The following is a 144,179-nucleotide window of genomic DNA, read 5'->3' on the forward strand; positions in this document are numbered from 1 at the left end:
GTAGGGGGGGTCAGGGGGGATAGTGTGTGGAGAAGGGGGGTCAGGGGGGATAGTGTGTGGAGAAGGGGGGGGGGGTCAGGGGGGATAGTGTGTGGAGGAGGGGGGATCAGGGGGCATAGTGTGTGTGGGGGGGTAATAAATACCTATTTCATGCAATAAAATGCAAAATAATTATTTAAACATCATACAATATGATTTTTCTAAAATTTTATTTTATAGATTCTGGGGGAGATTTATGAAACATGTTGTAAAGTGAAACTGGCTCAGTTGCCCCTAGCAACCAATCAGATTCCACCTTTCATTCCTCACAGACTGATTGGTTGCTAGGGGCAACTGAGCCAGTTTCACTTTACACCATGTTTGATAAATCTCCCCCTCTGTCTCTTACAGGTAAAGTGTACCTATGGAAAAAAAAATTACAGACCTCACCATTCTTGGTAATTGGGAAAACTTGCAAAATTGGCAGTGCATCAACTACTTATTTTCCCCATTATATTCTCAGCCAATAGAGGACAGTTCATATTGGTGAACAGAACTAGATCACGCAGCATGCAGACCCCATTAGACTTTCATAAATTATCATTAAGGATCCCAGCCAAGCATAGACACAACAGAAGTCTCCATGTGTGATTAGATATATCCCCTTCCGTGTTTACAAGGAACAAATACATAATTCGCCATTCTAGTATAACAGTTCAGTTCTATTCACCAAGTACTTCATCAGTTCCTAGAGCCAAACAGGATGTGTCTGAGTGTTACGAGAAGGGTCATGAAGATAATAGAGATGGTGCGGAGATGTGGCAAGCATCATTATAAGGGACAGCTGCCAGTCATTGTGTATGGGGTAAAAGATACATCTATGACTAGTAGATACTATACTAGTCTATATACTATACTATACTATACTATATCACGGAGACAGCACTTTTGTAAGCAGAACTACATTTGCTTCTTTAATGCACTGCTCTCCAGTCTGTGATCCCAATGATGTTTGAGCATCCTGGGAGTTGTAGTTTTGCAACAGGTTGGAGAACAACTATTTAATTGATTTCTGAGGCATTTAAAACATTTGTATGTCTCTACTCTGCCAGATAGTGGGGGATCATGTTGCCAAGAGAGGGGGATATGCTTATAAAGCCAAGGATGTTAAAAATGGAATCTGGGCCAGATGGAGAAAACATGGAAATTATATGTATTTGTTTTGTTTGTGGATTCTTTTATTATGTTTCATCCATTGATAAGGTATTTTGATCAATTAGCTGCTGGGATGTCCAATAATGCATCTATACAAGTTGTTACCCAGATCTCTAACAGCCATTAAAGTCATATTATGCTGGTTTCACACTGTGTTCAGGCTTTAAATCAAAGGTACTAAAGATGTTGGCATACCTGCAAAAAGGTATACCTGATCTACCATGACTTACACCAGCTATCAGGTGTAAATCATAGCAGAAATCTACACCTACTCAAAGCAGGTATAGATTTCTGTGTGGATGTCTGCTCGTGCCTCGTAAGGCCCTATTACACAGAACGATTATTGGCTGATATTGGCCGTTATGGCTGATAATCGGAATGTGTAATAGAACACAATGATCAGCCGACATGAAAGATGTCGGCTGATCGTTGTAGTCATTTGTCTTTCAACATGTTGAAGCGATCTGCTGCCGTCGCTCCATGGACCGTTGCTATATGCTATGGGCTGAGCGCTGCTATATGCTATGGGTTGAGCGCTGCTATATGCTATGGGCTGCCCAGACGATGAAGCGATCACCCGGGCAGCGCCCCCGCAGCTCCCCGTGGCCCCCCCCAAAACTCACCCGCTCTCTGCCGCCGCGCGTAGTAGCGGCGGCAGCGAGCAAGGAACAAGGAGAAAACGAGTGCTAGTAGTGCTTGTTTGCTCCTCACAGTCGCCCCATGTAATAGGGGCTTTAGTAAATCTGGTGGGATGAAGGTGGCTGGGGCCTAATTTACCACTGGTGTTCAAGTGTGTTGGTCTTAATGAATGTCTCCCAGAGTGCCTTAATTAATTTATACCACTGTGATCTTCTCACATACATCTCTGACATATTAGAAGATAATTTTGACTAAGTTTTCCCTTTAAGGGTACGTTCACACATACCTTATCCGCAGCGGATTTCGTACTGCACGTTTGCAGTGTATTCCGCTGCTGATACCTGACCATTCTCTTCAATGGGATGACAGTCTCGCAGTGGAATTGTCATCCCGCTGCGAGTATGTCAAAGTCAGCGCCCTTAACCCCCACGGCCCAGGTACATAGTTTACTGGGTCCCCGCTTTGGCTTGCTTCAAAGGCTCTTGGCGTCTCCTGGCACTCTCCTGGCCAATAAGTGCACTGCCCTGCCCCATTTAAAAGATCGTGGAGGGGCCCAAGCTCAGCATTCAGATCACCATAATGAGATAGGTATCCTCTATCCTGTGGATGACAAATCCATTTTATGTTCCTAATAAATTAAAATAATTTCTCACCTAAAAAGGGTCAATTTCACTTTTTGGACAGAATCCTGGCACAGACACATTCGTACATCAGGCCCACTGTACTGTGTACATTTTAAAAACAACATGGCCCAAAATCCCTGTTGAAGTATTAGGTGTATAAACTGCATTATCGGTGGAAAGTTTTCCCTTTCCAGACCCCCTTTTCATACAATAGACATTTGCAAATCTTATTTCATATCATTTCTATATCGGGCATTTTGTCTTTTGTGCTTACCTTAAAGTGTACTATGAGATTTAGGCGTGGATATAACATCTGCTTGCTTACACACATGTTCCTTTGTTCTTTGATCCCGCTTTTTAACTGCATCTTGTTATCCATGATGGGAATGATATACTTTGTGTCAGGCAGCAGTCTACCAAATCTGCAGCCGATTACGAAGAATCGTCTGGTCATTTATTATCCTATTTGTAAGTCTTGGCCTTGTGTAATTGTTCCTATGTCAAGAGTAAAACCCAGATGGGTACTGGTTGTAAGTTTCACAAACTGCCAATAACTTAGCGCTACAGAATAAGTCAAAAACAAAATAATAACCAGTCCAAATAGGTAACAAACCAAAGGGAAAGCATTGTAGACTCTCACACCCAGAGCTGACCATCACAGTCTCTACTTTTATTATCTTGATAACGGATATGTCTGATGTGGTTTGTAGATGGCTAAAAGAGTCAAGAGATCTCAGCACTAGAGATGAGCGAGTAGTGAAATATTCGACTTTCGAGAATTCAAATCGAATAGGCGCCGATATTCGACTTATTATAGTCTATGGGAAAAAAAATCGAGGCACTTGGAAATCCAAATTCGACCACTTGGAGGTCACCAAGTCCCCCATGAAACCTCCCTAAACGATGCCAACACCTACGGAGTGGCACTGTGACATCAGGGGTAGCATGCCTGGGTGCACCCAACACACCAAAATCACAGTATAATGCCATTCTCCGCAGTTGTAAAGGAAAAATATTTACAAACGCTTTACGAATGTTTACGGCAATGTTCACACATTTCCTTCGTATTTCGTGCGCAGCGTTACATACATGATTCCAATGTGCGTCCATAGAGCATCACGTTATTCGCAGGTATCACGCATTATGCTGTACGAACGCTAGGCCGCAGCAGAGCAGAGATTAGGCAACTTGCCTTTTACTGGGCAACTGGCACAATAGGTATCACTTGCCTTTTATTGGGCAACTGGCACAATAGGTATCACTTGCCTTTTACTGGGGAACTGGCACAATAAGGTATCACTTGCCTTTCACTGGGCAACTGGCACAATATGTATAACGTTTACGTGCCCTTAGTGGGCTAAACCAGGGACACTATAAGTCACTTGTACACACAGGGTACTGGAATGAATACACCTGCTGATGCTGATGCTGCTGTTATATCATCTATTTCTTAGCACTGAGAAGTGCTTTGGATTCAAAGATGACCTTTTTCGCTAGATCTTAGCCCTGAAAAGGACTTTTGGGTTCAGTAGTAATCCTGCCTAACCAAAACGCTACTAAAACCTATCTCTCCCTGCTTGAAGAACTCTTCCTGACTAGGTTGAAAGCTTATCTGCGGTCGAGAGGCGGAAGTCAATTATTAAATATTCGAGGTCATGTGGTTCAGCCATCCAATGAGGTTAGACGCCGTTTTCGCGCTGCGTGCGTACTCCCAGGGTCTCTCATGGCCTCCCTGCATGGTGATTGGATTAAAAAAAGCGCCAACTGCGATGGGAGGGCTTTCGAATGTTTCCCACGTGTTCGCCTCACTACTCGATTGAATTCGAATCTTTCGAATACCGCAATATTCGATCAAATACCGTCTTGATCAAATCGTATTCGCTCATCTTTACTCAGCACAGCTTTCTTCAACCTGGCCAGTGCCCTTAGAATAACCAGCTTTAGATGCTGTATGTCCATTAAAGTCCATTAAAAAGCCTCAGATTTCAATATTATGAACCAGTTAAAAGGATATATAGTATGAATCATTGTGGTCAATGATAATTCCTTTCTAAAGGGAAATTTAAGTCTTGCGACTGTCTTTTTAATATATTCTCTTTTGAGAAGACAGCAAGATCCATACTTCTGAGGGATAAGAAGGAGAATAAAAAAAAAAAAAAAAAAAAAGAAAAGAAACAAAGTATTTTAAAGCTACCAAACAAAATACAAGCAACATACATACTTTGTTAGATGGTCTTACCATTCACAGTACAGCACTAAGGGGGGATTCATACGCTGGTCTTAAATTAGGCCCCTTTCTATTTTCCCTGGCCAGATTTACTAAAAGACGCACTAATCCGGCAGGCCAGGCGTCCAAACCTGTGCCCAGCTTACTAAATCTACACCTGCTTCCAGTAGGTGTAGATTTGGATCATGATAAGTGCGGCATGGGGGGAGCCAACGCCTTCTCTCGCATTGCCGCGCCCCTCAAGCCTCAACCCCCAAACCTGCCCATCATTCGAGCGGGGCATACATCAAGCGTATGCCAGGGAGAGGGGCGAATCTGTGCCTTCTTCCTGGCATACGCCTCTGGCGGGACGTTTGTAAATGTCCTCCAAAGAGTTTAGTAAAATGACAAAAAATAAACTCTGGTGCAAGATTGTGCCTTTGAAGAATGAAATGTTTTTCCTAGGACAGAGGAAGTGAAACCTGTGGAAGCTTGTGACCCCTATTAATGAGACAGTATGAAAAAGACCTGAGTTTTCTAGAGAGAATTGTTACTGCAAAGAGACATTGACGTATTAACATGATCTGGAGAACAAAAGACAAAACATGTAGAAGCAAATAAGAAATTCAAATCCCTGTATCTTTGATGAAGCTTTTTAAACACATTGTTGTCAGCTGCATCTCCTGCACATTGCCAATATTTGGGCAGTGTAAAAAAGGACCGGATTCAGCAGCAGCCAAAAGACTTCTTCTTTGAAGGTATATTGAAACTAGTTAAAGGGAAAATATCAGCAGGTTAGAGGAATCTAACCTGTTATTATCTGCCTATTGCACATGGGTGCTGAGGATGAAGGTAAGTTTCTTACCTCTGTGCCATTTCCATGACATTGGGAGTTTATTCTCTATGCTAATGAGATGTTTTGGTGCACTGTGGGCAGGACTACCACCCCAGTGCACCAATCCCCCCCCCGGCAGCAGTGTGGGCCGGTCGGGGAAGATCAGTGCACTGGGGGTGGTAGTCCTGCCCATCTCATTAGCATAGGCAATAAACTCCTAATATCATTGAAACTTACCTTCATCCTCACTGCCCCATGTACTATAGGGACACATCAGCAGGTTAGATTATTCAAACCTGCTGATAGTTTCCCTTTAAACAGCACAACATGGGGACTTTATGGAAACCTTATATGTTCAATTACTCAGTTAATTTTGTTAAAGCCATTAAATTTATTTTGCCTTTACCTTTTTAATCTCCTGCGTATTATCCTCTTCTATGAGTGTCCCTGTGCTTTGTCCTTCAGGTGTAGCTCTCCTTTAAAATGTCTGGAGTTTGTTTGGAGGTCCATAAAATAGGATAAGTGGTCACTCAAACTCTAATTCCTGTTCTGTTTTCTGTCAGTACAAACTGATGATCACAAGTGTTTATGTCTAGTGATGGGATTCCCAGGTGAGTAATCAGCCCCCAACTAGAAAACCAGGGATTTCTATTTCATCTATGGAGTCTCTTAGGGTGATTAAGTGTTTTTAATGAATAATGCCGGCCACACATGCTGTGACTTAATTGTGCCGCATGATTACCAAGTAATTGATTGTATGTAATTTAGTAGCGACACATGTAAATGGCCAGGTACCCAACACATCTATGTCCCTCATGCATACTAGGGCTAGGCCAACAGATAACCTCACACACACAGGATTTATTATGCAGTCTTATTAATCGTTGTTTCTTTTTTTTATAGTTTGTACTTAATATTACTGTATGAATGCAACTGCAGTAAAATATGGGAACAAAATATGGGAAGAAAATGCAGCAAGCTGGATGGGAAACAATTTGCAGTACATGCTCGATGTAGGTGTGTTAAGAAATACTGCTAAAATGTCCATGTTTTTCTATGGTCATGGGGTAGTCCAAAAGATTGATTCATTTCATCAGTCATTGGTTGTGTGGCTCCTAAACTGTCTTGGTTGGAGCCCACTTGTATGGGTGAAAACACAAAATCCAGTTGTTTAGTGATTGGCCGTATGCAGTAACTGCTAGTGTTGAGCAAATTTGCTGAACATTCGTTCTGGCAGCTCTAGGGCAGCATCTAACTTCAGCGTTCAGGTTTCAAGACAGTTCGGGATTTGACTTTTAACTATATCAGGTAGACTTGACCATATTAAAGCTTCATACAACCCCTGAATTGTAAAGAATCGTAATATGGAAACCTCACAGATGTGACTTTACCCCCCCATATGCATTCAATTACATATGGAGACACATGGGGGCTTTTTTCTGTCGGATTCCATATGGGAAGCCATATCTTATTGCATATTTTCCCTTTGAAGTGTATGAACACTATAGACACTGTGCCCACAGCTATGTCATGACCATAAGGACATACTCTGGGCAGAATAGCTTACTGGTATTTACCAATTTTATTCACTGGTATTGCACAATGCTTGGACATTTAGGGTCAACTCTATTCAGTAAAGTGCATTTTTTCCCTATAGTTTCATTTTCCTAACATTTTAAAGTTTCATTTTCTCAGAAAGTTTCGATATGTTGCATTTTTCCCCTTCTGACCCTTCCCTACAGTTCTGAAACAACTTAAAGCCATTCCTTAAATGGAAAAAAAAATTACGTACTTCCTCCTGTGCCACCCTGGTCCTAAAGTGACATCACTGTAGCATTATGTGACATCATGCTTTTGTGTAACCATATTGGCATTGGAGCAATGCCAATACCTTTTGAATCAATTTACCACTCCAGGAGTGGTTTCCATTTAGTTTTTCAGCAATACACCATCACATCTGTTTGCTTATCGCTTGTTCATCTAGGACGTTGTTACATCTGAAAGTTCTCTGTATATACTGTACACACACCCGTGTATATTCTCCAGGGGCGCCGCAATGATGAGGCGACCTGAGTCGTCTGCCTCAGGCGGCGCCACCAGCTGTCTTCATGGGGGCGGCATTCAGTGGCAGATTATAATATGAGCGGTTCGGGCGGCCGCCCACATTATAATCCGCCACTGATTGTACCATGTACCGGAGTCCCCCCGCGCCCGGACAGCATCTGTAATGAGATGCTGTGAGCGGGGGAGACTGTATTCATAAGCGCCGCGCTGTAATGAATCAGCCGCGCGGTGCTGTTACTACAGCGCGGCGCTTATGAATACAGTCTCCCCCGCTCACAGCATCTAATTACAGATGCTGTCCGGGCGCGGGGGGACTCCGGTAAATGCATTCCACGTCCGTGATCCGTCAGGATCACGGAACATGGGAATGCAGCCTTAGTCCCCCGGCTAATGTGCGGCTGCCGGAGGTGTCCCATCCTGTCTCCGGCAGCGCGCGCATCAGAGAGATCCCCGTGCGCCGGAAGTCACAGCCACAGGCACACGGGGAGCTGTCTGATGCGCGCGCTGCCGGGGAGAGGACGGGACACCCCGGGCAGCCGCACATCAGCCGGGACCAGACCAGAGAGGCTCGACGGGGGAACGGAGGGCAGATGAGTTGTGTGCTGTTTTTTGTTTTTGTTTTATCTGCTGTGCAGGGGGGGGGGGGAGAGGGAGGAGGGGGAGAGGGGGACCATCTATAAGGGAGGGGGGGAAGGGGACCATCTATAAGGGAGGGGGGAAAGAGGGGGACGATCTATAAGGTAGGGGGGGAAGAGGGGGACGATCTATAAGGGGGGACCATCTATAAGGGAGGGGGAGAGGGAAGAGGGGGGCCATCTATAGGGGGGGGGGGGAAGGGGACCATCTATAAGGGAGGGGGGAAAGAGGGGGACCATCTATAAGGGGGGGGACCATCTATAAGGGAGGGGGGAAAGAGGGGGACCATCTATAAGGGAGGGGCGGGAGGGGGACTGTCTATAAGGGGGGGGGGAGAGGGGGACCATCTATAAGGGGGGGGGGAAGAGGGGGACCATCTATAAGGGAGGGGGTAAGAGGGGGACCATCTATAAGGGGGCATCTATAAGGGAGGGGGGAGAGGGGGACCATGTATAAGGGGGGGAGGGGGACCATCTATAAGGGAGAGGGGACCATCTATAAGGGAGGGGGAGAGGGGGACCATCTATAAGGGAGAGGGGACCATCTATAAGGGGGGGGAAGAGGGGGACCATCTATAAGGGGGGGGGAAGAGGGGGACCATCTATAAGGGGGGGGGGAAGAGGGGGACCATCTATAAGGGAGGGGAAAGAGGGGGACCATCTATAAGGGAGGGGGGAGAGGGGGACCATCTATAAGGGAGGGGGGAAAGAGGGGGACGATCTATAAGGTAGGGGGGGAAGAGGGGGACGATCTATAAGGTGGGACCATCTATAAGGGAGGGGGAGAGGGAAGAGGGGGACCATCTATAGGGGGGGGAAGGGGACCATCTATAAGGGAGGGGAGAAAGAGGGGGACCATCTATAAGGGGGGGCCATCTATAAGGGAGGGGGGAAAGAGGGGGACCATCTATAAGGGGGGACCATCTATAAGGGAGGGGCGGGAGGGGGACTGTCTATAAGGGGGGGGGAAGAGGGGGACCATCTATAAGGGGGGGGAAGAGGGGGACCATCTATAAGGGAGGGGGACCATCTATAAGGGGGCATCTATAAGGGAGGGGGGAGAGGGGGACCATGTATAAGGGGGGGAGGGGGACCATCTATAAGGGAGAGGGGACCATCTATAAGGGAGGGGGAGAGGGGGACCATCTATAAGGGAGAGGGGACCATCTATAAGGGGGGGAAAAGGGGGACCATCTATAAGGGGGGGGGAGAGGGAAGAGGGGGACCATCTATAAGGGGGGGGAGAGGGGGACCATCTATAAGGGGGGGAGAGAGGGAAGAGGGGGGCCATCTATAAGGGGGGGGGAAGAGGGGGACCATCTATAAGGGAGGGGAAAGAGGGGGACAATCTATAAGGGAGGGGGGAGAGGGGGGCCATCTATAAGGGAGGGGGGAGAGGGGGACCATCTATAAGGGAGGGGGGGAGAGGGGGACCATCTATAAGGGGGGGGGGGAGAGGGGGACCATCTATAAGGGGGGGGGGACCATCTATAAGGGGGGGAAGAGGGGGACCATCTATAAGGGGGGGAAGAGGGGGACCATCTATAAGGGGGGAAGAGGGGGACCATCTCCTAAAAGATCAGCACCCTCCTCTCCTGACATCCTCTGTGCTGCTGTGACCTCTCCTAAAAGATCAGCACCCTCCTCTCCTGACATCCTCTGTGCTGCTGGGACTTCTCCTATAGGATTAGCACCCTCCTCTCCTGACATCCTCTGTGCTGCTGGGACCTCTCCTATAGGATTAGCACCCTCATCTCCTAACATCCTCTGTGCTGCTGGGACCTCTCCTATAGGATTAGCCCCCTCCTCTCCTAACATCCTCTGTGCTGCTGGGACCTCTCCTATAGGATTAGCCCCCTCCTCTCCTGACATCCTCTGTGCTGCTGGGACCTCTCCTATAAAGTCAGCCCCCTCCTCTCCTGACATCCTCTGTGCAGAAAGGGACCAAACATTATGTTTATTGGGGACAGCAGTGGGGGGGGGGGCAATAGTGGATTATTATGTGGGCGGATTGACGGGGGGGGGGGGGGGCATCATTCTATAGTTCGCCTCGGGCAGCAGAGAGGCTAGAATCACCCCTGATATTCTCTGCTCTGTTTTAGTAGTGCCATGTCTTCTACAGTTATATGGACACATGCAGACATACATTTTGAGGACACAATCCTTTCTAGGGTCTTCTTACTAGTACGGTTCAAATGTTATATCGTCTTGCCACTGTTTACTATGTCTTCATAAAACTCCCTTGTGTTGCTAAGTGTAAGTGAGACTCCCAATGACCCCTCCCTCAATATCCCCTATTAAAAACTTTTGCAGCATCAACGCTTCATTGTTTGTAACCATAGTTACACAAAAAATAATCTGCCATATACTACTCTGCTTTTCATTCTGTACAACATGACGTAATCTTCTTTTACTCATTAATGTGAATTTCCCAGTCATGGATAAGGGGAAATTCGAAGGGGAAATTGTAATCATTTTCATTGCTAAAAAGGGAAGAATTGAAACAGATTCATCAAATGGATGCCAACTATACTCTGATCGGCCATAACATTAAAACTATCTAGTGATAATGGTCATTGTCAAGGACTGAGGTATGTTAGGCAGCAAGTGAATAGCCAGTTCCAAATTATGATGGATAGATAACTGATAGAAGTCAGAGCATGCCTTAGTGGGGTTGATCAATTACTCATAGAATTCATAGATGTACATATGGTCTCTATATACAGTGAGAATCTCCTGCTGTGCACTGGTCTTGAGCTATAAGAAGCTCCTGCCTCTTGTTACCTTGTCCTTCTTGACAATTGCAAATACAGATACTGTCTGTAAGATGGCTGAGCATGGAGGAGCATGTGAGCATGCTTCTCCCTCAGCACCCTACATAGGCTTATACTGCTGCAGTGGAGGATGCAGAGAAGAAGCATGGTCACATGCTCTGGCATCTTATGGATGGAGTTGCCATTCTTTAAGTGCCGAGAAATACAGAGTAAAATTCACACATCCTGTTCCTGTCCGCAATTGCGGATCCGCAGAAAAATAGGACCAATGTATTTCAATGGACCCATACACACATCCGTGTTGTGTACTGGGCTGCAATCCGTTCCGCAAAAAAAAAAAGGACAGGCCCTAGTACGGACAGTAACTGACACACCCAATACAACTCTATGGGGTCCGTATTTTTTTACGGATGCAATACGGATGCAATACGGACTGAATTTGCAGATTGTTACTGACTGAAATTTGCGGATTGGAAAAATATACTGACGTGTGAATAAGGCATAATTAAGGGGAAGAGCTTCTTATATCTCAAGACCGGGGCACAGTGGGAGATCCTCACTGTAAGTAGGATCATCAACATACACAACATATTGTATTACACATATGAATTTTGATAGAAATTGGCCAACTCCTTAAAGAGCATCTGTCTGTGTGAGCCCATAAAACCTCAGGCATGGTGTAATAGCTTTTAGTGTCAGGTGTCATATAATACCTTTATATGCGTTGTTGGTGGCCTTATTCACCTGGAAAAGTGACTTTAATCTGATCCCAGAATGTGGAAGAGGTATAGCCAAGTGGTCCGCTGTACCTGCCTGCAGTGACCCATTTGGAAATCCCTGTGTGCCTTGATCAAATTGTAGCTAGCTCCTAATGTTAGTAGTGTATAATGCTAAGTCATAAGTTTATGGCCTTGTCTTTTTTCCTCCCCACAAAATGACTTTGTATATTCTGTACCCTCTTTTTGTCTTGGTTCAGCACACCATCCCCACCCAGGTGGTTTTAATTGGTAAGTATTCATAAGGTCAGAGCCCGGCTTCTCTCAGTCTTGTAACTGATAGCACAGGATAAGGTGTCTTTTTTCCATCAGCTGTTCCTTGGGTGGTGTGGTTTCCATGTGGCGGCCATCGTTGTGGCGGCACTGTGTCTGCAGGTGGTGTGGCCCAGAGTCCAGTTTTACAGTTCTAACAGTTTTACAGAGTCAGTTAGACATCACAAGAGACAAAGTGCTTCATGGGAAAGCCCAAACCAGGAAGTAAAGAAAAAATGAAGCTACCAACTTGATCTTCAGGGACCTGCAAACAGCGGGAAATTAAAACAGGGACAGATTGTGGAGGGATGATAAATGTAAAAACTATGGGGGAGATTTATCAAACATGATGTAAAGTAGAATTGACTCAGTTGCCCCTAGCAACCAATCAGATTCCACCTTTCATTTTCCAGAGAGTCTATGAGGAATGAAAGGTGGAATTTGATAGGTTGCTAGGGGCAAATGAGCCAGTTCTGCTTTACACCAGTTTGATAAATCTACCCCTATGTTTTTAATTGATTTTTTTTTTTATCAGCGCCGGAGTACCCCTTTAAATTGTTCTCAGTGCATGGCAATGTTTGAAAGCCCTGATGGAGAATGACTAGAGTATTGGCTGCACATGTATAGTGCCCTCTGTTCATTTCAGGGGACATTTCACCTTAATTCTTGTGATCAGTGGGGGGTCCCACCAGTTAGCCCTCCACCAACTTAACGGGGTAGTGCACCAAAAAAATTTTTTCTTTCAAATCAACTGCTGCCATGAAGTGCCAGAGATTTGTAATTTACTTCTATTTAAAAATCTCAAGCCTTCCAGTACTTATCAGCTGCTGTGTGTCCAGCAGGAAGTGGTGTTTTCTTTCCTGTCTGACACAGTGCTCTCTGTTGCCTCCTCTGTCCATGTCAGGAACTGTCCAGAGAAGGAGCAAATCCCCATAGAAAACCTCTCCTGCTCTCCAGACTGGAAATAATACCACTTCCTGCTGGGCATACAGCAGCTGATAAGTACTGGAAGGCTTGAGATTTTTTAATAGAAGTAAATTACAAATCTCTGGCACTTCATGGCAGCAGTTGATTTGAAAGAAAATTTTTTGGGGTGCACTACCCCTTTAATGTTATCCAGACTCAACCTCTTACGTGAATCAGGCATGGGCCTACACTATGTAGGTATCAATAAGTAGGTACATGCCACTTAGTACATAGAATAGAAAACTGTATCCAAAGACTTAGGAAAATGGGGAGCTTATTAAAAGAATATATGAGAAATGCCAGAATATTTTTGAAACCTAAGATGAATAGCTGAGAATCACATTGTATGCTATGATCACTTGAAATGAAAGCTTAGTCTCATAATAATACCTTGGAAAAAGCATAACTAAGTATAATTATAACAAAGATATAATATAAGTCAGATGAAGAATGTTCTTTACTGTTACTTGGTGATATGGAAACATTTATACATTTCAGAAGTTAGGAAAGAGAACAATGTACAAACTAGAGCTTCAGCATGTTGTATGATTTACAGCTGCTTATGAAAGGATACTGTATGCTGCCAATCTCTCTGGACTTCTCTGTACTGTAGAAAAAAAGCCTGACCTTAAACTAGGCCTTTACTGCGGAAATTATGACATGCCTTCTGGAGGAAAAACCCTTCCTATCATCCATGATTCTGGCTTTGGTTTATGCAGCTTTATAGCAAATAAACTGAGTCAAAGAGGAAGATCTAACAAAGTAAGAACAGAGTCAATTAGCACAATTCTAAAGGAGAATCCTATTCATCTGGAAAGGAAAATGATTCAGAACCAGAAAAACTATCGGTAATATCTGACATGGCTATTTATTCCACATTATTCTACATTAATAGAACAGCATCCCCTCTGTGCACTCAGTATTATAATTGTCAAACTTTATCCAGCTTAAAGGGTAACTGTCAGCAGGTTAGACTAATCTAACCTGCTGATATGCCCCTATTGCACAAGTATGTATCTCACCTTCATCTTCGGTGCCGTTCCCGTGCACTTACTGTCGTTTACTTCTCTGTCCGATAAAACTGCTAGGAGCACTGCTCCCCCCCCCCAGCCATGAATCGGCCCGCTCCATTGATAATAATTAGAATGGATGGGCTGGCCACGGGCGAATCAGCGCTATAGGGGCTTTTAATGTTGCCCCAGTGCTCCAAAGGTCTTACCGGTCCACGGAGTGAACAACTAAGGGCACGGGAACAGCACCGAGGGTGAAGGTAAGATTTACCATCATCCTTGGCACCTCCTGTGCAGTAGGGAGCTATCAGTAGGTTAGATCCGTCACTGATCCTCTGCTAGTGCTGGGTCCTGGTACCTGCTTCTTGATCCATTGGAAATATCCACTCAACTGTTTCCTGCCTGCAGTGATGACCTACTTATCCAAAGGTTAGATGAGTGAGCATTTCCTATAGGTCAAGATGTCAATATGTTGTATTAGGGTGTATTAATATTTTATTGTACTGACTGCTCTCCCCTACTAACAAATTAGATACTAAAAGGGATTATGCTTCCCCTAGGAGAAATTCCAATACAAATGAGCTGTCCTGACTCCCGATGGAGCAAAATATATTAAATATAATGAGATTTAAAGGGGTACCCCAGAGACTATTTTTTATTTTAAAACATTGGCTTAATAAATGTATGTGACTTTGTAATAAAAGGGGTGACATAGACCCTTTGCTGCCACCAATGGTTGTGTGAGGAATCTAAGCCCTGCAGTTCCTGATCCCCTGTTCTATTTGCTGTACAGAGCAGGGTTCTATTCCCCTGTATAGTGTGTACTGTGTATTGTTCTAAGCAGTATATGGGGCGGCTCTAAGGATGCTCGGAACGATTGCAGTGTCCGGCAGCCTATGCAAAGTGAGCAGTGATTGCTACTATTGTACTAAAAGCAGAGCATTTGTGGGAGGCCGCTTAGAGTCTGCAGTTCCCAATACAACTGTTGGCTATGTCGCCCCTTACTGCTGCCAATCTGTGAAAGTATATGGGTTAAAAAATACATTAAATAAATAAATAAATAAATAAAGTTATATTTTAAAGTAATTAAAGCAATGTATTAGGGGAAAAAATTCTGTCAGTCTCCGGAGTACCCCTTTAACTTTGATGTACAAAGTTTATCATAAGATATCAGTAAGAAAACATCCAGTACAGATATCAGGGCACATTTATTACAATGTTAACATTTTGTTGATAATAACAATAACACATACAAAATCATGCACTACGTATGTAATATAAACCAATGTAGTTCATAGACCTGTGTATTTGATGTAAGCATTGGCCTTTAGGATAGAAATAAAGCTGGGGCGCTCGCATGTGTGGTTAGACCCTTTAAAAACGTGTTAAGAATCAAAACAGCTTTGTATTGCTCACCTGGCTCAGTCGTGTTGTTTGACACAACTCAAAATAGAGCGTGAAAATGGATGGGGAGCTGCCACCACCCTCTGGAACACCCTCCTGGTAAGTAGATAAACAGGACGAAAGTAGATACATGGATGGCTTCCAAAGGCGCAAGTACCCTTCAGGATCCAAGAAAAGCTGAGTCCAACAGAAAGTTAACAGCAAGTTTTTTATATAATGGCAGCATATTTTTGACTATGTACAAACTCATCTATACATCCATAGGCCCCGTTCCCACTGAGCAAAGGTAGCGGAATTCCGCCGTTAGCCTCCCGCTAATAATGGGAGTCTATGGGAGGCGCGCGCTCCTGCTCTGTACGCACTGAAGAATAAACATGTTCATTATTCAGCGCGTACAGAGCAGGAGCGCGCGCCTCCCATAGACTCCCATTATTAGCGGGAGGCTAACGGCATTCCGCGGCGGACAATTCCGTCGCGGAATTCCGCTACCTTTGCTCAGTGGGAACGGGGCCTTATACATCCACATTTTCTACTGGCCAACACTATGGACTGATCTGTTACAGATGTATAGAGTGTGCACAGTGTGTCAACATATGCCAGGTCAAAGCAATAATACATTGAAGGTCAAAGGCCAGTGCATCAACAGGATGGACGTAGACAAATGGATGGCTTCGAAAAGCGCTCGTACCCTTCAGGATCTGAGAAAAGCTGAGTCCAACAGAAAGTGAACAGCAACTTTTTTATTGGTAAAATGGACAAAGCTTTTCAAGGGACTTATTGGTGCCCTCCTTATCAGTTCCTTTTTATAATACACACACAGAAATTTATATTATATCACAATGAAAAACCAAAATGAAAATGAAAGTCCAGAATGGGATCTTAAAAGTCAAAACACAGCACTTTAGTCTGGTAATATAAAATGGATATGATAAAATTCAGTGTTATGTTAGACAAAACCTTTGCACTGAAACAAGCAACAATAAAAAGTTTTCCATAATAAAACACTTACAATTTCAATAAAGGATGTTATAAATCAACAACTCCATTGTCCAAAGTTATTTGTCTAAAAATCCTGAAAATAAATACATAGGGGGCCTGAAACAAATCTCTCCTTGTAGCGCTATCCAAAATACAATCTTTCCGCTCTGATTACTGCACCAGTTTGTTTACCATAGTGGTTTCTCTCTCACATTCAGACCAACAACATACGGATGCTGGTTCAATTCCCCTCTAGCTGACCAAACATTTGCCACTGAATCCACTCATGTATCCACCTCAAAGTCACAAGAGTTATGATAAATACCAACAGTTAACAGTAGAGATGAGCGAAGCGAATTGGGTGTTAGATTCGCTTTGCTGAGTATTTCACATTTGTTCCGTGTAATTCCACATTGTTCATTCTTTTGCTGGGATCAGTTGGAGTAAACAATAGAAGGTATGAATGTTATAACGATCGTAACTATCGACTTGTTCTGTGTGAGATCCCTTTGTATGCGATTCGCAAAAATTAATGAATTTGTGCAACTATTCGCGTAACGAATTTCCGAGTAATACACTCATTTCTATTTAAAAGCTATACGATAGTTATATTAAAAGTACATTTAACTAAGACCTTTCAAATTATAATGAGTCCTGGCCCCATAACATATGGTTTTGTGGTTCAGTGGTCTTATAATAAACCTTTTGAGGATTACCAGATCCATGACTAAGGGTGTTTGATCACAAAAAACGTGTTGGCGTTCCAGTCTTACCATGAGATGTTCTGTTCTGTTTCATTTTATGGGTCCTATGAAATAAAGCTGAAGAATTAGATCCACGTTCACATCGCTGATCCAGTTTCCTTCATTTGTGAGTTTGTGCATTACACCTTGACAAGGTGTGGATCAAGTGGCGCAGGTTCTCAAGGAGCGGTGAGCTGGCTACACACACTTCTCTTTTGAGGATTAAACAACTCCACTCACTTATGGTTCAATCCTTCTGATGACCCTAAAAATACATCATTTTCTGGCTCCCCATATCAGAAAAAAACATCAGATAAAAGTACATAAAAAATAAATAAATTATCAAGTAGATTAGTCCCTGATTAACTCTATACTGTCATTCAGACCATAGGGAAGTAGTGTGTTCAGTTGGTATATCCAGAGCATTTTCTTTTTTTATTTAACTGCCCCATTTGACTCCCATGTCCCGGTGTAATCTATTCTATAGGGTAAATTTCTATTGCATCTGGGTTGGAATCATGAACTTCTTTCCAATGCCGGGACAGACTATGTAACAGAAAGCCTTTCTTAATATTGAGCCAATGACCATTCAAGTGCAATTAAGAAAGGTCTGGAAGTCAAAGTTTTTACCTGTTGCATTGCTACAAAACTGATTTCTCCCTTCACTGATGCTTGTGCAACACAAACATCTTGGTTGAGTATACCTTTAGTCTCAGGACACTTCCTAGTTCTGTTGCTCTTAAAGTGCCCCCTCCCTTTTTTTTTTTTACCTTTTTACATTCCTTTCCGGACTTCAATTTCCATTTTTTTCATTGTGATATAGATTTCTAATGTGTGTATTATGATTAGGACCTGATGGAGAGGGCACCAATAAGTCCATTGAAACGCGTTGTCCATTTTACCAATAAAAGAGTTGCTGTTCACTTTCTGTTGAACTCAGCTTTTCTCGGATCCTGAAGGGTACGAGCGCCTTCGGAAGCCATCCATTTGTCTACTTCCATCCTGTTGATGCACTGGCCTTTGACCTTCAATGTTTGACCTGGCATATGTTGACCCACTGTGCACACTGCATAAATCTGTAACAAATCAGACCATATCCACTAAAGGAAAAGTGATGGCCAGTAAAAAAAAAAAAAAAAAAAAAAAGTGCAAAAGAATGTATAGATGAGTTTGTACATAGTTAAATATATACTGCCCTTGTATAAACAATAATTACACCATAGCATGGGGGGGGGGAGGGGTTATTGGGGTTCTCTGAGTGTCCGACATGCTGGCTGCATTATTCGAGGTGTAATTCTTTGTGTTCTTTAGTATTTTGGGGCAGGCTGGTTAGTAAATCCCATCCAGATGCAAAGTGTTAAGTAATTTACAACTCCGATTTTTATTACTGTAGCTTGTGTGAGGACAAACAGCGACAGAAATGATCCAATGTTATTAGTAAAACCTTCGGACATGGATGCGTCCAAACAGTCGTATACATTAATAGAAATATGTTCCTGCAGTGTGCCAAAGTTTCTCCCTGAAGAGGACAGAAATGTGGCTAGTAAGAAATAGTAAGCCCCCCTCCCCCACCTTGTTTATATGTATTATTGCTAGATTCTCATTTGGATGCATAAAGAAATCACTGGCAATTGTGCAATATCCACTGAAAAGTCAGAAAGAAAGTGTTGCTGGACTGAAATCAGAAGAAAGTTCCATCATACAGTCTGGCAGGACAATGTGTCATGTAGCCTTTCCATCACTGTGTGCTCTGCCATACCTCATGGTCTGGAGGGGAGGCAGCAAATCCCTCTCACTTCTTGGCTTCCACTTTCTTGATGCAAGGCTTCTCTTCACATTGGAGACCTGTAGATCCATTATGATTGGTATATAGCAGTGGTGCAGGGAAGTCTACTGGATGTATGTGATACCGGATGTATGAATGTAAACATGTGTCCTATTAGATGAAGCAATTTTTTAATGATTAACAATTATCGATAAACGGTCGCAAACAAGATAGTTGATTGTTAACCTGAAATCGTTCACCTTATTGCACAGAAAGATATTCGTTAGGTGCGTTACAAGGATTCGTTAGGTTGTTACAATGATTGTTATTACGGTCGATAAGAAAGCGTTTACACAGAGAGATTTATCTGACAGATTTTTTTAAGCCAAAGCCAGAAACAGACTATAAACAGAGAACAGGTCATAAAGGAAAGACTGAGATTTTCCCTCTTTTGCAATCCATTCCTGGCTTTGGCTTTAGAAATGTGTCAGATAAATCTCTCTGTGTAAACGTACCCTTACTCCATCTTATCCCCGCAGTAAGTAACAATTACACTGAACCATTAGTGAATGAATGCGGATGGACAGCGACCGAATGTGGAATTAGGGTACGTTTACACAGAAAGACTTATCTGACAGATTTTTGAAGCCAAAGCCAGGAATGAATTGCGAAAGAGGAGAAATCTCAGTCTTTCCTTTATGACCTGTCCTCTGTTTATAGTCTGTCTGTGTAAACATGCCATTACAGCAAACAATTAGCGAATGATTAGTGAACGATTAAAAGTGATCAACGACACATGAACGATTTTTCGATCGTTGCCTGAAATTACATAGGACGATACTCGCCCCGTGTAATAGGACCCTAAATGAATGGGTATATGGATGAATGAATGGGTGTAGAAGTGTATGAATATATGTGTATGCAACAAGGCAGATGGATGTAGGGATTTCCCTGGTCATGTACAGAAGACATATATAACATTACCCAGTAGTCAGTCATCAGTCTGAGGCTCTGACGGTAATAACTCAATACACAGTCCAGCTTCATGGGGGTCCAGCCATGTGGATTGCATAGTCCTTGAATGCCACAGACAACAAGTGTTTGGCTGAGTATAGTTGTCATGTGAGTGATGTTTAGTATGAGTGATGTGGTGATACTTTACATTTTATGGTTCCTGACAGTAACCACAACTAAGGGAAAAATGATGTCTCCTTCTATGATCATAAGGTGGACAGGAATGCCGTTGTGGAAGAAGAGGTCAGAACCCACAGACAAATTCCCTCTTACCGTAATCGATATATGGCCATATAATGTGTGTTGTCAAAAAGAAATTAAAAGTTTAAAAGTTTCACTGAGCCCATTTGGTGCCATTCTTGTGTCAACCACCATCTCTGTAAGGCTATGTTTACACAACGTCAAAAATTGATATTTAAAAAAGTTTTTCTTTTGTCACCGTTCTTTCTCCTTTATTACTATTAAACTTAATGGACTTTTCAATTAAACCCACACCCAAAGGACAATTAGTAACGCCAAACTAGAATAATGTACAAACAGCCGCCAGGCCAGACAGCTAAATGACGTCCGTTAATTTAGACTCAAAATGACGGACGTTATTCTAAACGGAGCTGAAAAAACGTTTTGTGAACATAGCCTAAAATTTTTTAACGCCTGATTTACATAAATGGGAAATATCTGTAACAATTCGCTGTGTGTGAATATCCCCTGAAGGGTTGGAAATCCTTGTTTGTGTACTGATCTGGGGATGGTGACTGCCATAGGGGAGAATATGTTAGTAAGCTGTTCACATGTAAAGGCCTATGTAAACAAATAATGCTCCCCTCCTCCCAGCACAGCCACAGCTTAGCACAGGCTCCGTTTTTAACACATTGAACATATTGAAACAGAGCATAATAGATCCTAAAATATCCCATTTACTTTAATTGGATCTGTCAGGTTTTGTTTTTGTTTACTCCTCCCCCCCCCAAACCAAACCAATGAGGATCTGATGAAACAGAGGAAAACTAATGGATATAAAGGAGATGTAAACAGGAAGGCTTCTATTTGTACTTAAGACCTTTTACGTGATTAGGTTATTGGCCGAATGGGCTGATTATTGCCCCCTATAAATGACACAGTGATCAAGCAACAAAAAGGGGTATGCTCATCACAAAGATTTCTGGAATATCCAAAGCATACGTCAGAAAGGCATAGGATGCCCTTGGCAGATTCATTGCACCTTTCTCCCGATTAAAGTCAGTGGAGAGATGGATGTTTTTGGCCTTCTCCTTTGAAATCTATAGGCATTAAGGAAGTATTCCAGCAAAATATATATAATGTTTTAAGAACTTTAGCAGCAGTAAGGGGCAACATGACTCCCCTGCCACCTCCAGTAGCTGTGTTGGGAACTGCAGGGCTGCTTAAGCCCTGGTCCTGGCATAGTTATATATAGCTAGGGCTGCAGCATGCAGTGTTAGTGATAGTGAGTCCCCCCCCTTGATGTCTATTATAATGTACACAGATTTGGGGAAGCTGTGTATTGCGGCACCCTGTAGCAGAGTGAGTGGTGATTGACAGCTATCCCTCTTCATTCTGCTACACTGCATAGCTGCTGCAGTGCTAGTGATGCAGGCTGCTTCCCCAAGTCTAATGTCTGTGGTAATGCAAAAAAATATTAGAATAGAAATCAAGGGAGACTCACTCTTGCTAATGCTGCATAAAGCAGCTCTAGTGATTTGGAAGGCCCGGCATCCGCTCTAAGAGAGCACTGATCTGCTAGATTGGCGCTCGCTTACCAAGCCTATTATGCAGCTCGATAAATGTGCGGTAAAGACGGCATGAACATTGTTAGCCATGTTCCTGCAGCTCTTGCTTTGAAGTGGTAAAACAATAAAAATGTTCTATACTTACCTGTCTATGGTCCCTTGGTGTCCTCCTGTCTCTATCCCGCTTACCACCACACTTCCAAGACCATCTTTGAAATGACAGCCCGTTCAGCCAATTACTGGCCACAGCCCTTTCCCATCTCATTTAGTGATTGCCTGAACAGCCGTTCACTTCAGTGATGAAGTCAGAAATGTCAGCAGCGGCTGTGGTGGTGAGTGGGGAACAGGCAGGAGGACACCGGGGAGCGAGAAAAGGGTAAGTATAATTTTTATTATTTTCTCAGCTGATCGTTGTCTTTATTACACATGGCAGGATCTGTCCGATTCTGCCTGATTGAGCAGATAATCACCTTGTGTAGGACCCTAACTTTGCAGAGACCAGGGCTTGAACAGCCTTGCAGTTCCCAACACATACATTGGTGGCAATAGAGGAGCCATGCTGTTTGTTTCTAATAAAGTTATATTACATTATATTAAAAAGTTATACAACTTTATAAAAGAAAATGATAAAAATATACACAATATATGACTCCTGTCTTGACAGATGATGGCAGGAGGAGTGGAAAGGATCAAGCATATTGGGGCTCAGCTGCCTGACTTTTTTTTTTTCAAAGAGGTAAGCTGTCATCAGAGCTGTCTGGCAGCGGCTTTCCCTCCTATATTTGGCTTGATCTGTGCCATTTCTACAGTAAATGTTCATTTTTGTTTCACAACTTTCTTGAATTTAATGTGTTATGTATCCAGTACCAGTACTATGGTCAATATGCCTCATAGTTATTGTTCCCCATTGTTATGTGTCAGTACTTGATCATGATGATCCTTATAAATATTTCATAATTTTCCTTATAAATCAGATTTAGGCTGAGTGTATTAAATATTTTTAAAAACACAGAATTAAAAGTGAATCTGTGACCCCCGGACCACCTACTGAACTGTTCTCACCACTGGATAGATATCAGTGAAAGCACTCAGAACCTGTTGCCTATGTTTTTATTTTAATTAAAAATCCCATTTGTTCAAGAGGGATGGTTTGCACCCATCACACATAGGTACACAGGTACTTAGTGAGGAATTCAGATTGTTTTTGGACAGACATTTAAACTAGATGAAGGGGACAGAAGTATAATAGAGGAGGAGGATTTCTGTCCCCGACCAGTAAAGACAAATAAGTGTATCCGGATTGGTGAAAGTGCAGTGGTTGGTGCTGTAGACACAGTGGTTGGTGCTGTTGATGTAGTTGTTGGTGCTGTTGACGCAGTTGTTGGTGCGGTTATTGGTGCTGTAGATGCAATGGTTGGTGCGGTTATTGGTGGTAAGGAAGGTGCTGTTGGTGCGGTAGATGAATTTGGGAATAAAGGTATTATGAAGCTTAGTAATCTTCGGGCAATGTGTACGAATGCTCGCAGCTTAGGAAACAAGATCTGTGAGCTGACGGCCATTATGTCTAGAGATGATTTGGACCTTGTTGCTGTAACAGAGACCTGGTTCAAAGAGTCTAATGATTGGGAAATAGCTATACCGGGATATATTCTGTACAGGAAAGACAGAGCAGAGAGAAGGGGAGGCGGGGTAGCCATTTATGTCAGGGATAGTCTTAAATCGACACTCATCCAAAATACATATAAAGAGCTGGAGACTCTCTGGGTTTGTATGCAGTCCAAAGAGGGATCTGTTATTAGGATAGGTGTTGTCTATAGGCCTCCGCGGCAAAGCGAGGACTATGATAACATGCTGATGGATGAAATTACTAAAATGTCATTAAAGGGGGACATTGTAGTTATGGGCGACTTTAACATGCCGGATGTGGATTGGAATATCCCTTCTGCACTTACATGTAAAAGCAAGAATGTAATGGAGGCCCTTACAGGGGCATCTCTGAAACAGCTTGTGAAGTCACCTACCAGAGGAGAGAACATTCTAGATTTAGTATTTACTAATGTGGATCGGGTGTCTGAAGTTAGAGTGGAAGAAAATCTAGGTTCCAGTGACCACCAGTGTCTATGGTTTGACGTACAAACTGACTACGTCCAATCCCATACTACAACAAGAGTATTGGATTTTAGGAAGACAGATTTTAATAAAATGGGGGAATATTTAGATAAAGAATTAAGAGGGTGGGATAAAACATCAGGGGCGAGCACTCAGTGGGCAGAATTAAAAAATGTCATATTAAAGGCAACTAGACTATATGTACGAGAAGTTAGCAAAAGTAAAAGGAAGAAGAATCCATTATGGTTTACTAGAGAGGTTAAGGCCATTGTAAAAGGAAAAAAGGCAGCGTATAGGAAGTATAAGGAGACTGGGAATGAAGCTGACAGAGAGACGTACAAAAGTATACAGAAGGAGGCAAAGCAGATTATAAATGCTGCTAAAGCCTCAAAAGAAGAGGAAATGGCAAAATCTGTTACTGCGGGGAATAAAACCTTCTTCAGATATATAAGTGACAGGAAGAAGAAGAAGAATGGCTGCAGCATTACTAAAATAAGTAATGGGGAGAATACGTTTATAAATGGAGATAAGGCGGTCGCTGACTATTTGAATAGTTACTTCTGCTCAGTATTTTCAGAAGGCGGCCTTCACAATCACAGGATGGTTGGACACAACATTGCCTCCAGCTATATGGGTTCGGCTCCAGTATTTTCAGAGGCTGAAGTTGCAGAGGAACTTGCCCGTTTAAAGCTGAATAAGGCGATGGGTCCAGATGGGATCCATCCCAGGGTTCTTAAAGAACTCAGATCTGTGATTGCTGCCCCCCTGACAGATCTGTATAACCAATCCCTGCTAACAGGAGATGTCCCCGATGATTGGAGAACAGCCAATGTTATACCAATCCACAAGAAGGGGAATAGAGAAGAGCCCAGTAACTACAGGCCAGTGAGCCTGACATCTGTAGTAGTGAAAATGATGGAAACTCTTCTAAAAAAGAAGATAATGGATCACCTAAGAATCAACAATTTGATGGATCCAAACCAGCATGGCTTTACTGAGGGCCGATCATGTCAGACTAATCTCATTGATTTCTTTGATTATGCCACAAAAGTGCTGGATGAAGGTGGTGCTGTGGATATCGCCTATCTGGACTTCAGCAAAGCTTTTGATACAGTTCCCCATAAAGAGCTGATAGAGAAGTTGGAGAAAATTGGACTAAATCCCTGGATAGTTCAGTGGATTTGTGGTTGGCTGAAGGAGAGATATCAGAGGGTTGTTGTTAATGGTGTATATTCTGAGCAGAGACTGGTTACAAGTGGTGTGCCACAAGGGTCTGTTCTGGGTCCTATTCTTTTTAATATGTTTGTAAGTGACATAGGAGAAGGGTTGATAGGTAAAGTTTGTCTGTTTGCTGACGACACAAAAGTGTGCAATAGGGTGGATATTCCTGGAGGTGTCAGTAATATGGAAAATGATTTAGCTTTGCTAGATACGTGGTCCAAACAGTGGAAATTGAAGTTCAACGTTTCCAAATGTAAAATAATGCACTTGGGGAGGAGGAATCCTCTATCCGAGTATCACATCGGCAGTACTGTGTTGGAAAAGACTTCAGAAGAGAAGGATTTAGGGGTTATGATTTCTGAAAGCCTTAAAATGAGTCACCAGTGCAACCAGGCGGTGGGGAAAGCAAATCGTATGCTGGGGTGTATAGCTAGAGGTATAACCAGTAGGAAGAGGGAGATTGTGATCCCGCTGTATAGAGCTCTGGTGAGGCCACATCTGGAATACTGTGTCCAGTTCTGGAGACCTCACCTAAAAAAGGACATTGATAAAATAGAACGGGTCCAAAGACGAGCTACAAAAATGGTGGAAGGTGTGAGGCATAAACCATATCAGGAAAGACTTAAGGATTTGAATCTGTATAGTCTGGAGGAAAGACGGGAAAGGGGGGACATGATTGAAACCTTTAAGTATGTTAAGGGACTAAATAAGGTTCAAGAGGGGAGTGTTTTTAGTAAAAAACTGAGCTCAAGAACAAGAGGACACAGTGAGAGGTTAGTTGGGGGAAAGATCAGAAGCAATGTAAGAAAATATTATTTTACTGAAAGAGTGGTAGATACCTGGAACAAACTTCCAGCAGAGGTGGTTGGTAAATCTACAATAACAGAATTTAAACACGCCTGGGATAGACATATATCTATCCTAAGATAATAAGGAAGAAAATACTAAAAGGGCGGACTAGATGGACCCAGTGGTCTTTTTCTGCCGACAATCTTCTATGTTTCTATGTTTCTATGTTTCTAAGACTGTGAATGGTGTCAAAGAGGCGGAGCCTAATATTCCCAGGGCCCTAGTGTCACTACGCCTCAGTGTGCTGTATGCCTGCCCCTTACATAATCAGCCACATACACTCTGCATACAGCACAGTAGGGTGTAGCAGTGCTAGGGCCCAGGGATTAATAGGCTCCACCTCCTTGACCCCATTCACAGCCCAAATAAAAGTTTTTTTTTTTTAAAGATAAAAAAAAAAAACACAAGCACGGTCAACAAAGGTATGTTCTGAATGCTTTCACTGATATCTATCCAGTGATGCAACCAGCTTGGTAAGCGGTCAGGGGGTCACAGATTCACTTTAAATTAAATGATATCAGCCAAAAATTCCTCCAAAAATAAATTACTTAATTAAACGCCACCTCCTTGTGTTACCACCACAGTATCCTATGTCTCAGGATATGCCTGATAATACCTGGCCGAAAGGCTCTTTGTATTTTCCTAAATTTCTAATAATTTTTTTCTATTTGTAATGCTAACAAGTTTTCACAAATCTCGGCGTAGAAGGCGCTAACCTTTCCTTTCTGCCCGTGTCATTGTACTTAATAGGAAGTAATTAGTGCTCAGGAGATACAATGGGGTTTGATTGATGTGACTGGATGACTTGATGCAAAACGGGAGACAGGGGAGACAAAACCCTGAGCTCAGGGTGTGTTGGGATTTGTGGAGAAGGGAGATTAACAGACAACAAAGGATATGAAGGGAAAGAGAGGGAAATGTTGAGGAGTCTGCATTTCTATGAATTAACCCTTTAAGGGGGCGTTCGCTTCCTATGTCATCAGTAATCTTCTCATTAATTAGCCATGTAACACATATAGGAAGGACTATGAGATTCGGCACAGGGGCACTGTCTGCGTTCTGCCTCCTCGCTCACCTCTGCAATACATTAAATTGGCCTTTCTTCTCTCCGGCTTGTTTTAATTCATGTGGTTCCCTCAGCAGCAGGGAAGTGTACAGTTAATTGCTATGTACAGTCAGAGCCAAGTGGCCTCTCTGGTGTTTTACAATGGAGACGGAGCCTTCTGTTTTAAGATCTCTACTGCTTCCTTGTGTTCAGATGTAGACCTAACTCACACGGCTGATAAAGTAATCCATCCCTGGCTCTATATAGAGGACAAACTGGGGAGAGAAGTGTCATTGAGGGTAAAAGTGGTGTCCACCCACACAGGGAACACTTTAATAAGGGGAAATGCTCAGGTTATAAAGTTTTAATGTGTTTTTTTTTTTTTATATATTAAGGAACGTACATGTCAAAGGTTGTGAGTCTTTAAGGAGGGACAATGCCCAGTGCAATGCATCACACAGCTCAGGACTTACTTGCACTGAAACGTTGGCAGCTGCCATGTCACAGATATATCAAGTGACACCTAATGTGAGACTTAATGCATCACGGTGGTATTGATTGCTGTGAAGGATTTATAGAGAACATATATCCAGACAGACGATGATAGATAATTTGATGATAGATAGATAGATAGATAGATAGATAGATAGATAGACTGACTTACACTTGCCCTTGTTGTTACAAGGGTAAATTGGCGATTAGGCAGAAACAGGAGCTTAGCTAGATGTGTACAGAATCCCCTCAATGCTATTGTCTCCAATCACCACTTGGCACACCATTTATTGATTTAGCTCTTGTGTTGCAGAGATCAATGGCCATTAAAGCTGCAATAAGACAACCAATGTCATCCCCTTATCTAAAATTGAAAGATAAGGCTGTCTATTGAATACATGTGCACGCCATGTGAAGGGTCAAGGCTCTGAGCGGGAGCATCGGAATCTATTTACACAGAATTTTATCACAAAATGTCCGGATATTGCAAGCCCGTATATCCTGACCATGTTCCATCCGGCTGTAACTCCATAGGCTGCGGACAGCTTGTGATGTCATCACGCCTATTTTTAGCCGTCACTTTCAGTGCAGACTATTTTGGGAGCCAGGGCTGGCATTTTCCATTGTTGTAATGGAGTGTGTGAGAGTCAGTGAAGTTGGTGGTCTGTGGTGTGTTTCTAGAAGGGACTGTGGGAAACCAGTTGGTGACAGAAATTCCACATGGGAGGTATCTGCCAGACCAGTATCTTACATCTGTCAGTATCATTTGTCCCTTACAGTTTACTGCTTATGTTACTGGAAATAAAGTTGTTGTTTTTTTGTCTGTGGTCTGATAATCTAGATTTCTAGTATATTTTCTTAATTAATTACAATTACTTTTTTATTCCAGTATATAGCACCAACATATTCCACAGCACTGTACAGAGATAGATCCCTTTTCCCATTGGGGCTCACATCTATATTCCTTATTGACCTACCAGTAGTATTTTATATGGTGTAGGAGGAAACCCACACAAACACAATAAAGATATACAGACTTCAGGCAGATGTTGCCCTTGGTCAGATTTCAACCCTGGAGTCCTAGTGGTGCAATGCAACAATGCGAACGACTAAGCCACTTTACTGCCATGCTGAAAGCAGATCACCACAATCTTGATAGGATCAGCCCATATTCTTATGTTTTTATTCAAGGATCAGTGTTGGGGAAATTGCAAATTACAGCCTTTCCCCATAATAAGTATCACTAGATGTATGTAGCAGTTCTTTTCCACCATAGATTTGATGGGCAACTACATATACGTAAAAGCACTTTTTTGCATTTTCACCTGGAAAATCTTTTTAAGCGACATAGATTGAATGTCTATGAATGAAGAACAGTTGTCCGACATCTGGAGAGCCTGATCCATCCAATCTGTGCTGATCCATGAGTCAAGCTTTAGTAGTGTCTGTCTTATTGTGCGACAGTGAATGGGAGAACGACCACAAGACATTCCACGTCTATTTACCTTCAGGTATATGTGATCAGCACTGCTTGCTTAACCTTTGTGTTGAATCATCATTGTATAGGGCTGTAAGGAGACACTGAATGCTTTACTGCTGTATAAGCCCCAGTCAGAGGAAGGGTGACTGTTAACTGGGATCACTAAATTCATTTATTTGTTTACACTGTTTTCACTCCAACAGGTGTGAACACAGCTCCTAGCTCTGCAGATATTTCAAGTGAATGGGTATAGAGAGTAAACGAAAGGCTTGTCCCCAGGGGATCAATGCAGATAATAGACACAATGCAGAGATTTCCATCTAATCATGTTTATTGCAATCACAGTGGTCAGATCCCATCTTTAGGCTGAGATGTCTCTCATGAATGAATCCGAAGCGATTACACGACTGTCCTGGCTTCATTCCCAGTCTTCCCTTCTGCGGTTACACAAAACTTCTCTTTCTTCTTTACTACAAGATCATTGGTTTATCTAGGTGACAGCTGAAAAGACTCATGTTTCATTAAAAACACATTAGGTGCATAGGCAAAACCATCCCATTCATCCATGTTTCTAGCAGGAGGTGTTACCTCAAAGAAATGCCAATGCTATGTTGCCAGTAACCAAAGCCAGCAGAGACAATACTTACATCATGGGAATCTATTCTTCCCTTCCCAGTAGAAGCCCTGCTTGTGCTGGGAGTCCATGCAGCCACTATGGAAAGGCTGCTGCAAAAGGATTGCTGCCAGAAGTTCTAATCACCAGATGTACGAAATGTGTATTACAATGTGAATAATGTGGAGGCCAAAGGGATGTGGGGGGACATGGTTTTGGCTCTGGGGTTAATGCCTAGGCGTTTTCTTGGACTGTCACATAAGAGATGATAGAGAGGAGTAAGGGGGATGCAGACTAACTGTAGATGCAACAAATTTTTGCTATAAAGCGGTCCAAAAATGTTTCCGATAACGTCAAATAAACGTCACGTAAATGATTTGTCGTAATGACCCTTGGACGCCCATATCCAGTGTGTTTAAGAATTAGATGTATGGGATCATTACAATGAATAATAAGTGATAGATAGATAGATAGATAGATAGATAGATAGATAGATAGATAGATAGAAGATAGATAATAGATAGGTAGATAGATAGATAATAGATAATAGGAGATAGATAGATAGATAGATAGGAGATAGATAATAGATAGGTAGATAGATAGATAGATAGATAATAGATAGATATGATAGATAGATAGATAGATAGATAGATAGAGAGATAGATCAATAGATAGAAGATAGATATAGATAGATAGATAGATAGATAGATAGATAGATAGATAGATAGATAGATAGATAATAGATAGATAGATAATAGATAATAGACAGATAGATAGATAGATAGATAGATAGGAGATAGATAGATAATAGATAGATAGATAGATAGATAGATAGATAATAGATAGATAGATAGATAGATAGATAGATAGATAGATAGATAGATAGATAGATAGGAGATAGATAGATAGATAGATAGGAGATAGATAGGAGATGGATGGATAGATAGATAGATAGATAGATAGATAGATAGATAGATAGATAGATAGATAGGAGATAGATAGATAGGAGATGGATAGATAGATAGATAGATGATAGATAGATAGATAGATAGATAGATAGATAGATAGATAGATAGGAGATAGATAGATAGGAGATGGATAGATAGATAGATAGATGATAGATAGAAAGATAGATAGGAGATAGATAGATAGATAGATAGATAGATAGATAGATAGATAGGAGATAGATAGATAGGAGATGGATAGATAGATAGATAGATGATAGATAGATAGATAGATAGATAGATAGATCACAGTGTCCTGATTGTGATTTTATTGTGTAAAATATAGTCAACTTAATACAACAATCAGGAAACTGTGATCTATATTTCTATCTATCTATCTATCTATCTATCTATCTATCTAATATATAATATTCATTGTGTGTGTATATATATATATATATATATATATATATATATATATATTACATGTGTGTACATATATATATATATATATATAATGAATATATAATATATTGTATAATATATATATCTAATGAATATATATATAGATCACAGTGTCCTGATTGTGGTTTTGTTATGTAAAAGATAGTCAATTTAATAGGTAAAGGTCCTATTTGTGAGGATGTAATAAGATTTATAATGTTACACCAATATTTATCCTTACACTATAAAGACTGGAGACTTCTATGACAAGTATTTGGTATCAGCTGGGTATTTATCAGCATTTATCACCCTAGTAATGTGATCAGTCCTGATCCTGATCTCTATGTGAGTGGCTGCAGCAGGGAAGCCAGTATGAGGGTTGGTATTGGAGTGTGTAGTGCTGGGGAGGGCTGGGGCTGTAGTTGGGATCTCCTGGCCTCTGGGAGGGTGAGTGAGCCCTCCTCTCACATTGAGTGCCCCTCCTTCTCACTCTGCTGACGGTGTAATGATATAATCATGAGGGGTGTCAGATCCCGCATTTGAACTTGCAGCCAAACAGACTCTATTTCTTCTTCCACTAGGACTCTGTACAGACACAGGCTGGAGAGAGCTCTGCCATCAGCTGCAACCCAGGGAACCTCCACTATAGGACCCAGAAAGACAATAGCTCCTCAGCATCCTCTGACCCAGGGACATACATAGGCATCATCCTCCTCCTCCAGCAGCAGCAACTCTGGACTACATCCCTGTATAACACTGGACTTGATGAAGCTAAGACAATATTAAGTCACCTTTAAAGGTAAACCACTTTCATTCATTATGTGCATGGGGAGGACAGGTTTGCTTCAGTGAAAAGAAAAAAAAATGATGATTGTTGCAGGAAAGGGTTAAATGAAGCCTATGGATAAAATTGTTATCTGCTTTCAACTTTTTTTTTTTTTTTTTTACTGTATTGTTCTATAATCCAGAGATGCAGGTCTGGTGAGGATGTATGGAGAGGTTGGTGTCAGTGACATCTGGCAGGTCATAGTCAGATCTGCTATCAAGTACTGGGCTGCTGCTGTTCTTGGAAAGCTCCTTCCCATTCTCTGCTATGAAACCCTTAAAGTCTTAAGGATCTAGCAGCAAAAACTCAGACATGAAGATTTAGGTGCCTAACACAAAGGGTCAATGGACCATGAAGTAGCAGCACTACACAAAGCAGAGTAGTAGACAAAGACTTAGGATAGACATAGTGGTTTTACATGGTTTTTTACACACTCACATAGGAAATCACTAAAGGTTGCTAGTATTCTTTGTACACCCTAACTGCAGTATACTACTATATAGGATCACAAGGAGTTTCTTTAGTTTTGTACTTACCAAGTCCAATATCTCTAATCCAAATCCTCTCTGGCAGGGGGGTCAGCTCCTGTTACAAGTTAATGAGTACATTTCTCCTAGTAGTCTGTGGACACTGGACAATGGATATCCTCAGAGGCAATATTTACCCCACAGATGTTACACCATGTTGCTGCATTTCAATAGAGCCTTGTAAAGTCATGGGAGTTAATGGAAGTCTACACTGTGTGGGACTTTAAGGGGTTAAGGATTTACTTCAGACAGGCAGAGAGAGAAAAAAAAGAAGTTTTCTAACAAAGAAAGTCAAAAAGCTGTATGTGTCCTATGGAGTTAGAGGGGAGGATGCTGTAGTTAGGCACTGATAGTTGGGCTCATTTTTAGGAGAGTCACAGCGCTATAGGTATTGTTCTGGATGAGACCCTGGCACTAGGATGTCTAGGAATGCATGCTGCTGCTCTGCTAATGGCCAGCGCGACCCCTGCTGGACGAGACGGGAACTGCTCTCCGCAGCATCTTGCAGCAAAGCCATCCTAACACGAGGTTTTTCACACACACCCCCTTTGTGTCAGCTTTTGGATTGGCATCATTTATTTCTTCTTTCTAGTGTTTTCGTGCATGGGAAATGATTAGTCAAGCACTAAAGACTTGTTCATATCAATGCTATTGAAATTGTAAGAAGTTTATATGAACCTACTGTATGCATTGTTAGAGAATGGAAAGGGTTAAAAGTAAGCACAGAACTATAGTCTATAGATGACATGTAGTCTTCAAATGGGTATAGTAGTGCCACATCTGCATTGTGTTCCATGTCTGCATGTGTATACAGTATATATATATATATATATATATATATATATATATGCATGCAGCATTAATCCTATAGAGACTGATCTGATGGATGGTAAAGCAAGCCAATGAGAGAGGGAGGCAGCAGAGCAGAGGTGTCCTGTGACTGCAGGGACTGGGGACCCCCGGCTGCTGTGGATATGATTTCACCTCTGAAAAGATGCAGTCCCAGATCAGTCTCACATAACAAAAGCCAGCTGTCTCCATGAGCCACACATAGGGCGGTGACTGCAAACAGAGGTGGGAGGGAGGCAGCTCTAAAAACGGGTGAGCAGCTCCGGGGGAGACCCATATTATCAGTCGCCACGTGGACGATAGCCGTATCTTACCTGGCGGGGCTTATTGCATTGGCGACTAGTTATACGCTCTTTGTAGAGCAGCTAATAAGAGCCTTTGTGGCTTAGGCTGTGTTCACACTTTCAGGTTTTTAACCACAATTATTGAATATAAAGTCAGAAATGGAGAACACCTATAAAGGAAAGACTGAGACTTCTACTCTTTTTAAATCCATTCCTGGCATTACAAGTAAAAACCTGAATGTGTGAACACACCCTTAATATGTGTTCAGGGCCCAGCCCATATATATTTGACTCCAAGGGAAGCACATGTGATATACAACCCATCACATGGCAATATTATAACAAAGGAACAACTGGCACTTTACTAAGCAAACACAGTGAATGTAGTATATGGTTAATGATGACTATATATACATGATTTACTTATATAGGTGTTTTATTGTCATTCTTTATGGCAGAGAAAGTGTGAACATTGTTATTCTAGTTGCCCAAGGGAGACATCAGCTAGACCACCATAGACACAATGTATGGGAGCATTTGCTTTAGAAAAGACAACTCCCCCTCCCCCAGCTATAGGTGTTTATTTAGTATTAGAAAACTTTTTCTTTTCAATGCTGATGGAGCCCAATGACACATAGAGAGTTATTGTATGACCCGAGTGCCGGGTACATGTACTGGGGTCACTACCTCAGGAAAAACACATACATAAAATGCCCATAGAAGTCTACATTATCACCACCCACTTAGAGGAAGCTTGACAACTGCTTATTGTTAAAGACCACCAGTAACAGCTAAGGAGGGGGGATGTGAGAACGTGCAGGAAACTTCAGGAGGAGGTTGCTAAGGGGAGAAAAAAGGATCCGAGCACTCTTCATCCTCTACAAGGAGAGGTAAGGATTAGACTGGGTCAGTGGAGCAGCGCCATTGACAGTACTTCTATAGTCTACAATGAAATGGCTTGTCACTTAAGGATCCTTATGTGTAGAAAAGCCAATGAATGACCCCGACATCAAAGACTTGAGTTGAATTTAGCAGCTGGATTGAAAACACACAACTAACACTATAGAGACTAGAGGTGGGCAGTCCATTTACTTATGTATTCAAGTCCAACAACATGTAGGAAACCTACAGATGTAGCAGAAGTGAATTTGTTTTCTTTGGGCGACACATCTTCATGACTTTGATATAGTGGACTGGGGTTTCCATCAGTCCTGTGCAGATGTGTCTAAGTGTGCCAGATGACTAAGCCTGCTCTGCTACATCTGTAGCTTTTGTACAGTTACTTCGGAGTTATGAATATCCTCCCCGACTCTGGCTTTGTAACAAATGTTGCTAATGTGCAAATCATTTATTACCTGTGATGCTTATTGGGCTATTGCAGAGCATACTAACTGAATGCATTGACTGTAAAGACTCGAGGGATATAGTTCATGTCCTAACAGTTTGCAGGGGACTCTGCCAGGTTGTTATAGCATTGTACATATTGGAATGAAATGGATATGTAATGTATTAGAAGCCACAATTAGAAAGTGATTTGAGGCATCCTGCCAGCTCCTCACCACAGCCGGAATGGTTACTGCAGTTTTCCATGTCCTGAGTATATGTGTAGTGATCAATTTATGGAAGCCCCTTTAATTATACAGAACATGCCTAGTCAATACATTTCCATATATGTTTAGTTCTGAGCAGCCCTGACATTGGCAGTGACACCACCATCCCTATGAGAGACTCCATGGGGCTTACAAATCATCTCATAATATCTAATATGATTGACAAAAAGTGGTTTTGTGCCCTGCCACCTCTCTGTCCTCAGATCAGTGGTACTTCTGCTTTGAGCTGAGTAATCTGGGACAGGCTGGTTGCTATGGAAGGTTGTTTGGCAGTCCGCCCCCAACAACCAGTCTGTCTTGTATGACTCAGGTGTTCAGCTAAAGCTGGGTTGGCCCTGCACTGGCAACATGCAAGGGAAAAAGCAACTTGGCAGCAGTCAGAGCTCATAATTCCCTTCTCATTGTAGGCCACTTTCACTTCTTCCATTGGGTTCTTACTTACTACAGAGTTCTTATTATCCATGTTGCTGCCAGGGAGTCACATAACCAGTTATTAAAGGGATATTCCCATCTTAGGCTCCATTCACACTACAGAATTGGCACCGAGATTCAGTGCAGAAAACGGCCCGTGCACTGAATCCTGCCTTAAATGTGTTTAAATGGGAGGGTTTGCGAGCCTCCGCTCTCTGCTCCTCTCCCCTCAATTCTTTGAGCCGAGGCGTGAAGAGCAGAGGCACACAAGCCCTCCCGTTCGAAGAGATTGAAGGCAGGATTTCAGGATCTCGGCGCTGAGTGTGATCAAGGCCTTAGTCGTTAATGGCTTGCTGCATAACTTAAAGGGGTTATCCATTGCTACAAAAACATGGCCACTTTCTTTCAGAGACAACACGACTCTTGTCTCCAGTTCAGGTGCGGTTTGCAATTAAGCTCCATTCACTTTAATAGAACTAAGCAGCAAAACCCCGCCCAAGCTGGAGACAAGAGTGGGGCTTTCTCTGAAAGAAAGTGGCCATGTTTTTGTAGCGATGGATAACCCCTTTAATAGACTACTTCGCTAGATGACCCCATGCACAAGCAGCCATCTTTCACCTTAGGGGCCAGTTCACACTGAGCAAAAGCGGTGGAATTCTGCGGCGGATTTCTCCACTGGCATCAGTGTCCCACAGTGTATCTATAGGAGAACTTGCACGCCTCCGCTTCCGCCGCCCTCCGTTCAAAGAATTGACATGTCAATTTTTTGAGTAGAGGGTGTTGGAAGCGGAGATGCACGGGCCCTCCCATTGACACACTGAGTAAGCAGGATTCTGTGCTGGAGAGCTCTGACGCTTTTGCTTCATGTGAACTGGCCCTTAGGGTACGTTCACACGTAGCAGATTTGATGGCGCAGATTTGATGCTGTGTTCAGTTGTTTAGTTACATTGATAGCAGCACCATGAAATCTGCTGCAGATCCTGTACGTGTAAACACAACCTAGGGAATAGTTATGTGATTGTGAGGGGGCTAACAGCTGAGACCACCTGTGACTTTCAGAATAGGGACACAAGTCTCCTGTTAGAATGTATCGATGGGGTCAGACATGTATAATGAACAAAAAAGAAGGAAAATATATCACATAGCACTAGGCACACCACCAATAATGAAGAAATCCTTTATTAAGCATATATATATATATATATATATATATATATATATATATATATATATATTATACAATAAGCACAAAAAGCCCTAACCCAATAAAACCATTTAAAACCAAATATATATATATATGTATATATATATGTGGAAACCCACCTAAAAGTGAATCAGTCACAACATTAATATCAGTAAATGTGCATCCAGGTAAATACTAAAGTGCAATAAGCCAAAAAAATAACTCCAGTATGTAATTTACAGTAGATGTACATATCATATAAACAAACATGCATGGAAAAGTGACCAGGGCTCTTTAAGTAACTTGACCATGTGGGGAATCCCCCAGGCTGTTGGGGGCTCTGAACTATCCTACACACTGCACCACGGTCCTGGGACTTCATCTGGGGACCCATGCATGCACCACCCAATTCATTTTCGAATGAAGCTATGGAAACAACAGTTTTGCTTTTTCTGTGGCCCCTATAGGGAATTAATAGAACAGTAATTTACACATGTCACCCACTGCTCCAGTCTAATGCGAGACTGGGGTCCCCATTATAAAGATTGCAAGGGCCACATGGGTTAGGCACCCCACAGTCCTGTGGCTAGGGGATAACTCCCTTTAAGTATATGGACAATGTAACATCTGACAATCAAATGGAGGTCACTAGAAGGGGAACCCAAACCTTAGATGCAACAGATAAAATAGTAATACTGTACTTCCTTATTACTCCTGGACACTTGGGACAATAAACCAGGGATGAAAATAGTAGTAAAATGACTTGTGTTCGCTAACCCAGCCTTCCTTTGTGGGGGTTTTCTTCAGGAATTCCTAAAATGTAGAACATGATGGAGAAAGGGCAGCAAGTAGAGTAAAGGCTGACATGTAAAATTTTCCACCCAAGAGTTGGAATTAATCCTTTGTATAAAGAGAATACTTGCAGTGACATAACTCTCTCTAGTAGCTGTAGAAAGTAAGTGGAGAAGCAGAAATGACACGGCCACCATGCTACCAATAATCTCAAACATCTTCAATAACTTCTTACTTTGTTCCATTACTGAATGAAGCTACCTTGTATTATGTCACATATTATCCAGTAGCAATGGTTTTGCTATACGCATGGTGGACCTTTGGCAGCTGGATCACTCACATTTACGGAATTGCTTGATGTAGTTAGTAGATTGCAGCTTGGGTTCTTTTGAAGCATTTGTGTGACAACCTATTTACTTTCTTGGGTTGACCATTTATAGGTTGGTGTGTTGCAATGCCAAGACCCTTTAGGTCTCAGTATAGTGCAGATATACTCAAATATTTAGCAGTTTAAGATGTTTCTTCTTAAGAAGATACTTTGTAGCCCATTGGACCATGCCATGGGTTCTGAATCAAGGGTGGCTTTCTTCTTTTTTTTTTAGCAATTTTTTTTAGTAACCCAAGGCGCCCAGTATGATTACTATCTTTTCTTGTAAACTTCTTGTGTATTTTAAAGAATACATAATAAAATGTGTATGGATCCCCCACTGAGAAGCCAGTTACTCATTTCCAGGTATCCATAACCAAGTACTCATTATCATGTATAACGTTACACTCACAAGGTAAGCTTCCAATAACATCACCCGGGCATTCATATACCTCTATTGTTATTGTTACTCTGTTTAACAAGCTGTGCTACAAGAACGTTTTTGGGTCCAGTCTCATTAATGAAGTCGACATCAATGACCAGACTTTTACTTTAAACATGGATTTTTTTCAAGGTGTTTCCTTTCCTCACATCTGTTTATTTTCAGTGAACAGAACACGAGGTTCTCAGCCGTCCTCTCCCTTAGCTCACATCTCTGACATCATCATGGGGAGCAGGCCAGAGCAGCTGATTGTCAAGTAGTCTAGGGCTCCCACAGACCGCTTATTGTGAGCGAGAAAATACAAGCAGGCCTTCAGACCAAATAACTAAATTCTTTTTGTTTGTAGCTGAAATGTCCAGTCCAGTACCGAGAGCCATAAGTTAATGCACTTTCTTTTTTTTCTTTTTTTTCCCACCAGGTCAATATGTTGTTAGATCTGAAGTATATATTTTGGATATGCTCAGCATTGCACATTTCTAATGCATTCCGTGCAGGTAAGCATACAGTTTGCTAAGATTATATGTTATTGAAACTTTTCTATTAGTGCAATTTGTGCATCTGATCGTATATATTACCACATTATGGTGATCATTATAGAGCGGGCCTGTAGTTATGGGGCTACAACCAAATTAGCTTGTGGAACTAGTAAATGGTGGTATCTTGCTCTAGAATTTGCATTACAATTGTACCTATCGTGCCACCAGGGTTTGAGCAAGCTCTTTTGGTACTAAGCAAGTAGTTAGTCAATGTGCCCCACCACTATTAGTTTCTAGCTATCATATGTAGTTACTAGAGATGAGCGAACCGGGTTCGGGTTCGAGCCGATTCGAATCCCAATGTTCGGCATTTGATTAGCGGGGGCTGCTGAACTTGGATAAAGCTCTAAGGTTGTCTGGAAAACATGGATACAGCCAATGACTATATCCATGTTTTCCACATAGCCTTAGGGCTTTATCCAAGTTCAGCAGCCACCGCTAATCAAATGCCAAAAGTTCGGGTTCGGATCTACCCGAGCATGCTCCAGGTTCGCTCATCTCTAGTAGTTACGTTCCCATATGAGTTGCTCAAGAAAAGTGAATGCTATCATTTGTTGAACAATTGTTAGCTAATACGAGTGTCTATTAAAAGCAATATCCAGGATAAGAAAGTCTTCCAAAAACTGCACCACACCTGTTCTTAGGTTATGTGTGCTATTACAACTTGTCTCCATTCACTTCAATGGAATGTTTAATGAATGGTTTTTTTTCTACGTCTAGCTAACCCCTTTAACTTCCTGTAAGTTTTTAAAAACCTTGAGGACTACTTACCTGAGGACTGACCTTACACTTTGATAGCTGTCACCTGAAAGCTTATTTGACTAACAGCTAGTTGCCTGGTATATACGTGTTTGTAAGAGCAGAAGTTCTGCCAGTGACTTAGCATTCTGAGATAAAAAAGATCAGGTAGTTGAAATCCAAGTAATTAATCATTATCTCTTACCGGGGAAAAAGTTGAAAAGTTGGCCAGTTCCACCGCTTCACTGATATAGAAAGCCAACTTAAAGTTGTTATCCAGGTTGGTTTCCCCCCTCCCATATTCAATGTCCCCTACTTCGCATCTTCTTACCTCTGCATCATCTGCAGCTTGTCTAGAGCAGATTGCGGCGGAGCATAACAAGTCTTGCACTGATTGGCTGATTTTCAGCACCCAGTGTCAGGTATCTGGTCAGGTGACTTTGACTACGGCTTTTTTTTAATTTACAGTAGGGCTAATATTTCAAGCCTAGTCCAAAAAGCCTGCAAAAATCTAGGTCTTGTTATCTGAGTAGGCCTTATTTTTGGAAAAACACTGTATGTCACATGACTTCCATCCTGCACTTGTCTCAGAAGTATAACTTTCAGGATGAGAGGGGATATTGTGAACATTGCATGTGGATTAAACCACACCTGCATGATAGGTTAATGGCTACACAATGTTCTTTCTCCCAGACACCAATAAGAGCTCATTAGTATTGGATAAGCTGTCAGATATACTAGTCTTAAAATAATGGCTCTTCAATGAATATTGAGGCCAAACTGGAAGGAGACCAGCCTTGTGTATGTTTACAACTTACTTCCCAGATTTCATTGCCCCTCCCGCGATTGCTTATATGGTAATAATGATCTAGTGTGACACTTGGAAAAGGATTAAAATGTTATAATTCTATGAGAAGGTACAATTAGTTAAGTATTCCATGGCTTGGCCTCTGGCAATTACAGACAGTTCAGTTCATGCCAAGGAGAAAAAAAAAACTTTCCTTGGTATCTGGAAAACTATACTGATTGTTTCAGCAAGAGGTAGCAGACACATTATTTCCAATTTTAAACGTTTCATATTTTTCCATTCTTCATTAAACATACAGCAGCTCATAAGGAATAAATGGGGCCCTGGTCTGAAGGAATAAATGTTGCTAGTGTTGAGCTCTCTTTACTATTCTTTGTTTAAAACTTTGGGGAACATAGAAATTAAACTGAAACAAAAAACAAAACAAAACAAAACAAACATTGTACAGGTCGTGAAGTAATGGTGGAGTTGGCCTATTTAAAGTACCCTATTAGGGAGTCAAGATGGGTTAGGGGATAAGGATGTCTCCTGTTAAGTCCTTCATCTATCACCCTAAGCAGAAATTGGATACTAAGGCCTCGTTTCCACTAAGCAAAAGAGATAGAACTTCAAGCGGAGCCTGCATCGTGTACTCCGCTTGAAATTCGGCATGTCCTATTGTTTCAAAGGGATTTTTCATGCGCCTGCACTCTCCACTCAAAGAATTCTTTGAAAGAAGTCCCATTGAAGGAATTTCAAGTGGTGTCCGTGGCATAGGCTCGGCTTGAAATTCCGGCTCTTTTGCTCAGTGTGAACAGGCCCAAAGGGTATGTTCTTGTCTATAGGACCCTGAGTATCTGTGCATTACACCTTATTAATTTCAAGAGTGTAAGGTACTATTTCTCCTATGGTGGTGCTGCAGAGAATTTGAGTCCTTGCTTCCAGATTAACCCACACATTACAGTGGAGTGTGGTCAGGTAATGTGAACAACCCCTTAAAGAGCCCTATTACATGGAGCGACAATCTGCCAAATCAGGCTGATTCAGCAGATCATTGCTTTGTGTAATATAGAAAACGATCAGGAGATGACAACGATCATTGACTGATTGTGTCTTTAGGTCCTGACCTAAAATTTTCGGCTGCTGTGCGCGCATCGCTACATGTAATAGTGATGTGCGACCAACAATTGTGTAAAAAAAAAAAAAAAAAGTTTGTACATACCTGACCATGCTCCTCTATGCTTCTTACCACTCCCTGATACCTTCCTGTCTTCTGCACGCTGTCTGCAGCCACTGGTGGAAGTACAGAGCTAGCATCTGAAGTGACAGACCACGGCCAGTGATTGGCTGAGGGCAGAAGCATCGGGGAGCGTGGTCAGGTAAGCATGAACTTTATTATTTTACACTGGGCAGCCCTTGCTGCACGATGGTCGAGCCATGTAATAGGCTCAGTAAACGAGCCTATCTAGCAGGTTCGATTATCTGACAGATTATCTGCCAAAAATTTGAAGCCAAAGCCAGGAATGGATTTGAAAAGAGGAGAAATCTCAGGCTTTAGCTTTAAATCTTTGGCAGATAATCTTTCTGTGTAAATGGACCCTTATGCAGCCCTAAGTTTTATTGTCTTAGCAGGTTAATCTTCTCTGCTAAGAACTTATTAGGTCTTGTGTAAAAGGTGCGCAGCCAAAAAAATCTAGTAATGGACCAAACAAGCCAATGTGATCACTAGAAAAATGAAACCTGTCTTTAACAATCTACTCGGACATGGGCTGACAGTGCTTGGATGATCTGAAGTCTGCGTTGCAACAGATAATCAAATTGGATAAAGCAATCCGAGGCACTTGGCGGTATAATGCCATCACATTACAGCTGCATTTAAATGAATTCAATTAACAAAGAAATATTATTATGGGTAAAATTGAGCGAATAATAACAATCATGCTCATGTTTGTAGCTGTGATTGAATTATGCATGAGACGACCAAGCCTGTAATTTAATAATAGGCCGAGGTCTAGTTAAAAGGGGCTAAACATACTGATTTAACCACATCCATTGAATGAGCGACAATAATTCCTAAAATGCTGGATAGTGAGCACAATTCAATTTGCCAGAAATAAAAGAAAAGATCTGCTCAATAATTAAGCAACAGAGGATTGGAAAAAAAAAAAGCCGAAGGCTCACAGCGGAGCTTAATGGGCCAAAGAAACGTCTTTAGTACTGATTAGGAAAAACAAAACACTTTCCACAAAGGCAATTGTGAAATAGGGAAAATGAGAATGTGGTCGGGGAAAATGTATCTTAATTAACTGTCAGGGAGATTGCAGGATTGGATTCCTATGGAAAAGTAAACTTCATATGTGTGTTCTACTACTCCTCTCACTTTCTGCCTTTACTAACAGCAACAATAAAGGCAACAACTTCTCCAACCACTGAATAATCGTCGGTAGTCTGAACAGTTCTCGCCAAGGGTCTGACATTTCCATCTGAAGAACTAATGTTAATGGGGGTTTTCCAAGATAAACACTTGCTACCTATTCATAGGAAAGGTCATAAGTGCATGATAGGTGGGGATCCCCCAGTGATTATAAGAATGAGCAGAGGGGAGAGCATGGCCATTCAACCTCTGAGGCACTGACTGAGATAGCCATGATAGCCATTTTGTTAACTTCCATTGTAATTCAGTGGAGTGACAGTGCACATACTCAAATACCACTCCATTCAGATCGGATCCCCATTCTCGGATTGATGGAAATCCTTGTAAGCTCCATACTAGAGAGCAATGCTTTGTGTAAATATTAGTATGCTGCCGCTGATCTAAACATAAAGGTAGTATAATCATTATAAACAACTGGGACCCTGAGTAATCTGTATAGGACTCTGAAAAGGCTCCAGTCTCCTACATAGAAAGTAAATTACAGTCCCCAGTAGCTTCTCCTGACTGATGCATGTGTTTTTTTCCATTTAATTACCTACTTATTTTTTCTTTAAATTGTAATTTTGGGATAATATTTCGGGACTTTCAGAACCAATTACCAGTTTTCCATATAGTTTTGGTCCCAAGATACAATATTTTCAATGCTCTGGAACCAGTTCATATTGTAAGTCAGGCATGTCCAAAGTCCGGCCCGCGGGCAATTTGCGGCCCGCGTTCCGAACTTTTACGGCCCCCCAGGTATCCGGCAGCAACATGCCACTCTAGTGCACAGAAAAGGAAAGCCGAAATCTCGCGATGTCCGAGATTTCGGCTTTCCTTTCCCGTGCACTAGAGCAGTGTTTTCCAACCAGTGTGCCGCGGGCGCCGCCCCTCTCACCTACTGGCCCGGACGTGCTCCTCCAATCAGGGGAGACCAGGAGCGTGGTGCGCCACGCACCACACTCCCGGTCTCCCCTGATTGGAGGAGCACGTCCGGGCCAGTAGGTGAGGGGGACGGCGCCCGCGGCGAGCATCTCAAGGAAGGTGAGCAGGGATGGGGGAGAAACAGGAGAGAAGCAGGGGGGGGAGAAACATGGGGATGGGGGAGAAGCAGGGGGGAGAGAAACATGGGGATGGGGGAGAAGCAGGGGGGAGAGAAACATGGGGATGGGGAGAAGCAGGGGGGAGAGAAACATGGGGATGGGGAGAAGCAGGGGGAGAGAAACATGGGGATGGGGAGAAGCAGGGGGAAGAGAAACATGGGGATGGGGAGAAGCAGGGGGAGAGAAACATGGCGATGGGGGAGAAGCAGGGGGGAGAGAAACATTGGGATGGGGAGAAGCAGGGGGAAGAGAAACATGGGGATGGGGGAGAAGCAGGGGGAGAGAAACATGGGGATGGGGGAGAAGCAGGGGGGAGAGAAACATGGGGATGGGGAGAAGCAGGGGGAGAGAAACATGGGGATGGGGGAGAAGCAGGGGGAGAGAAACATGGGGATAGGGGAGAAGCAGGGGGGAGAGAAACATGGGGATGGGGGAGAAGCAGGGGGGAGAGAAACATGGGGATGGGGAGAAGCAGGGGCGAGAGAAACATGGGGATGGGGGAGAAGCAGGGGGAGAGAAACATGGGGATGGGGGAGAAACAGGGGAGAGAAGCAGGGGGGAGAGAAACATGGGGATGGGGAGAAACGGGAGAGAAGCAGGGGGGAGAAAAACATGGGGATGGGGGAGAGAAACAGGGATATCCCTTTTGTGTTTATCGAAACAGGCCCAGGTTTCACACTGAATGAGTATAAATACATTTAGAATCTATATTATTAACTATCTGTATAATATGTACTGTTTTAGTGTCATTTTGTGCCATTTTGGTTGGTGGTGTGCCCCGGGATTTTTTAAGTATGAAAAGTGTGCCGTTTTCAATAACCTTTGTAAAAAAAAGTTTATGTGCATTCATTTTAATGGTCCAAAGAATGTCAAGCAAAATGGTCGGCCCTCGCACATGTTCACTTCATCAAATTTGGCACTCTTCGAAAAAAGTTTGGACATGCCTGTTGTAAGTTGATAGACCACTGTATCATTATGTTTGATAAGGAGTAAATTGTGATGGTAATTGTCCTGCATATACAGGAATTAAAGGCCCAGCATGACACATGTTACACTGCCAGAGACTCATGGCCAACATGTAAGCAGCCACCACGCTCACTCCTAAACAAGCAGATTCTTAGATTCATTGATCTTAAAGGCATATTCAATTGATAAGAGGAATGCACGGGCTGCATTGTTACGGATTTTGGCTCTGCCTATGCAGTAGCTTACTTCCATTATTATTGACAAGAACTCCTTAAAGCGATCGTCATCTGCTAGACATCTGGTTCTTTGATGGTTGCCATTTGTTGATCCGCCTACTTTGGAGCCCTACTGAGATCAGCAAATCAGTAAATTCTCCCTATCCTTTTAAAAATATTCAAATAGAATGTGTCCATCTGCTCCACTGTTAGATATACAAGATCAATTTTTACTGTTGCGACAGGTTGATATAAGCCCTGAAGTTGGTTAAGCTTTTTTCTCAGAATTCTTTCTGATTGAACAGCCATTAGACTATGTTCGTACATGCATTTCATTGCATCACGTTGATGCAGTAATTAATCAGTATTTAATTGCCATCCAGCCTTCTGGAGATGGACAGATACATAGCGCTAGGAGCAGCAGCCACACATTGTGAGAGATGCACCTGAAACAAATCTCCTAACTTTGAAATACATAATCTCCAAGCATACTGGAAATACACAATATGATTTTTGGTAATTTTCTATAGAAAGACATATATATATATATATATATATATATATATATATATATATATATACTCTTTTGCGTATATATGCATATATATTTTGGAATCTAGAAGCCTTGAGCTATTTTGCTCCTAGTTTGTTAAAGGGGTTATCCAGGGAAAATCTTATTCTTTCAAATTAACTGGTTTTATAAAGTTATACAGATTTGTAATTTACTTCTATTTAAAAAAAAAAAAAATCTCAAGTCTTCCCATACTTATCAGCTGCTGTATGTCCTGCAGGAAAGGTTTTCTTTTCAGTCTGACACAGCGCTGACATCTCTGTCCGAGACAGGAACTGTCCAGAGCAGGAGAAGTTTTCTATAGAGTTTTGCTGCTGCTCTGGACAGTTCCTGTCTCGCACAGAGGTGGCAGCAGAGAGCACTGTGTCAGACTGAAAAGAAAACATTTCCTGCAGGTCATACAGCAGCTGAAAAGTATGTGAAGATTTGAGATTTTTTAAATAGAGGTAAATCACAAATCTCTCTAACTTTCTAAAATCAGTTGATGTGAAAGAAAAAGATTTTCGCCGGACAACCCCTTTAACATGTCCTCAACACTGAGTCAACAGCCCCAGCAGCTCTCACACTGAGATTATCATCATGTTAATAATACAGATTAAGCCACATAAGCTTATTGCCACATTAACATTCACTTGTGCTCTGCTATCCAACCAGATTATGTAGACGAGGAAGATTTTCCATTTTCCCACTAATAGGATATTCTAATACAAATAAACTGATCCACATAATGTAAGAGCTATGCTTTACTAGGAAAGCTACAGTAAATCTAATCTTATCAGTGGAATTAAAACCATCCATAAATGGCAAACTGAGCAATTTAACCCAAGTGGCATGTAACATATATGTGAGATTCCAGAACATTCAGCAATTGTCAAAAACATCCTGGCCGGCTTAACGTGATCCATCTAATCTTACTGATAACCAGCAATCAGTTCAGTCAACGTGGTAATCCACATGTGTCAAGAAAGCGGGTCTACAAGGAGCCTTGGACAGCTGAAGAGATGTTATTCCTTGTTCAGTTTTTCACTGAGGCCAAAGGTGAAGACAAACAATGGGCTTAATAGGATGGGATTTCAGTTCCATTGTAGCTGTAAGACATCAGATGGATTTGTTGGAAGTTCTTATTTAGCATTTTATAGAAAGGTTGAGGAAGATGTGTAAAATGGTGTAATTTTCCTTTTTTTTTTTTTTTTTTGTCACGGTGAAAGTAAGAAAATCTGTAAAATGATTCTATTAGTGGGAGACATTCAAAGGTTTTGTGAACACTATGAAACAGAATAAGAGTCATAGAGGATCTAATGTTGGGACAATAACCCAAAAAGTCCCACACTAGACAACCATATTTGAAGATGACTTTTATAGCCAACCACTAGTCATGTTGGATTATTTTGTTTATACTGCAGAATCTGCGCCGAAATTCAGCACGGAACCCCTGTGCAGACTCAGCGCCGAATCCTGCCTTCTATCTGTTTAAATAGGAGGGCTTGCGTGCCTCCGCTCTCCGCGCCTCTCTGGTCAAAGAATTGACATGTCAATTCTTTGAGCGGAAAGGGGCAGAGAGCGGATGTGTGCAAGCCCTCCAATTACGATTCTGTAGTGTGAACGGGCCCTTATGGTCCTGTTAGAACTCATTGATGCTATGTCCTATGAGGCCAACAAAGATTATGATGGCATTGATATTATTAAAATTAAATTATTTGTCCCCTTAAGCATAAGAAAAGCTCTTCTTACCCTTACCTTGATCTAGTTTTATACACAAATCTTTGGGTTTATGTAGACTTCTGTTGACTTCCACAGTTTTGTCGTTTTACTCATGATGTTCAGTTTAAGCATTTAGGGAAGGTTCAGTTGACATTATTGCTTACTCAGAGATGTAAGAGGATAATGCTAGTGATTGATAGAAGGCAGTGTCCCCATTTATAAAGACTCTTTGTGTTCACTATATGCTGTCTGTTCACAGTCAAGAGTCTTATCTCTTTTACTTTAGTTGCTATCTCCTATCGTTAGACAATGTCTTATAGCCATGGATTTCCTCATCCACTTAATTTGTGGCAGGTGTCATTAACCCAATAGACAGTCCTTAGAGGAAACCTATTTTCATTCTCTCTTTCTGGATAAGAGTACTTTTTTTTGTTCATTGAGCTTTCAATAGGAAAATCAGTTCTGAAAAGAGTACAAACTGAAGATCTTAGAAACTGTATGGAAACCCAAAAACCTCTTCTTCCTCACATATATTCATAGCTGTGGTATTGGAGCTAATATTTATAGAATTACCCCACAAGGATAGCCTACAGCATGAATAAGCCAAAACATAAAGTAATGTATTGGCCCAGATTTATTTCTATTAACTATGTTTTACTTAGTGTAAATCTAGATTAGACAGTCCAAGAATGCAGAGGATTTATGATAAATCTGGCACATCTTTAGGCTGTCTAACCCACTGTTTAATATATAAGGGGGCTTCCCGCCCAACAAATTAGTTTGGGAGAGAGAAAGATCCGGCATGTTGGATTTCTGCTGTCTGAACCTTTTGTTTTCTGGCAGCATCTCCCCAATGAGAATGCATGCACATCCAGCCAACCCGAACTGGACAATTGTTCCTCTTCAGTAAAAGGAATATTTAAAGCGTTTTTGTCATTTAGATATGTTAAAACATTATGTTGGTTAAAGTCTTAGGGTACTATCACAAAGGCACTACGGGCCGATCATTTTAGTAAATAAGCGCCTATTTGCTAGATCGACACTTATTTATTGGACCTATTAAATGGCCCGATAATCGGGCAGTAAGGGCTGCATGGACATCGTTAGCGATGTCCATGTAGCCCTTGCCTAAACACCTGATACCTTTCCTCTCAGCGCTCCTGGTCTTCTCTCTTGTGCTCCGCAGCTTCCCGGTCCTGGCAGCTGCAACACTTGAGCCAATCACAGGATGGGACCGCCTTGGCCTGTGATTGGCTCAGACGCTGCAGCCGCCGGGACCGGGAGACTGGGAGTTCTGAATTCTGGTCCATCGCACATCGACCTTGCATGGACCGTATTTATGAAACATATGAATGTCCCCTTTAGTGCTAAGACCCCCTCTGATATAGCTATAGCTGAGAGAAGTGCACCACAGTATACCTCAATATTTTTGAGGTTGTGGCGGCAGGAAGGGACATGGGCATAGGTTTGTGGTTTAGAGTTAAGATAACTTTTTACATGTTGGAAGTACAGTCCCAATATTGGCCAAGATCTTCCATGTTAGACATTTGTAACTCTTCTAACAAATGTCTGTCTACTCATTCAGTGCACAGTGACTCTCAGAATGTCCTGCTGTTGACCCCAGCTGTGACTTTGTGAAGAACAAAAAACCCTTCGGAGCTTATAATTCAATACAGCTCCCCCTAAAATGTTTTTATATACAGATTTAGTGCGTGAATAGTCAGTGCCAACTTTCCTTTTTCCATACATTGGAAATAGAGTTCAAAGTTTAAAGCTCTGTCTGAGTTGGAGTCTTAGAGGTTTAAGGTGGGATACATAGAAGTGCATTGCTCTGTAGTTAATCCTCACAGTAGCAGTTCAGGCTGTGTCTTTCTAGTACTAGTTAATGGTCATAAAGTTAAGATGAAGTGCGCAGATGGAATTTCAATTAGCTTGGTTTTCAATGATTTATAGAGAGTCTACATCAAGTAATTGATCCCTCAGCACCTAATGCCTGTTTAACATCCTCCTCCTTACAGTATAGTAGCCTTTGCCACAATCCATCTGGTGAAAACACTGAGGCCTTTGTTCACCTACTATTTATTGCCTACAACGCCAAACCCCAGTTATGTTCTCGTTGGATGTACTCTCTCTCCCAAACTGCAAATGACAAATTGTTACATTCTGAAGTGTGAAAATTCAATTCCCAATTATTTGAAAATAGTGAACTGTTGTGTGTTTAGCTGGGGAAATTGAAAAATTTCCAGCAAGAACACATTACTGGCATCACTTCTGATTTTCACAGAGCAATAAATATACACGTGAAAAGGATTTTTGATTAAACAGGGTAGAGATTAGTTAAAACATGTTAATGTAGACAACTATAACCCGCAAGAGGGTAATGTACATTTTTATAAGGCGAACTTAGAAATCGTGAGGTTTCATACTCGGTATTTTAAACTCACAGTAAAAGTATATTATCAAGGATGGGATTTTGGAAAGTGAGGAATTCAGGGATTTATTTTCAAGTATAGCCGGCTCTTGTGTAAACCTATGGATAAATTCTATATTCCTGTACGTGTAAGATCACCTTAAAATTTGTTTTCGATAAAGTAATAAGTGGAATAATAAGTAAACACATACCTATGAGGAATACTGCTTGGCCTATAGAGAGACTGTCTAGGACCACTTTCTAGACACAGCACCACTCTTGTCCATAGTTGTGTCTGGTAATGCAGTTTAACCGTTATCCTCACTATAGCAGTTATGGTGCCTTCCAATACTGGTACCGGAAATAGTATTGTAAGGCCCTATTACATGGGCCAATCTGAAAGAGCAAGCAAGCACTGATCTGAGTCCGAGAAGCCCATAGGAGATAGCAACGGCCAGCAGCCCGTCACTATAATTCAAATTTTTTAAAACATGTTGAAAGACAAGGATCAGCCAACATTGTACATGGAGCTATTACGCCAAGCGGTTATCGGCCGTAACAGCTGACAATCGGCCAACCACTGCCAATAATCGCTTGGTGTAATAGGGCTTTTAGCCTCATTTACTCATGATAAAATGATATTGCTCTTTACCATTATCCCAGTCACTCTTGCTATGGCCATGACTGATATTGAAGCTTAGTAACACCCACAGGAATGGGGATAAGAAACAATAACAGATGTAGACTGTTGGCATGAGAGGTGCTATTTTTGGGAAATAACATACTTTTTTCTAATCCCAGGAAACCCTTTTAAGTGTGGGGCTATGTGATGGACATTCATGATGTTTTGTCTTAACATTAACACAGGCTGATTGACAGTATTTTCTGTACACACACGGATACAGGGAATACTGTCAATCACTCTGGGTGGATTAACTCTGCTTTTAACCTCCAAATCCATCTCCAAACATGTCACAGAACTCTACTTCCCTCTATGTCTGTAAGAACATTGAAGTGTCATTTGTTGAGTAGTAATGGGTCAAATCCTGACAAAAGGGGCTTTCAACCATAGATCTATATAGAATATACTTCTTCTGAAAAACAGCAAGAAATACTAACCTAGCAATCCATTCGAAAACAGGTGGAATAACTTATGCTCGGTAACATTCAACGTTTAAGAAAATCTACCATCTGTGGTGGTATTCCAAGTAATATTAGCAGTGTGTACTTTTCGGCAGAAACTAAGTGGTTTCTTAGGTCATTTTATAAATAAGCTGTTTACATGAAGTAAGCCTCCTATGCAGGTTGGAATCATTCACTTTGGCGTGGGCTGCCCTAGCAATGTTTTTTGAGTGGGTGGGACACTCTCCGTCACACGTCTATGAGGGATGAGTAGTTCTGGGCTAATACATAAAAACAATGTGTCATAACTAGCCATTTCTCAAATACCAATTGAACATAAGGTTTTCGTCCTTTTTTGGTATTTTCTCGTAATTTTACCCATTTGTTGACAGGAGCTGAATGTAACCATTGCACAGGATCCTGTGCTTCATGGTTCAGTTAATAAATGTAAGACTTTGCTGCCCAGATGTTTTTCGTTCTGAAAGGTTTCTTGGTAGCCTAAGTCGTGCAATATGTGTTCCTTACAGATTTGCACTGGGTCACCCAATACGGTTAAAGGTTTTAGGGTAACTAGTAATTTATTTATTGAAATCTCATCTTATTCTGGATGGAAGTAGTCAAATTGGCAGTCCTAGTCATTGATAAACAGCACTCTCTATATGCACACGTATACAGATCACTGTCATCCCTAGAATAGGATTGCCCACTTGAATACGTAATCCAGGATGATAAATGTCAAGTCCTTTTTCAAAGCAAGTAACCCCCCCCCCCCCCACACACACACACACACCGAGCCCCATCAGACAAGGAAGCCCCCTACTTTACATTCTTTACATTGGGCCTTAAACCATACAATAAAGATGAATAAATCTGGTACATTTGGTGCAATGTAGTTCATCAAAGTGAACAGCAAAAATACTATGAAATTTGTCTATTAACTAGACTAGTATTCAGAAATGTAAGCACAACAACTATCTCAATATCTGTAAAGATCTAAATTACATTGAAATAGAAGACCAATGTACAAGAGCCTGGAGGTGCCAGACTGGTGGTATCCAACCATTTGCAATCTCCCATATATTCCATTTTTATACTCATGTTTTTCTATATTAAATACCCAATTTATTTACTTTTGCAATAAATTCAGCAACAGTAGGGGGTATCTGGCATTATTTTCCTTGCCATAAATAGGATACAATGAGCTATTTGCTCATTGACTCCTAGGTCTAAGTCCTCTACGTAACCCAAAACATAGACAAAAGAGATTGTTGTAGGTCAACTAAATATTATCTACATATGGCAGAGGTGACTTCCCTCCAGTAGTGGAATCACTTAAGACATTGCTAAAACATGTGGAGAATGCCACCCCCTCCTTCTATTCCACATGACATCTTGTGCGAAGTGATCTCATACTCCAATCTGAAACAGAAACACAGAGATATGAAAGATTTGGTGCAAGCGATGTACATGGGATAAGTAATGTTGCTCCCCTAAAGAGAGTATAGTTGTTATTTGGAGGTGTCTTTTGAAGGATATCCACTTGCTATCTCTTTCACAGGGATAATGGGTGTTTATTAGAGATCCAAAGCATGCATGCTCGAGTTTGTCTGAACCCAAATGTTCGGCATTTGATTACTGGTGGCTGAAGAAGCTAGAAATGCTTGAGAATTGCTCATCTCTAATGCTTATCCAGATATTTAGTGTCGATATGAAGACAAAGGCATGATGTGACAAATGATCTTAAATTGTTCACCCTATTACACAGGACGATGATCGTTACTTTCCTTGCTGATAGACCAGGGAACGTCCGAACGACGTGTTTTTACACCAAACGGAACGGTGTTCAATGATTAACTATGAAAATAGGTCCAGATTCTATCAAACAATCAACGATTTCTCGTTGTTCGTTTAATTGTTGCCTACTATTACACAAAACGGTTATAGTTTAAATCCGAATGAACGATTTTTCGAACCATAATCGCCCAGTGTAATTTAGAAATCTGAAAGTATTGACTGTGAAAGGTCTTATTAGGATCCATACTATCAGCCAAATCCCACGCTCTCAGGTGTTACAACAACAAATACATAGCTGTTTGCAGGACTATGAGCCAGATTTAATTGTAGATAATACTTGGGGATCCACAATTTTTTTTTTTTAGACAAAGACTTTAAGGTCATAAAGTCCTAAGAACGTTATGACTTTGAGATAGCAATTGACCACTGCTAATGCATTCTCCCATTTCTCTGCTGCGAGTGACTACATGATTTGATGACGTGCCAAGGGCTCAATTCTTAGAAAAGTCTTCTGATCGCCTAGTAAAACTTGTTCTATCTGTAGTGTGACATCCATCAACCCTTTTCTCTTCTACTTACTCCTATACCCCGGTCTCACACATGTAGATGTGTTACACAATAGCAATGTGTGTGTGATACGCATTTGACAAGGATATAAAAGCTTATACTAGATACAATAGCTTTGGCACTGCACTTGCTTTTAGACTGTTGGAAAAGAACTAGGCCCTGGCTGGTACGTGTTGTTGTTAGGGCTGTAGATATAAATCCCCTTTTATTGTTTTTATTGGAGGAACATTATTCAGCAGGGTGAGCATTTTACAGCTATTGCCTTGTTGTCAATGGGTGATATTGCGATTGCACAATGACACCATTAAGCTCCTAATGAAGTCTTTTCTCTTGTTCTCCACCACTTAACATAGATATTAGAGATAGCTCAGCCTATATGTTACTTTTTATGGAAGTAACTTCAGCTATTGCAACAATCCCTACCCATGTTTATTAGGAGTCTCTATGGAAGTCCTATTAAGGCTTCTACATTGCCATTAATGCTTGGGAATTTCTATAAGGCTCTCCAGCAGACTGAAAGTGATTTATAGGCTGGTTTTGTTAAAAAAAAATAAAAAAAATCAAACCCTGTCATTTAAAAAGAATTCAGCATTTCATAAGCTTTATCTAACAATAGCTTTTTATGCCAAAGTCCATTGGACAGAAATCCATGTTTCTTTTGTTCCATGCAAATGTATGGACAATTCAGTATGGTTTGCTTGCCAGATCCCTAATGACTCTAATAGGAAACAAATGTCTTGTGGGTTTTATTTAACACTAAAGCTCTTTTCTTTCTTTCTTTTTTTTAAATTTTTTTTTATAACTTTTCCAAGTTTGGTGACAAACCGCTCAATAAAATGCACAAATGTCATTCTGCACTTTACCTCCAGCTATAAAGGTGAACTAAGGGTGAAAAGGTATCTGCTACCATTGAGATGCCCTGAGTGTTATGATGACAGACACCATTATCCCGGTGATCATGTGTGACGATGGAAGTGATAGGCTGAAAGGAATTGTGTCCACCTTGGGGCTGTAAGGTGCATACGTTTCACTTGTTCCTTCTTTGCTTAATTACTAGTGAAATGGAAAGCTTGACCAAACCAACTCCCATTGTGCATGTCTAGCCACCTCATAATCTTACCGAGTAATGTGGAAAGAAATGATGTTATAACATTTGTAAGTGTTAGAGGAATGTTTTATACACACAGAAGTTGTTCTTCCTCCAAACCATTTACCATTCCATTCCCAGCTAGAAGTAATTCATATGTTACATTTAGGTAGATAAACCTTATAGATCACAAGATCTTAAAGGGAATCTATCACCCCCAAACCATTGTATACAGTAGTTGAATACACTGATTTTGAATTTGTAATATTTTCATATTTGTAGCCACTTACCATCCTCACAGTTTTAGATATATGGCAACATTTTTGTATCGGTATCCGGAGAATACAAATTGTTTTCAAATTAGTCAGAAAAGTTATAAAGATTTGTGGATTACTTTTATTTAAAAATGTGAAGTTTTCCAGTACTTATTAGCTGATGTATGTCCTGCAGGAAGTGGTGTATTCTTTCCATTCTGATATGGTGCTCTCTGTTGCCACCTCTGCCCATATGCAAAGCAAGAGAGGTTTTCTATGGGGATGTGCTCCTGCTTTAGACAGTTCCTGACATGGACAGACAGAGGTGGCAGCAGAGAGCGCTGTGTCAGACTGAAAAGAATACACCACTTCCTGTTGGGACATACAGCAGCTGATAAGTACTGGAAGATTTGAGATTTTTACATAGAAGTAATCCACAAATCTGTATAACTTTCTGATATCAGTCAATTGAAAAACATGATAGTAATGGTTCTATTTGTATTGGTCCTTAGACCCACGGTTCAGATGGGCCTTTTTACTGTAATTCGGCTCAACTCTATCTTAGGTTATATAGTTATCTTATCGCTATAAAAAGTTCATCAGCCCTGTTAGTATATTGCAATTTTTGTTGCAGTCATCCTGTGTGATGCCTGCTTTATTGGTTGCTATAAGAACAGAACGAGCCTGTTGTCAGACAAACCCCTGACTGTTCAGATGAGTTCCTATGAGAAAATATTTGTCATACACAGCATTCCAGTATAGTGTATAGTGCATATTGTGAAGACTTTACACTAGAATGCAGTTCAATCGCAGCTCAGAAGCCTGCATTACGCCAGTTTCACATGGGTGAATTACAGACGCACTTTTGCACCTGTATTAGGCTTTATTCACATGTTCTGTGACGTTGTCCGTGATCATGGACAATTTTAAATCTAATTGTTTTCTACTGGGCTATTCACATGTTCTGTTTTTTTTTTTTACGAATCCGTAATCCATTCTGTGAAAAAATAGGACATGTCAACTTGGACAAAATCATGGCACATATTCCCCTATAGAAGTCTATGAAATCTATGTTTTTCATGGATTGCACGAATCTGAAATCCGTAAAAAACACAGATGTGATGTAATTAGTGTAATTTTAAAAGCTTTAAACAGATCCATGAAAAACACGGACATGGATGCAATCACGGATGGTTTTTTCACGGATCAGATAGTGGACTTCATCCACGGTCCTTGAAAATGAATGCAGCCTAATGCCCCTATTCCACGAGTCGTTTGGAGGAGCAAACGAGCGCTATTAGTGCTCGTTTGCTCCTCGTTCCCCGCTCGCTGCCGCTATTCAACGCGGCTGCAGCGAGCGGGTGAGTGCGGGAGGGGCTGCTCGGAGGATCGCTGATCGTCCGGGCAGCCCATATGATATAGCAGCGTCTGCTGCCGACGCTCCTATTCAACGGAGCGACGGCAGCAGATCGCTGCTATATCAGTCGCTTGTTTTTCAACATGTTGAAAAACAAGCGACTGTAACGATTAGCCGACATGAACGATGTCGGCTGATCGTTGCACTCTATTCCACGGGACGAATATCGTTCGTAGCGGCCGATATCGGCCGAATACGAACGATATTGCTCCTTTAAACGACCCGTGGAATAGGGGCTTAATGCCCCTATTCCACAAGTCGTTTGGAGGAGCAAACGAGCGCTATTAGCGCTCATTTACTCCTCGTTCCCCGCTCGCTGCCGCCGCTATTCAACGCGGCGTCAGCGAGCGGGTGAGTGCGGGGGGCTGCCCGGGGGATCGCTGATCGTCTGGGCAGCCCATAGGATATAGCAGCGCCTGCTGCCGATGCTCCTATTCAACGGAGCGACGGCAGCAGATCGCTGCTATATCAGTCGCTTGTTTTTCAACATGTTGAAAAACAAGCGACTGCAACGATCAGCCGACTTGAACGATGTCGGCTGATCGTTGCACTCTATTCCACGGGACGAATATCGTTCGTAGCGGCCGATATCGGCCGAATACGAACGATATTGCTCCTCTAAACGACCCATGGAATAGGGCCTTTAGGGTCAATAGTCCTGTTCCGACAAATGATCTGATATCACTGATCAGTCCTGGTCATAAGACCTCTGGTTAGATCAGGGCTTGTGGCTGAAATGCACAGAAAAAAATAGTCTGTAATATGAGAAACCAGCTTTATTGTAAAATTGGGTATAAATAATGAAGCCATGGTTGAGAATTTGTATAACATAAAATAAGTAATAGATCAGCAAGGCCTTTTATAGATCATGGGGGAGATTTATCAAACATGGTGTAAAGTGAAACTGGCTCAGTTGCCACTAGCAACCAATCAGATTCCACCTCTCTTTCCTCACAGACTCTTTGGAAAATGAAAGGTGGAATCTGATTGGTTGCTAGGGGCAACTGAGCCAGTTTCACTTTACACCATGTTTGATAAATCTGCCTCCATATCTATATATAATCTGTAAAACGGTGCCCAGTAGAGGTGAGCAAACCTCGAGCACGTTGGGTTTGTCCAAACTCGACAAGTTGTCAGACAAACCCCTGACTGTTCAGATGAGTTCCTGTGAGAAAATATTTGTCATACACTGCATTCCAGTATAGTGTACAGTGCATATTGTGAAGACTTTACTCTAAAATGAACATACAAGAAAATCTCTGATGTTATGGTCCTGTAGGGACCTTTTTCATGGTGTTTTTATGTCAGGAGAGGAGAGTAAGGAGGGTAGCAGTGGTGATGTTGTGGCCTGGTTTGCTCCACAGCCATGTGTAATAAAGTGTATTAAATAGCTTAAAGGAAAATTTTTATTAAAGTATTGTATTGCCCCCCAAAAATTATACAAATCACCAATATACACTTATTATGGGAAATGCTTTTAAAGTGCTTTTTTCCCTGCACTTACTACTGTAGAGGCTCAGCAAATGCAATGCCACCCCATTCATTTGAAAGACAGATGCCCTCTGTTCTTGTGATCGTTGGGCATCTCATCAGACAGACCTCTCTGATCACTAGAACAGGCCCTTTGGATAGAGGATACCATTTAATGTCGGAATAACTTATTTTAGAAAAACCAAACTATTCAGACTAATGCTGACTGGATCTGTCAAACTGTTTGGGTTCGGCAACGTTCTCCGAACCCGAACGCTCAACATTTGATTCCCCACAGCTGCAAAAGTTGGATGCCACACTAGTGAGCCCTGGAAATCATGGATACAGCCATAAATCAGAGGAAATCAAACGGCGAGCATTTAGGTTCGGAGAACATTGCAGGACCTGAACACTTTGACAGATCCACTCAATGCTAGTGGATAGAACTGAACTGCAATACCAGACACAGCCTATTGAAAAAAACTAGTGGAAATAAAACAGACCCTTTACTTGATACCGAACAATGCCTTTAAATTTCTATATTATAAAAATCCTGGCACATTTTACACACAGTTCGCCTAAGGACAACAAACTGGATACTGGATATAGTTGCAGACACTGATAAAAAAAACCCTTGCAGCCACAAATTTCAGCTGGAAGATGATACAAATTACTCTTGAACTATTTGTGGTATCATTGTTCTCCTTGAGGACCATTCTAGATCCTGAGGCTACAAAGGAAATAATAGTCACAAAGGTTTTTGGTAGACAACAATAGAGATTATTGTTTTATGCACTTACATTGAGCAGAGTAGTTAAATCATTATCCAAATCACTTGGCAGCCCAACCTTACTTCCTATACATTCCAGACAAATATGATGTAATTTGTTGAAGCAGAGTTGGAAAGTAATGAAACCACATTCTTTTGATTTGTGGATTATATAGGACTTTATATATAGACAATCTGGGGGTCTTTTCAGATGGTTAATGTGGAACAATTATGTAGTTGAGAAGGTTCTTCCCACTTTTGAGTGTTTATGACTGTTTTATTACCAGCGAGTGATTACGGGCGGTCACTTCTGATGGACACTTACATTGTATCATTGCATTCTGCCTGGCCATACTGTGTTTTTATGCAGTTCGTGTTAAAAAATAAGGAAAATTTAGAAAACTCCAAACCTGAATGTTCAACAGATCACATTACACAATGACATTTTTATTATTATTTTTTCCTTGTAATTTGAAAATAAATAAATAAATAAAATAAAAACTTTTGACATGTTATAGTTTTGATTGGTGGGGTTCTGGGTGTTCTGACCCACACCAATCTCTAGAATGAACAGGGAGAAGTGTCTCTTCCCAACTTACTGCTCTCTGTCTTGTTCATAAAAGCTCTTTCATTGTAATTGATAACATGACTTAATGTAAAGATTTATTATTGTAGATTACAATATAAAATATCTTTTCCCTATCTTTTCAGTTAAATTGGAAAAAAGTCCTCCTGTCAAAGGAACGTTGTCCGGGAGAGTAACATTACCATGCTTCTTTTCAACAATACCTACACTACCACCAAGCTATAACATTACAAATGAATTTTTGAGGATAAAATGGACAAAAATTGAAAAAGGTCGAGATGGAAAAGATCCAAAGGAAACTACCGTTTTAGTTGCCCAAAGTGGTGGCATAAAAATTGGCCAAAGTTATAGGGGTAGAGTGTCTGTACCTAGTCATCCTGAAGACATTGGTGATGCATCATTAACAATGGTCAAGCTTCGTGCCAGTGACGCTGGAACTTACCGATGCGAGGTGCTGTTTGGAATTGAAGATACTCAAGACACCATCTCCTTGGATGTTTCAGGTGAAACTTTCATTTGCAATACAGTAGGCGACTCACTATAATCAATGCATTTATAGTCCACTCTATCCAGCTATAGCTGTATAGTGTTAATGCTATCCTATGGATTAGTGATATTCAGCTCGTCTTGGAACTGGATCTTATATCTTTAATTCATAAACATATTACACTATAGCAGATGTTACAGTGTGTTCATTTACTCATCTTATTTTACAGGTGTTGTGTTTCACTATCGAGCATCGGTAGATAAATACATCTTAGATTTTGAAGGTGCCCAAAAGGCTTGTATTGAAAATGGTGCCCAAATTGCAACACCTGGACAACTAAGAGCAGCCTACGAAGATGGCTTTGAGCAGTGTGATGCTGGATGGCTGGCTGACCAAACTGTTAGGTAATTGTTGCAAGCTTGTACTTTTCATTGAATGTTACATATTTCCTATTGACTTATATTTGTATTTCACTTGTAAGGAGCAAAATTAATAATGGATAGTTTTGAGGCCTGTGGCTTGTTATTTGGGAACAAATGGGATCCTTGAGTCAGATCTAAGATGAGAAAACACTGTTAGCCTAGTGCTTACAATCCAGAATCCTGCACATAATTCAATATAAGGTATTTTTCCAACCCAATTTGTAGCCCCACATTTACAGTGATCACAGCACTGCATATCACAGCAGACCTGTAGTGCGTGGAGGAATCCAGTTCTACAGTGACACCACAGGAGAAACTAAGTATTGCCCATTGAAACCAATGGATTGTCTGTTTAAGTACAGACGTGCATGGTCAACTTTAGAGAGGTACTCTTTATAGCCGGTCTGTTCTGTTAATTGATTGAATTCCCCAAAACGGGCCTTTCCTCTGTAAGATCAAAATGGCCTAACAAGGTATTAGACAGTGAGTTTAGTAAACAAGGCTACCCCTTTAAGAAATCTATTGTATTATGGGTTATGTACTGTCCTCTCTACACCAAGGGGCACATTTATCAAGCTGTATACCTAGCGCAAGCCAGGAACATTGCGCTTGTGAAGAACATTGCCCTTGTGAAGAAATTGTGTAGGGAGGCATATTTATTACGAGTTTAAATAGAGTTGTTATAATAAGTAATATAATTCTCATGGTTGTGTATTATAAGGTAGGAAAATGAAAATGGAATACCAATGACAGTCACTATGACGTAAATATAATATTTTCCTGTTGCTTTTCTATTAAAGATATCCAATTCGTAATCCAAGAGCTGCCTGTTGGGGTGACAAAAAAGGGAAAGAGGGAATTCGAACCTATGGAAGGCGTCCAGCTGAGGAGAAATATGATGTGTACTGCTTTGTGGATGAACTAGATGGTGAGATGCTAAAACTGTTTGCTTTTTTTTTTTTTTTAAGACCACAGTGCTCTGCAGGTCAGGAAGCTTTCTTCTTTAGTGCATTACATTTATGTTGAGTGAAAAAAAACATCTGACCCAACCCGATAGTTATGTGGTCAGTTAGGTCTCAATTTAAGCAGACTGTGGAGGTAGTGGATTTAGAGGTTTGTTAAGGTTTGATGTTTTTTTTTGTGTATTGTCAATGGGGGGGGGTTTGACATTTTTAAGTAATTGATATCTAATAGGATTTTCTTAGTGGGTATGAGCTGGATGGACCATGGCAGGATAAAGAAAAATGATTGTACTGTAAAAGGCTTGTGTAAGCTGTCACTTCCTTTACCTTATAATAACATGACATTTTTAGATAAAGAGAATGTATGTAATCCTACCTGAATGCCAATTCTGATGTTTCTAAAGAAGGTAGTAATGGAAGGAGGCCATCAAAAAGTTGATCAGTAGTTACATTCCAGGACTTACAGGGAGTTAAAAAAAACATGTCTGCTTTTATCTATAAATATCTCCACCATTTGGTTCCTTTTCATCGAAGTGAATAGGACAGAGCTGTTATAATATCTGGTGGGCAAGGGTGGTTCTGTTCCTGGAGGAACACAACCATGTTTTTCTAACCAGTGCAACTACTCTAAAGCTAATATACCATCAGGTACATCACTTTTGTACATGAATGGATCGGCGCAGTGCAGGGATGCTGGTCCCGCTTTTTTTGAACCAGTGCCCATTTATTTCCTGAACACAGCGCCGGTCTATTCTTCAGCACCGGCCTGGCATGAAGCACTGAGGGCATACCCATCGGCTCCCAGTGTGGCAATCTCCCCTTTTGGTGTCAGTAAAAAAAAAAAAAGGACCGTGGCAGCGGCATCCCAACGCCAATCCATTCATGTAAAAGATTTAAGGCTATGTACCTTATGGTATATTCGCTTTAAGACCCAAACAAGAAAAGTGCAACATTTAAAAGATAGCTGATATGATGACCTCCATTTGTTTCTACATTGCTCATCAGAGCTCTAGAATACGTGGACCATCTTAGAAAAAGGCTTATGAAGGCTTATGTACAACTTCTTTTGATTGAGAATTGGGCATTTAAGAGGGTTTCTCCAAGTGAGGCCATCAGTAACTAGTTTAAGAGGTGTAGAATCAACTCCCAGCACCCCTACACTTTAGCAGATCAAAGAACTTGCAAGGCTAATGCATGTGCTGTGGCCTGCTCATTTCCTACTAGGCACAGCGCCATACATTTTGTAAAGGGTGTGTAAGGTATTGCAGCTCTTCCTATTTACTTCCATAGGACAAGTTAAAATACCAGATACAACCACTACTGAATACAAAGAGCTCTGTCTGATAGAAAATCCGATGGTTGGCAGGGGTGATGGGGGTTAGACACCAGGATATGATAATGATATCATATCCTAAAGAAATACTATCAATATAAAGATTCCAGGAAAACACCTTTAAGTGCTTCTAATACTGAAAAATACTCATTAACACTCAAGGAAACTGATCATGCTGTAATATCTCCTTATAATGGTTCCAAGGATAGGCAAATATCTCACTGAATGTGAGGAGTCAGTTCTTTTATATCTTTATATCTAAATCAAGGAGACTACCCTTAAATCCACAAATAGAAATGAATCCACAGGGGCAGAACCAACCTGCATAGTTGCCCATAGTAACCAATTACAGTGCCGCTAGTATTTTTCAGTAGTACTGCTGGAAATGGAAGTTGCTCTCTGACTGGTTGTTATCAGCAACAAATCTGCCTTTTTCAAATCTCTTCTCGTATTTTACATAGCACTTTCTGGCACCACATCTTGACAATTAATACTCGCAGTTATTGCACAATGTCTAAAAATAGATCCTCCTGCGCTAATGTATGAGGTCAAGTGAGGTTGTACTGCTAAAATCCCCAATAAAAATAAAAAGGACCTTGGGAAGCTGGCAGAACATAACCGGAGTTTATATCACATTTGACAGCTGAAAGCTAAAAGCTAGTGCTAAAAACATTTATAAATCTATGATAAATATATACAGTAAGTATATTTTATAGTATTTAGGTAGTTTTTATAACAATATGGTCAATAGTCCATAATAGAGTATTAGTAGTAGTAGTAGTAGTAGTAGTAGTAGTATACCACATCCAGCATTAAGGAGTTATAGGCCCAAACACTATTTTAGTCCTATATTACAAACAAAATGTTATGATGAGTTTTCTTTAAAGGGCTATTCCACTCAAACATAATGTTTGATATGCTGCTGCCCATGATGAGACCAACAATTCCTTCCATACCTATTATATCTATTCATTCTCCTTTCCCCAGTTCTCAGCTGCTGCTTTCTGCTGAAGACTCAAAAATCTGTGTCTTTCTCTTTGTCTCACCCTCCTTTCCCCTTCCTTCTGAGACAGTTGGTATAAACAAGTCCCTGACGTGCTTTTTCTGCAACATTGTAGCTTCTTTGTAATGCTGGGAGGGTTAATCACAGTGAGTTCATTAGCAATTCAAAATATCCTGCAATATGAAGAAGCATGCCAGGGACTTGTTTCAGCTGTCTCAGAAGGGAGGCGGGAGGGAGGGGGGAGAAAGGGAGATGGAGGCAAAGGCTCACACACACATTTTTGTGTCTTCAGCAGAAAGCAGCAGCTCAGAACTGGGGGAAGGAGACTGAATACAAAATAAAAAGTATGGAATGAATTGTTAGTCTCACCATGGGAAGAAACATATCAAAAAGTTTGTTTGAGTTGAATACCCCTTTGAGCTTAAACACTGAAGGAAAAACTTATTAAAGGAGGAATTTCAAACTCTATAAGTTATGCCCTATTTACAGGGTGGGGAATAACAAACTGATTTTTGGGGGTCTGACTGCTTGGAGATTGTAGGAAACTTGTACTCCCAAATTAATGGAGGGCATCACGTGTGTGCATTCATTCTGTATGGGGCTTCTAAACAAGCGCTGACCTATAGATAGGGGATAACTTTTGAGATTAGTAATACACCTTTAAGACCAGCATTTAAAACCAGTTTTATTGGAAAGTGCACTGAAGTTACCAAATATATTATATTATGTGTATGTGTACCACACACACAAATAGATGTCCACCATACATAGATTATAAACACGATACATGGGAGGACACACCTACTCACACTAAGTCCCTCCTACTTTTTATGGAAGTGATGTGAGCAAAGTTGCAACTCCTATGAAAAATGTGCATATGCCACAATGTGTCACAATACCCCCTCTGTTCACTTTCCCATTTTTTTTTTGTGATAGTGATTTTACATAGAAGCACAAAACATAAAACTCTTGTGCAGTTTTACTGTTTTCCATTTTTCTAGCCAATCTATTTTACTGTAGGAAGGAAATATATTTTTTAAGTGACGCCCATCCCTCTCAGAGAGATTTTGTAGTCATAAGTATAGTGGTACTAATACCCAATGACTAAAGCCCGGTAAACTTGCACAGATCCCGTATCACAAATACTGGTCACAAGTTTAAATAAAGGAAAAATAAAAGTTTACCTGGAAACTTGCACGAAAACTATAAACTGCAAGGCATGGGAGATTTTGCAAGCCGTCTATTTAATATTCTCCTGGCATCATAAAACACATGCATGTATGCTTGGGGATAAATAAAGTGGCAAACTAAACAGGTGGGATAATATTAATAAGGAAACATGAAAGCAGAATCTAACTCTGAGAGCTTAAGGTTTGACAGACTTTTGAAGAAAAGGCTAATAAGACAGCGTCTAGTGCTTTCCAGTGAGATGATTCTGAATCAGCCTTTGTCTGGACCGGCAAGCCTGCCTCATAAGTCTAGTCTGTGGTATTTAACAGCCATAAAATAGGAACCATACATAGTCAGGTGTTTTTCTTTCAATCCTAAAGTGCATATGCACGGAAAAGGAAAATCCCGTCAGTTCTTCGAGTGCTGACTTCAACCTGGATGGAAAAGCCTGCCAAGGTTAACACACACTGCATTATTGTCTACAACATCGACACTGTCATGGTTTCCATTTTCTCCTGTGCAATGACAGAGTTACAACGTTAGCTTCTATGGCACATGGGCTTCTGACATTATTGTACCATCCTGACTTCATACATCCGGCTATAAAAACATTGTTGGGAATTTAACAACTGCCAATTTTCTGGGTGTAAAAAAGTCAAAATGATGAATGATTTGTGCAAAAACTTTTCATCAGTTTGGAATATTGAAGGGAACATTGGGACGGGTTCATGGCAGGCAATGTGGCCAAGAACTTTTCAAGAAATTTCTGTATTCTAAAGCAAGTAGATTTTCTGACTTCACAACAGGTCAGAATGGGTCAGGTTTATTAAGAGACATGCACTTTTTGATATATTCGGCACAATTAGATCCAAAGATTTATTTGACGTACCCCCCCCCCCCAGGTCTTAATAAATGCATTGCTTTCAGTTTGGGTTTTAGTTACACACATCATGGCTGTAACTTAAAATTGTACTGTAGGTGCCTAACCTGTGGCCCTCCAGCTGTTGCAAATTTACAATTCCCACCACGCCTGGACAGACAAAGCTTTGACCCTCCAGGCATGATGGGCATTGTAGTTTTGCAGCAGCTGGAGAACTGCAGGTTGGACACCAATGAACTATAGGCTATTATACTAGCCTATGTATGTAGCTGAATACGACAATTTTCTTGCCAAAATATTGACGTCCATAAACAGTAGCCTGTATATAGAAGTCTATATTGCGGTGAGAGATTAACAGAGAATTGGAAGGTGACCTGGAGCCTGGGATCAGGCTTGGTTATCAGGGTATAGATAGTTACGCAGATATCCATTTATCACAGTTACTTTACACTTGAATTTTAGATACAACCTATTGACTTGATGTAAAAAAGGGATCCTTTTTAGGTGCTTTATGTCTTTACTGGTTGATGTATCTGTGTTAATCTGTTAAATATTGGACCATGAAGAGCCAATTCTTGTTTTACGATAATAGACGTGAGTAGTCTGGCAAAACACTAGAGCCAATTCTTTAATTATCACATTTTTCTCCTGATTCTTTTTGTCTGAATCTTCTTTTTCACGAGATGAAGGTGTATCCTGGTATTTACACTTGAGTGCACCCCTCACAGTTACCAATAGTTCCTGGAGAAAATCCTTCACAAGTAAAATACCTCATTGTTAGTGTTTGTGTGCCGGGGATGCGGTTGCGTTTAGCAGTGGTTTATACAAAGATTAAAGCTGTGACTTGGAATCAGAAGAGAAAGAAGAAATCACTTCCTGTTCTAACCTTCTAACATTACTGAGAACCAGCCTTCTATATGTTCAACATCTATAAAAATAATAATAAGAAGGATAATTTATATTTATATAGCCCCAATAGATTCTACAGAACTATGATAGTCTTCAACCGTTTTGTGAATGGATTATAGCATATAGACGTCTGATGGTCTCTAAATTTATTTAGCATGATTTAATTTTATTGGTAATATAAACTGAATATAAATCATTTTATGTATGTATATCTTTTTTAGGTGACCTATTCCACTACCCCAAAAAGTTTACATTCGAAGAAGCTAAAAAAGCTTGCGAGGAGAAGAACGCATTCTTAGCAACAGTGGGAGACTTGTACTCTGCATGGCGAAAAGGATTTGACCAATGTGATTATGGCTGGCTTGCAGATGGTAGCGTCCGTTATCCAGTGTCCTTGGCAAGACCACAATGTGGAGGTGGACTCCTCGGGGTGAGGACTAAATATCGCTTCAGCAACCAAACAAACTTCCCTAAACCAGAAGAAAAATATCATGCCTACTGTGTCCAAAGTAAGTACACATGTGTAAAAAGTACTAGTAATGCTGTGTTGTTTCATTGTTCTCACCCTCGTGACTCATGATCCACTAACCCTGGTAAAAATTGCACATAGCAAGGTAAACCTTTGTAGGGTCCATTTGAGAAGACTAAGATCATATTTTCTATTTTTAAGAAAATACAGAGACAAAATATTACAACCCCCTATACTATAAAATGGTCAGTGTGTGACAAATCCCCTATTTCTGCACATGGCATTTTCCAGTAGGGCATTAAGATTCAGCATCTCTTCACGACCATCACTTGAAAAGAATTTGCAGTAGTAGTGGAAGCCATTGGCCTAGGAGCCACATGCAAGATATGGAGGACACTTTCGTGACTTAGATACAGTATGTCTTCCTGTCTGTTTCGGATCCCATAATAGTTTATCACATAATTAAATGTAGTTCAGTCAACGTTAATCTCTCCCAAAATCAGATAATTGTCTAGATCTTTGTAAGCTTTCCAGTGTGTCTTTAAATATTTTTTTTTTCATATACAATAGGAAAGCTATACTACTTTCTATACCCAACCTGACAATCTTCAATAACATTCCAAATACATCATTCATTCCATTGTATTAGAAGTCTATATTATTCGTGATCCTAAGATGGAACTCATTGCTCTTCACACTTATAAGTTACTTTTTGATCTTAAAACAATGTTTTCTAGACTAGACTAGTCTAAATAAGGTTATGAAAGGCGTCTATTACCCCTTTGAATACTGATAATATCCCACAATTTTCAATAATAGGCCAGTGCGGAGATACAACAATTGTTCAAACACACACTTTCGTCACATAATTTACACTAGCTATACTTAAGGCCTGTGATCCAGATGTTACGAGAAAGATGATGTCACCTTTTGCAGCTGCTAACAGTAAAAACCTTCTACTCCTCCCATGGTAATAAATGAATCCCTATGACCTTTAATACTATGGTTGGAAATTTTCTTCAGCTGAAATGTTAGTAACAGAAACTAATACAAACCATTGTCAAGGAATTTTCATATTCAGGTCAAGTTCTAAGATATCTTAAGCATCTATTAGATCACATGGATAATTGTTCTATGTCCTCAAATCTCCTCTTTACACATTTTACTCATTAGGGTATTGTAAGCATCTCATATATATATATATATATATATATATATATATATATATATATCTTGAATATCATAAGTCATGTTGGCTATTGGATATTTCATAATTTCTCTTGTTTGTCCTGTTTAAAAGATAGAGAATGATTTCTGTTTTTGCTTCTGATGTGGGCACTTGATCCTATATACAGAACCCATAGATATACCTTAGAGATATTTTCATACATTGTCAAAATGATGGACATTTTTATTGGACGTTCGTCATTTAACGGAAAATAATGGATGTTATTCCGTTACTTGTTAATGTCCGTTACTTGCTGTTAAATGACTGACGGCCAATAAAAACGGCCATCATTTTGATGGTGTGTGAACAGGGCCTACTAGTGCCTGATATAAAATATAAAACAAGGCTGTCTTTTGCCTTTTATTGTACTGGCAGCCAATGATGTACATACTAGTGTTTGATTCTTCTTCAATCTAATTTCCATGACCCTTGGGCTAATACTTTATCCCTTCATAAAACTCTGTGAATAGGAGGCTCGTACAGTTACCACATTTTTCTGATGGACAGCAAAGTCAATATACCATCCATTGCTTATGTATTATTAATTAATTAATTTATTTAGTATTTATTAAGTAGTATTTCATAAAATAAAATTATTATCTTAAAACTAAATGAATGTACCAGGTCATGATTGCATAATTTAAGTGAGTAGCAGGCATTATAACATCATATGGCACTGTATTGCGCAAGCCATTAGACCTTAAATTCTTCATATAGACTAAACCCAAACAAGGGAACATATTAGAGTATAATTGCTTAAGTATGTATGGGAAAAAATAGTGATTCATTCATTCTTTTCCCATGTGAACACAGTTTGGCCCCTTGGTACAGAGAAGCTAATCAGTCTTTGTACATGAGTGTTACTTGCGTGAATCACTTCCCTGTCTGATACATAAATGTGGGATCTGTCTTCACTACAGATAATATATGGACCCTTATCTGGGAACCAGCACCTATTAATAATTTAAGCCTAATTCCTAGCAACACACAAAATAGACTACGACTAAGCTTGGAGTAATAGAATTTAGTACTGTCCAGCCTCGAAATAAACATGTAGTATTTATTAGTATTACTGGGTCATGACTTTTTATTGTTGAGGATCTCAAATCATATACAAAAAATCACCAGCAGACCATTTATCTACAGTCTATAGTTATAAAGTTTTCTTTTTAAGGCTTCTTCTTGAGCGACTGTAACACACCCACATATTTTACAGTCTTGTAATCGCTCAGTGACATCACTCACATCTGGATTTCTGCAGGGAAACACTGACTAAAAAGGTGCATGGTGATAAGCAGAGGAGATTTATATGGGCAGCTCTTAGAACTGATCAGTTTTATAGGTTTTAAAAGCTGTCAGGTAAACTTTAAAAAAGGAGAAAAATATTTACCATTTGGTTGTATGGTTTATTAAAGGGGTATTCCAGGGAAAATCCATAAATTAGCAATGGAAAGGGTTAACCAAGGTTAACCCTTTCCTAATATACTTACCTGTCCGTTTTTGGCCCCCCAAGGAGATCTCCGGTCCGGTCACGTGATGGTCCGGGCTGCAACTCGCGGATCCTCTTCTTCCGGTTCGGTGACGTCACCATAGCGGGCCGGCGTCGGCTCTCCTATTAGCAGCAGAGCACTAAACCCTGACTGGCTTGGTAGCGTGTAGCCAATCAGGGTTCAGTGCTCTGTGTCCCTGCTGTACCAAGTTAGCCGGGTGCTGATGTCCCCGGCCCCCCTCCTTCATGTATTATCACCCCGATCTCTCCCCGGCCCTCTGTATAATTACCCCGATCTCTCCCCGGCCCCCCTCCTTCCTGTGTATACAGTCCTATTCAAAGATCGCTCAGCCCCCGGTGTAACTGCTGCCTGCGCTGGCCCCGATCTCCGCACCTGTACTCAGCTGACAGGCGCTGTGTACGAAGCAAGGAAGAAATCTCTCCTGCACTCACTTACACAGCGCCTGTCAGCTGAGTACAGGTGCGGAGATCGGGGCCAGCGCAGGCAGCAGTTACACCGGGGGCTGAGCGATCTTTGAATAGGACTGTATACACAGGAAGGAGGGGGGCCGGGGGAGAGATCGGGGTAATTATACAGAGGGCCGGGGGAGAGATCGGGGTGATAATACATGAAGGAGGGGGGCCGGGGACATCAGCACCCGGCTAACTTGGTACAGCAGGGACACAGAGCACTGAACCCTGATTGGCTACACGCTACCAAGCCAGTCAGGGTTTAGTGCTCTGCTGCTAATAGGAGAGCCGACGCCGGCCCGCTATGGTGACGTCACCGAACCGGAAGAAGAGGATCCGCGAGTTGCAGCCCGGACCATCACGTGACCGGACCGGAGATCTCCTTGGGGGGCCAAAAACGGACAGGTAAGTATATTAGGAAAGGGTTAACCTTGGTTAACCCTTTCCATTGCTAATTTATGGATTTTCCCTGGAATACCCCTTTAAGTAGAAAATCAAGATCTTAAAATGTGGAGATTTAGACTGGAAAAATGCAGTTTTATGGATAGTGCTGTAAAGGTATGAGAGAACGGGGTCATTCTAAAAATCCCCTGCCTTCCTAAGCAGATGATGATAATGGAGTAGTGATGTCACACCCAATTTAGAAGTCAGCATAGGAAATATTACAATGTTACTGATTTCATCCATATCACTCTTCACTCTTCTGCAAATAGCTAGATGTTAACTTCTTAAAGCAGATCTGAAGGGTAAATGCATTGCTCCTGGGGCAAGGCATTTGTTTAGAGATGAGCAAACCAAACTTCATGTACTGAGATTCTTTCAGAACTTTAAAAAGTTTGGTTCGGCATTGAACCAAACTTATTGCAAAGTTCATAAGGAACCCTGTCCAATATGGTGGCCACACAATTTAATAAACATAGTAAACTCCCCTGGTGTCTTCCTGTGGTTTTCTCTCTCCCTTTTTAAGCTCAGCAGCTTCAAACCCATTCAGTCAATCACTGTCTAAGATGAGATAACTCCTCTGCTAGTGATTGGCTGAGATAAGACGAGAGTGAAAGCCTGCTTAGCCAATCACTGACTGACTGAGATAGGACAGCGTAGCGGCCAGTGGTTGGCTGAGCGCGAACAGGTAAGTATTGATGAGCATCATTGCTGAACCGCACTAAAAGAGCTAATCTCCTGCAATTATTTGACTGTTTTAGTGTAGCATGTTTCTGATGAACCCAAACTTTTCTTCAAAGTTCGCCAAAACAAACTTTTTAAAGTTCGCTCATACATTTATTTTTTTCTAAATTAAATAGAAGTAGTTCAATAACTGGGCTAATAAGAAAATTAAATAGAGATATGAGCTAGATACAGTTAGATTTAGATAGAGATATGAAGAAATGTTTTGAATATCTTCACAACAGGGCTAGACATTGAAGCTGGAGCTTATAGGTATAGACATTTGGCAGAATAAGTTTTAGCCTACCCTATAGTCCCATCTGATTTGAAAAATATATATGAAAAAGATACATTTGTAGGAACATTAAAACCTTATACAGACATGCAGTAGTAATCATAACCTGTTTTTCTAAAACAACATTGCCAATTTTTGAATTGGAGGAATAAATACACTCAATATATATTTTTATGCATCTTGCCTCCACCATAGAGTGGCATTGCTTAGCCACCTGGCCCTAGTACAAAAAGTACAAAAAGTGTATATTTAATATAAGTATTTTTTTTATTAGATATTCCTGTATAGTTTACTATTCTATTTTATACTTTGTGGTATACTAATATATATTAGCCAAACAGAGGCCAAAGGATACTATTGACATCCATCAAGCTAATGTAACCAAATATACACATTTAGTATGTATGTCAGGAGCTTTCTAGGAGTGAACATAGCCAAGAAAAACTCTTTAAAAATCTTCACCTATTATCTTTACAATGACCAGCACTTGTCATGTCTATGATACTCGAAAGTGCTCCATAGAGCAACACTACTTTTTGTAGTGTAGCTGAGGGCGGATTCTTTTCAGAATTTCGTACAAGGAGTCAGCACTGAAGAGATCTACCGCAGAGTTCAGCAGTTCATCCAATTGAAATGTTTAGCATACAAATTGATATATAAAAAGTGAAAAGAAAGAGGTAAAGAGAATGAGATTGCACACTTGTGTAGTGTAGCGTTCTAAGAGGCTGCTTTCTAAGACATAATTGCATATTTGCTCGGTGAATATCAAACTGGTATTTTCTTACCAAGCATACTGCATTGGAATTGTACATTTTGCTGGAACCTGAAATAACATCCACAACATTTATGGTACAACTAATTTATAGTACCTTGCAAAAATAACCCAACAGAGATAGAAGTCGAAACTAAATAAGTCTATCTTTAAGCGGCACAGGTATTTACCACATGATTTGAGACAATTTACAAGAACAGGAAATTGCAGTTTAAAACTATGAAATGTAGTATAAAAGTATAATTGTTTGGCAATAACTGCTGAGAATAAGGAAGCCATTGAATATTGTATATATTTTGAGTAATATTTTGGCAAGAGGCATTTGCAGGCTACTGAAACAACATAATAAAAGCTAACTTTATTTCACATTTATTGTAGGACTTTCCACATTTTTATAGAACTATATAGCTGAAAAGTCATATGTGATCAACAGTATGATTTCGATTTGCATTTAATGGAGTCTTTGTTTTGGCTTCACAGATAAAAAAAATATCACGGAATCTGTTTCGGTCAAACTGATACTCCCTACAGAAGCTATAACTCAAAGTGCCATAAAGAAATTGGAAGTGCAATCAGTCAAGGTGACACCAAAACCTAGTATACCAACAACCCAACCAATTGTAAAAGAAACTATTGTACAGCCTACTATACCAGTAAGTTCTGTTCTAGAAGCTAGCAGTCAACCAGCGGAACCATCAACTGACTCAGAAAGAGGTCCCCAATTGTTGGTACAAGGACAAACAACACTGGGTCCTGAGACTGTCAAGTCTGAACAAGCTGCAGTTCAACAGGTGGAGGACACAATTGTAAAGGTAACATCTCTTCCCCCATTAGATGTAAAAACATCAGTTCCCCAAGTTACAGTGGCACCATCAAAGAGCAGCACTGTAGAGAAAACACCAGAAACTGAAAGTGATGTATCAACAGATGTTCAACCACCATCTGAGTCGGCTCCAGAGGCCGCAACCCTGAAATCAGAAGATGCTGCAGAAACTTTCAGCCCCATCACATTGACTAAAGAAGTCCTTCAATTAAGTTCCCACTCTCCTAAAGAAACTCTGGAAGCAAAAAGTGCAGAAATTATTCCAACAGTTATTCTTCCCCATGACATTACCCAAGACTCAACTGCTGCCTACTCTAGTGGTTCTGAGAAGGTTAGCTCCACTACAAGGGATTTATTGACACCACAAGAACCTGAGTCTTCCAGTGTACAGCCTGAGATAGTCACAGTATTTAAACTCTCTTCTGACACAAGCAGACCATCCTTAGAAGATGGTATCACACAATCTTATGTAAGTGAAACATCTCCCAGTCAAGATACAAAAATCCCAGATATAGACACAGAAACATCACCAGAGCAGCAAGGAGAGTCCACAAGTGAAGTGGAGGAAGAACCGGCATCATCTCCTGGACCACAAACGTCAACTGACCAGGCTTTAACTGCAGGAGAACCAGATTCCACTACTATTTTACCTAAGGAGGACCTCACAGAAACTGAATTACCAGTTGAGACTTCTTCACAAGGTGTATCTGAAGCACCAGAAAAGACTGTGGACACTGTGACTGAAAAAGTCGCAACATCTCTCACTCCAGTAGATAAAATAGAAGGGTCTGGGATAACTGAAGAAGACACAGAATCTAAAGTACCTGTTCTGGAGAAAACAGAAGAACCATTTTCAGTAGCTCCAAAGTTTATTACTACACAACCAATCTTAGAAAAAGATGATGTAACTTTGGCACCTGAAGAGAAATCAGAAGGTGCAACTATTTCAGCTAAACCAGAATCTGTACAAGATATCCAGGCATCCAAGACTGTGGATGAGCCAGTATCAGAGAGTACAGAAACATATCCTATTTCACCCACAGCATCTGATGTTTCAGAATCAATGCGACCACTAGACTTGACTTTAGAAGGAAGTGGTTTAGATCAAGAAGTAACCGTAGGAACTGTAACAGAAAGAATCCAAGAAGTTACAGTAGGGCAAGAAATTGTCACTGTTATCCCTACAGAGCAACCTGCTGAGGATACAACACAAGGTATCATCTCAGAAGTTGGAATAGAATTGTCACCTGTAGATGAAACAGAGGACCAAAGGGAAAAGACAACCATTGCTCCTCATGTTCCATCAGATATAGTCCAGCCTAAAGATGAAACCACAAAGCCTTCCACTACCATCAGTTCTGCGCTGGATGATAGTGTCACAACCAAAAAGGATATTACATATTTGCAGCCAGAAATTGAAGGGTCATCAGAAGTAGAAGACAAAACTGATGTTGGCACAGAAACACCATCTGCAACAGAGCATCCATCAAGTCCTCAGAAACCAAGTGCACAAGATATAACTACTGTCCCTAAAGAACCTATTGGTCTGCATACAACATTATTACCTCCACCCATCAGTACTCAGAAAGCATTCTTAATCGACAGGGAACCAGATGAAGACACAAGTAAAGGAACAGTAGTGATTGATGAATCGGTTTCTCCTGTAAAAGCCACAACTGATTCTGATTTGACAAGTAAAAAAGCAGAAGGAGAAATTGATTCTGAATTCATCACAAGTGCAGAAAAGCCTTGTGAGGACACCACAGGGGCTGCACCAACAGGGTCGAGTGAAGAAGGCATTCAGGTGCCTGTACCTATTAATATCCTTGTTGTTGATGTTCCCGAAAACTACACAGGTACACGTTTCTCACTTATAATTGTTTTGGAACTCAGGTTGTTTATGGGTTTTTATATTTAACTCTATATGCATCTAATGTATTTTAAGAGAGTAGTTTCTATTTTTTAAGGGAACCTGTCATCAGTTACATGCTGCCCGAACCAATGGTATTTTTGCGAATATTTTTTTTTTGCATCTGCCCCATCTGCGCCACCTTCACCAGTGGGGCGGGGAGGGGGCGTTAAGGGGGGGGGTGGCAGCACGCAGAGGGGGCACAGCCTTTGTGTGTACCGCATTTATCACTTTCCTGTGGAAAAATTACACTGAAACCTACGCCAGCTCTGAGCTGGTGTAGGTTTCAAAATTTTCACACGGGCTGTCTCAGTGTGTTCGGGATGTATGCGCCTCTATGTAAATCCCCTGGGCTCCGGAGCTGCGGGGACATTTGTAAGCCCGGCTTAAAAAATGCTGAACTTCATAAATGCCCCCCTAGTCACTGGGGCAGTCCCCATTTGCTCCAACCAACCCCGCCAGACTTGATTGATTTACCTCTCCCTATATGAAACTAGGGAGCGATGTATCAAGCGACTTGGAGCCACCCCAGTGATGCAGAGCTGCAGTGTTCCAGAACTATTCCTTTATTGCTATACAGAAGGAGCCTGTCAGTGTTTTTATGCTACCTGTGGTTTAGGCAGCATGAAACTGAAGGCAGGTTCCATTTAAATGGTATGATTGATAAGAACCATGCAGCTTGCTGTCTGTAAGTAATTTTTTATGTAGAACTATCTGTAAAACACCTGTTTTTACTAGCATATTGTTGCTTGGTTGGCTATATTAAAATGTAGTAAGCTATGATTATTTTTTTAAGCGACACCAAGGTGAACTTGAATAGAACATATGGTGGATATTTGTTGGCTCTTGATTTGTATAAATTGAATTCTACATTTATAGCTTTGTGGTTTAGACAGTGTATGCAGGTGTGCGCATTCATAGGCTGAATAAATTATCCAAAATTCCCAGTGTGGCAGATACAGGTTTAAAGCAGGTGTGACAATTAATGAAAAATAGGAGGCTAGGGTGACATGGTTACTGTATATTTTGTATAAGCTATGTAGCTAATCCATGTATTCTGTATAGTGCTGCATATGCGTGTGGTCCTGGAAACATAGGTTTTCCTGATACCCAAATGACACTGATGCATATTTTTGGGGAAAAGAGTTTCAACATACAGTTCCCATGTACATTGCTGCCAGAAGAAGGTTGTGAGCCTGGGAGCAAAGAAAAAGCAATAAGTTTACAGTTCATAGGACAATAATTGGGAAATGGCACAGAAACCAAAGTGTTTTAAACTTTGAGGAGGCCTTCTTACTAGAGATGAGCGAACCTGGAGCATGCTCGAGTCCATCCGAACCTGAACTTTCGGCATTTGATTAGCGGTGGCTGCTGAACTTGGATAAAGCCCTCAGGCTATGTGAAAATCATGGATATAGTCATTGGCTGTATCCATGTTTTCCAGACAACCTTAGAGCTTTATCCAAGTTCAGCAGCCCCAGCTAATCAAATGCCGAAAGTTCGGGTTCGGATGGACTCGAACCCAAACCCGATTCACTCTTCTCTACTTCTTACTCATGGTTAATCCACCATCTTAGTACACTTGTCTTATATGCCCCATTCACAAACCATGCATGGAGTAACCATGAATAAGAATGGCTCCTGAGCATTAGCAATGTGTTGATTTCTCACAAGCATATCTATTTACTTGTGGAACCACAGTTTTCTTCTTTATTGGATTATATAGAGTTCCCTCAAGGTCTAGCTGGAGTGCAACTAGCAGGGTGAGCTGGCTTGATTTCATGCTGTGTGAACATTTGATGGCATACAGAATCCTGCTTTGCCATGTGCATGAGGCCTTAGTGTGTGACAATGTCCTCCATTTAGACTGTTGGTAAAAAAAACCTGCAATGTACTGGGGCTTTTATTTTTTATACTTTTATTAGCAATGTGATCAGATTATGCTAGTGCTAAACACAATACCGATAGGAATAGGTTATTACTCCATATAGTAAAGGTGTTAAACTCAAGGCAAAACTACAATTCCCATCATACCTGGATTGATGGGATTTGTAGTTTTGCAACAGTTTGAGGTCTGCAAGTTTGACACCCCTGCCATATAATATTGGGCATGGGGCGGGCTATGGAATACCTAATAGCTTGACTGCTGGAACACCTGCCAGTCTCAAGGAAGGGGTACATGGTCCACAGTTCCTGTCATTTATGGAGGTGAGGGAGCCAGCTATCTGTACATATAGTCCCTGTATGGTGTGGGGGACATTAGTGACAAATTAATATGCCAGGTATATTATTAATGGGAAACCCTTTAAGTCCTCCAATTAGGAGCAGAACGGGTGATGAACACATTAAGTAGGTGTTAAGGTGCCGAAAAGGTTTTACAATGCAGGGAGTTCTGTTACTGGCATGCTTCTTATAGTCCTGGCGTCTGAGGGGTATTTAGAAACTTGTCACTACTGGATTTTACTGAGTCTCCCACAACAGAATAGATTTCACCGGGACACTGGATTGGATTTACAGCTTAAACACAAAAACCTTCATAAAACGCTTTGAATAGACCAATTCTTTTCTTTTTTTTTCACTGCAGTATTGAAAATGCTTAACAAGCCTAAATGTCTTTTATGAGATCACCCGTCTCCTTTCACAAGTTCGGGGGGCTTCATTTCGATAGTTTCACCATATTTTAGCATCTTTTGTAGGCTTCCTTAGAGACAAGGATGCGTTGCTATTATACAACATACAGTTCTTAGAATACATACACAATCCTTCTAGTCTTTTGTTTGTTGCCAAGGAAACTCTGGTTTTAAACAGTGATTACACACTTGAAGTATTCTTTAATGCCTTTTACACCGAGAGTGTATAGCACCCACCATTGCTTTACAATTGTGTTAAGCAACTGGTGGCGTTCTAAGTCTAAGTGCATGGATATCGACCCCCCCATGTTAAAGCGTGTCTTATATCTTATGCACAGAGAGACAAGTACAGCACTGTTAATAGTAGAACATATATCTAGATCATGCATCTAAATGTAAACAAGGATCTACTTTTTCCCCCCAACTTTTTATTGTTTTATGGATCCCTGGCAAATGTTTAACTTTGTTAAGGAAAGCTGCATGTAGGCATAACTAACAGAGGGTTTACCTGGGCGTAAACATGTCGCCTTTTATCTCACTTTCCCACACTGGCGTTGGTACTTTTCATGCTTGAGATGCTTGGTTTAGTATTCATGTCCAGGTGAGGTGAGGCAATTACAAGCCGTCCTAACCATTTGCCTGGAGGATGGGAAATACAGATGTGAGCTTCCCTTTGAAATCAGAGATCAGTTGTTCGACAGCTTTGACTGCTGTTTGCATTGAGGAACAGTTTACATAAAGACATTATCATTGTTTACCAGCACAGTCGTAGTTCAATAAATCTACTTTGCTCTTTATACTTCACACTTGTCAAGTTAAAGTGCACTGTACATGAGAAAAAGTATCAGACTAAACAGACCAATAATTATATAAAACATGTTCTATGTGCTTTCAAGAAGATTTATAGCATTTTATATATTACATACAATATGGGGCAGATTTACTTATACTTAGACCATGTAAAATTAATCTATTCTCTATGAGGCTGACAAACATTTCCCCATTTAGCCATTGGAAATGTTTGTCGGCCTCATATAGAATGAATGGAGCAAATTATTTGCAGAGTTATGCTCCTGCCACTTGGACCCCCACAAATCGGCTTGCTATCTCCTAACCTAAACTTAATGAGATGGGAATACACCTTTAGGCTATGTTCACACTATGTATATTTGAGGCTGTATTTGGTCCTCATGTCAGGTCCTCATAGCAACCAAAACCAGGAGTGGATTGAAAACACAGAAAGGCTCTGTCCACACAATGTTGAAATTGAGTGGATGGCCGCCATATAACAGTAAATTACTTCCATTATTTCAATATAACGGCCGTTGTTTTAAAATAACAGCACATATTTGCCATTAAATGACGGCCATCCACTCAATTACAACATTATGTGAACAGAGCCTTTCTGTATTTTCAATCCACTCCTTGTTTTGGTTGCTATACAGCCTCAAACATACAGCCTCAAATATACGTAGTGTGAACATAGCCTAAGGCTATATTCACACTACGTAAGAGACCGGCCGTTCCGTGACCCCGGCCGGGTCACGGAACGGTCGGTCTCTGCCCAGATCATCTTGGCTGCGCTGATGCGGAGCTCTGATGCGGGCGCTTCAGCTTGGGCCCACATCAGAGCTTGCCATAGCACACAGTGAAGCAAGCAGCCGGAGCCGCTCGCTTCACTGTGTGAACTGACAGGTCTTTCTGCGGCCGGAATTTACTGAATTCCGGCTGCAGAAAACTGACCTGTCAGTTATTTGCAGCGCCGCATAGATCCCGGCTGGAGCGTATACGATGTGTGCACGCTCCGGCCGGGATCCCATTGAAAGTAAGGTTATGTTCTACCCCGTAGAACTACGGCCGTAGTTCTGCGGCGAGAACTACGGCCGTAGTTTTACGCAGTGTGAACATAGCCTTAAAACAATCGAAATCCTTGAATTTTTTTCTAGAGCTTAACAACTCTTTGAAGCCAAGAAGTCCCAAACCTTTTTCAACCATGAGGGAACCACCGTAAAAATATTCCCTCTTTGGCGATCCTATAATTACTTTACTCTAGTATAAAGTAATAACTCCTGCTGTTGATGTCTGGGAGGGAACACCCTAGACACATTACAAGAAAGGTGTCATGTGCTTACACTGAGACAACTAGTGCAATAAGTCATCAGGGTTCCTTTAGTTCAAATAACCTAAACTTTACTGAAAACTGACTGAAAAAAATACTGTGAAAATTAGGAACATGTTTCTTCCATAGTTTCTCAGACTACAGACACTTGTGAGGTGTCTCTGTGTTATAAATGTCTATGTGCCACGGAGCTTTGGAGCAATGCCTGAAGTTTTTTTTTTTTTTTTCCTTCGGAGGTTTGGGCTAATACTTACTCAATAATTAGACCTTCTGAAGGGGCACATGAGAATACACCAAACAATTAGTAACACGATCTGTTCAATGCAAAATCCCACTTCATTGATGGTGCTAGTCTGTCCTAGTTATATACACATCTATTAAATAAAGTGCTTCCCAGGTTATAAAGCCCCTATGGAAAACAGATGTCTAAATGTGTTATATCTACTGACACAGGTGTCTGTTTTCTCTTCCAAGCCAATATTCTATTTAAACCAGTTCTTGTGGGAAGGGTGTAATGTGAAAACCCTCAGCAAGAAGAGTCTGAGGGTTACTGTGTTTCAGACACTGGATGCACTATAGTGTACTCTCTCTCTAGATATGTAAGCAATAGCCAAGCAGTTATGAAATATTATGGTGATTGCCCACCCAGTTTGTGTGTTATTCTATGGCATATGTATATTATTCAGATTGAATGCAGATTTCAGTAAACAGTTTAGAATAGTGTTCTAAGGGTACAGACCAATGTTCAGCCAAAAGGCAGCCGAGAAATGGTCCATCATGTGACTTTACATGGTGGACCATTTTACCTTTATAGTGAAATATTGTGGATTTTAAAAGTGCAATGTTTGGGAGTCCCATTCTGTATACTATATAAAGTTACACAGGTTTAAGGTTAGCTGATCTACTATTTATCGCTTTGTCTAAATGTGTATTTTGCCTTATGTAACCAGTAAAGTAATGACATTGCTAGTAGGGAGTTTTACTCTTAAATATGACTTGAAATGAATAATGCCATTATTACTAGATGATTATATAATTATTACAAATACCTCTATATGTGTCTTTATATGAAATCAGGGGCACTTTTCAGGGGAAATCACAGATCTCTACATCACAGACCAATAATACAACCATGTACTTAAAATTTGTTCTGGGCAAAATATATTAAATGCTTATCCCCAGCATAGGTTATCAGTATCAGATTGCTGGGGTGCCAACACCTGTCTCTCTCCTGTTTTCCAGAACCGTGGCACTGCCATACATTGTGTGGTGGCCATTGTGGGTTACTGCAGCTCAGTCCTCATTCACTTCATTGTATGCTAAGCTGCAACCCAGATTGGCCACTACAAAATGTATGGAGCTATCTGCTTACTGCTTTGATTTAATATACATACCAATACTTCAGCACTGCCATGGAGTTGCTGAGTGTTTAAATGCCACCAATCTGATATTCCTTTCTAGATGCATAGAGGGACATTTATGAGGGCTACGCCACTGGCTTATGCAAGGGAGAAGGCGCATATTAACCCTATCTCCCTGACGTACGCCAGATGTATCCCTCACTCACCCAATGGGTGGGCAGGGGGGCATGGCAAGTTGGGGAGGAGATGTGGCCTGCCCCTGCCGAGCGCCTCTTAGTGAATCCGGTGGGCAGTTGGGGCCAGGGCCTAATTTAGGATTGGTGTATGAGTACACCAGTCTTCATAAATATCCCCCATAATGTTGTGCTTGATACCTTTTTTTTTAAATAATGGTTACTACTCACCATTCTTGATATGTTGATGGTATGCTACTTGCCACTCGCTGCTGCATTAAGAAGTCCTGCCAGAGACCTACAGTAACAGTATGTTGATACTTTGGCTAAAAGGCGGCAAGAAAATATATTTAGGCAAAGAAGATCATGAGATATAATAAAATTATAGTATATGCTATTTATGTTTTATGAGAAAGTATAAAGTTTTATATAAAATAAAGAAAACCCTAATCCCACATTGGCTATGTTAATGAAGAGGAAATGATGATGTTGCAGGCGCCTCACCTCATTGTTAAGCAATGTTGTCTGCTTTGCTACGTTGTCTTTGTCTATCATGTTCATTCATAGTAAATATCATATTTATTAACTTCATTAACTATATTTACAGTTCATTGGCAATAATTCAGCAATATATGCTTGTACATTAACACATTCACAAGCTAAAACCATTATTTGTTTTTCAACAGGCTCAGTGGAGCATCTTCTTCATAAATTGGGTCTACCAACACATAATACTACTGATGGTTCCAGTGAATTACACATAGAATGGGTGCCACATATAAGTTCTTCCGAGGAGGACACTGACTGTGACAATGCGACTGCTGCTGCCACGTCCCCATCCCTAAAATTTATTAATGGAAAGCAAGAAATTACACCTGAACCCAAACACTCCAAAACAGAGGAGGCTAAAGGAGAGCAGATTGAAAGTGTTACACCATCCTTAAATGTATCTGTTACTCAGCCAAGTGAAGTGACCGAGCAAAGTGTGCTTCAGACAGATGCTCCAGAATATACTTCTGTGGAAACTCAAGAACCTGAAGCAAGTGGTGATGTCGAACTTAAAGTTAAAGAGCTACCTACTACTCAACCCATCTTAAAAGTGGAGGATTTAACATCAAAAGAGGCTGAAGCAGTATCTCAACCCAGTTCTGCTCAGGACATCGAACCCCTGTTCACTATAGAATCATCTGGAGATGCAGAATCTGTCGTTCCCTTAAAAATGACAATTAAACCAACTATTATAACCTATAGTGTGAAACCGGTAACAGCAGGAGGGCCTTTTAAGCCATCTCCAACTCATGGACTGCCCAAAACTGTAACACAAGAATCAAGTTTGGTCTCAATCCTACCCACAACTAAAATTGTCCTAAAAGAGGATGCTTCAGCTGTTACTGATTCCCAATCAGAACTAGGAGTGGCAACAACCGGCCCACTGGATCTTATACAAGCTTCAACAGCATTTCGTTTTCCAGAAGGGTCTGGTGAGACAGATGAGACAGAGACTGTCACTAATGTAACAACACCAGTGCAGATATTTAAAGAGAGTGACGAACACACAACACAAGCCACAGAGAAAGAAAAGGAAATTGTGTCTACAGAATCTTCCAAAGTACAAGAATCTCCATCTCAGACAACTGCCCCATCCTTTGAAGAAGATGCTACAGAAACCAGTACTGCAGTTACTGACGTAAGCAAAATTTACACCATTTCAACAAAAGCACCAGAAAAGTACCAATTGATTGAGGAAACAGAGGGGTCAGCTACAGATTCAACAGATCTACCTGTTTTAGAAGTACTATCTACTAAAACAAGTCAAACAGAAGAGAGTTCAGTTGATAAGGCAAGTGAGTATGTTTTAAGTCCAACATCCCAAGATGAAACAAAACAGGTTAGCACGGATTCCACAAAAGGATCTGCAACAGAAGCCACCAAAATAGAACAAACTACTCTTGTACCTGACAGCTCAACTAAAGAGAAACATGAACAAACAAGTGCACCATTGCTACCTACTGAGAGTGTTTATACAGCAAAGCCTGAAATACCAGAGGATAAGGTGATAATAACCGATGTTGTTACGGAATCTTCTGTCTCTGTAACAGATCAGCCTGTCGAATCACAACCTCAAAAACCTACAAGTGCTCGGCCACATTTTGATATTGAAGCCTCTGGAGATGAAACAGTTGACGCAGTGGCTACAACCGCACCAACAGTCATCGAATCTGAACCACTTGATATAGAAACTGAATCTGTACAAGAAACAGTGCCAACAGTAGAAGATGATAAAGATGATGTATTTGGATCTGGAGATATTGAATCACCTTCAACCAGCATAGATGGCACCATCACACCAAGAGCAAAGCTCACTACTGGTGAGACAGCCGCTCCTAAAGACACAACAGATTCTATTTCAGAAAAAGTCAGCACCATGTCCCCTTTTGCACCTGAGGGGTCTGGAGAAGAGGCTATTTTTACTACTAAGCCCTTTGAAGATGCAAAAAGTGAAATAGACACTTCTCAGTTGTATACAACAACATCTTCCATTACTGTTGAGGAGGCCAAAAAGTTATTATCACCTGAAACAAAAGAAGACTTTTTTGGCTCCGGTCAGTTTGAAACAACAATTAGCCCAAAGGAACTTCATCCTGGAACAGAAGCAGAAAAAGTGTATGAAACAGCATCTAATTTACCACTATTACCTTCTACTGTACCATCTGAATCTGTTAAAGTTGAAAAAATAGAAGTTACATCCTCACTTGCTACTTCTGACATTAGAACTGTAATTGTTAGCACTGCATCTCCACTTATTGAAGAAGGCTCAGGGGATGACGACAAAGTGTCCCCCACTTCATTTATAACCAGATCTGAATCCAAAACAGAACCACCACTAGCAGACATATCTACTGTTTTGCCAACAATAGAATTATCAAAGGTTGCAGAAGAGCCGAAAGCTGAATCTGAGCCAGAAACATCTGAGATACCACAATCTATTACTCATTTAGGCACAGAAGAACCTAAAATATCTGAACATGTCAGCATGGAGTCAAGGCTTTTACCTGTGTCCTCTGTCAGTACTCCAGAGGTCATCTCAGAAGTTACTTCCCGGCCAGTAGACGCAAGTGACAAAACGGTGTCTGAACTTGGCTCAGGAGAGGACGATATACTGTTTACAACTTCTTTAATTAGAACAAGTGTTGTATCGGAAAAACACACCGACAGTGCCAGTGCTGTGCCAACTGAGGAATCCATATTAAGCTTGAAAACACAAACCAGTGCTGCCACTCAAAAAGACATAGTAGCCACTGGTTTACCATTTACGGATCTGGGTTCAGGAGACTCAGCGGACATTAGTACAACTTTTTCAAGTAAACAAGTCTTAACTATAGAAGAAGTTTCCCAAACTGATTCTAAAACATTCCAGTTAAAGGAAGAGATTAGCACCATGCCATCATTTGTCGATTCTGGTTCTGGAATAGAAGACTTGTTTAGTACTGCTGCTTCTAGTGTTGAAATACAGACTCAGCAGCCTAAATTTTCTGAACCTATTACTACTAAACTTGAAGAACCCCTAGAAACACAATCAGTGGAGATAAAAACAAGTGATATCATCACTGATCAACCTGAAGTTATCAAAGAGCATAGCACTGCCTCAACACCTCAGAGACTTGTCATTACTGAATTTAGTGAACTAGGCTCTGGTGACGTGGGGGAAATCTCAGGTCCTCTACCAACTTCAGCTGTTGTGTCTGAAAAAGCATCAACAGTAAGCTATGATGCTAGTCCTAAAACTGTAGAAGCATTTCAAATAACTTCAGAAAAATCTGAAATACTAACCCCTGAGCAAACATTAGAAACTGATCCATCTGAAGCAGGTGTCCTTGAAGCTACCACAGTTACTGATGAAAGTTTGGGAATTACAGATCAGACACCAAAGAAACTGGAAATAACTGACTCAATATTTGAAAGTTCAGGTGATGAATTAGAAACTCAGACAGATTCTTCTTCTGCAGCCTCCATTTCAGAAGAGCATGTTAGTGCAGTAACTGCAAAGACTGTTGTTAGCGATTTACAAGATTTAACCCAAAGACCTGAAGTTCCAGTGTCTATCATAAGCTTTAGCCCACGCACATCTCAATTATTAACAGATGAAACAAAGTCATTTACAGAAGAACTTTTGCAGACCAAGGTGGTAACAATATCTCCTATAAGTATTGAAGATGAAAAAGAGTTCCTGATTGGTACTGATAAAACACCTGGCTTAGAAGTCATCGAAGAGAGTACTCTTAGCAGCATATGGGGTGTCTCACAACCTAGTGACACTATAAGTGAAATAGTTAGCTCTACACCCGTTCCATCTGAATTTATTCTGGATGGAAAATCTAGTACACAACTTACAGAAGAACGTCAGTCATCAACTTTGAAGACTGATGAAAGCTTGTTTTTGAAAACAACTGTTCTTCCTACAGAAAAGTCAGATGTTGAAGGCTCTGGAGAACTGTTCCCTGATATCCATATTGCACATACTTCAACACCAGTGGATCTCACTTATGTGACATCAACGCCACCCAGTAAAGATGATGAACAAGAAAGCTCCCAGCAATTGACTGATGACCAGATTGTAGAAAGTTCCCAAACAACCACCTTGGAATTGTTGCCAACTTCCCAGTACACTGGTGTTTCATCAATGACACATGAAGAAGTTACTGTCACCATTGATGCAGTGAGTACTGAAGAAATAGTTGCTCATACTGAGGTAGACGATAGAGCTAAAGGTACACATTCATGTGTTTTGGAAACTTCACCTGTGCCATCAAGCACAGTGGCTACAGAACTATTTACAGAGCAAAGTTCTGGGGATGATTTGCCTACTGAGAAAACTATTGTTGCTAAAGTTAGTACTGCTAGTTCAGTAAAAACAGAAGCAGATTCTACTACCGTAACAGCAGAGACACTACAACCATATAAGCTGAGTGAGCTTTCAACTCCACGACAAATTGAGATTGTTACACTAGAGGAACAAAGTTCTGGGGATGACTTACTTACTGAGGAAGCTATTGTTAAAGATACCACTCCTATTTCTGTTAAAACAGATGTTGATTTCACTACACTATCACCAGAAACATCGCGACCATATTACATAATTGAACCTTCGATTCCTCAACAAGCTAAGGTTCATACAGAAGAAGAACAAAGCTCTGGGGATGATACACTTATAGAGGAACGTATTGTTGCTACCACACTTAGTATTAAAACAAAGGCTGATTCTACTACAATATCTCCAGAGACTCCACAACCATATCATCTTCTTGAACTTTCAACTTCAGAACAAACTGAAGTTCATAAACAAACCACTTCTGAAGATGGTACTGAAGATATCACATTAAGTGGGGTTACAGAAAAAGATATCTCTGTCCTGGAATCCAGAACAATCACAAGAGTAGAAGATATCCAGCATCAGACAATTATATCTGAGAAGGAAAGTAGCACCATTCAGTTCACAACAGCTAGAACAGTCAGTTCTGATGTTGAGCAAAAAATCACCAAGCCTTTTACTGATATATTTGAAGGTTCATCTGAAGGATCTGGCTTAGAACTTTTAGTTGACCAGGCAATTAAACCAAGTGCAGCTGTTTCTACCATCATTGTTCCTACTCAGAAAGATGTTGTAGCAACCAGTTTACCAAGTGCAGGTGTCACTGAGAGTATTTCAGATGAAACATCCACCGTATTAATAATTGTCAGTAAGGACTTGGATGACGTGACCACACCTGTCGTAACATTAACTGAATTGCCTGAAACTCTACCAAAATCAGATGAGCCTGAAGTAAGTCAAGAAGTAACAGAACCAGAAGAGTATGTAACATCAACAATAAGTGTGGAAGCTAACCAAGACAAGGTTCCTTCTACACCAAGTATTCTTTCTGTTGAGGACTTAAGCAAAAGACCTGACCTAACCTCTACAGCTGATGTTAGTGTAGAAGCTAAAGAAGACAAAGTTCAGCCTACTCCAGGAGTTACATCTGTTGATGTAGAAAAAGTTGTCACAGATCAGCCAGACTTACCTTCATCCAGTCCTACCAGCTCTAAAGCCACCAGTGAAGTATCTGAAGATAAAAGTTCTAGTCAACCACAAGAAAGCACACCAGAGGAGAGCACCCCATCTTATGAAGATATAACACCAAGTATTGATTTAACAGAGTTGGAAAGTATTAAAGCAGTCACTGAAGAACCCAAAGTACCTGTCACTGTCATTCTTGTGAATGGAGCCTCAGATTACACCGGAAAAATTATTCCAAGTACTTTACCCTCCTCTGATTCTGGAACTGACAATGGTGTCTTAGGACAAGAAGCTAGTGCTGATATTACTGCCACATACAAACCAACAGGCATCGAAGTGATTGATGCAACAGAGAGCCCACCAGAACCTGATGTTACTGAGCAGATACAAGCAGAATCCTCCAGCCCATTGTACAATGTGGAAGGGGAAATAGATTCAATTCAGTCTGAACCTACCAGTGAACCAGACATTGATACAGATGCCGAGGAAAGTCCTACGCATGGTCCTTCATTGCTTGTTTCAGCTACAGAAGGTATTGAGGTGGTCCCAGCTACACCAGATGCTTCAATCTATCTTCAGCCTGAGGAGCAAACCTCACCACCCTCCCAGGCTGTTGGCCAAACTGAAGAGACTGAAGATATTCCTTATGAGAGTATAACACCACAACCAGATATTGATATTCAGATTTCTACTAGTAATAATGTTGATGGAACTGGTCTTCAATTAACAAGTAAGACAAAGCATGGTTTTTTATTCTTTTTTTTTAGTTGTTTCTTTTGAGTATGGATTTAGAGTACAGAAAACTGTATGTATATATGTTTACATATATGTATGTATGTATGTATGTATGTATGTACAGTGTTCATCTTTAACCACTACCTCTACTGAGGACCGTCTAATAATGTTGGTGCTGTAGTCATTTTCATTGCTTGCACAGCTTTACTGGCAATGTTTCTCACTGGTCTTCATCCATATGTGCTCTGTCATATACTGTATGTACTGTATATGCATCATAGTCAAACAATTGCAATTTTAGACTGAAAATATTTATTCAGGATTATCTTTAGAGAAAATGGTAAAGCTAGGAATGAATGAGTTATTTATATAGAATAAAATAATAACTGCTTTTTATGGTCACCATTGGTTATACAGCATATTGTATATAATATATTGTCCAGTTTGATAAACTTGCAAAAACTTTATAAAGTGCTATACTAACAAACTGGCTATTGCTTTACTACAGCACAAGATCCTTGCAGGGAAAATCCTTGTCAGCGGGGAGGAACATGCTATGCCCGTGGAACTTCTTCATATGTCTGCACATGTATGCCTGGATTCAGTGGAGAGCTCTGTGAAATTGGTATGTAAAGGAAATATATATTTAAGTGGCACTTTAGTAGATTATATTAACAGTATAATATAGAGAACAGTAAAGCCAGCACTGGGCACCATCCAACTGCAAGTGACAAACTGGAGGGCTAATCTGTTTGACCTAACCCAAGCATTCATGTGTTATGAGTGGGTAGAGGAGGAGTAAACTGTCAGAATCCTTGTTTGTTGGCTAATCTCTCTGAGAACAAAAGGATTGAGTTGTTGAAATCTACCATTCCTGATCTTCCTCTCCTCACACATCTCTTAACCCACCAGCTTGCTCCTCAGGGGTGGGACTTAGACCCACTGGTATTCTCACACTCAGGGCAGATGTCTCTATAAACATTCTCCAATCTATGTAGATAACATAATATAATACTTACTGTAATTTTTCAACTCACTAGAAACTACTGATGTCAAGTACTTAGTACTTAGTAATCTGAATGCAGACTTTGCCCACACTATGATCTGATCTGGAGTTATATTTTTATTTTTTAAAAGCTATTTCTCATGACACTATACCTGTTATTTCCATACTGTGATCTTGCACTAAATTCTTATCTACTCTTATTTTATGCAGATATTGATGAATGCCAGTCGAACCCCTGTCGGAATGGAGCTGGTTGTGTTGACGGTGTTAATTCATTCACATGCCTCTGTCTCCCCAGCTATTCTGGAGCACTTTGTGAACAAGGTAAAGTAACACAATGGTCGAAAATTATGTCATATTTCAACTATGGATTTCATTCGAAAAATTCATCACATGGGGACACTCCATGTCTATTTTCCCACTATGTCTTTATTTTGGCAGTTTGACGTCCGCCTTTTAGAATCCAAACAACAGCCGTTATTTGAAAATGACAGCGGTTATTGTACAAATAAGCCAATAATGGCCATCCAAAAAGACGATCAGTCAAAAAAAGACACAGTGAGAACGTAGCCTAAAGCAGGCATTTATGGTAGTGTATGATAATAGCAGATAGCATGTTGAGTTGTCAGATATGTTATATTGTCTAGGAGCCAGATATAATGCAGAGCGTTTCAGATGCATGGCTTTGTCATTTGATATTATAAAATGTTAGTCCAGTTTCAAATAGACCTGCTACTTCATGTCTTTATGGTGATCTATAGTCTGTTCAGTGGTAACTGTTCAGGTCTGGACCTTGTAGCCATACGATAGCCCAGCCTTTTCCTTGGTATTGCATTGGATCGCAAGTCGGATATTTTGCACTGTGCACAAATGACGCAGTCCGAAAAACGTGACAGTAAGCTCTGCTATATCTTTTTATTGACTATAATTACTACTTTAAGGAACTAGTTGGCAAAGAAAGGTCATAGTAATTAAAACTGTATAATGTTTATCAACATATGGACTCTTTGGTTACAACATGCAAAGTTCTATTAGAAACACTTGTTTCCGTTTGTTGGTTAGCTTCCATCTGCTTCATTAGTGACATTTGGACAACTATTAATCTACCCGGGACACTTAACCCTTGTATTTATCCCATAGGCCATTTCCTAATACATTGTAAAATGTGGATATATTACAGTTTGTCATTTCCCAATCCAAAGTGCAATCCAATGTTCCCATGTCACCATATGGGCTGAGGGTTACAGTTGCACTGAGCACATGACAGGCTTCCTTTCAGAAAAAAGAGAGAACATGTTTCTTTGATTTGAGATGTGGATAGTGGATAATTGGCTTGATGAAGGAAATGGACTGGGGAGATACTGCGACTGAAGTCTAAGTGCGCTGCATCGGTCACATAAGAACAGCAGATGTTAAAATGTGCTAATAGCAATGGATCGAATAGCAAACACATTCTATTTTGTAATATCACAGCATATCCAGAAACTTCATTACTTAAATAGCCTAAAGGTGCAAATCTGCTCAAAACCATGGCAACTTGTGCAATATTTCTGTCTCTCTGGAGCTGGCACTAGACAGAAAGGTTATGAGCTTACTGGTTGCTATATTTTTATTGTTGTAGTTTTCAGGCATGCAAAAAGGTTTAATTCCAGTTGACGTCCCAGCACCACCACCTTTATGTCATTCCCAGTTGGGATGGATTTGCTTGTTGTTAGGCAAACATTGTGTGGTGGCTATGCTGGGTTGATTTCAATAGGAACTGAGCTGTAGTAAACCAGCATGGTTACTCCACAATGCATAGAATTGTCTGCAAGCTGTTCTTTGTGTATGTTGGCCCTGCAGCTTTGGCAAAAAGCTGATCAGCAGGGATGTCGAGTGTCAGACTTCCAACAATGTGATATTAATGGAATATTCTAATGATAGGCCATCCATGAAAAAGTCATGGAAACCCCTTTAACCCTAATAATTTCAAGGGGAAATGTTCTACAGTGGAGTATCCTTTTAGGTCCCTGTGCACATGATGGCATTTTTGGTACATGATCATGGTGCAGATGGATTTATGATACAGAAGGATTGTCCTTTTTTCTCAACCCCCTTTTCATTGATCAGATCTTTTGCTGATCTCTAGCTGATCATATGGTTGTGTACAGTCAATGCCCAGACACTAGTGGTCTTCCAGAGTGAGGACTGTCAGCAACCCCTTTAGATATGGAATCCAATTAGACTGAAATAATACCAACATGGCCACTTCCGTAGATGGTTAGAAGTTTTCTATTTTATCCTTCACTAACAGAATTTTGGGTTCCTCGTCTCTGAATTAAATTTTTTCCCTTACTTGAAGACTCTGCAGTGGTTTGGGAACTAAACAGGGTAACCCAGCCAAATTTCCATTCTGCCAGACAAAATAAAGCTGTATTAGTGATGTAGACACTCTTGTCTGGCAGGAGACTGCCTTTTGCCGCGTCAGTCCTGAATTCATTGGAATGAAAGAACAGCCAAGTAGATTGATCATGTACCACGTTGTACCACAGGATGGGTGTGGGTTAATACTTAGATTAACTTTTACTACTTGCAGTTTAGTCAAATTCTGGATTTCACATAAAACAATAAGTGTTTTACGTCTGTAAACTGCGCTCACACCTAGAAGTGTCCTCAATGAGCTCATGCTGAAAACGGACAGGATCCTGATGCTGCATTGTCAGACATGATACATTATTCCTTTCCTTTCTCAATCTGCTATTTATATGGCACAAATACAGTGTAAGACATAAATATCTAAAAAAGGAATTCTTTTTTTTTTTTTTTTTTTTTGCTATGTTGCATCTTCCGTTAACCTAGACTGTGTTCTCTGATTTTCTTTTTGTTTAGGTTGCAGAATTTATCTCGTAGGGTCAGCGTAGGGTCCGCCTATAGCAGATGGGAGCTGTGCCGTGGAGTTTATGTGCTATGGTTGCACAATTGTACTGCCTAAGCCATCACTTAACTTTACACAGGGAAAGAACACAGGTGCAGGGAAGATAATACATTTCATATTTGTGGAGGCGACACCAATAGACCAGCACTAGATAGCTCTGACAGGCCAGATGTGACACAATATTTCTAGCAGGTAGTAGACAAGTTGACTGATATCAGGTTCCAAAATTAGAAAGCACTTTGTAGCAGAATTCTTAGTATGTTATAGTGGATTGTATGTGTCCAGTATCTGGATTATATCAGTCAATGAGATTCTTGCCTATGGTACTAAATCCTATATGTACAGAACAATAACATGAAGCTCTTCAGCCCCAATGCAAAGCTTTAAGAAGCCCCCCCCCCTGCTATTATCTGTCATCTACAGTATTGGTTTCCTTATATACAGTAGGACTATGGGATGTTATATCCCTTTGAGTTATTTGCAGGGTTCAGGAGGTGCAATATATATATATATATATATATATATATATATATATATATATATATATATATAAAAGTATATATATATTGTAGGGATCTTCCCGGGGGATGGTGTGTTTGGACACAGTTCACAGCAGACTTGGACTTGGCGTTTATTTGCCGCATAAACAGTCCATCAAACAGAAATACAGCAGTACCGTGCTTTAAGAATAAAACAAACAAAAAGGTCTTGCCCGTCTGGGCGCTTACTAACAGATTGGCTCACCTATCTAACACTTATCACAGTGCGTCTTCCACCTGGATACCGCAGGGTATACACAAGCTCCAGCAGAGGCTTTATTCCCAGGTTGCTCCCAAACAGACACCCAGGCTGTTCACTCCTGGCAGAGAGCAACCATCTGCACACTGTGTGAGCTTTTACCTTCTCAGGCTGATTAGGGTCAGAGCTCACCTGATCCCAACACCTGAACTGGATCGAGGGGAAGGGAATGGCAAGTCCCACTACCAAAACCTACCTGCCATTCCATGTAAATCCAGGCCCGGCAACAGTAAATAATAGCTCAGCAGCATAACACTGCTGAGCAACAGATCCCTCCTGGACTCACCATCTCACACTAAGCAGTAACCTAGGTGAGATGTACACCCCCTCGAACACTTCTCCCGTGACATGTCCACAATATATATACATCCCCTGAATTCACATCTGTGCTCTGGACTAATAGGGAGGACCATGCCATGAGATCTTTCTGCCTAGTGTAAGGAGCCCTGTACTAAAGTTGGAGCACCTTGTGAAGACGTGGTATTTTATATTTTAATCAAGGGAAGAAGGAAGGAAACCTGGTTTCAATACACTTAAATGACATTATAGAACTTTGCCATATACTGGTATAGTTCTCTTTATACTCACCGTTAAGTAGGATAAGCCCCTGACATGTAAAAAGAAACTTAACAGAACAGAGTTTGTATTTTAGCATAGTACAATATGTATGCAGTGTGTTAGCTGTGGGGTAACATAAAAGTAGAAAGAAACATATTAAGCTCCATGGGTATACACACAGTAAATATCATATATGTCGGTAAGAAAATATTTCATGGCTTTCTACTTGATCCATTTTAGACTCAGAAATCTGTGACTACGGCTGGCACAAATTCCAAGGCCATTGCTACAAATACTTTGCTCACCGACGCACTTGGGATGCAGCCGAGAGAGAATGTCGCGTACAGGGAGGTCATCTAACCAGCATCCTATCACAGGACGAACAGAACTTTGTGAATCGTAAGTTCTGATCTGGAAGCAGAATTGTTATTGGCTTCTTTTTTGTAATAACTTTAATAGTTATTTCTCCTTTATAACATTGTCTCACCTAGGTCTGGGCCATGACTACCAATGGATTGGTCTGAATGATAAAATGTTTGAGCATGATTTCCGCTGGACTGATAGCAGCACACTGGTAAGTGCCTATATTCATATGCTATTGTAACTGCATGGCCTGATTGTTATGTGCCTGCCAATGCAAAGTATACACAGAAACAGGGACTCCTATTAAAAATAGGTGTCCCTGCTCCTGTGCAATGCACTGATCAACTTGGCCTATTGCAGCGTGCTCAACCCAAGAAAGTGAGCTGAGGCTACAATGCATACTGAAAGGCCCCTTACTGTATCTCAGTGTACAATTATTTTGTTAAATTGGTTCGCTCATCTCTAGATGCCACTTTGTTACATACAGGAATATATGTTAGCAGGATAAGGGCTCATTCAACAATATTTGGGCATTTTGATGAAGCTATCTAGCACAGCCGATCTAAATTTTCAATGAAAACATTGAATTGGTAAACAGAATGTTGAAAGTTTACCGACTTAAGGCCCTATTACATTAAATGATAATAGGCAATACTTGGCCGATTACTGTCCATTTAGGCCAATAATCAGTTAGTGTAACAGCGCATGTTGAAAGTCCATGATCAGTTAACATGCTTAATGTCGCTGATTGTGGTCTTTCAACATGTTGAAAGATCCCGATTTGCGCAGTGATGGTCTGCTGCTGACTTCAACGGGCTGCCCCAACAATCTAATGATCATTTTGGCAGCCCTTTCTGCAGCTTCCCACTCGCTGGCTGTGAGTGTAGTAGCACAGACACCGAGCAAGGAACAAGGGGGCAGTGAGTGCTGAGCTGACAGGTTGGCTCTCGCTTCCCCCGGAACATCGGGCCGTTAAGGGATAAGGTGTGACTGGATTTACACTACATCTTTCTACTTTCTTAGTATTACTATCAGCAGGAAAATCAACAAAGGAAGCATAAAATATAGCTTTTGTTTCATGTCACTTACATAATGTATTCCATGAACTTCTTGCATTGTACTCTCCATGTACTGTGAATTTAGAAGGTACTCAAGTATCATATATCTCCGCTATTAACCGGGCGCAATCATTTTGCCAGTAAAAGAAATGGAGCTAGCTGCAAAAACAGACAGTGTTTCAGTTGTAAACCTCATAAGGCGTGCCATAAAAGCGTGTTGTGAGATCACTTAATCTGCACTGAGGATGAAGCCAAGTGCCACTATTCCATAAACATCATATCTCGGGATTTAATCAGACTAACATTATACAGAGCGTAGGGTGTGTTATGCCAGAGAACAGTACCTGGCGGAGACCGCACTTTGCACAGTTGTAGCCGGTCTTCACAGCTCAGCATTTTGTCCATCTACTCCAAATCAGGCATGTTGCCACTTTGTCAGATTCACTTAGAAACCGAACTCTAGATATTTGGAAATGACACAAACTTGAGGTTTGGACATCATTCAGTTTAATTACTCGCCTAGCTACAGCAAATGTTACTCAACATCTCCGGACAACAGATGCTTGTGTCTAAGACAGATACCTGACAATTATGGGACTAGAGAGAAAACGCTGGTATTTTTTTTTTTATTGCATTGCATTTTTTGAATTATTATTTGTTGAAACATTTTTATTACTTTAAGGGACTTGTATTTTTTATTGCATTGTTTTATTATTAGTTGAAAGGTTTTCATTGTTTAAATAGATTTGTATTTTTTTATTGCATTTTTTGAGATTATTAGTTGAAAAGTTGCTGTGAAAACTTAACTAGTTGGCACAGCTGCATACTGTAAATGTCTTTAATCTGCCAATAAGTGGGTGTGAAGAACACCAGACTGCATCGCCTCACTTATTGGCATTAGGATAGCTGGACTCTGTGTCATGTGACCTCATTCATATCAGGCTCCCAAAAGGAAAGGGTATATGTGGGCAAATCTTTTTCTTGCCCCATTGTGGGCACTTTTAATTTGCACAATTTACAGGGAGCTGGTAGACTTTAAGGTTTGTTAAAGTAAAGGGGTCTCTCCCGTTAGAATATTCAATAGGGTATTAAAGGGGTACTCCAGCAAAAATCTTTTCCTTTTAAATCCACTGATTTCAGAAAGTTATATAGATTTGTAATTTACTTCTATTTAAAAATCTTAAGTCTTCCCATACTTATCAGCTGCTGTAGGTCCTGCAGGAAGTGGTGTATTTTCTACATTATGACACAGAGCTCTCTGCTGCCTTCTCTTTCCATGTCAGGAACTGTCCAGAGCAGCAGCAAATCCCCATAGCAAACCTCTCCTGCTCTGGACAGTTCCTGTCTAGGACAGAAATATCAGCAGAGAGCACTGTGTCAGACTAAAAAGAAAACAACATTTCCTGCAGGACAAGTATGGGAAGAGTTGAGATTTTTAAATAGAAGTAAATTACAAATTTGTATTACTTTCTGAAACCAGTTGATTTGAAAGAAAACGGTTTTCAGTGGATAACCCCTTTAAAGAAAAGATTAAATATAAAAATGTACTTCAAATGCTTTACAATCAATTTTGTATAAATCAAAACTGAATATAGGAACTCCCAATTTGTTATCTATTCATCACTAAGGGAAATATCTACAATGAAGTGAAGATGGCTTTCAGTATAACTGAGAGATCAGGTTACAGTGCCTATAGATTTCTAAGGAAACGGATGTCTGAAGAACTCTTTAAACTGCTTCTGTCATTAAAAAAGTACTTTCAACATGTTAGAGAGACGTGTTAAAAGTTTTTATCAGTCAGAATTTGAGCGTTCAGACCCGTACCGATTAATAGAAAAGCAGAAAATGACTATGCTGCGACAGACGTGCTCCTCTGCCTCTCTGTGTCTGCTACTAGCAACCAATCAGATTCCACTTTTCATTTTCCAAAGGGTCTGTGAGGAATGAAAGGTAGAATCTGATTGGCTGCTAGGGGCAACTGAGCCAGTTTTACTTTACACCAGTTTGATAAATCTCCTCCTAGATTTACCCAGGAAGATTATCTGACAGATTATCTGCCAAAGATTTGGAGCCAAAGCCAGAAATAGACAATAAACAGAGATCCGATCATAAAGGAAAGCCTGAGATTTCTCCTCTTTTCAAATCCATTCCTGGCTTTGGCTTCAAATCTTTGGCAGGTAATATGTCAGATAATCTTTCTGTATAAATAGACCCTCAGACCCCGACTGATTAAAACTTTTGCAATTATTATCAGCACCATGATGGTTTTCCATGGGTCCATCAGAAGGCTGAAAACAGTGTATCCTAATTTCTGCATTTCATTCTCAGGATTAGGCTAGATGTTCTAAAGATTTGGTAACTTGGCTGTGTCTAGAGGCTGCTTTGAAAAAAGTCTTTTACTGGTGTGGTTAGAGCAGTCTCTAAACTTCTTGGTAGTTTACATTGGGTGCAGTACTATGAAGGGGGCGATAGAGAGCATATCAGAAACACAACCCAGTGTATAAATCATTTTAATTCATCTATAATAATTTAGTACTGAAATCAATACATGTCATGATCCTTATTATAGAATTATACCAATTTGTAAAGCAGCTTAATACATACAATATATTGTTTTACTGGCTGAGGCTCTGTCATACCCCGGCAGAGGTCATACAAAGAGCTATTCATGATGCTGGTGATAATTGGCACTTTGTAGAGCGATGAGGTCACTGCTATAATGTGAGATTAGCGTCCTATCAGGAGGCTGTTTCTCGTCCTACATCACGTTGTCTGTCGCTCAGCTCGGTTTATAGGAAGGAAGTGTGCAGGCTGGAGATTAGCTGAGGATGGCAAATTCACAAGGAGCAGCGCATATAAATCCAGCAAGTTACAACTAGAGATTTTATGTTATTATTCCATTAACCAGATCCCACATTGAGGCTCCTCTCTGTTGTATATACTTACTCCAAGAGATTTCCCTGCATTAATTTCTTACATCCTCTTGCTTTTAGAGATGGTTAATTACAGTAAATAGATGAGATTTTATACAGGAATTAACATGTTATAATACAATCCCCACTACCTTATTCTTAGATTGTACCTACTCTGGGTTAACTCCCATGATGGAAATAGCCCATGGCTTTTACAGCCCAACCATCAGAGAGTGGGCTGTAAGCGCCGCCTGAGGGAAGGGGGGGGGGGGTGGCCATATGTGTGAGTTGAACTTGCAGCTAGTACCATGGAGACAGGCCACGCTCTGCCAGGGGAGGCCCGGCCCCATAGCAGCTGCGTGGCCTGCTTCCATGGTAGCTACGCCACTGAGTGTGCTGTAAGTAATAGCAATACTAGTTCTGTTCTCCTGAATGTCAGGTTTCTTGTATCATGTATAACTGTATTTTGCTACTATCACCATGTTTTATAAGGATACTATGCACATTGATCAACCTCATGTAAAGGCAATAGATGGATTGCCCATGCTATGAATAGTTTTCACAATGGAGGACCCCCCCCCCCCCCTTGATTTTATAGGTGCTGTGCAATGCTTTAAGTATGCTCTTGCCTAATGGTTCCCCTGACTATAAGATTTATAAAGTTATTTTTGTCTCCCCTGTTACACCTTCAAACTGACCTTCTGGATTTCCTGTTGAAATTTGTCATAGGCTATGTTCATACAGTGTTTTACGGGGCTAAAAAAGCATTTTTATTATCTTTTGGAATGTTTTATGCACATTGTATAGAATGTTCTTTGGATATTTTCTGGCCATTTTAAACAATTGTTATGCATTTACATGCAAAAAAAAACAACAAAAAAAAACACTACAAAGTCAAATCGCATAAAAAATGCATAAAACAAAATGCATAAAAGTATGTAAAACAACCAATGGCCAAAATACTCTCATAAAATGGCTATGAATGGATGATGAACCTAAGTTCCCAGAATATAAAATGTATCACAAATGTTGTAAAACCGAAAATGATTAGTAAAGATGTTAATACCATAAGGCCACAGTATACCATTAATGTCTTATCACTGACTGTTGTGATCTCCACCAGTCACTAGCACAAAGTCAGGAAAGCACTGTGCCCCTTTGACTTTTACTGGCTCCGCTCAAACTTTAGTGTCAAATTCTCACTTATGTATATACTACTTGTACACAAAATATTTTTTGTTTAGCTTTATTACATACCACAAGCATTTTGTTTTTCTTTAGTTCTTATAATCCAAATCTAAACAGTTCATAGTGGTGGGCTGCATACATCTTTAAAGCGAGGCTGTAAAATGAAACAAATGGCTCCTGCAGTACGATTTCACTCAGCTATTCTTAGCACCTATATTTCCAAAAGTAAACAATATAAAAATAACTTAAAATTCCTAAATACATGTCTAATCATAAAAATAAGGGGTGAGCTATGAGAACGAACGTCTGTACCTTCCAAGCCAAACAGTCATTGTCACACAGCGCCACCTTGTGTTAGCTTGCTCTTATTACACTTAGAATATGGAGGTTCTGTGGTTCCTGGTTAGAGCAATCTATATACACACACACACACACTAGTTGTTCTCATTAGTCATCAGATATGAAGAAAGAATCAGTAATTGAAATTTAACGTATTTTCTTTGAGTTATGCTGTTAACTAGGATAATGTACAACTATACAGGCTAGGATATGCACAACTCAGAGAAATAATGGGTTGGGTGCACAGTACCAGTACATGAGAAAACTTAGACCATAGAAAAAGAACAATAGGCATGTACTATAATGGTACACTGGCACACCAGAATATTGGATATATAAAAGTACTTTATTAAATCAGGTACAAAGATACAAATAAGAGGGTCCCCATTAAAAACATTTAAAAATCCCAAAAATACTCCAGGGAAAGCACAAGGTATAATGCTATCCAAGGTGGTAACCCCATGTACAATACATACAATATCCCTGTTATATACAAAAATACAGCGAAAAAAGATATAAATGTGTCTATAAAGCAAACCACCATAACACAATAGCACATATAAGATAAACAACAATAGAGTAATAGAAGTAGATAGTGGTAGGAGATGAAATCAATATGTAGCTATGAAAGAAGATGACCAAGGCTGTATATCACCATATAATGGGAACAGGGATAGATTGGGGTGCCGACCACAGAGCCCCACGCGCTCCATCCGTACCCTATAATTTGTTAACTAGGATAATGGCGTCGGTCTACCCGATATGCAATGTCGAACCACTTAGCACATGATTCACCAGCATATTGGATCATATCTAGTAATCTTACATTGACAATCAGCGCTTTGCTGCATCTGTAAAAACATTTTGTAAACTAAATAGGTTTATTCATAGTTATTTATAATTCTGCAGCTAGAGGTTTATTGATGTTGTTTTGATAAGGAGTGGCTAAGGTATAGTGATGGTCAGATAGGGGGATCCTATGGACTCTTTGGATTCAAAATTACAAAATTGGAAAATTGGATTCAATTACAAATTTTATGCTAGCGACTTCAGAGCTAAAGAAGTGGATCCACAATACTGGACTCACATCTATTAGTCAGAAAAAGATGCTGGCCACCCCCCTCCCCAGCCCCCCCCCCCCCCCCCCCCCGCATATTTTACCCCCTCTTTTTCATCTCTCTCTTTCTTTTCCTCTCTCTATCATCTCTCCCTCTCTTCTCACTCCTTTCATTTTCATCTTTCTCTTTCTTCTTTTTTCTCCTCTTTCTTTAATTTCACTTCCCCCTCAAACTAAATAGCTCTAATTTCTTTCTCTCTCATTTACTTTCTCTATCTTATCTCTTTTTCCTCTATTCTTTTTCTATTGCCTCTTTTCTCTGTATCTTTATTTTTTTTCTCTTCTTTCTCTCTTCTCTCTTACTAACCCTCCTTTCTCTTTCTCTATTTTCTGTCTCCTTTCCTCTCTGTCTTCCCTTTCTCTTCTGTCTCCTCTCTCCTTAGTCTTATCTCCTCCCTCTCTCTTACTTTTCTTTCTGTTTTCTTTCTCTACATTCATTTTTTTCTTCCCTTTTTTTCTCTTTTCCTCCCCTCCCCCCTCTCTCTTTTTGTCATTATAAGACTTGCTAGAGGGATTTTTTTTTTAGTTCTTTAAAACCAGTGAAGAAATTTTAAGAAAACCCATCAATCAACAGCCCCATACCGTTAAAAGTGGCTGTGTCTGGTATTGCAGGTCATCCCCATTCATACAATTTGATGAAACTGTAGCACACTGTAACACCAGGCACAGTCACTAAACATGCAGAGCTGTGCCTGGTAAATAGGGATGATCGAACAGCAGGAATTTTCAGGTTAGTTTGAACTTTTCATTCAAAATTGATGGTTCAAGTTCGAACTAACCTGAAAATTCCCACTGTTTGATCATCTCTACTGGTAAAGCAGGGAATGGAGAATTCACTTTCAGGCAGCTAGTAGACAGGGGGTACAGAGAGTCAGACCCTATTGATTGCTTATACTAACGAAAAAATAAATAAATAAATAACAACCTAACATGAACAACTGGAAAACCTTTTCATTAGAGATGAGCGAACCTTGAGCATGCTCGAGTCCATCCAAACCCGAACTTTCGGCATTTGATTAGCGGTGGCTGCTGAAGTTGGATAAAGCCCTAAGTCTATGTGGAAATCATGGATATAGTCATTGGCTGTATCCATGTTTTCCAGACAACCTTAGAGCTTTATCCAAGTTCAGCAGCCCCCGCTAATCAAATGCTGAACATTCGGGTTCGGATCGACTCGAACCCGGTTCGCTAATCCAGAATCCTTCAAACTCAAAGTGACTGTCTAATCCAGACAAGTCTGTAACATATTCTCGCACAGCTTCGGTGTCATCTTGGTGCCAGTGTCTTGTAGCATATTTCTTTCTTGGAGTAACGCAGACGTTTATAGAGCAATTTCTTCTGCTGAGACCAGCAGTAACCTTATATGGCGTCTGAAATCGCCCAATGTACTATTTATATAACCCCGTAAAAGATCGCAATGCCAATGAGACATCTGTGTACACAAAAGAAAATCTTTATAAACTGTCCCTTCTCTACACATTTTATTTATGATCAACACAGATTCCAAGGCTGAGAGAATAACCCTGATAATGTATATATGCCCCCTGTATCCTCATTACTAGGGTTTAGGTGTTTAGGACAGATACCACAACATTACCCAATGATTACAAGTCAATAGGGTCTGTTGAGTGACAATGGTGTCCATTGTTTGATGGATCTGGAATAGCTGTTTCCATTAAAACAAAAACCATGCCGCTGGTGTGAACAGCCTAAATGTCCTTACCAACTAATTTTTACTACAGTCTTCAATGCAATGACAGCAATGACAGCAAAGACCAAAGAACATACTTATTACCTGCTTCATCATTGAAAAAAATTGCAAAAAACAAACGTTTTTATGGAGAGTGTAACTTTTGTTTACCTTTTACTATAATCTGACATTTAACATCAGCAATGGCAGCAAAGACCAAAGAACAATCTTATTAAGCGTACCTGCTTCATTGTGCAGTTGAAAAAAATTGCAAAAAAACCCCCAAAAAAACGTTTTTATGGATAGTGTAACTTTTGTTCACCGTTTACTATAATCTGACAATTGAAAATGTAGAATTTGAGTACAGTAGGCCATATTTTCCACAAGGTGGCACTGTTCTCTTCAGAGAAAACCTACAATCTGTGAGCTGTGAAGATAAAAAGCTTGCAGAATCAAGAATCTACATTCTGGCTATGGATAATATATTTTATTTTAAGTATAAGTTTAAGAATAAAAAAGCAGACAGGAACCACATTCAGTATGCTGAATACCAGGATTTGTATCATGCATTTGACATTTTTAAGAAATCCTTTTCTTAAGGATTCTTTGCAATAATCTGTATGGAGAAACTAAAATGGCATTTGATTAACTAGGAGTGTGTGTGTGTGGGGGGGGGGGGGAGAGAGTGTTTAGATCAACTGATAGCAGAATGGTAAACTAATTTGTTAATTTCCTCTTTTAAGAAAATTTAAGCCTTCCAGTACTTATCATCTACTGTATGTCTTGCTGGGGTGTATCCTTTCCAGTCTGACACAGTGCTCTCTGCTGTCACCTCTGTCTATGTCAGGGACTGTACAATGCCAGAGTAAATTCCCACTGCAAGCCCTTTCTGCTCAACTCCTGACATGTCAGAGGTGGCAGCAGAGAGCGCAGTGTCAGATTGGAAACAATACACCACTTCCTGCAGGTCATACAGCAGCTAATAAGTACTAGAAGACTTAAGTTTTTTGTTTTTTTTTGAAGAAGTAATTTACAAATCTGTAAATCTGTACCAGTTCATATGAAGAATCCCCTTTTAAAATAATTTACTAGTGATACCACCTGCAAATGACAAATTCTGCTCTGCTATATTGACACACTTAACTCCGCCTAATTTTTTCTCCACAACATTGTAATTATGCCGATAATATTGCTATAAAACATGTATATCCATTTTCTATATAGATCCTATATAGTGATATATAGTGATGTGACCACAATTGCTGGCCTATGAGGTAACTGATAGTTTAGTATAGTGCTTGCATCAGAACTCGTATCTAGATCTGTCAATTCAGTATATGTATATATATATATATATATATATATATATATATATATATATATATATATATATATATATATATCTCTACCATGGCTTTATAAAGGTTAATGTTGATGGTCCTGCACAAAATTTTTTCTCGGTCTCCCCCACCTCTCCCCTCCCTTCTGAAACAGATGATGTAAGCAAGTCCCTGGCAGGCTGTATCTCCAACTTTGCAGCTTCTTTGTAATACTTGGAGGAGTAGTCCGATGTCAAATTACTGATGAACTCACTGTGATTAATCCTGGCATTACAAAGTTGCAGATATAGCTTGCAAGGGACTTGTTTACATCAGCTGTCTCAGAAGGGAGGGGGGAGAAGGGAAAGACAGAGAGAAAAACTTACACACAGTTTTTTGTGTCTTTAGCAGAAAGCAGCAGCTCAGAACAAGGGGAAGGAAACTGAATAGATAATAACAAGTATAGAAAGAATTGTTAGTCTCACCATGGGCAGCAACATATCAAAGGTTACGTTTGAGCGCAATACCCCTTTAAAGACCAAAAACATTCCCCATTCAAATACCCATTTATCTCTAGTAAGTGGATGGCTGCCAGCAATAACGATCTGTAGAGTATGCACTGACATGTAAAATCCAGTTTACCGGAACACTGTACTTATGGGTAAAATGTTTACTAAAAAAAAAATTACTTACAGTTTAAATATCAATAAACAAAATCCAGAGGCTTTTCGTCACATTTGCTTTTCCTTTGAACTTTCCTTCCGAGTTTATACCAAGTAACAAACAATATTGTAAAGTAATTTCAAGGGCAAACATGATCAAATGAAGCAGTTCCTGGAGCTCACCCAGAATCCCGATCAATGCTTTCAGCTGCCTGACATCTAATCTCTAACAATAAATGCAAAGAGTGCCATTTAATCTCCAACATGCTGGATATAAAAGAATAGCGCTGCATGCCTCAATATTACATTTTCCTGCTATTTGATGAAATACACTTAAAAAAAAAACGGAGTGACTGCATTGACATTTAAGGAACTCTAGCTCTAAGCAACTTTAGGTTTGAAACCAAAAATGCTGAGTCAAGGAGAATTTATTATTATAATAAATATTGCTGTTTGGGGGAATATTTATGGCAGAATACATAAAGCTGCCATATTCAATAATGATGTAAAAAATTCAAGTTGAAGGAAAAACAAATTACACAGACTACAAATAGTAATGGCAACTGAAATGTGTTCGGTAAAGCAACATACAACAATATAAAATAATGGAGGGTGCCAATACAGGGTTGGGGTTAGAGTATGGTTGGTGGATTCTTATTAGCTGTGGTCCATAAAACTGTCATAGTGACTAAAATATTCACTCCATCAAATCCATTTACACATAAGCTCTACTGTCTGGCTATGATCTGCTCATGATAGCAATAAATAAAATGGAAGTTGCTAGGTCATTCAACACACTCTTCGACTTGTTCAACCATTTTCTGACAGACACAATCCTCTGCTTCCATTGGTTTGTTTGTGGGAACTTAGTTCCATTCCACCCATTGAGGAAAGTCACCTTAAAGGGGTTGGCCACTTGTTCTGTGGTGTCCTGCTCTGTGGTCAGTCTGTCCATAAGATGGCCGACATGGAGGAGCATGTGACTGTGCCCCACCCCCAGTGTCCACCACTAAGCCTGTATATGCCTATGGAGGACACTGGGGGGCAAGGCATGGTCACATGCTCCTCCTTGTCGACCATCTTATGGACAGGGTCCTCACAGAGCAGGGCAGCACAGCCTGTAGGGGGGGAGTCTGATTTTAGCTCTATGAGGTACACAGGGAGCTGCTGTCAGTATATACAGTAAGTACACTTACTAATACTGTATACTGAACTATTTTACTATAAAGTGGCCAACCCCTTTAAGTAGGGGATTTTTTTTTTTTATAAACAGGCCCACAAACGTGTAGGGGTAACCATTACAGTATATATAGTAACATTATAAACTATTGTGTTTCTTTAATGGGAACCTGTCATCACTTGCATACATCTTGGGTTATCTGGGGGATCCCTTGCTGCTTTTCTCTGCCCTAGCAACATCAATCATATGGAGAGCTCGATCAATCCATTCTGGCAGGGCAGGCACAATGTACTGGGGACCACCCAAATGACTTGTGGTTCAGGCAGCATGCATGGATGCAGAATCCCTTTAAACTCCCATCTCTCAATAACATTCCATAAGTCAAATTAGTGTGTTAATAGGACCTGAGTTTTTCAAGTTCAACATGTCATTAGAAAAAAACATGTCCAGAACTTTGATTGCTCGGGGTCTGTGTGTTTGGACCCATACCAATCTCTAAAATGAGCCAGGAGAAGCACGTGATTATGCACTTCACCCCTTGGCTTGATGCGTTTTCTGTGTTGCTGCATTAGACTAGCTCCATAGACTCCATAGACTATGTCTCATGCAGTGAAATGGCCACCATAATGGAAACGCAGTTATAGTCAATGGGGGCCATTGAGCGCCATTGGTTTCCATCACATGGATTCAACAAATGGCCGTAGGTAGTATAATAGATATATTACAGTTCTGATGTTTATTCTTTATCAATTATACTTTCTAGTGTATTTATTATGCTTTACTTTTCTAGATGTTGGTATGTTGACCTTGCGTCTACTCAGAGTGAAATGTTAATATTTGTTACACTATAAATTTTCATCTATTTTTAATATTCCACAACATATTTGTGGCAGACATGCAAATGACTTTAAAAAAAATCACCCTCTGAAGTTCCAGCGTGAGTCACAAAACCAACATAAATGTAATTATCAAGCCTTGAAGTTTATATTATAATAAATGATATACAGTACCTGTTATTATCTCTTTGAAATCATGGCAAAGTATTGTGGCATCGGGCAGGGAGCCAAGGTGCTAAGAGAAGATTAAATGTAAGAAAGAAAAAAAAAATAGAACGTAAGTTTGTTCTTATAAAGATTTTTGGCATTGGCTTTGAGAAAAACTAAAGTATTTAAGCCAAGATAAAGGTGTTTGATGATGTAATCAGCCGTGAGGTCATAAAATGTCACTCAGGGAGATGTTGAGAAAACACACAAACTCTGGCGCTCACTAATTTTTAACCTTATAAGTAAAAAAGGGAAGAGAAACATAAATAATCTGTATTTTGTTTTGGAACCTTTGCAGTGCCAGTCATTAGCCTGGCATAGTTTTACATTAATATGTATTACCATGTTTACTGTTAACCCCGACTATAACAAGGATGATGGTCCTCACTATAGTAACAGCTACAGCGTCCTAATAAATAACAAAAGAAAATAATTGTAACTTTTTAAAAACTTTTTAGCAATACGAAAACTGGAGGCCAAACCAACCAGACAGCTTCTTTTCTGCGGGTGAAGATTGTGTCGTAATTATTTGGCATGAGAACGGACAATGGAATGACGTGCCCTGCAACTATCATCTCACATACACCTGCAAGAAGGGAACAGGTATTTTACCTTATGTTTTGGTGCAACTTTTGCACGTTTTACCTAGACCATTTATACCGAGGCCACACCTCTTTTATACCAAGGTCACAACCCTTTTAGGAAACTGGGGAAAGTGTTTAAAAAGGCTCCAAAACTTATTATTATTATTATGGAAATTATTCCGGAATTCTGAAGCATTAACAATGGTAAATCTGACCCACTATTGGGCTATAAAAATCAAAAATCTTCCTGTTATTCATACTTTGTCCCATCTGCGCCCACATGCTTACCAAAATAAAAAGAAATGCTACTCAAAATATCCACAGTCCAGCTCTGGGTCCCTGCTGCCAACTTTCTGGCCGCAAGGTTTGGAGGTACTGGGAATACATTCTACCAGGGGTGTACCCATTGGAGGGGGGGCAAAAGATTCACCCAGCACCAGGAGCCTGTGGGTGCCCATAAAGTCTCTCTTCTCCATATGAGGAGGCCAGTAGTAATAATGAAGCATTATAGTGAAGAGGCCCTTTGACAGACTTTGCTTTAGGTTAGGCCTCTGTATGATTCCAGCATTTAACATGAATATAATCTTGATTTTTTTAAATGGATACTTTTACCGTAAACAAAAACATTTTTGTGCACGTTAAAAAAAAAAATATATATATATATTTTTTAGATATAATGGAAGTCAATGGAAAAACAGATGCAAATGGATTGCACACAATTGCATCAGTTTTTTTTTCATAAAATGAATACATTAAACGGACTGCAAAAACGCAGTGTGAATCCAACCTAGCTACGCACTAAGCACTTTTAAGTAATGTTTAATATGTGTAATATAGATATCCGCATGAAATATTTTAAGTGATGTCAGTGAAATAATGAGCCGCTTTGACAGCTATATTATTCACTTTTCTTCTTCCTGTGGTTTAAAGTCAAAATGTAAACTTCTGAACTTCTCTGCGCTGCTGAGAGATAATTGGTTTGCTGAGACGTTTAACGTTATTTTAGCAAACAATTAAGTTGTGGCTGGATGACAAGTGTGGCACTGAATTAGGAAGGCTGGGGAAGAGTTCACGCTAGGATTTTTCTGAGCTCCTAATGCATGTCAGATTTACCTCAAGGCAGCAAAGCAATTTGTAAATTTTAGTGCAAAAAGTGCTCTGTGACTTACTCCTGGTTATGTACTTTTTAGTTGCCTGCGGACAGCCTCCTCTCGTTGAAAATGCTAAGACATTTGGAAAGCCTAAGCCAAGATATGAAATAAATTCTATGATCCGATACCACTGCAAAGATGGGTTTGTTCAACGACATATGCCAACTATACGTTGCAGAGGAGATGGAAGATGGGATCTGCCTAAAGTTACATGCATGAAACGTAAGTATAGACACTCAAAAAGTGACTATTTTCTGTTATCTTTAGTGTAACAATATGTATTGTAGCTGAAAGCTCATTCCTATTCCAGTATAATTAAAGATAAGGTAAGCCTTGTAAGGGGTTATCAGGAGAGCAGAAAAGGTCCTACTTCTCTGCTCTTCGGCGCTCTACTTCCTTCCCTTGCCCGTCTATGCCAATAACATTTGCAGACAAGAGGGGGACGAGAGCAAGCTGCGTGCAATACCCACAGTGCCTGCACCATACTCCTGCCGCCCTTTCTTGGCTGTTGAACTTATCAGCATAGATGGGCAGATGGAGAAAGTGGAGTGCTGAAAAGCTGAAGAGGTAGGACCTTTTCTGCTCTCCGGATAACCCATTTAACCCCATTTAAGACAATGCGGCCTATTTCAGTCTACAGAAAACTGTCTGAAAGTGTACCTCTAGTGTTGGTCTCCCGCCCATCCTGTAAAAATTGGTACAGGAAGTCCAGTTGCTGAGGAAACTTTCCAACACCAAGTGAGTTTTGTGTAGGAGCCCTTTAATGCTGAACAGGAACTTGCTGGGTGTCAGATGGTTCCTTGACTTTGGTTTTGGTCAGTCTGAATGTTTGGACCATGATCAGGAGAACAAGCTCCTGGACGGCTGCATAATTCAAGTCTATTGGGCCATCCAGTTTCCAGCATTGTTGTCCCCCTCTTGGCTTTCCTGATAATTTGGGGGCTGAACACCCTGATCAATGAAAACTTTTTTTCCCATGGCAGGTACGCTTTGAGCCACATTTACAAAGCCTACTAGTGACTAGTGTTCAGTAGAGATGATCAAACATTGGAAAATCTTAGGTTCCATAGAACTCAAACCTTGTCGAACCTTCCGCATTTGATTCCTGATTCCTTCCCAGTCCGTGGGGAAGGAGGAGACAGCCCGGGTACCACCTGGAATTCCGGGATTCAGCCTATTACCTAGGCTGAATCCTGGAATTCCAGGCGGTGCCCGGGCATTCTCCTCCTTCCTTACGGACTGGGAAGGCATCAGGAATCAAATGCGAAAGGTTCGACAAGTTTCGAGTTCTTTAGAACCTAAGATTTTCCGATGTTCGATCATTTGTAGTGTTCAGCTGTTATTGATGATGATAGCCTCGTCTAGACTTACATTTTCTCTGCAGTGGCCATGGTTTAACAAAGCATCTATCTGTTCTAACATATAGAACATCAGCCTTCCTCTAATGAGGTTCATATGCCACAACAGGGCATATTAACAGTAGATTTTGTCGTGAGACAACCCTTTAAGGTTGTGTTTCTCTATATTTACATTGTCTAAAAGTTATGTTCTTTATAATTCATGATTGTGGAACATAAATAACACAAATCTCTTTCATATTCTTAGCTTCCATGTACCAAAGGACTTACTCCAAGAAATATTACTACAAATTTAGCCCACCCGAGATGAGGACTCCACTAAACACTCCTAAACATCTCCACCGCTGGAGCAGGACTTGGCAGGATTCCCCACGCTGAATACATCGGACTTCCCTTGAATGGACATCATATCTGCCAAAGTCCTAACTTACAGTGCCTTTCTTTCAAAATTTTAAGAAGCATTATATAGCTGATCCGATCTTGGATGTTTTGGACAATGGCATCACTCAGACAACAGAAGAAACCAAGAACATTTTTTTTTTTTTAAAACCAAGTGTTAAAAATTATAGGGAACTAAACCAGATGTAAGCATAATATCCGGCCTACTAGAGTTTGTACTTCTAGTATGAAATGTAGTTTTGTGTCACCAAGGCAAGCAAACATATTGTATTAATGCAAACTTATGCTAATATTTGAGCAGCTTGACCCTAGCTCCGATGACCTTTGTAAATAAGATGATTTAAATATGTTTTCTAATCATGTATATAAAATTGAAGTAGTCATACTAAAATCAGGCGTATTTAATAACTGCAATACAGCTTAACTGTTAAATCACTAACTGAAGCCAATGCTAGTTCATCAAGTCTGGAATTTAAAAAAAAAACCTGGAATTTTGGCATAAAAAAACAACAACAACTTAGTGCCACAGGAATTTTTTTAGGTGCATTATTACGACACTTGTGCCATATAACAATATTACTTTGTGTTGTGGAAAAAAGAGAAATTATATGTGGGGAACATCATTTCCACACCACAGATTTTTTTTTAAGTCAACTTTAGTAAATATTTTACATTTTTATTTTGTTCGTTTTACAAAATGGAATTGTTAGATGAACAATTTAAGTCTTTAGTTTTTTTTTTTTTTTTTTTTAATTTTTAGAAATAATAATCCTTAGAGCTATTTGTAAGGGTCATTGATGCAAACTCAGACCTGACATACACACACACCCTATTTGCATCAGACTATAGGTAAAGATTGCATCATTTTATTTGATGCAGGTTTTTATGAATGATGTCTAGACTGCTGCACAAATAGATGCAACACAGGTAAAACAAGCTATGTCAGTTCTGAATTTGGACCATATAACTTGCACCTAGTTGGAAACTCCTGTTGTTATCACCAAAAAAAAAAAAAAAAGAAAAAAAAATATATAAGGGGAATATCTCTCAGTGTCTTCAAAAACACTAACTGGCGTAAATTCAAGGTGCGTTCTACGATTTTTGTAAAAAATAAAAAAATAAAAATAAAAAAGTAAATAATTTTGTACATATAATCATTTTCTAGGTCTTTTTTAATAAAATTATGAATGTTTATTGATGAATGCGGCAGCTGTGAAGCGTACAGACATAAATGTAGGAAGCCATACTGACTTAGCTTATTGGGTGCTTCCGTGCCATGCATGCCGACCATGAATTCTAAGCATCAGTATGTCATCTCTTGTTTTTATAAGCAAGTTGAATATATTTTAAGTTACTGTAAGTTTACAAATTAAGAAGTCGGGATACCTGCTCACTTGAAATACGTATAGGCTATCCCTATGACTAATGGGCAGTCCTGAATGGACATATCACCTATAGGTATGATCATTAGCAACTGTGGTAAAATTACATAAAATGTAAAAAAAAAATAATAGTAATAAAAAAAAATCTTTATATACATTTATAGTGAACGTACATTAAATTATCTGCATTTAAAAGATCCCTTAATAGTTATTTATCATTGTATGAAAGTGTACATTTGCCTATACAAACGTTTAAGAAGCCATTTTGTGGGCTGCAACAATATTTAATACAGCATAAAAAAATTCTGGGTTGAAATGACACAACACACTAACTCTGGACATTATACATTCCTATTAATGGCCGACAAACTGGCTGCCTCTACTTTGTGTATGTGACAAGTGCACTTTAAATAAGGAAAATAATGACCATCGAGCAAAGAGTCTGTAATGTCATCATGAAGAAATGTATTGAATCTATTGAGCAATGAATCTTGTAAAATAAAATGCATTTTGTGCATGCTTGAACATGGGCATGTTTCAGCCATAACATTGAAATATATGTTTTATAGACAATGGTTTTTAAAGTGAAATATTAGAAGATTCAACAATTTCACAGCTAGAGGGCGCTATGATTTACTGGAAGGTCCTCTTGCTATACAATTTTATTATTTATTGTGATGAGCCAACTCATTTGATGATTTGGTAGTTGCTTTGAGGCTAGAAGATAGCCACTCCATAAAGTAAGATATCCATAGTATGGCTTCTCAGCATACAGTCCTTATTACTTGTAGTGTGATTGATGCATTCCTCTGACTGCTGCACCTTGTGTTATCATACTTTGTACTTGACAGCAATGCACCACAGTGTTGACCTGTATGTTTTTTCTACTATTACAATGCACATAATACTTTTTTTTCTGTATTTATATTATAACTTGTATAGTATATAATGTGAACCTTTGGGTATTTGTGAATGAAAGTCTAAACCTTTGTAACTTTTTATATCTGCTTCTGTTTCACCAAAGAAACTTTGTTTGTTTGCTAGTCTATGGTTTATAGTGTTTTTATTTATTCATTTTTAATTATTTTCTAAATAGAACATTGTGTAATTATAGATAACAAAGACCAATAAACACTCAAATGTCCAAGTGTCTTGCGCAGGTATCATGAGCCTGTACACATATCTCATATATGCCATTAAGCAAGAAAAACATACTAAAGAGCCGTATTTGATTCCGGGTGCCAAATACACTGGTTCTTAAAGGAACACTGCACAAAAAAACCTTCCTCAATCTCCTCCTTATTTTTAATCCTACTTCTTCTGAAATTGGTATAAACAGAGAAACTGCTGTGTATGTGTCCGAGGAGATTAATTATTTTCCCTTCCTCTCAAAATTCTGTGTTTGACTCTGAGACAAACAACTGCAGAAGGAGCCCTCTCCTCTACAATAACCACACCTCCAATTCACTTGATCCAAAGCACAGGTGAGTAGGTGCACGTAATCCATCACAAGGGCCAGATAATATAGGATATAAAATGTATTTAGCAAAACTATAAAATAAATAAATGAGCAAAAGCACAACACATTTTTAGGCCAGACCGGCCTCTTCCTCAGGTGAATGAAACTTCTACACCATGAAGCAATGTCTTTTCTCCTCTACAATGGGAGATTGACCCTTGGTTAAGCTGCTACTTGATTATTTGACAACAGAAGATAAATGTTTTGGGCAAGATTTTTTCAAGACTTTGTTTCAAGAACATGAACGAAATTCTACTGACGTTGGCATGTTTATCTCCTGTTTACTTTTATCTCTAGTAACACTTTTTCAGTCAATTTTATCTCTTTATAATCTCATGCTGTATGCCAATCTCAAGCAGCATATTATAGTTCTCACTTCACTATGGTGCAGTGCCTCCACCCAAATTTTACTGGGAGCTTTGTTGGAATGTGGTGGGTCTTCCTCTTGCCAGGGGTTAACTCAGGAAACCAATGTCTAAGAAATTAAACTGATATGAAGATCATAACTAGGGATGAGTGAACCGAACCGTAACAAACCAGATTCGTTACGAATAGAGATGAGCGAACCTTGAGCATGCTCGAGTCCATCCGAACCCGAACTTTCGGCATTTGATTAGCAGTGGCTGCTGAAGTTGGATAAAGCCCTAAGGCTATGTAGAAAACATGGATATAGTCATTGGCTGTATCCATGTTTTCCCGACAACCTTAGAGCTTTATCCAAGTTTAGCAGCCCTCACTAATAAAATGCCGAATGATCGGGTTCGGATGGACTCGAACCCAAACCCGGTTCGCTCATCTCTAGTTACGAACTTCGCAAAAAGTTTGGTTTGTCACCAAACCAAACTTTGAGAAAGTTCGTAACGAATCTGGAATATTCGATATTCGTACGCATTTCTCCTGATATTTGAATATTTGATCGAATATTCGATCCCATTAAAGTCTATGGGAACAAGTATTTCATTATTGAAAAACATCTATTCGACCACTTGGAGGTCTCCAAGTCTACAATGACACCTCAGGAAATTATGCCAACACCACTGGAATGCAACTGGGACAGCAGGGGAAGCACCTGACACCCCAAAATCGCCGGTAATAAAGTCACAAGTCGATGTTATACAGGTAATTTCCTGGTTTTTAAAGGGTGTATGAATATTTCACTTGGTAAAGCTGGACGGCTGTATTATGTAGCATGTAGCACTTGGTAAACAGACTGCCTTATAGTAGCTCAGCGGCCTGCTTGTACCACCCTGTGTATTTATGTATGATGTAGCAGCACGTAGCACTGGATGAACACACGTACTACTCTTTTTTTTTAGAGCAAGCAGTCTAGCATGTATCAGCAGCACTAAGCACTTGGTAAGCAGAGTGCTTGCACTACCCTTTGTAGATTTGCTACTACATATTTCAATGAAAACACCCAGTAACCTTGTTTGCTGTCAATGAATGGAAACACCCAGTAGCCTTGTTTGCTGTCAATGAATGGAAACACCCAGTACTCTTGTTTGCTGTCACTGAATGGAAACACCCAGTAACCTTGTTTGCTGTCAATGAATGGAAAAACCCAGTATCTTGTTTGCTGTCACCGAATGGAAACACCCAGTGTCCTTGTTTGCTGTCAATGAATGGAAACAGCCAGTACTCTTGTTTGCTGTCAATGAATGGAAACACCCAGCGACCTTGTTTGCTGTCACTGAGTGGAAACACCCAACGACCTTGTTTGCTGTCACTGATTGAAAACACCCAGTAGCCTTGTTTGCTGTCAATGAATGGAAACGCCCAGCGACCTTGTTTGCTGTCACTGAGTGAAAACACCCAGCAACCTTGTTTGCTGTCGCTGATTGAAAACACCCAGTAGCCTTGTTTGCTGTCACTGAATGGAAACACCCAGTAACCTTGTTTGCTGTCAATGAATGGAAATACCCAGTACACTTGTTTTTTGTCAATGAATGGAAACACCCAGTAGCCTTGTTTGCTGTCACTGAATGCAAACACCCAGTAACATTGTTTGCTGTCACTGAGTGGAAACACCCAGTGACCTTGTTTGCTGTCACTGAGTGGAAACACCCAGCGACCTTGTTTGCTGTCATTGAATGGAAACACCCAGTAACCTTGTTTGCTGTCATTGAATGGAAACACCCAGTAACCTTGTTTGCTGTCAATGAATGGAAACACCCAGTGTCCTTGTTTGCTGCAATGAACGGAAACACCCAGTACTCTTGTTTACTAACAATGAATGGAAACACCCAATAGCCTTGTTTGCTGTCACTGAATGGAAAGACACAGTGACCTTGCTTGCTGTCACCAATTTTGGGATGGTTTATATGCTACCTCTGTTTTAATGGTTCACTCTGTGATCACTGCCATGCTGTTGCCCAGAATTTGGCGTAATGGTGTGATTAGGCAGCCTCAGAGGCATCCATGCATGCTTCCCCTGCTGTCTCATATGCATCCAGAGGTGTTGGCATTATTTGCTGAGATTTCATTGTGCACTTGGTGACCGCCAATTCGTCGAATATTGATTTCCAGGTCCCATGGATTTTTCTCCCCTAGACTATAATGGGATTCGATATACGTTTGTATAGTCTAATATCGGGAGCTATTTGAATCTAATCCAATCAAATCGAACATTTCACTATTCATTCATCTCTAATAACCAGGTAATTCACCTGTATAACATTGACTTGTGACTTTATTACCAGCTAATCACAATTAGCAAGGTTCGTTTCAAAAGTTTGCTCATCCCTAATCATAAAATTTTAATTAGCCTTTTTTCACTGACAAGTGAGGAAAGCTTAATTCATTAAGTTGCCTTCGCTTGTAAGTGAAAAAAAAAAAAACACTACCTAAGGTAACTACACACTAAAAAGTAAGAAGAAAACAGTTTATAAGTTTTATTTTTAAAAGGTTAAAGTGGGTTATCTGGTGCTCACAAATTTTTAACATGTTGCTACCATATAAGATAACATAACAAACATGTTATGTTTTTTTCTCCATACTCCTCTGGTGTCCTGATGCGGTTGCCGGTAACCCCCACTGTCTCTAGGCAATGTTACTTCCAAGACTAGTCTAGTGTCTGAGACTGGACAACGATGCGGCCAGTGATTAGCTGAGCAGAGTGTCACACCTGAGACAAGCTCGTCTCAGAAGTAATGACAGATAGAGACAGCGGGACACACCGGCAAAAGCATTGGGACATCGGAGGAGCGCATAGAGGTAAGCTATATTTGTTATGTTTTCTTATATGGCAGACACACGTTAAAAATGTGCAAGTACCGGAAAACCCCTTTAAACAGTAATGGTAAATACTAGAGATGAGCAAACAGGGTTCGGGTTCGAGTCAATCCGAACCCGAATGTTCGGTATTTGATTAGCGGTGGCTGCTGAACTTGGATAAAGCTCTAAGGTTGTCTGGAAACATGGATACAGCCGATAACTATTTTTTTTTTTAATTTTAATTTGTTTTTAATAATTAATATATATTATTACCAAAATTAACAAATTATCAACTTATTACATCATTTTCCCCTTACCAATCTCCCACCCCATTCCCCCCTTGACCCCTCCCCCCCTTTCCCTTCCAACATATCATTATTTTCCTGTTGAGTCAAACCTGCAGGGCGCCATTCTTTTATTTTAACTTCTACTGATTTGGCTGGGTTTGGGGCGAGGGGTGAGGGGGACAGGGTGGCATTGTACGCAGACGACCTGTTATTATTTATCAAGGAACCGATGGTTGGGGTACCCAAAGTAATGAATTTGGTGGAAGAGATTGGGAGATTATCTGGATTGGCAATTAATTGGTCAAAATCTATTCTTATGCCCTTGAACCCCCATCTGAAGTTGAGTTTTCCCCAATTAAAGGTATTAGAGAGTGAGGGGAGCTTTAAATATCTGGGAGTGGAGATCTCAAGGAGATTAGAGGAATTTAATGTGAGAAATATTAAGCCAGTGGTGGAAGAGCTGGAAAAAAAGGTTGATATCTGGACAAAGCTCCCAATCTCTAAAATAGATAGGATTGTACTTATACGTTCAGTTTGTCTGCCAAAGTTGCTGTTTATTTTTTCGGTTGCACCTGTATGGATTGAAGAAGGGTATTTCAGGAGAATAAGAGCCTTATTTAACTCTTTCATATGGGGTAGAAGAAGAGTACGCATGAAGTTGGAATCGTTTTATCCTCCAAAGGAAAAAGGGGGAATGGGTATACCGGACATGAAGCGATATTTTTTGTCATCACAGATATATTGGTTGGGCTCTCAGAGATCCGAGGATTTCTTTCAGCATTTAGGGGAAGTAACGACAATGGGACAATATGATATATTTCAGAAATTAGAGTGTGGGTATCTGGAAGCTGGAGGGTGGAGGGAATGGATTATGGTTAAAGGGTTAGTTACTATCTGGAAAGAGTTGAAGAAAGAGAGGGGGGTACAGGGTTTGCTTAGTCTCTTACCGCTATGGAGGAATAATAAACTGCCAGAAGTTAATAAAATAGAGTTTCAGAGACGGTTATGGTGTGGTGGGATTCGCTCACTTGGGGATATATGGGGAGGAGGTCCTATTAAGAACTGGGATCAGGTAAAAAGAGAATATAATATCCCTGATTCAATGTGGCTTCAGTATGGGAGATTAAAAACTGCACTTGAAGCGGATATTGAATGGGCAAAGGTAGAAAACGGAGGTCAGGATTGGTTGATAAATAAAGTAAGAGATCAACAAATAAAAAAGAAAGAAATATCAACAGTCTATAAATATCTTGGACTGGAGAAAAAGATAGAGTTTAGCTCCCAAAAGAAATGGGAAGAAGAGTTAGGAGGAAATCAAAAACTAGATTGGTTAGTGATATATAAAAATATAAGGAGAGTGTCAAAAGCAGGGAATCATAGGTTAATTCAATACAACATTGTGCATCGTCTGTACTACACCCCGTTGTTTCTTTGTAAAATTGGGAAATATACTCATGATAAATGTCCTAGATGTGGGGAGGAAAGAACGGATTTCATTCACTTACTATGGTCCTGCAATGAGCTTTTTAATTTCTGGTCTCAAGTTTATGGTAAAATAGAGGAGAGGATTGGATTTTGTATCCCTAGAGTGAGTTATCTGGCAGTACTGGGTGATACATCAGCGATTAAAACTTCTAAAGAAAATATCAATATTATAATAAGATGGTTGTTTTATGCCAAGTTGGTGATGGTCCGAAGATGGTTCTCTAGGGAGACCCCTAGTGTAATGGATTGGGAGAGATCTGTATTAATATATGAACGGTTTTGGCAGTAAATTGAGTAAAGAGTGTTGACTGGAGGATGGTTAGGTTTTTTTGTTTTTTTTTTTGAGTTGTTTGAAGACCAGTGGATGGGGAGGAAGGGGGGGGGGGGATAAAGGAGGTTGTAACTTTGTCTCATTTATTTTCTTTTCCTTTCGCTGCCTTCCCTTCTTTATAAAACAAATCTTCAAAGAAAAATGATAACTAGTGGTGGGGGGAAGGGGAAGAGAGAAATGTAACCTGTGGGGTACTTTCGGGGCGCCTGTAAGAACTTAATTATAATAGATGAATGGGTGGTTGAATGGGGTGGTCGGCTGGCTGCGTCCGCGTCCCTTCTGCGCTGGGGGGCGGGGGCTGGGGAGAGGGGTGTTCAGAACTACCTAATGTATTTATAGAAGAAGAGGAGTGTCATGAGGATGGCAGTGAAAGGGCCGGAAATCAAGACAATCGATTGGTAATTAAAAGAGAAGGTGTTGTATGGAGGGGAGGTTGGAAGTGGAGGAGCCTGACCGCCCGGAAGTGGCTGCTGTTCATTATACGTGGGCGGTGGGACCTTTTGGACTGGTGGGGCCAGCTGCTCATGGGACCTGGGGGACCGGGTTCATGGGCAGTTGGGATGAATGAAATACAGCCTGCTCTTCCCTGGTGAAGCCCTTGACAGGGGTATATCTGGTGGAGGTAAAGAGCTAGAAGAGTGGATGAAATCAACACGCTGAAATGGTAAATGCAAAGATTATTTTTTCTTTATTTATTTGTGTTATAGAATGGTGGCATTGGGTGGGGATGGATTTTGACCCGGCTTCGTGGCTCCTCGCCTCTCGGTGTCGGGGGGGGGGGGGCGCGGCTGACCGGCGACCTGGGGGTGTGAATGGGATATAAGTGTTAGTATAAATTATAGAGGGTGGAGGGTAGGATATAGTTGATTGGAGTAGAAGTTAAAATACAGCCGATAACTATATCCATGATTTCCAGATAGCCATAGGGCTTTATCCAAGTTCAGCAGCCACCGCTAATCAAATGCCGAAAGTTCAGGTTCGGATCAACTCGAGCATGCTCCAGGTTCGCTCATCTCTAGTAAATACCAAAAGATAACAGTGCAACATAACACTTGTAAATGAGTACAGTATTATATACAGTATTTAGACCCCTAATGGTAACGGATGAATGAAAGTTCCTCTGGTAAAGTATCAATTTGTGAATATAACAATGAATTGAGGCTCAGTTGCTAGCGCTACCCAACACATATAATTGATAGTGATAAGAAACTATTGTCAAATCACTAGGTCTCTGTTGCTGCAGACCTTTGTGTTCTTACAGGTACCATTGGTGTACGTTGGTATCATACAAATAACAAATCACCTTAGCAACAGTTTTGTTATAACTTTCCTTGTAGCAAAACTATAAGCCTTTGTAATGTCTACTTACTCCTTATTGCAACGTTTCTGCAGTTACATGGGGTGTTGCTCCAGACAAATGGTACAAATAAAGGCCTGTGTTTTTCCTCCCCACAACTGTATACTGGAATAAAAACGAATTATTTTCATACCACTGGTGAATGCCACAACTGTTCTTTTTTAGAGATGAGCGAACCTGGAGCATGCTCGACTTGTTCCGAACCTGAACGTTTGGCATTTGAATAGCGGTGGCTGCTGAAGTTGGATAAAGCCCTAAGGCTATGTGGAAATCATGGATATAGTCATTGGCTCTATCCATGTTTTCCAGACAACCTTAGAGCTTTATCTAGGTTCAGCAGCCCCAGCTAATCAAATACCGAACGTTCAGGTTCGGATCGACTCGAACCCGAACCCGGTTCGCTCATCTCTATTCTTTTTCAATATCTTTCTCAATTTCCCTTACTACATAAACACCCTTCCAGGTACTTGGTTGACCATTTAGTTTTTTTCAGTACAATTCCTCCCTATTGCGGAAGCATACAGAAAGCAGGAGGTGCTAGGAACTACAGGTCATGAAAAAAAAGTTTTGATGTGAGTCCCTGCTTGGTATCAGCTACAGTTTGCAATGTACAGAATGCTCCCTCTTTTGGGATTACACCACATGGTGACCTGTGTGGGTAGAGAACTCACCTTGTGCCACTGTATTATAGAGCCCTGGTGCCTACTACTACTACCCTTAATAACATGCCCTCTTTGTTTTTTTAGTTACACTCCAAATGCATTTCACTGGCTGCTGAGGCCACTGGTTTGCTGCATTATGTCCAGAATGTCATCTGGAGAGCAGAAAGTGCGCATCATCTAGGGAAGTAAACTGAGACAACAGGGTGGACCAGACGGGCAGTTCCAGACTCACAAAACAGAAGACAGGTGATTTTAGTGTGATTTATTTTGTAACCATAACAGGCTGTACTTTTATATATTTTTCTCAGAAAACCCTTTAATATTAATACCCTATTGAGAACTGTTCTTGCTATTTATGAAGCTTTTTAGGAATAAATTTACGCTATAAACTATTATGGAAACATTCCTGGATTAGTGAAACAGGTCTGGATTAGTGGGTTTGGATTCTACTTATATATTAAGTGTTTCATAGCCAAAAAGTTTTTCTTCTTTATCCTTCAATTTGAAAGTCACAATTCATGCCCAGAATCAAAATGTGACCTGCCATATTATGGATTTTACCAGGGTTTTATTTAGGACAAACACAGTCAAAATATTTTTCATCTAATATTAAAAAGGATGTCTGAGAAAAATCCCCTTTTCTAGCTGGGTCATTAGTGGTCATTAGTGTCTCCCTTAATTTTTTTCCACATTATAAGTTAATTCTGTCACATCAGCGGCCGCGGCACATACCTCTCATTGCGGTCGTGCTGTCACCCCAGGTCGCGGCTATGGTCTCGTCCCCGGCCGCGCAGGTTCTGCCGCTGCTGCCCCATCTCATGCACCTCTGACTCCCTGACAGCTTGTCGGGAGAACACTTGTCTCTTAGGGAGCACGCACGCAGTGTGCCTTTAATTGGCTGATGCTCTGCAGCTCTCCTCTAAATTGCAGCCCTGCCCTACCACATGTGTTGGAGTCTCTACATGCTTCCCATTAGTATGTGGCCCAGCTCTCATGTATCCAGCCTCTGTATCCTGCCATTTTATCCCGTTTGTATATTCCTGCCTGTGTATCCTGCCTGTATATTCCTGCCCGTGTATCCTTCCCATTGGTTCCAGCCATTCCTGGTTCCTGACATCTGACTGCTGTCTCAGTTCCAGCTGAGCCTCCTGCTGAGTTCCAGCCTATCTGCCTACTTGTCTCCAGCTGCACCTCGCCACCGCAACTAGCAAGCCAAGCCAGGGGTAGCGACCTGGGGGTCACCTGCCGCAGCAAGCCCATCACACCTTGCGGCAGGCACTGGTGAAGACCAGCGGCCCCTTAGACTCCACTCCCTGGTGCGGCTTATGTCATCACTAGTGGTGGCATAGCAGATCCACAACATCCATTGTTACAAATTCACACTAAGGATCTTGGTACTTTGTGTAATCATGGGGGTTCTTTGGCCATTTGACTTCACAAGTTCATCAGAGGTTCCTAGTGTCTTTTTTAGGCCATGTTCAAACGCTGTAAAATACCAGACGTTGCTTTCATTCTTCAATGATTTCCATTGAAGTATATGGAAACAAGAGCCGTTGGTTCAAACAATGTATACCATGTGTTATTTATTACATAAATAAACAAAATGTGTAATTAATGAAAAGAACAATAACTTGACACCTGCTCTGAACAACATCTGTCAAATTAATGTTTGTGCCATTAATTTGCAGCCATTATTGCGTGAACAGCTTGAAAACGATATTTTAATTTTTTTTTACATAAACAGACCGGCGCCGGCTGGTAGAAAGGGGATGCCAGGGGTGTAGTTCTCTTTTTAAACCACTGCCTGGTTCCTGCACACAGCGCCAGTCTATTCCCAAGCACCGGTCCAGCATGAAACACTGGAAGCGGGCCCACTGGCCCCCAGTGTGACAATGGAGCCGCTTCACAGAGGGGAGATTGCCACACTGGGGACCGGTAGACCTGCCCCCAGTGCTTGAAAATAGTCTGGCCCCGTGTGCAGCACTGGGGGGCGGTTCAAGGGCAGTTTATTTTGAGTATAAAATGATGGCTGTAGAAAATCTAAAACTAGAGATGAGTGAACCTCGAGCATGCTCAAGTCGATCCGAACCCGAACTTTCGGCATTTGATTAGCAGGGGCTGCTGAACTTGGATAAAGCCCTAAGGCTATGTGGAAATCATGGATATAGTCATTGGCTGTATCCATGTTTTCCAGAAAACCTTAGAGCTTCATCCAAGTTCAGCAGCCCCCGCTAATCAAATGCCGAACGTTCGGGTTCGGATCGACTCAAACCCAAACCCGGTTCGCTCATCTCTATCTAAAACCAAATGCAGGAGTCTCTATGCCTCACAACTCTGGATTAATACTCTGGATTAATTTACACTGATCAGTTTAGAATAATTTTGTTAAAAAATATGAAGATTGATAAGTGGATTCACAAGTTTAGCTCCTTTACCAAATGATCGTTAAAAAATTTTGAAATGGCAAAAAGACAAAACGGGATATTTCCATTAATCCAAAAAGACAATGGCACCCGACGATCTTTAATATCTTCATTATAGCAACAAGTTTACATACCAGTTCACCGCAAGGTAACAGACCATTCATGTCCCATGTACCCCATGGAATGAGGAATGTGCTGAGGAGGACTTCTCCTGGACTGTTCCCAAGATTGGTTAGGGTCTGAACACTCAGACCCCAACCAATCAAAACTTTTGTTATGTCTTTCTGACATGTCAAAAGTTTATTTTCTAGTGACAGTGCCACTTCATTGCTTTTTTTTCTACATGAACAGACCGTCTTCAGCACGGGGATGCCAATGCTGTGGTCTTTTTTTTTTTAGAACCACCCTATTCCCGAGCACCAGTTAGGCAAGAAGTGTGTGTGTGTGTGTGGGGGCTTGCCAGCTCCCAGTGTGATGAAACCCCTTCCCTTCTGTGAAACAACTCTATTGATTCTAATGGTGAATTAGCAGTGTATACTTAGCTTTTTTCCATGGACATTATTGGATGCCGGTGGATAAGCGACGTTAAATGACACTTAATGCCAGGACATCAGTAGATATTTTAATGTGGCTCTAGAACAAACAGCTGGACATGGCAGCGGCAGCACTCTGCTCTCTTTGACCCTCAGGGGCCTAAAACAGACATTGGGAGGTGGCAGGGGCAGCACTCATATTTAATAACATGTCAAGTAAAATTACTGTAATCCGACAGGGAAGAATGGGCCATCCAACTGCCCAAAAAATGTAAATGAGCACCTAGTCAATTGGGATACACTTAAAGTGTCACTGTCGTTTAATTTTTTTTTTTTGCAGAAATAAATAGAACAGGCAATTTTAAGAAACTTTGTAATTGTGTTTATTAGCCGAAAAATGCATTTTTATAATGAAAAAGCAGTTTGAACCTCCCCCTCTGTCTTCATAGTTCTTTTATGGAGAGGGGAGGAGTGGAGAGAGATGAGGCACCAAAACAGGACAACAAAGAGTTAATTTACAGCTACATCCCTGGGCTATCTCCTCTGAAGTCAGCACTGACCTCTCTGACCTCTGAATACCGGCTTTCGGCGTTCTCTGCTCTCTGCTGCCAACTAATCTATTGTCCTGGGACAATAATTCTACTTTACACTAGTTTGAAAAAACAGTTTTTTTTGTCCTTAATATATCTGAATTGAATAGATATTTGCTACAGGATTCCTATTAATTTTCGGCGTAAAAACTACTTGGTATGTAAAAAAAAAAAAAAAAATTACTTAAGGTGGGTGAATAATTTATTGGGGACTTTACTCTAATGGAGACTGACCCTGGTCCCAGTTCTTGCAGTCAGTGGTGGCGCTCCATATGCTGACGCATAGAAGGGGTGCCTGGTTTTTAACCCAAACCCAATCTACTTTATGGTCACAGATGTTAATTATGGTGGAATGGTCTTTTCCGTCACCAAGCCGGAAGAACTGTCACACCGCTAATGTCATGATGCGGCTGCCATATTTAGCGGATTTGGTGACAAATCCCTGTGAATTCGATTTGCAAAATGAAACAAATGGACAACACGATTTGCTTCGCTCATCTCTACACAACATCCCTTTTAGGCAGAGAACAAGAAGAGGGAGACAGTTAAACTCGCAATGGTAGCTGTCCATCTTTAGGATTTTATCAGGACATAACTGTTGAAGATACTTCAAGAAGGAATAGTCCTTTGCAAAAACAAATACCTGGCCACAAAGGCAAGGTCCTGAGGTAACTCTCTCTTACACCCTATATATAAGGGCCAGAACTAAACTAGTCCTCCATTGGTGGAGGAACCGTGAGGCAATTTGACGTCCCATTGATGGAAACTTTCTAGAATAGGCCTCTGGTAGGCCAGGGCAGTGTAACATGGCTGGCAATCATATTCTTGCACCAATAAACATCATAAAAACACACTATAATATTCCCCATTGACTACATGGAAATGCTCTTTACTGGCATCTTGTGGCCAAAAGTGAATACTACAGGTCCTAAATAAAATACAGGGGAACATACTAGAAAATACCTCAATGCGGACTGACAAAATACAGTTACCTAGCAGTGGCACAACTGTTCCTATACACTGCAATGTTGTTATGTTGTTAATGATGGGTACTTCCCTCTCAGTGCCACACAGGAACCTGCTAATGGAGGTGGTATGGTTTTCTCCCATAAAACACATTTCACCCCCCCCACACACACACACAAACACACCTCCCCCGTGGGTATGACCAGTTTTATTTGGAATACTTTTCACTTTTCCTATTTTCTTTATAGAAAATAGTAAAATTGGCATTGCATTTGTTATGATTATCAACCTGTTAATGTGTGGTCATTGGGACTACACCTAGGTGAATCACTTCTGTCCAGCTCACTCCGTGTCATCCCAGTGCCAGAATTGGTCCTTAGTCATGTTGCAGTTAGTTTAAGAGGTTTCAGTACTTTCAACTCTTCTGTTTATTTGTAGAGTGTATGGAAACCACATGCTTCTTCTGGTAAGCAGAAGAAGCATGAACTTAGACTACACAGTGCACCCTCTGCTGCTTCTGCCCACATATATTACCACTTCAAATATTGTTTCAAACCTTTCTTTGTGCCACTTCACGAATGTACACCATGCACTTCTCTTTGCTTGCTCCTCTGATATTACAATAATCCGCATGATCAAGGAAATCCATTAAACATTATTTGGCACTATATTTCCCAGATGGCAGACTTTTGGGAAATGCCTGCCAAAAAGGGACAACTGTGCTACAACTTTATGTACGTACTTCTAAAACAACTAGAAAGTTCTTTACCCAATGATGGGATTTGTGATTATTTAGGTAACAGTATCTTGCTGTTGAAGTGGTAATATTAGGCTGTTTTTTTAATGTATTTTTTCGGATAAACAAGAGTGAACAAGTATCCTTTTGAATCTTTATCTTTATTTTTTAACCATTCTCAGTTTTTATTGAAAAGAAAAGTACTGTAAAGTCAACTGCAAGAGAAGAATACCCTACTAAAACTAGTTTACAAGAGTTGTAATTAGAGATGAGCGAATCGCTGATGGCAATGAAGCAAAGCGGAAAAGATGGAGAAGTTTCCCAGGATTGGATCCAGCTTTTTCCAGCATCCTGGGAAGAGCGGCAGGTAGCAGAGTTGCCCTGAAAGACTGCGGCTTGATGAGCGGAGGGCTGATCAAACAAAGCACTTGGCTTAGTTAAGATCAGTGATTTGCTCATCTCTAGTTGCAATAACTGTAAAAAAAATGTGGTGTCTTCCCATACTACTTCTTCTGACCTGGAAATAAGGCAGATAATATCCAGTTGGAGACTTATATGTATGGACTTTGAGAGCACTTGTCATTAAAAAAAAAATAAACACTTTTGAAATGCACGAGGAACAAGTGTAAATTGTGATAAATACAGTGCAAGTAAATTTTTATGCAAAACTGCAGTAACCATTCTGTTCTCTCTCCACCTTCCTGATGTGAACAGAGTAGACAACAGAAACAGGTGTTTGTGCTGATATTTTGTCAAGCACTGTAACAAAAAATAATAATAATCATAAGAAAAGCTTTTATTAGTTGGGCTCTGAGTGTTTTAACCCATAGGACATGAGAACATACTTAAAGGAGAAGTACGGCGAAAATTTTTATTAAAGTAAAAAAAGTTATACAAATCACCAATATACACTTATTACGGGAAATGCTTATAAAGGGCTTTTTTCTCTGCACTTACTACTACATCGAGGCTTCACTTCCTGGATAAAATGGTGATGTCACGACCCGACTCCCAGAGCTGTGCGGGCTGTAGCTGCTGGAGAGGATGATGGCAGGGGGACACTGAGGGACACAGGGCACTGGAGGGACACTGAGCATCCCTCTGCTATCATCCCCAGCCCCAGGGGGCTTCTAGTATAAGTGTAAAAGTTAAAATAAAAGTGTGGTTATTAGTAAAAAGCCCCCTCCCCTAATAAAAGTCTGAATCACCCCCCTTTTCCCATGTTATAAATAAAAATAAACAAATAAATAAATAAATAAACATGTTTTCTATCGCCGCGTGCGTAATCATCTGAACTATTAATTAATAACATTCCTGATCTCGCACGGTAAATGACGTAAGCGCCAAAAAATCCCAAAGTGCAAAATTGCGCATTTTTGATCGCATCAAATCCAGAAAAATTGTAATAAAAAGCGATCAAAAAGTCGCATATGTGCATTCAAGGTACCGATAGAAAGTACAGATCATGGTGCAAAAAATGACACCTTACACAGCCCCATAGACCAAAGGATAAAAGCGCTATAAGCCTGGGAATGGAGCGATTTTTAGGAACATATATTTGTTAACAATGGTTTGAATTTTTTACAGGCCATCAGATACAATGAAAGTTATACATGTTATATATCGAATACGAAATTCAAATTGCGTTATATATACGAATACGCAAAAATTGAAATTGGCCCGGTCCTCTAAGGGTTAAAGCATTTTCTCTTGGCTACATGTCATGTGACTGAGCTGGCCTGTCAAACTGTCCTGTCAAACTGTGGGTGGCGGCCTGTCCCCAGTGCTCTGGGGCAGGCCGGTGTTTGAGAATAGACCGGCGCCATGCAAGGGAACCGGGCGGCGGTTCAAAAAAAGGACATTGCCACCAGCATACCACTGCATTTAAGCTGCCAATGTGCTCTCACTAAAATCAATGTCGGAGCTGGCATATATTTCTGCTACAATGTATGCCTGTGAGCAGGTGTAAATTATAATCAAATTAGCTTGTGTGGAGCCCACGTCCCTTCCATGCAGCCTCACTGCCTTCCTGCCCCCTTGGTGTTAGCTGCTTGGATTACATAAACTCACAAAATTTTGAAAATGGGAGTTTACACAAAAATTTTCTTACGTTTTACACTCCACCACAATCTTTTTGTGTAATACTTTATTGTGAGATTTTACAAAATCTAGGGTTAAACATGTTTTTCCATGTAATTCCTCAATAAATTATTAATTGAAAATTTTTATTGTTTTAGAATACTGTAAATCACTTCATAGAGGTACATCTCCATGTACCTCCCCTATAAGTGTTTCTTCCATAAAACAGCATGATTTGGAATGCTCCACCTTCATGGGCCTCTCTATAGACACTATGGTTATTTTTTCAATATATATATTGGATGCAACCTTGCTTATTTATTTCAGAAGGTTAGAAATACAAAGCCAGTTTCCCAAAAGGTCAATAAAAAATAACTCTATTGTGAGCTGTGCGTTTCAGTGGAGAAAGTGAACACATCGCTCCATAACCAGCATGATATTTTGTTTGTGGCAACTCATATTCTTATTTTCAACAGATTCTGAACTTTTCTTCTAATTGACTCCTGTCAACACCACTTGCTGTCTAAAAGTCTGGAATAGAAAAGCAGTCCAGTAAATAATGTGCAGTGCTATATACAGAAAAAGATCAAATATTAGACTCCAAAATATCCAAGTTTTTAAAAAAATAATTTTGTCCACCAGCTACGAAATGTTCCTATTGTAACCAATCTAATTATAGTTAAATCCGGTAAATTGAACTTTAGGTTCTTTCCTTTTCTCCATAAATAAAAACATGTTTTCTTTCAAGTCAAGTTAATCGAGTAAGAATATGCTGTGATGGAAGAGTGATCTCAACCCTGAACTTGACTTGACTTTCTATGACTTTAATTGTGTGACTTAGGGTAAAGGTTTTTTTTCTCTCTTTATTGTCACTTAAACTGCACTTATACCCACACAATACAAATGTTGGTACTGGAAGGGGAATCATTCTTTTAATGTGACCATCAGTCGTTTCCTTAAGAATCTGGCATTATTTAAAGATAACAGGCTCTGTGGCCAATGCAATTTGTGAACCACATTTTCATTCTGTTTCTGTTAACGTGGGTAAAGCTTATCCTACCAGGGGGCAGAGAAGGGTGGTACACAGGGGTGCAGCTAGGAAAGATTTGCAACCCCAACAAAAGTGCCAAACAATTACCTCATAAAAGGTAAATGTACCTTTTATGTGCTTTTTATGAATTGATTAATACTAAAATAAAGATGTTGTTATGTTTCTATTTATTTGTGCAATTTCTTTGAATTTTCTAGGAAAGAGTGGCAGGGGCGGCCCTAGGGTAGATAGCGCCCAGTGTAAAACCATCTTTTTGCACCCCCTCACTAACACTATTTATACATTGACATACAGGGCAGCGCTGCTGCTGTCCCTGCGGTTGTGCTGTTTCTGCAACAAAATAGCTGTTCTGTTCCAATTTTAGACAACCCTATTAAAGGAGTTAGTTGTAGGTAGTTGTAGGTAGCCCCAAACCTCCTTTATCTACCCCCATGTAGGCACACACACATATAAAAAATACAGACACTTATACTCACCTGGCTCCCGGATGCATATCTCCTCTTATCTGCTTGGCGGGTGGTGTTCAAGTGACGTCACTCAGCTGCTGGAAAGCCAAAAAGAGCTTCCTCTTGTGACCGCAGGCAAAACACTGCCTGCGGCCACAAGGGTGTCCAGTGGGAGGAAGCCAATGATTCCCACTCTGTCAGTGAGGGGGCACCACGTCATTTAACTGTGGGCGCTCATTATAAGCCTCACATTTAAAGGGCCAGAGCGGGTATTGGGGCGCTAGGCACCAGCCCTCTGTATTGGATAAGAGAATAGTGCCACAGCCGTCCACCCTGTCACTTAGCCACTGCAAGAAGCTGGGGTGCCTCCTAACTTGCCAGGGATGATACCCCCTGTGCACACCCCAAAGGCCGGCCCTGCTTGGCGGCACGTATGCTCAAGGAAACTGTTCCGTTGTATTTAAAGACAGGGCTAAGGTAGCAATGGATTATTTGCCTCAAGCGAAGGGAAACATAACTTTGAGTCTTGTTGGTATCTAAAATGGAAAGAAAACAAAACAACAAATCAAAAACAAACAGAGAATCCTTGTGTCATACCTTACTCATTGATGCTCCGCGCAAAGCATAACAAAGTGGTAAGTCTGTAGCTCTTCTAATGTACACCAGTAAAACTTATAGATCATCCTCCTGTGTAAAACACGTGATAATAAGTTAGTCAACTATGAACATCAGCACGTAAAGGATAAGGCTAAAAAAGGGCAAAGAATCCATAAAGGAGTACTCCGGGCATTCAATTTTTTTTATATATTGCTGTCCTGGCATAGAATAATAAAATGTGATTTTTACCTGACCACTCCCCTCCGGGGTCCTCCTGCAGTGTCTCCGGGTACATTGTTGAATGCTTCCTCTGCCTAGACAGGCTCATCTTGGCACTGACAGCCCACTCAGCCAATCACTGCCCTTGTTGTTGTCCCATTTCACCTGTCTGCAAAAACAGACAAAAGCTATATATCGTTGGGTGCAGGATTTCTGAATTACTAAAATTAACCCTTATTAATCTTTCAAGGTGATCAATGGACACGAAAAATAACACCAAACGTCAGAATTGCTGATTTTTGGTGAGATCATCTATTAGATAAAATGAAATAAAAAGCTAATACAAAGTTCTATTCAACCAAGTCTGGTACCAATAAAAACTACGGTTTATAGTGCAAAAGACCTCACATCTCTCCGTAGACAAAAAAATGACAAGGTTATAGAAATTTTTTACAGTTAGTATATAAAGTATATAAACAGCCTGTGGCTATGTGCACACAACGTTACTTTTTAAAAAAAGAGCGGGCGCTGATTGCAATGAAATCACCATCCGTTCTTTTCTGCAGTGGCAACATTGCATTGAATTCAATTCAATGCCGCCAACATCGTTATTTTAATGTCCGTTCTTCAGAACGGGCATTAAAATAATGAACATGCGTACTATAGCTGTTTAAACAGTGTAAAGTACGGCTGGCGGTAGTCAATGGTTAATTGAATTGCGTTCACACTCAATAGTGCCCGAAATTTAATTGTAAAAAGATAATGTTCCTGCAGCAGTATTGGCTGCAGGAATGGGCCGAACGCTACCCGACGTCCGGCAGTATATCACCATCCATCGATATGCAATAAATGGTGTTATACATAGTGTGAACATAGCCTATTGCTGTAATCGTACTGACCTACAGTATACAGCATATCAGTTTTATTGCAAAGTAAACAATGTAGGAGCAAAAATTTAATTGGGCGTCAGTGCTGAAACTATTACCGATTACTACATAGAGCTGGGAGATGCAAAAACTCCTTTTCCTTGTATCCACTCCTTGTTTTGGCTAACTAAGCAACAAAAGCTGTTGTGTGTACACTAAGCCTTATGACCTTATGAAAAATATGAAGACGAATATCCCTATTAAACAGACCTATCCAGACACTCTTGTTAGATAATTAAATGCTTGTTTCCATCTACAATGGCTATATGAAGGTCAGGAGTTGTTGAAAGGTCACTTGATGTCGAATCAGGACTACATTCTGCCAAACGGCTGCATCATTACTTTGGCATCTTTGTAGAAATGATCAATCACATCCAGTACATTTTGTAAATTGGACAGATGTTTTGGTTTATGTTATGCTACATGCACATATGCATTATTAGAAAACATTGTTTTGTATTGCTTTTCTTGTTATGGCTTTGAATTGTCTTTTGTATGTTTTGTGTAGAAAATGCATTACTATGAACCAGGGACTAAGTAGGGTGAGGTCAGTTGGCCAGGGCTTCTTTCTGCCTTCCAATCTGTCCATCTTAATGGCTGGGTTTCTCCCTCACCAATGTATACCACGGTCAAGGGTTGGGTGCTCCCAGTTGTGCTGTAAAGTATTCTAAGGAAAGAAGATAGCAGGCTGAAACTCTCCTCATATTCACTATACAGTACATTACATTATACAGAGGTACAAATCTTAATCAAAACCATGGTGGTTCCTTGTGGCGGTGGGTAGTTTGGTAATAATGTGGGGGATAGTGTTAGCCATTTTACAGACTAATACTAAGCTGAAGCTAAGTAATGGAAGCTATCTATCAGACGACTTCCACTAATAAACCTGTAAAGTGCATAAAAAAGTCAATACAACCTATACATTTTTAAATTAAAACACCCCCACCCCCTAGTTGACCATTTTGATAAAAATAGATATCCACTGGTCATCTTGGTAGTCCATCAAATCCAACATAGTCCTCAGGATAACAATATCCGAAAAACAAAAAGTAGAAAAAAAGGCAAGAGCAGAACACCCATTATTTTTACAAGGTTTCTGCTGCTTTACAGTTTGCAGCATCTGTATAGATGGCTGATTACTGTCTGGCTCTATGCCTGCTATGCATCCCCACTTAACCCCCTGCGGGCAGGACTGTGATTCACTCACTGTGTTAAGCGCACTGTGTTAAAGCAACTCTGTACCCACAATAACCTGTACAATAACTCTGTAATAACTCTGTAACCCCCCCAAACCAAGAGGGTGGGGAGGAGAGACGGTGGGGTGGTGCAAGGTTAGGGCACAGATAATCTAAGCCATGCCCGTAGGGCACGGAGCTGCAAGTTTAGTGGGGGGGGGGGCACTAAGGGGGGGGGGTCACTAAGTCACTTAATGCCATCTTTGCTGGAGCGGTGGCACAGTATTTTACCTAAATATCCTTGGGTACACTCATCCCTACTCTCTAGTGATCCCCAATGACCCCTAAATATGTAAGGTTGAGTAGAGCTTTTTCTTTTACCTAAAGAAACACAGAACTTGTTATATTTCGATCTTGCAGTTTTGTAAAGTGTTTGAAAGTATTTCCAGCATTTGTAGGAATTATTCTAAAAGCATAAAGCTGTCAAATGATTGCTTCATTTATTTAACTGCCTGCTAAGGAAAAATATCTGACTTGGTGCCATGAAACAGATTCAGATACATATTTATCTCTAATGCATTAAGAGTTTTGTTATATTTTTGTGCATGAAAAAAAGAGTAGTCAGAAGCCCAGTCACAACTTGTGACAATCAATTAAAACAAAAGACTTTGCTTCCTGGGCCGCCATACGGCATGAAAGGTAGTCGCATTTCTTTTAAAGCAGAAATGTTTTGTGTTTTTACTGTACAAAGTGTAAGCAGCGCCTGTGTTGCCATCTTGATCAAAGACATCAGACAGGAAGAATTCACTGCACTCAGACATGCTGTTTAACAATTTTGTATTTCTGTACAAACTTATGGTTGATGCCTGGTTCCATTTATATTTCATAGCCTACACAGTTTTGAAAAGCCTTGCACAATGGAGTTACGTGATGTAAGAAAGGATCTTACTGATGTCTCACACAATGATGGTGAATGAATAAAAAATAGAGCAGAAAGTCTCTAAAAACCAACCAAACAAACTAAAAAATTCTTTGCAGTCCAGTTATGTAAAGATTTGGTAGATCAGGAGCTCTGGTAAATGTGTAAGATTGGGTTCACACTGCATTTTTACAGCCCACTTTTTTCATAAAAAAAAAAAAAAAATAGATGTATTTGTAGGCATCAAAAACATCAAAATGAATCAATTTTTAGCATACACAAGAACCTTTTTGACCAGGTTTTTGTGTACGCTAAAAAAAAACTGATGCGTAGGTGGCAGTTTTCCCCTCTATTTGTTAGAGAGCTACTTTGGATACTTTTTACCCTTTGAAAAGTGAGGGAAGTCATTAAAGTGGTTATCCAGCACTACAAAAACATGGCCACTTTCCCCCTAGTGTTGTCTCCAGTTTGGGTGGGGTTTTAAAACTTAAAACTCAGTTCCATTGAAGTAAATGGAGCTTAATTGCAAACTGCACCTGAACTGGAGACAACAGTAGGGGGAAAAGTGGCCATGTTTTTTTAGCGCTGAATAACCCCTTTAAGTCTGCCTCCTAGCCTGGCAGACTCACTGTTTATGCTCCACGTGATCCATTAATGGCGCACATTCATAATAGAATAGACCAAGATATGGAATGGCACCCATCAGTGCAACATCGAGATAAGCAGCGATGATAAAAGCGAGGCAGCTTCCACTCATTGTATCTCCTGAGCCTCTGCACCCTGTTAAGTTACTCAGTGCACTATACAGGAGCAGGGACTCCTATCTTTTACAGGAGTACCTGCTCCTGTACAGACTTTACATGGGCGGTCGCAGGGCAACTACGGCACTTCTGAATTCAACAGATTCTCTGAATTGGACCTGAAAAAATTCTCAGGATATTTGCTCCTCTCAATACAGTACTACAATCAGCCAGTAAACTTCATGGTATAAACAGCAAAATGGACAGGCGCAGTTTTGGACTAATATGTATCCTGCTGCCAGAAAAGCAAAGCCAATAGTCCAATAAACCCTTACACTATGAGTTTACACCACTAAATAAAATCACAGCCTCTGATAACCATGACCCGTTTTCGCACAGTACATTATCATACGGTAAGAAGTTTTATCAGGTTTACTGCACCAAGTTACAGAAACCAGAAATTGTATTTATTGTGAAAGTAAATTCATTACAGCGCCACATTAATAATTTCTTTGTAAAGCATCAAGGCTGAAGTCCACATCGCAGGTGTAAGTGTATCACATCTAATGGCCGATAACAAATAGGCTGGCAATGAAATCCTGGATTCCGTAATTTGTGGTGTGTTCTATTTATTAGCTTGTGATCTTCCAGTCTTATAAATATGTGTAAATGCCGGTGGACTTTAGCTCAGCAGCCTTGAAAGCGCTCAACTTTTATAACACTCCGTGAAAGAGACGCTACCGAAATGGAATAAAATATTGTTTTGTTCTCCATTACTAAACACTTAGATGCTCCGAGCCCGAGGACAAAATGTGCTTAATATGTCATACAGTTATCGTGTTTTATCCGCTAGTGGGAGAAAACCTACAGAAGACATTTTTATGAGGTAGTAAAATAATGCCATAAAATTTTACGAAAATCAGATATTTCAGATTTATTCTCCCAGCGAATTAAGAGTTGGTATGACATAATAATAATTCGTATTGATGGAACGATTAGAGGGTAAAACATCCACATTGTTACCGTTCATCCACCAAGTGAATGCAAACACTACTGTGAATCTCTCAATGAACTCTATATTAACAATGTTGTATGGCTTATTTTTTTATTCTTGCATAAAAATTCTAAATCTGGTGAAAGCCAAAAATGCAGCTGTGGCTGTTTTCCAAGGGCTAATGCTAAGGCGCATAATCTCTTACATCTCTCTCACATCAGAAGCCACTTAGTTGCTTACTTATACACATTTTGCTAATAACGATGATTTTCATGTAACACAATCAATAATGAGATCTCAGGGATAATCAATACAGCCTTATATGCCCAAATTCCTTTAAGTGTTAAAAAAAAAAAATAATAATAATAGTGCTGAGCAAGTACTAAAATGCTCGAGTGCTCAGTACTCGTGACAAATATTTCCTGATACTCGGGTGCTCATTTCGAGTAACGAACAACATTGAAGTTAATGGGAAACTCGAGCATTTTTGCAGGGGACCCAAGCTCGGCCCAGGGAAGGTCGTGTGAAAACCTGTCAACCTCAGAAAATGATGGAAACACCACGGAAATGGACAGGAAAGAGCAGGGGCAGCATGCATGGATGCCTCTGAGGCTGCCAAATCGCAACATTACGACAAATTCTGCAGACTGGCTGCAGATGACAACAGATACTGGTCAGACTAGTTTTTGGAGGTTGTCGTATAGAGTCTTGTGTAAGTGGTGCTTTATGGTGTATGCCACCTGTTACATAGGACAATGAGCAGTGAGGTTGGATATGGCTGCACTAAAAAAAAAAAGCAATCCTGCAGACTGGCTGCAGATGACAACAGATACTGGTCAGACTGGTTTTTAGAGGTAGCCGTATAGAGTCTGTATGTAAGTGGTGCTTTATGGTGTATGCCACCTCTTAAACAGGATAATGAGCAGTAAGGTTCTATGCAGCTGTACCACAAATCACAGCAATACAATGCACAACAGCAGCAGCACCAGCCACAAAAAATATAATAATACTGAGGACTTCTTTGGGGTCTGTATGCACCACCTGCTGTCTCCTTTCTGCCAGCAGTCGATCACCGCAGTGTGCAGCTAAAATCGTGGTAGCTGCACTGCAAGTCACAGCCAGCAGTCTGGAGCAATCCAAACAAAATAAAAATTTTGAGCCCTTACAAGGGCTGTTGGGTTCTTTGTGTAGTATCCCTGCCTAAAGGAATGCTAAATCCCTCCCTAACACCCCCCCCCCCCCCGACAAAGAGTCTCCTGCATGTTAATTGGCTGAGAAATTGCACCCAAACTTGCAGGAAGAGGATGATGCCATTTTCTTGAGTATCGCAAGATGCTCATCCGAGCACCTTAATACTCGAACGAGTACCAAGCAGGGACGAGCATGCTCGCTCATCACTAATAAATAATAATAGTAATAATAATCAGCTTTTTACATATTACAATATGTTTCATATTTGGTAAATGGATAAATGACTGTGACTTACTTTGAACAGAATAGTGGTAGATTTACATTTTCATTAGAAGAAAAAAAAATAATTTTCCATTATTTTTCTTACTTTCCTTGCCCTTTCCTGCTACTCATTGGATACATACGAAGATACACTTCCCTAAAGCGACTCTAAATCGACCAACCCGCACCTCCAAACTGCTAGTACCATCTATTTGATGAGAGTAAATACTTACCAGTCATGTCTTTTAAAATGTGCCTGGTGCCTTGGTTAGAGCAAAAAACATCTTTTAGGGTAGCGTTACACACACCGTATCGCAGCAGATCTAAAGAACTGAACGCAGCATCAAATCTGCACCTGCGGATCTGCTGAGGATCTGGTGTGTTTGAAAGCACCCTAAATCTGCAGCGCTGTGTCATACTAGCGTGGCCTAGAGTGTCTTTGACCCAAGTCTTGTACGCCTCTCATTCCTTCCTCCCCACCCTCCTCATCATCAGGAACATCCCCAGGCAGGGTTTCTATTAATTGCTCGTTGCTACAGCTCAGGTGTAGTTTAGACAAGTGATGAATAGAAAAAATTCTACAGGGGGTGTTCCTAATGAGTAGGAGGGTGAGGAGGAAGGATGGAGAGGTGTCGGAGACCTGGGGCAAAGACACTCTAGGCCACACTAGTTTGATACATCACTGCAGATTAAAAAATGATTTTTTGCTCTCACCAAGGCACCAGGCACATTTTAAAAGACACAACCAGTAAGTATTTACTCTCATCAAACGGAAGGAACTAGTGGTTTGGTGGGTGTAGTTTGGTGGATGCAGAGTTGCTTTTAAGGGGTTCTAAGGGGTATCAGAAAATAGTCCTAAGATATAAAACTTACTGATATAGTGTTATCCTTCATTGTATTGGCTTCAAGTTGCTTCTGGTTGATTAACCAATGACAAGATGTTTTGCAGTTCTTTCATTTCCAATGGGGTATTGTCTCCATCTCCACAAGTTTTCTTTTTTATCCAAAGACCATGCATCATCCTCTGCTGTTTCCGGAGACTTGGATGGATCTTGTCTCTGACCCCAACCCCTTGAGTGATGTCCTCACTTTCTTTTTCATACACACATACATATATCTCTTTATTGGGACATTTAGGGAAGAATGGAGCATGCTTAAAGAGAACCAATCACCTAAAATTCACTATCCCTATTATCAAAGGTCCTCTCTTCCTAAGTCAATCTATGAAGATACAGACTGCCTTTGCAGTCTGTATCTTATTCTTTACCTAATTCCTCTTCTTCTGTGCAGTAATGCCAGGCGCCGCCATCTTGATGATGTCACGCTGGAACGCACCACTGGAACGCAATTGAGGTCATCAAGATGGCGGCGGCCGGCATTAATGCAACGGAACAAAGGAGCAGGTAAAGTATAAGATACAGACTGCAAAGGCAGTCTGTATCTTTATGAAGTCTATTTATGAAGATACGGACTGCATTTGCAGTCTGTATCTTATACTTTACCTGCTCTTTTGTTCCAGTGCAGTAATGCCGGCCGCCGCCTTCTTGATGACATCACGTGCGTTCCAGCGGTGCGTTCCAGCGTGACGTCAACAAGATGGCGGCGGCCGGCATTACTGCATCGGAACAAAGGAGCAGGTAAAGTATTAGATACAGACTGCCTTCATTTTGTCTATTTATAAAGATACAGACAGCAAAGGCAGTCTGTATCTTATACAGACCAGCGCCGCCATCTTGATTACGCTACTTGCGTTCTACCGCTGGAACGCAAGTGATGTATTCAAGATCGCGGCGCCCGGCCTTCCTGCACCGAACAAGAGGATCAGGTAAAGTATAAGATACAGACTGCAAAGGCAGTCTGTATTTTCATTTTGTCTATTTATAAAGACACAGACTGCCTTTGCAGTCTGTATCTTATACTTTACCTGATCCTCTGGTCCGCTGTAGCATGGTCGGGCGCCGCCATCTTGATTTAGTCTCTTGTGTTCCAGCGGTGGAATGCAAGTGACGTCATCAAGATGGCGGCGCCCGGCCATTGCCGCTCTGCATGAAAAGAGCCGGCGCGAGACAGGAAAGTAAGAAGTAAATATTTTAAAAACGCGGCCAAAAAAAATAATCAAATATATTTACAAATATTAATAAAATAATTAAATACATCTAATTAGGGAATTTTTTTTTTATTTTCATCCATGATTGGTTCTCTTTAATAATGCCACATGCAAAGGGGCAGGCAGTGAATACAGCAACTTTTGCAGACTTGTTGGGTTCATAGTCTGCTATGTAGATGCAATGACATTTAGGGCCTTTATGACCAGTTACTAGTTTTCCATTGAGCTATGTTCTGGATTTACAATGTTTTTAAGTTACAATGATAGTCATGGTTCAAATAAATGTCATAACCAGTTGTTTTTTTTATTTTATCTTTTTTTTATATCAGGAACAGGTTGGTTCTTCTTCAATAATGTATTCTTAGTAGAGATTAGTGAAGCGGATGAAAATTGATTTTGCGAGCTTTCTGAATTTTGGGTCAAAGTCGTTAATGTTCCCAAATCGAATCTCAACAAATTTTATTAAAACAGCCAAAACTATAGTAGCTACAATACTGGGACTATTACAGAAGGAGAAATTTGTAAAAAGTGTAAAAAATCGGAAAATCAGAATTTTTTTAAAAAGCTAGTAAGCCAGTCAATCATCCAATTTCCGCCATTCCTCTCCCTATACCACTCAGTTAGTCCGCCATCCCTCTCTCTATATAACTCTGTTAGTTTCTCCCTGCTCTGCCCTAACTGCCTGCTGCCATCCTGCTCTCTCCTCCACACATAGCCGACTGGCCACCTCCGTTAACGAACCGCCTTATATAGAGGGGGAGGGGGAGGTGCTGACATCACAGACATCAGCATGCAGCTGTTTGTATGGGCGCTAGGGATTATGGTTAATCCCTTTCTCCTACCCAGTGACGGTCCAGACATCATGTGCGGCCGCCATTTTGTTTTTTGCAATTTTTCCTAACAAATCAGTGTGAATTCGCTTGGCAGAATGAAGTAAATTGACAACACTATTCGCAGCAAATTCTGATTTGCCGGATATGCTTCGCTCATCTCTAATTCTTAGGCTTCACTATTATAACTGGTAAACGGAACACAAAAAAAAAAATAGCACATTTACAGCAGCGAATACCTTTCAGACCTTTGTCTTTTTCTAAGTACTAGGAAAGTGTTGTGCAGGAAAGAGCAGCAGCTGGAGAGTCCCAGAGGGTTGTGCAATAGCCACCTCTTCACGAGGAAATCAAACATCTCTGCTCCACTTGTGGAAAGACAAGCTCCGCAGATACAGAGTTCTGAAGAAAAGGCCAGCACATGGCGATAGGTGATTCATGAAGTGGCCTTTATCACATGAGAACAGCTTGTTTCAATAGAATATGGCATTAAGTCACAAGTGAGGATGATACTTTAATAAGCGTGAGAATCAGACCTGCTGTATTACAAATAATATTTGAGACTTGCCTTCTATTCTTCATAATGTAGTTTCCTAAAAAAAAAAAAAAGAATAGTAGAAGAGTTATTTACTTTTTAATTCACTTTATATTGGTATTATAGAGCTAATTGCTTTTTTGTTATTCATGTCAGTAATAGTGTGCTAAAGGAATACCCCAGGGGACGAAAATGATAGGAACCCAAAACATATCAAGAGCAGAAATTACAGTTTAATATCTGCTAGTCTAAGCTGCTCCTAGCCTCGACTTAAAGGGCACCTTCAGGGAAACAATTTTTTTTTTTTAAATCAACTGGTGTCAGAAAGTGCCAGAGATTTGTAATTTACTTCCATTAAAAAATCTCAAGTCTTCCAGTACTTATCAGCTGCTGTATGTAATAGACATAGACATAGATACGCAGGACATACATCAGCTAAGTACTAGAAGACTTAAGATTTTGTAATAGAAGTAAATTACAAATTTCGGGCACTTTCCGACACCAGTTGTTTTGAAAGAATTTTTATTTTCTGTTGGAGTTGTCTTTTAAACATCTTTCATCATGTATTGCACATCAAAGTGAAACTGCTAAGTATTCGCCTCATCTTGTATTATGTGCCTCTATCCATCTATCTATCTATCTACTATCTATCTATCTATCTATCTATCTGAAAGAGAGAGAGAAAGAGAGAGAGAGTGAAAGTGAGAGAAAAAGATGAAACAACTGACTCTCCATTCCTCTATACTGCTAAGGAGGCTATCACTGTTCTGGTGTTGTCGGTCCCTTAGCCAGGTGCTCATTTATTGGTGTTGTGTCAGTGGTGGGCGGGGTTACAGATGAGGTGTTACAGCTTACCTGGCAACAAAAGTGACAGAGGTCATGTGACCTGGGTCTCAGAAGGGAAGGGGTGGACAGAGGAGACAAGACAAAGTGAATCAGCAATGTAAGGGTTTTCTGCAGCTTCAGGCTATGTTTACACTGCGTATGAGTCCGGCTGTAGTGCGAACCGTGAATATACGCACATAGTTTTGAGGTTGATGCGTTCGCTTGAAAGTATATGATATACGCCCGCACAATGCACACTCCGTATGAGCTTAAGGCCAGATCGTATGCGGCGCCGTGAAAAATAAACAAGACCATTGTTTGAGGACGGAAATGTTCCAACTCACGGCCGTGGATTTCCATGCAGTCCCGCACAGAGTACTTATTTCAGCCAAATTGAACTTGATTTTTCGATCCAAAAGGTTCTGTGTGTTTTATTGGGCCGGGCAAAGATTTCCAAGTAAATGACCTGCCTCAAATCACTTCGAAACAAGCTAGGGAAGCATAACTGTACTACGGGCGTATGTTCGCGGTTCGTACGCATCCGACCGCATGTCGATTTTTCCCACGCCCGTAGTTTCAGCCGCACATGTACGGCGGCATAAAAAATGCGGCCGGACTCATACGCAGTTTGAACATAGCCTCAGGGTGTGAGTCAGGATGTGCTGCACACAAACAGACCAATTTATGTAATAGAAACCTATTACGGACCAGCTTAGATTATGGGTGGGCATTCAACAAGGTTATATCTTTCTTAAAGCGCAGCTATAATTTCAGTAGCCAAAAAATGAAATTCCTCAAATAAAAAGCCCACGTGCTACCCTTTTAAAAAGAGCCCTAAACTGCGTTGATAGCTTGTACACTCGCTGAGATATCCCCAGTTGTTTGGCTCAGAGGAATAAATGAATTTTTCTTCTGGCTGAGAGAATGTGGGCGTGGCCTATCCCTCATCTCCCTGGCTACGTCCCTCCATTCACTGACCAGCACCTTAGCAGATGTATCACACATAGCAGGATCAGATAGAGCCCCAGCATACAGTATCACAATGTAAGATTAGATACAGAGCCCCAGCAGATGGTATCACACACAGTGGGATTAGATACAGTCATCTGCTTTCATAACACTGTAGGATAATGTCAGCCAGACAGGGGGAGGACCTGTTGCAGACATCTGACAGTGAATGTTATATGTACTATGGAAGGACTACAGCTGTGTTGTGCTGGGACTTGTAGTCCTCCCCTCAGTGACTCACCCACTCTCCCTCATGCAGTACATTGGAGTCATGGTGGCACTGGAAACACTTGTCCCTCCATCCATCTCTTCCCCTGCGCTGCTCCTCACACACAACACCCTCAGCTCTGCCTAGTGTCCTCTGTGAGGGGAGGGGGGAGAACGTGCTGCTAGGAGGGGGGGGGAGGAGGTGAGGAGGTTTTGTTAATGTCTGTGTCAGGGCTGTTATTTGATCCTCCTGTCACAGTCTGTACACTCAGGATGGATCTGCAGGGAGGGGCGTGTCCAGCAGGAATGCAGAAATAAGTCAGAGCCAGAGAGGGCTATAAGGGCATAGTCAGCCTTATGTATTTAAAAAACTGTTCATTTTAGGTTATTAATGTATATTGCAAAAAGTCTTATCATGACCTAAGCTAACTAAAACTGAATGGTCAAAATATTTTATAGTTGCGCTTTAAGTGAAGATGTCTGTGGTGTTTACACTGATTTTTTTGCCCAGAATTAACGTAAAAACATTGATGCATCTTCTGCACACATGTAAAATGTAAAATAAAAGTGGTTCCTATCCAACCATTGATGATATTAAAGGAACACTCCAGACGCTAGGGAAAAATGATACAGAGCACATTTAAAATGAAAGGGCTGAATAAGATTACTTACAGTTTGGTGTGCGAAAGTTTAATTTTACTTGAATTTCACTAAACTTGAATACTAAGAATAAGGAACTTGGAGTCCAATGTACACTTAGATTCCAGACAGGATGTTTGTGGAGCAACCAAGAAATCATTTAAAATTATCTGGTGTTGTAAAGTGAAGTACAGCAGATTTGTAATATATTTCTATTTAAAAAATCTCAAGTTGTCCAGTACGTATCAGCTGCTGTATGTTCTGTAGGAAGTGATGTATTCTTTACAGTCTGACCCAGTGCTCTCTGCTGTCATCTCTTTCCATAACATTGACTGTCCAAAATAGTAGCAAATCTGGTTGCATTTTCTCCTCACTCTTGTGCCATGACTTGAGGTTGCTAGGTATTGCTAGCAATGGGCTAGCTGGGGTTTTAAATGGGCACTTGCCACAGTGGCCCAGAGTGGTGATGCCCACCCGTGGGTATACTAACACTAGGCTTTGTAAAAGGTAGCACAGTGTGTGGATGCAGGTGCGGCAGAGAGGAATGAGTAGAGAGTCCAGCATTAATCATAATAACTTTAGATGAAAACTCTTTAGTGCAATACAGTTAGGACTTTTTGAAGATGAAAGTGCGCAAAAAAAATTCACAAAAATACAATGTCCTTTTTTTCCTGATGAACAACAAAGAACGTTTAGCTTGGGTGCTGCTAGTGTAGATAGTAGGTCATAAAAAAAGTTAAGAAGTGTCATTTGAGTAAAAGAAGTTAAGGAGTGTAACCTGAGTAGAACAGGTTAAGGGACTATCTTGGGGCCTTGCCTATGAAGTTTAGTACTCTGCCTGGATGACTTGTAGTGTGAAGAAGAATCTCGTACTCACAGTTGAGACTGAGAAAATAGAAGAGGGAAAACCACCTTTTGCCAGAAAAGCCCACCGAATGACAGGTCATATGAGTCCCAGGTATGAACAACTGGGTATATCCAATCTCTCAAGGTTTCCCCAGTAAGCTGAGCAAGTTCCCATAGAGTACTTCAGCTTATGCTCTTTGCTCCACTGCAGGCTAATCCTGTTCTTGGATAGTCCTGACTAAATATGACTTGCTTACCCCTGGTGTAGGCAAGCTATACCCAGGTGAAAGTTACCCCACCTTTGGGTTTTAGTACTGCAAACCTGTATTCTCACAAACTCTCACAAAAACAACTTTCTGTCTCTCTAACTAACTGACTAGAAGCTACCTTCCCACCAGGATCTTACTATCCTAAATAGGGGTGACAAGGACTAACCTCCTATTGGTGGAGAAAGTGCTAGAAAGTGTGAGGTGTAAGAGTGTGACAGCTGCAGGAGTGTGAGGCACCCAAGCTAGTGATTGGTCAACATATTAAACCTACAAGTTAAAGAAGTCTGGGCAGACCTTTTTTTTTTTTTTACAAGTGCTGGGGAGGGGGAGAATAAAGGAAATAACATGCTCTCACCTCCCCATCTCCAGAGCTGGTGGGCACATACCACCGATCTGGTCCCTGGATCCCTGGCTGCTTCCTGGTCACCTGTGGGGAGTGGGGACCTGGCTCGTGACATGTCAGGTCCGCTCATCCAGTCAATGGCTGAGGCGGAGCCCCAGTGACCGGATCTACAGTATGCGGCCACCAGCACTAGACACAGGGAGGTGAGCGCATGTCATTTCTTTTATCGTCCCCGGCACTTGTGGAAAAAAAAAGGTCTGCTCGAATGTCTCCTTTAACCCTTTTACTTTCAGCTGCACATAGAAATAGGGGAGAGTGAGATACCAAGTGGTGATGGTGCTAAACAACGCCCATCAACCCAGAGTGTGACACCTGACAGCCATACTTTTTGACAGGTGGAATTCAGGACTTACTGGCGCACCTGTACTGGGACACTACACTTGGCAATTCCATAGGCATTATAAGGCTGCCAATAATGCTCTAACCTGGTGTGTTCAGTCCTAAGGCTTCATGAAAGATCTTATAGCACACTAGGGGTAAAAGTGTTAGAAAATAGCTAAAAGTTTACAGAAAAATTAATTTACTTTGGAGTCCTTTTTTCAAAGGGGATCCAGCAGCGGGTTAGATTAACCTAACTTGCAGATAGATTTGCAGATCGGCGCTCGCTTACAGAGCCTATACACAGAGCCTATGCACAGCTTGATGATATTGCAGCAAGGGCTGTATATATCATTAGCCATGTCCGTGCAGCCCTTGCTGTAAATATAGAAAATAAGAAAACAATATTATACCTCTCCACGCTCCCTGGCTTCCTTTCCTCTTTCCAGCTTCTCTCTGCAATCTCCACCTTCTCCATACCTGCCACTGGAACTTCTGAGACAGAGATGGGACAGAGAAGCGGCCAGTGATCGGCCGAGCGGCCTGTCACTTTAGAGACAGCTTCAGAAGCTTCAGCGCGGCTGCAGTGAGTCGGTATTAGTGGGAAGGACACTGGGATTGCAGACAGGTTAAGTGTATTTTAATATTTTTTCATCACTTTTAACCAACCTCGCACCCCCTATTACACAGCGATCTATGATTTTTAAACCAGAAAGACAGTGAGCAGGCAATGATCAGGTCCTTGGCTGATCGTTGTCTTTATTACATGGGGGGAAATCTGTCCGATAAGATAATTGCATACCTTTAGATTCTGAGCCACATAATTTTGCAGGGACTGATCTGAATTCTGACAATCTCTGTACGTTGCTCTGATATGTTGGTGCTATGGGCAATTTTAAATAAATATTATAGGCTAAAAGAAGGACCTCTTTCAACACCAAAAGACGTGAAGTATTCAGTTTAATTCTTCAGTTCTATAAATAGGATTTGTACAT

At 40.6% G+C, this 144,179-nt stretch overlaps 1 protein-coding gene across 1 annotated transcript; it reads left to right on the forward strand.

The window, feature by feature from the left end:
* The first annotated feature begins 31,408 nt into the window (after positions 1 to 31,408).
* On the forward strand, positions 31,409 to 111,513 carry VCAN (versican). The gene is made up of 15 exons (XM_069962878.1): positions 31,409 to 31,622; positions 38,533 to 38,608; positions 58,746 to 59,123; positions 59,337 to 59,511; positions 60,330 to 60,457; positions 66,008 to 66,295; positions 72,155 to 74,353; positions 81,376 to 87,474; positions 87,988 to 88,104; positions 88,696 to 88,809; positions 92,996 to 93,154; positions 93,247 to 93,329; positions 106,085 to 106,229; positions 107,401 to 107,583; positions 108,967 to 111,513. The coding sequence occupies exons 2-15, from the start codon at positions 38,539 to 38,541 to the stop codon at positions 109,095 to 109,097; spliced, it is 10,269 nt and encodes a 3,422-aa protein (XP_069818979.1). The 5' UTR covers positions 31,409 to 31,622; positions 38,533 to 38,538; the 3' UTR covers positions 109,098 to 111,513.
* Positions 111,514 to 144,179: the final 32,666 nt, after the last annotated feature.

This window comes from Dendropsophus ebraccatus, chromosome 3, assembly GCF_027789765.1.
Source record: "Dendropsophus ebraccatus isolate aDenEbr1 chromosome 3, aDenEbr1.pat, whole genome shotgun sequence".
In the NCBI taxonomy this organism is placed as follows: Eukaryota; Metazoa; Chordata; class Amphibia; order Anura; family Hylidae; genus Dendropsophus; species Dendropsophus ebraccatus.

Excerpts from the sequence above, each read along its gene's own strand:
- VCAN (XM_069962878.1), top strand. The coding sequence starts at position 38,539 with ATGTTGTTAGATCTGAAGTATATATTTTGGATATGCTCAGCATTGCAC. Across the intron at positions 66,296-72,154 it reads TCATGCCTACTGTGTCCAAA|ATAAAAAAAATATCACGGAA; the intron begins GTAAGTACACAT and ends TTGGCTTCACAG. Across the intron at positions 107,584-108,966 it reads TAAAGTTACATGCATGAAAC|CTTCCATGTACCAAAGGACT; the intron begins GTAAGTATAGAC and ends TCATATTCTTAG.